This window comes from Cebus imitator, unplaced genomic scaffold (genome assembly GCF_001604975.1).
Source record: "Cebus imitator isolate Cc_AM_T3 unplaced genomic scaffold, Cebus_imitator-1.0 Scaffold340, whole genome shotgun sequence".
Lineage (NCBI taxonomy): Eukaryota > Metazoa > Chordata > Mammalia > Primates > Cebidae > Cebus > Cebus imitator.
In genome coordinates, this window is record NW_016107655.1 from 1,878,362 (window position 1) to 2,022,540 (window position 144,179).

Here is a 144,179-nt window from a genome sequence, read left to right on the forward strand (position 1 = left end):
TTAAAACCTCAAGTTTCTAACATGACCTATATGTTCAGTAACTTTTTAAAGTTTGGATGTGTAGAGGGAGGTATTGAAAATATATAAAGTGGCTGTTGGTGGGTGCTTTTAAACTTACAGTATTAAAAAATGCAAGGCTGTTGATGTGAAATTATATAAATTTCAAATGCCGATGAATCAAATCATTATTGAAGATAATATTTGCTGATGTGTAATTATTATATTGCATGAATTGAGAGAAATAAATATAGCCATACTATGTTTTAAAGAAAAAAAGATGATATTTTAATGTTGATATCTATTCCATAGCATGGATGTGCTTCAATTTATTTAGCTATTTCTGTCATTGAGCATTTAATTTTCTTTTTGCTATTATAAATCACATCTGTTATTTTTGCCCACTAACACATTTTGTCCAAATAGTTGCCCGCCATCTGATTGTTCTTTTATGGTTTATTCCTAGGAAGTATATTGCCAGGCCAAAGGGAAATCTTACAAACCTTGTTGAATCTAAGCATCTTTGAAATTTAGGGCTTATCAGAGCTGAGATTTAGATCACTTGAAAATATCTGACTCATTCATAAACATGTATGCACCAAACACAGAAATACACTCAGCCAAGGAGGCTGACATTAGAAGCTAGAGCCCTCCCCAGAAGGTGCTGTGTTCCACAGACAGCCTCGAGTCCCTGGCGCCACTCATCCATCTGCACGTGAGAATTCTTGGTGTCAGCAATGTGTTGTAGGAGAGTCTCTGGGATAGTGTGTCCTACAAGAAGGCAAGAGGACTGAATGTGGGTCTGCTCTTGAACTAGGCACCTAGAGTTGATCAGTTCATGAAAATAAACCGATCAGTGGGTGAAAATGAGAGTACATTTGAGTTTCCATGCTGATTGTGCTGGACTGATCCTTTGGGGGTTCAGTATCAGCACCTGCTGTCTCCCTGGCACTCATGTGCTTGGAAGGCTGCTTTAAGGAAACAGCTGGAAAGGTGGGTGGCACAGGAAACAGCCTCTTTTCATCTGCTGTGATTTGCTGTGTCTTTGCAGAATGGAGAAGCTGATGCCATGAGCTTGGATGGAGGGTTTGTCTACATAGCGGGCAAGTGCGGTCTGGTGCCTGTCTTAGCAGAAAACTACAATAGTAAGTGATGGGAAGCACCTCTCTGTGTTTTCTTTCCTCTGGGCCATGGAGAGAGGAGATGGAAACATCACAGCCTGATTCATACCGCAGCTGCCATAAAGCTTTCCCTTTCTGAGCTCCTTCTACTTTGCAGGCTCTCTGAGCCCCTTCATCTCAAATCCCCACAGTCATCATGAAGGTTGGGAGTTATGGTACATTCCAGAAATGGGAAATGAAAGTTCTATACTGGGAAGTCCTCACTAAAGATGACCCCATTGCAAAGGACAGCTGGGATTTCTGGCAGTCTTCCAGGTTCCAAAACTCACACTCTCCCACTGCCCTGTGGCAGGGATTTAAATATAGTTGGCCAGCACTCCTCTGTGGGCTCAGTGCAGACAGAGCAAGAAACTTGACATTCACAGTTTCTGGATAAATAGTAGAGGCCAAGAGGTGAAATGGACTTGCATGATCCAGAGAGCCTGGACTTGTTGGGAATTGGTGACATGTATAGTTTTCTCTGACTTTCTTTATTCTTAGCTGCAGCATTAAAAAGGCATGATTTCCCAATCCATAAATAAGGATTTAATGCCTTCTTCATTTTTTTTTCTCCAGCAAAGAATCCTGATTGTGAGGAAAATGCAGAGGAAGGTGAGTTGGGATTGGTAATCTCTGGAGTTAAAAGGTAAATTCCCATTGTTTTGGGGAATTGGTTAGATTGATTTAAAATTCAAGTGTATAAGGCACTGTAAGAGACCAATTTTTAGAATGCAAGAGAATCATGGAAGGAGAGTAATTGATAATCATGGTTATTCCTTTACATTTCCCACAACTTGCACACAGGATGTTTCATTTAATGCCATAAGGTAGGTTTTGGTATCCTCTAAGGATACACAAGTGGACCCTACAGCTCAGAGAGTTTGCAGGCAGATCGTCTAGGATTAGGCATCTAGGAAGTAAATCCAGATATTTCCCACTGCTCCTCACCTTACGTGACATGAGGCCTGCACATTTTCAGATAAGAGTGAGCATCAACCAAGAAACTTTGCTTATTTGTTCCTTACAGGGCTCAGTACAGAGCCTCACACAGGCAGGTTCCAGGAACATAAAATTATCTGACGTCCTAGCCAGGGCTGGGTCCAGGAACCCAGGTCAACCTGGTTCTTACCCAGGGCTCTGGCTAAGGGTACATCTCAAGAAATGGAGCAGAAGCAAGTCAGGAAGTCTTACACCAAGGTGAGAACTGGGCCCCTGTGCTCAGGCCCCTGCAGGTCACATTCCAGACAGCCATTACTGTGCAAATCTGTCCTTGTCACTTCCATGGATTACAATCTCCCAGCCTCTCCCCATCACTTGGGGGAACTAAGCCCTTCAGTAGGTATAGAAAAAGCTATTCTTATTCTATGGATAATAAGGATTTTGTTTTCTGTTAGAAACTGTCATCTGAATTAATTAAACTGGCAAACAAATCACAGGTTGATGTTCTGTTTCCCGTTTTAAGGACTAGGATATATTTGCTGCTGAAAATGGCAGGTGACTTGATACTGAAATTTTCCATTTCGCATATTTATTTTGGTATAAAACTATATTCTCCTTATCAGAAAATGTCTGGCCCAATTTTTCTCTTTTGCTTATTGATCTTTTACTGCTATAGCTCAGTACGTGTTAATTTATGAAAGTCTGTGGTTACATTAGCTGTTTCAGTATCTGTTCCTCTGACAGGACACATTGGAGGGTGAATTGCTGGCTTACAGCTTCAGTGACTTTATGCATTTAGGGAAAGGTTATACACCCAGCCATTGAGCTAATGATGATGTTTTCACAATATTTTGTTTTTAAACTTCAGATTAATCTCCTCCTGACAGAGTACCTTGTGCTCCCCCTCAGTCAGTTACTGGGAGGATCCGCTCAAGACACAATGACTGATTCAGGATGTCTTTGTTTCTCTAGGGAAATGGTGGCTTTGATTGGACGCAGACACTCTGGAGGCCCCAGAGGTTTTAATAAATCCTTTTATGGTGTCTTTCTTGTAGGGTATCTTGCTGTAGCAGTGGTGAAGAAATCAACTGCTGACCTCACCTGGGATACTTTGAAAGGCAAGAAGTCCTGCCACACGGCAGTTGACAGAACCGCTGGCTGGAATATCCCCATGGGCCTGCTCTACAATAAGATCAACCACTGCAGATTTGGTGAGCGAATGTGGGGAAGGAGGGCTGGTGAGGGCTGTGCCAGAAAGCAGGGTCCTGCCTTAGGAAGAGGAGTGTGGCATAAGGTGCTGTGGGCTCTGGCTCTAGAAAAGTAGAATTTGGCAAAAGAACAGTAGAATTTGCTGTCCTCAAGGACATAGCAACAAGGCCTGGGAGGGCTGGAAATGGGTTGCTGAGTCGGGACGGTTCATTTCAGTTGCACATAATGGCATGAATCAATACACATTTATCTCTCATGAGAAAGAAGTGAGCAGTGCATGGCTGGTATGGTCATGAGAAACCCAGGCTCCTTCATACTCTGAGCATGAGACTTCCATCTTGAAGGTCATCCCATGGTTGCCATCACATCCATGATCCAGGCAGCCCCAATCACCAAGGGATTACAGCAAATGGGAGTTTATGCCAGCTTTTTAAAGGTTCTCTCCAGGAAGTCTAACCAGTTATTTCAGCAAACTTTTCATTGTCCAGAACTTACGTACATCACCACACCTAGCCGTAAAAAAGAAATGTAATATTTCATTTGAGAACTTCCCTATCTCAGTTAAGACCAGATTTTTTGTTACAAAGTACAAGGAGAAACAGATATTGGGTAGACAGGTAGCAATCCCTGCCACAAGGTTTTGTAGGGTATGTGAGTATGGGTGATCCCGGGTCTCTTTAGGGTGTTGGCAATCTCACCAAGTCCCTGCCCAGCTCCTAGGAGCTTTCTAAGCAGTGGAAATCATCTCATTTGCTATGTCCTCTGACTATCACCAGGTGTGGGCTTATTTCTAACCCCCTTAAACTTCTAAGTTTCCCCACAGACAGATATTTTCCAGTGGTTCTGATTTACATTAGCTTCCTAAGTACTTTGTCCCTGCCACTTCCAAATTTGGGCAACTCTAATAAAGGAAAGGCCTCTAAATCTGGCTATTCACCCAGAAAACCCTGTGGGGTCAGGGGAGTGGTGATGAGAACATGTCTCTGTACCACTGTGCTTTGTGACACCACTTAGACATGAAGAAAAGTGTGGCCGGGGTGACATTCAGAAAACTCAGGAATCCCACTGACAAAGGCACTACCTCTGCTCTTCTGAACCTCCTGGCACTTTTATGGCCACAGGAGAGCAGCTGAGCTGCAAAGAAAATTCCCCATCCCTTTCCTGAGGTTGGAATGTAGCAAAGGCTCTTGTAATGAATGGCAGGGAACGAACAGGAACATCTGAAAACAGGTGGCACAAGCTCAGGAGGCAAACCTTCAGATTTGATCCTTTTTCTGTCCCCTTTCATGGCATTTTTCATTTCTTCTTTCTTTAGCTTAGTGATGACATCATCATTGTGCTCAAATAAATCCCCTCTGCCCTGAATTGTAATGGTCATTAACTCCTTTTCCCAATCTCAATAGGTTCCCCTGTAAAGCCCATAACCTGGCAAGTCCTGGGTTGGTGGTGGCTGGTCACAGAATTAATGAATATGTTCTTTTTGTCCTGGGTCATGCAGCCCTGTTATGTGTTAGGTAAAAGCTGCTTGCATTGACTCAGGAAAAGCTGACTTCCTCTTGTCATTTGCGCAGATGAATTTTTCAGCGAAGGTTGTGCCCCTGGGTCTGCAAAAAACTCCAGTCTCTGTAAGCTGTGTATGGGCACAGGCCCAAACAAGTGTGAACCTAACAGCAAAGAGGGATACTATGGCTACACAGGAGCTTTCAGGTGAGCCTTCTAACCCTGACGCAAATAGAGTAACACATAATCCTTGGCCAGATTTCTTTTGGGCACTAAGGTAAGGTTCTTATGTTCCTATAGTGTTAGTGCTGTATGTATTAAGAGAGTAGATTTCACAACCAGATGTAGAGCCACATGGGGAGAGGCAGCCAGACTCCCCCAGGATGCTTACATGGCTGTCAAAGACAGCAGAGACTTGTGTTTGGTACAGTTTAGCAGTTTTCAGCTGGGGATGACCCCAGGTGACATTTGGCAATATCTGCAGATATTTTTGATTGTGATAATGTTGGGGCAGGGGAGGAGGTGCTACTGGCATCTAACGCATAGAAGCCGCTAAACATCCCACAATGCACAGGATAGCACGGTACAACAAAGAATTAGCCAGCCCCAGGTGTCACTAGTGCCTTGGCGATGATACCCTACTGTGGCTGAATAAACGCTGCATCGAGAATTTGGTTCAGGCTTTTCCATGCACCTCTGGATCATCTAGAACAATACTCACCTGGAAATACAGAATAGTACATGATTTCTAAATTCCTAACTACGATTGTACTTTATGGAGAGCCTATCATTCATTTTCTTAGACACACCTTGCTATTTTTTCGTTTGTTTTTCTGAGACAGGGTCTCTGTTGCACAGGCTCCAACGCAATGGTGCTCTTATGGTTCACTGCAACCTCAACCTGCTGAGCTCAAGTGATCCTCCCACCTCAGCCACCCTAGTAGCTAGGATTACGGGCATGTACCACCACAGCCAGCTAATTTTTGTAGTTTTTTTGTAGAGACAGGGTTTTGTCATGTTGCCCAGGCTGGTCTCAAACTCCTGGGCTCAAGCAATCCTCCCATCTTGGCCTCCCAAAGTGCTGGGATTATAGGCGTGAACCACCGCATCTGCCCCCACTTTTTAACTACCCATTCTGCTCCAGGCCTGCTGTTACCCGGTGATTCAGGAATCCATGAGCTGCACAATGATGATGGTATTATAACTCAGCTTCCCAGCAGTGATGTAAAAAACAAAGGTCATTCCTATTTTCTAGTTAGAGCCACTTTGTAAATTAGATTAAGTATAATTCACATTCCCCAAGTTTCTAATTTCACAAAGTAGACTGTGTTGTTTTCACAAAAATTGAAGAGTTTGGGGACTTAAAATACAGTTCCCCTTTGCATTTTTATACCTTGTCTTTTTCTGGTGATAGCATATGTTTGAGAATTACAGGTCATGAGAAAAGGCTCAAATAACATGCACGTATAAACATGCTTAAAATAAACACGTATAAAGGCTTCTTTTTCTAAACTTATCTTATAAAACTTAGCTATGAAGTCAAATGTATGAGATTGATAAAAAGACTCCAAACTCCAAAGAAAATAAAATTAAATCAATATATGGCACAATAGGTACCCTGCCTTCTCAGCTAGCTACCCCCAAAACTCTTGAACTGATACATGAAAATGCAGGTTCTTTTCCTTGAAGCAAGGGGGTTAAAGTAGATGGAGAGCAGGGTTGGGTCCATTGTCCAAGAGTCCAACCCACTCAGCTCATCGAGGAGGACCTTGTGCAGACTTTGAAGTACACACTAGTTCATCATCTGTGTGGTCTGTCTTTTCAAAGGACTGGAAGACAGTCAAAATTAAAATTGGAACCATACTAACCACGGTTTATTTTATTACTATTTTTTTTCCTGAAACTTCTTGGGGATTTGTAGCTCAGAGTTGTGTTACAACCCCCAGTACCACACCCCAGAGATATATGGCCTGGGAGTTAGTAGAGTCAAGTCACTTATGCCAGGTTTTGCCATATTCTCTGCATTTCTCAAAAACAAAAACAAAAACCCCACAACATAGTAAATGGCCCATAAATGTTAAAATTCTTTCTCAAAGGGATGAAGGATGGCACAAATTGCAATTTGTGATAGAGTGTCAGTTTCTCACAAATGTTGCCTAGACATTTGCCTTGTACAAGAATCTGAAGGAACTGGATTTTTCATTCATATACTAGGGGAGGCATCACCTCACTGGAAAATCAATTCCCTACTATCCTTGTTGATGCCAAGGAAATGATGTCATTTGTAAGAGAAGCTGTACTCAAAATTAAGATTTAGTATGTGGAACTGAGACTGTATAACTGTAATCAATTCAGAGTGTTTTGTTTCTGTTCTTTTTATTCCTTACATTGCTTACTGTTAGAATGGAAGTTACAATTGCTGTTTTCAGATGGCCATCCTGAATCTATAAGGTAGTCCCCTGAATGAGAGATAAGTCACTCTGATCTCCTCTTTTTTCTCTCCTACTGTCTGGACCTCTGCAGGTGTCTGGTTGAGAAGGGAGATGTGGCCTTTGTGAAACACCTGACTGTGACACAGAACACCGGGGGTACGTGCACCTGCTCCTCTGTCCCCATAGATCACTAGATCCTGGTTACTGGTATTCACTTGTCTTCAGGGATGCCTTTGTGGAAGTATTATGTATGCTGTCAGACTCTGAAGCTCTGATTCTCAATCTATCTGCTCAGTGAAGAGAGACATGTTCACTTGAGTGCACAGAATGATCAGGATCATGGGGCCCCAATGGCCCTAAATCCTCCTCAATGCACACTCCCACAGCTGCAAGCCTTGTGCTCCTTTCCCCTAAATACTTCAGTGCCTATTTCCTATAAATAAGACAACCTCTTGCATACCCACAGTACGATTACCAAGATCAGGACATTTTACATTATGTGGATTTAATACTTGTCACATCCACAGTACACATCTAAATGTTGTCAGTCATCCCAGTAATGCCTTTTATAGCTATTTTCTGTATTTCTGGGTTGTGTCCACTGAGAAGGCCTAGAGGCAATGGCACACCAGCAGGAGTAAGCATCAACATATTGGCTTGCAAGTTAATCTTCTTTGCTAAAAGGAACCAGAACTCCTTGGAAAAATAGCTGACTTCAGGACTGGGGCAGGAAAAATACATGTTGAGCCTAGAACACCACACTGAAGTGCTCAAGCAGTGATGGGACACTCAATGCATATAAGAGCCAGTTAGAAGGCTCTCCTGTTGCCAAGTCTGGGAATGTTGAGCATTAAAATAAGTAATGGTAGCAGTAAGGGTTAATAGCCCATTGAAAGAAATAAGAATGCATGAGGCAATACTGATTAAACAAGCGAAGAAGGGAAAACTAATGAATGTGGAAGGAATGACAGAGTTAGAAAACTGTCACTTGGCAACCAATATATTGATAACTGATTCAAGTAAGAATCATCAGTGGGTGTTAACTTGTGGGTGAATGTTGGACAGCCATGACATTAAAAACAAAGCAAAACAAACATTGGCCTCACATCTGACTCCTCAGTATCCCTAAATGCTGGGAGAGCCCACTAGAATTCAGGCTGTGAATACTTCCCTGCCTTCTCTCATGCTCATTCCTCCAACTCCTCACCTTTCCTGGGCAACTCATCCAGAACGAACCAGCTCAGCAGCAGCCCCTCCAGGAAGCCTTCCCAGATGGCATGCCCCATCCTACAAGGAGGACCCTCTGTTCCTGTTGTATTATGATTGAATTCACCACATTCTGTCATACACTTTGGCTATAGAAACTCTTTGAGTTCTTTTTCTTCCTCTTATATTCCCAGGACCTAGTGTAGCACATAGCACACAATAGTTGCTAAGAATTTGTTTGACGAATTATTGGATTGACTAATTTTCCTTTCTTCCCTCATATTATTTTTGCTTGTTCCTTTAAGGGCTCTCCTTCTTCCTCCTGCCAGAGTGTTAACCTCAGCTTGGTTCTTTGTCACCCTTGATTTCTTTCGGTACTTTTCTGAGGACAGCTCCCCTCTCTAAGCTTTGACCCTCTACTCTTTGCAATGACTCAAAAATTCTTACCTCCTGAATAGAATTTAGATAGGAGGCCTGACCCCTCATCTCAATTCCATTCCACTCTATTTCCCGAGGTGTCACTTTATGTGCACAGTACACTCGCATTGCAAAACCAATTGTCCTCATCTTTCTGTCAAAGTTCCCTCCTCTTCTCCTAGCCTCTATCCCTAAAAAGAATCCTGCTATACTCCCTGGCTGTCAGGCCTAGATTAAGTCTGTCAGTCGATATCTTATTTCTTCACAGTGTGTCTTTTTTTAGAACTAGAACTAAATTTTATTGTGTCCATTTAAGGCAGAAAACATCACTTTATAAAAGCCAAGGTAATTTTGATGTATTGTAAGTTTGGGAACTACTGGTCTAATACCCCTGATTTAATATCACATTCCTGATAAATATCACTAACTATAGATCACACCAGGTCTGATTCATCATACTTACATTTTTGCACCTTCTGCCATTAATTGTTTTCTTTCTCAACTTTTATTTTAGATTGGGGGTGCATATGCAGGTTTGTTACCTGGTGTATTGCATGATGCTGAGTTTTGGGTATGATTGAACCTGTCACCCAGGTAGTGAGCATAGCACCCAGTAGGGAGTTTTTCAACCCTTGCCCCCATCTCTACCTCCTCCAAAATCTGTCTTAAGTGCCATGGTATATACAAGCAAGAACCAAGACACAAACACACATGGGCTTTTTTTTTTTTTTTTTTTTGAGATGGAGTCTTACTCTGTCACCCACACTGGAGTGCAGTGGCACGATCTCGGCTCACTGCAACCTCCGCCTCCTGGGTTCAAGTGATTCTTCTGCCTCAGCCTCCTGAGTAGCTGGGACTACAGGCACGTGCCACCACGTCCAGATAATTTTTGTATTTTTAGTAGAGACGGGGTTTCACCATGTTGGCCAGAATGGTCTCAATCTCTGGACATTGTGATCCGCCCACCCTGGCCTCCCAAAGTGCTTTGATTACAGGTATGAGCCACTGCACCCAGCCTACATGGGCTTTTTTGTCTCAATTTGTGTGTGTGTGTGTGTGTGTGTGTGTGTGTGTGAGTGTACTGTATGTGTGTGTAGGAAAAAGAATGTTAGAAATGTACTAATTTTGAAGGTGTAGGCTATGAAATTACAAATGCTTCAAAATTTTCTTCCCAATACTATGTAGCATTTTACAAATTCCCATCAATAAATGTGTATTATTTTTTACTGAAAAAGTATATTTTTAACATGCCCTTCTAGATGCCCTTCTAGCCAGACTGAATCACCTCTCATCTAATTTGTCTTAATTTTCTACCTTTAGGTTCTGGCTCATTCATTAACATCAATTTCCTCACAAATCCACTTTTCCTCTTCCCTGAGCACCTCACATATCCCACTGCCTGCGATGTTCGAGAGGCGGGTCTCCTCTCTCTGTGAGAAACACCAGGCACACACCTGCCCCCACTCTCACCTGCACTCTTCTTTCCTCCCACAGAGGGGCATTCCTTTCTCCTCCTCTCCTCCTACACATACTATAAGAAACATCTGAAATCTTGCCGTCTCCAGCCAGTTTCTTAATTCATTTGTTCTCAAAGCCCTGGTTTGAGCTCACACAGCATCTAGAGTGTTTCACAAAATATAAAATATTATTACCCCTGGCCCGAATTTTTGGTTTTGGTATGTGTGTTACTTTCCCCTCCAATAAGATTGTGCCTTGGAGAGGGCTGAGAATAGAGTACTAGTATTATAAATAATAAAAAAAACCATAAAAATGCACAGAGCCTTTGAACTAACTATTCCACTTCTATGTAAGCACAATTATATGCCAGTAACACTAATTTTAACACTATTGTAGTGGCAAAAAAGTGTAAATGCCTCAAATACCTATTAAAAGAGGAATGGTTTAAAAATATTATTATAGCCATACTATGAAATATACTATAGTAGTTAAGAAGAATGAGCTTGATTTATATGTACTGACAAGAAGAATCTATAAGTTATGTAAACAGTTGAAAAAAAGCTACAGCATTTTACATTTGTCAAGATCTAACACTAAACAAAATTAGAAATATGTGACATCCATATAGACACATAAAAAAATACATATAATGAGACATGAATGGGAACTCCCAAATGTGATATTACGGACTAACACTATAAGACTGAGCAAGATTTGGGTAGTATAGGAAAGGAGGCTTTTAGTTAATATAGGGAGATATTCAAAAATTTATGAGTGTGATCGCATGTACTAGTTATTTGGTTAAAGAAAGAAAATTAAATGAAAAATTCATTTTTCCTTTTTTATTATTTTTATTTACTTATTTATTTTTAAAGGCAAGGTTTCACCATCTTGGCCAGGCTGGTCTTGAACTTCTGACCTCAGGTGATCCACCCACCTTAGCCTCCCAAAGTGCTGAGATTACAGGTGTGAGCCACCACACCCAGCTGAAAAATTCATTTTTAAAAAGGTCACAATCCTGAATTATGGGAGACAAATAAAAATTAGTAAAACATATTTGCGAAGTGCCTCAGGAGGAAGGAGCCAAAACCCTAAGAATGGGTGAGATTTTCCTTTTTTTAGAACTACAGAAAAGAAAAGGCAAAGGAGGCCAAGATAGGATACGGACGTATATCACACAGGCCTGTGCACATTCTCACTTAGAATTGGAACAAGGGAGTCAGATTTAAAATTCTGGTGCAGATTCCAGAGGTGTCCCCTGCGGAAAAGTTCTTTTGTTTGGAGATGCCATATATTACACCACAGAAATTGATCCACCTGGCTTAGAGTGTCACACTCTTCCTGTGCTGGAGCAAGAGGTACAGAAGACTTTGGAATTTAGTGGCAAGGAAGATCTTTTTGAAGAGCATCCACAGAATGTAGTTCACTCCCACCTGGTTGGGTGGGGAAGGTTGGGAAGGGGTGGTCAATAAGCATTCCTGGCAGTTGTGAGTCTGGTATTGCCTTGTAGACCACATGGGTGTCTCTTCCTGTCCACATCACTATAACCCCAGTGTGGGCATTTCTGCTGGCCAGAAGGCCCAGGTTCTGTACACACCACTGAGTCAGTCCCATCTCCCCAGTGGGGTACTTTGACCAAAGCCACCAGCCGATCCACCTTCTTTCTATCCCTAGGAAAGAACCCTGAAGCGTGGGCTAAGAATCTGAATGAAGACGATTTTGAGTTGCTGTGCCTCGATGGTTCCAGGAAGCCTGTGGAAAAGTATGCAAGCTGCCACCTGGCCCGAGCCCCCAATCATGCTGTGGTCACACGGAAAGATAAGGCACAATGTGTCCAACAGATGCTATTTGACCAGCAGGTATGGACCAGCCAGGGCCTCCCACCTTTTCTTCCTAGATGGCTATAGGTTATTTGGGGGGAGTTTACAACTAAGTGCAGCCATGACTCTGGCACTTTCTTTTTTGAGAACTAAAATTTCATGCATTGTGCCTTTCATGCCATGCATTGTGGACTAGAATATCAGGGTTCAAATCTCAGCTCCACAGCTTCCTAGCTGTGCCATCTTGGGTATATTATATAACTGCTCCATGCCTTAGCTTCCTCATATATAAAGTTGTAATAATAATACTTTTCCCTACTTCTTGGTTAATATGCGTATTAAGTGAAGACATGCACCCAAAGGGCATAGGAAAATGCCTGCTCTATAGGACATGCTCACACATTAGCTGTGCAATTATGGAACTAGACCTCCCAGGCTCAGCTCTGCTTCTAGCTCCTGGTCACTGGCAATTAGTCCCCATCTGATCCATGCGCCCTCAGGACCAGGAATATGCCTTTCTGCTCCCGCTAAGTACTCTCATTTCCCCTACTCCTGTCCTTCCCAAAAATGAAGACGACAGACCCTGTTTCCCAGCACTTGTTGATACAAGTCACGAAGAGTGGATTTCTGTTCCTCTTGCCTAGACAGACTGAGCACTGTTCTCAACTGTCTGAAAAACACAGGACCCCTGCCCTTGGAGAGCCTGCCTTCTCGGGGGACAACCTTACCTTTTTTTTAAAAAAAAACTAAGATAGCGTATATTTAGAAGTCCTTTTAAGGTACATGGTGACAATAATGAGCATGTAACAAACATTTCCTAGCTGCTATATGGAAAGTTGAACATTTTGCGGTCATCATTTCACTTACAACCTTTGGAGACCTGGAGGAGTGGCTTGCCCAAGAAAGGATTCAAAATTCAGTCACACATGAACTTTTTTTTTTTTTTTGAGATGGAGTCTTGCTCTGTCACCCAGGCTGGAGTGCAGTGGCCCAATCTCGGCTCGCTGCAACCTCTGCCTCCCGGGTTCAAGCAATTCTCCTGCCTCAGCCTCCAGGGTAATCTCAGCCTCCAGCTGGGATTACAGGCACCCACCACCATGCCTGGCTAATTTTTGTATTTTTAGTAGAGCCTGGGTTTCACAATCTTGGCCAGGCTGGTCTCAAACTCCTGACCTTGTGATCTACCTGCCTCAACCCCCCAAAGTACTGGGATTACAGGCGTGAGCCACCACACCCAGCCTCAGACATGAATTTTTAACAGCTACCTCTGCTGCTCCTCTGGGAAGATTCACGTTTAATATCTTCTTGGACAATAACATCTCAAAGGACCTATTATTGTCCTCTCATTTCCTATAAGCAGCCCCCAATGAAGGGCAATGAAGTGGGGAAGAGCGATCAGAGTAGGCAGGCATGGGTGGTGGGTGGGAGGGACTTCTCAGAGGAAGGTGGGACTGGGGACCCTAAAGATGATTTTGAAGGCATCATGAAAACATGGAACTGGGGCCCTAAGTGGGTAAATGGCAGCTAAAGGAGGTGGAAAATTCCCAAGGCGTACTCTATAGCATCCCTTTTTCCCCAGGGCTGATTCAGAGCTTTCAGACTCTTCTGATCCATGTGTTCCCAGCTGCTAAAGACCACAGGTCCTCACGGACTTTCTGCTCACTTGACAGAAAATATTTGGAAGCAGCGTGCCTGACTGCTCGAGCTACTTTTGCATGTTCCGATCTGAAACCAAGGACCTTCTGTTCAGAGATGACACACAATGTTTGGCCAAACTTCATGACAAAAACACATATGAAAAATACTTAGGAGAAGAATATGTCAAGGCTGTTGGCAACCTGCGAAAATGCTCCACCTCACGTGAGTAGGAGGAACAGCATGGGGAAGTGGCAGCCAAACGTGGTGATTGCTGGGGTGGTGGGTACAGGAGGGGTAGACTGCGGCCCTCGGGATAGGACAGCATGGACAAAATGAAATGGTCAGTGAACAATCTAAGCCCAGCATGTATGACAGGCTAGCCTGAATGGGCAGATAGTACGGGGACACAGGCTCAGAGCACTAAGGTAGTGAACTTATTGAACATAGAGAATTCCATCTTATTTCTAAGAAAAGGACCAGGTTTATGTGCACATGCCATTGCTCTGCAGTAAACTTTTGCTTAAAGTTGCCTTGTCCAATATGGTAGCCACCAGCAAGATGTGACTATTTAAATTTAAGTTAATTAAAATTAAAGTAAATAAAAGATGTATTTCTTCAATCCCACCCAGCCACATTTCAAGTGCTCAACAGCCACATGTGGCTCATATTGGTCAGTAAAGAGAATGTTTGCATCATCATAGAAAGCTCTTACAGACAGCGCTGCTTGAGAGCTTCAACAATGATAGGTTCTGGTAATGATCAAGTTGCCATACATACTACTCATTTGAAATACCAGTTTCCGAGCATTGAAATACAATAAAACACACCTTTGCAGTATAACTATGTTGGGTGTAACTGAGTCACCTGAAAAAGTTTGGACGATGTCGGGGAATAACATGTGGTAGTGTAGGGCAATTACTCTTTCCACAGGAGTATACCGTTAAGGGAGTCTTGATCCTTATTTAAATGCTAATTCTCAGAGCCTTGAGATACTGATTTAGCAAGTCTGTGCTAGGTCAGGTATCTGCATTTTAAAAGTTGCCCCCATGTAATTCTGATGGAAGCAGCATTGTGCTTGTCTAGGTTCACTGTTGTGAGAATCAAGTTGATATTTACCTAACCTATATCCTCCACAAGGGGAGACAGTCTGGCTCTGCTGTTCTCTCCTCCATCCTTATCCCTCAGCACAGAAACTAGCACATTGTAGGTGCTTTTTGACAAGTCAGTTCTTCACTTGCTAAAAAGGTCAGGGAGGACAGTCTCCCTGGGCGACTCCTGGCCTCATGAACTCAGATGTGTGACCCTCCCCCAAAAGAAACAAAGTGGGGAACCCTAGAGGGCAGGAAAATCATGTTACAGCTTCGGCATGGGGCACTCCTCAGGATAGGCACAGGAGCTGTGCAGGCAAGTAGAAAAGAGCACTGGGAGAATTGCCCAGTTCACAGAAGAGGAGGCAGCAAGTCTGCGCACCTTTGTTGAATTCACCTATGCTGAATTGTTCATTCACTCAACAGCTCAGAAATATATATAGGAAGATTTTGAAAATCCTACCTCTCTGCTCTGTTCCACAGCACTCCTGGAAGCCTGCACTTTCCACAGAACTTAAAATCTGAGAGGTGGGGCCGCCACCAAGGTGGAGATGGGAGCTCAGATGATCCATGAGTTTGCCGTGGTTCCGCTGGCTCGAGTGGTTTATGCTAACCACGTCTGTCTTCACAGTTCTGTGTTGCCATGTGTGCAGAACAAAAAATAAAAATTATTGATTTTATATTTCAAAAACTCCATTTTTTCCTAAACATTTTCAACAGAAGGATTTCTTTATGCGTTCTGCCTAAATACCTACGCAACCAACCTCTTCCTTCTCAGCTCAAGATTCATCTGGCCTTTCCCTAAAGCTTTGTGTCTGCCATGGCCATACCTCCTGGGTACCGTCCAAGGAGGAATCTTTTCTAAAAGGGTCTGCGTGATCATTAGAATAATCAAATGTATATTGGTGTGTCTGTGTGTGCGTGCGTGCGTGTGTGTGTGTGTGTCTTACCAGGGAAGGGGCAGGAAGGAGGATACAGAGTGAGTTACAGAGATCAAGTGCTCAAGTGAATACAGAAAGACTGCAGAAGACTTACCTCTATTTTGGTATTTTAAGTGAATTCCATCAGGCATAGCTGAGGTCCTGATTCTAGCTAGTTGAAAAAAGTGAAACACTGACACTGTTTTGCTAAAAAGCACTCCTTGAGCCTGATGCCACAGCAGATACTGCCCTGTCTCCTGCTCTTCTCAGCCCAGCTTTCTGTAAGGTGGAGGCTCACTTTTCTGTCTCACTTCTGATTATTGGCTGAACACATAAAATTTTGTCTTCTGCTTCACCAACTTCCCTGAATGTACCCTGGCAAAAATCGCCATCTACCTGCCAACTATTAAACCAATTCAGGTCTTCCACTCCTAAGCCTGTTTCCTGCACTTGATACAGTTGACCACTCCCTCTTCCTTGGAACTCTTCTTCTCTGTTTCTCTGACATGGGAGGTCTCTGCTTTGATTCTACCTCTCTCTGTTCATTTGTAGTCGTCACTGTGGGCTCATCCTACCCGCCTGGAAACCTTAGGGAAATCTTCCTGGGGTTTTCCCTTGATCCAGTGCTCCTCTCACTTTGCAGGCCCTCCTTCAGCGATGCTCATGACTCCTGGGCATCTATATCTATGGCTGTGACCCCAACCTCCAGCAGTATCCCTGCACTTACACATCCTACTACCTACCTGCGATCTATACTTGAGTCTTGAGGCAATCAGAAACCCAACAAATCAAAAATTGAGGTGATCCTGCTCTCTCTCTTGCTTCCCTAAACCAACTGTTGTTATAGAATATTCCATATCACCTGAAGACATGGTCATCTACCCAACACATAAGCCATAAATAGAGGGGCGAAATTTCAGCTCACCATTTTCCCTCACACTACACCCAGTGTCACCAAGTTCTGTTGATTTCGCTTTCTAAATAACTTGCGTTGGCTCCTTTCTTTTCCTGACTCCTAACACAGCCTCAACTTGTACTCAGATGCAGAACTGCAGCTAAGGGGTTTCTGGACACAACATTCCACACCTCTCTCAACTGTGTAGTAATCAAGAAAACAGGACTTTGGGTCTACTTTGCAGTCCAGACCTGCATGGACCTTTTTACACAAAGCCCTGCTTTCCTCTGAGCCTGCCAACACTCTGACTGATTTAATATTCACCTAAACTCCACACTTACCCCAAACCCTGTATTAACTGTGTCTTTCCCTGTGTTTGGTGAGATACCCCATGGCTCCCCTGCGATGTGATCTGTCTCATTGTAATGGATCAATAACCTAATTTTATTAGACTACAGGTATATTCCTGGAAATCTTAGGCAACTGGGCTAGAACAAAAACCTTAAACATCCACTCTTAATTAATAAATTAATTACTAAAATAGGGTAGACAGGTGTTATTGGGCCATAGTTTTATATACACATTAACAAAAGCTAATATATACCTAATGGTGAAGAAATAGAAGCACTCCTACTAAAGTTAGGAACATGAAAAAAAAAAAGTTGACTACTATGAATCTTATTTTACAATGTTTTGGAACAGGTGGCCAATCCAATTATATAAGAAAATTAAATAAGTTATCACATTTAAAGAAATGCCAAAATTACTTTTATCTGTAAGTGATTATACACTTCAGAAATCCATGAGAACCAAATAATAACAAAATATTATGGCCAGGCATGGTGGTTCATGCCTGTAATCCCAGCATTTTGGGAGGCTGAGGTGGGCAGATCGCATGAGGCCAAGAGTTTGGGACCACCCTGGCCAACATATCGAAACTGCATCTCTTCTAAAAATATAAAATATTAGCCTGGAGTGGTGGTGCACACCTGTAGTCCCAGCTACTCAGGAGGCTGAAGCATAAGAATTGCTTGATCCTGGGAGGCAGAGGTTGCAGTGAGCCGAGATCACACCAGAGCACTCCAACCTGGCAACACAGCAAGACTTTGTCTCAAAATAATAATAAAATAATAATAATAATAAATAAAAGGTTAAAAGTGGTAAAATAAAATTCAGTAAAGTGAAAAGAAATATTAAAATATAAAATAACTTTCTTTTATACAAATAATAGTGAGTTAGGACAATAATAATTAACAAGAATAAATAAAATGTATCATTCAGTAAATTAATAAGAGCTACATTTAAACCACACTTATCAAAGTAAAAAATAATGTAAAAAAGACATAGCCCTCTGGATAGGAAGACTCAGGTAACAATGTCAATTCTCCCTAAATTAATCAATATATAATTTTTTAACTTGACAAAATGATACTCATCCTCAACTAAAAAACAAAATTGAGACATGAGAAAAATTGTGAGAAAAAAATAATGAGAGTGGATGAGCTCTTCCAGCTGTTAAAATGTATGATAAGCTCTTGAACCTTGGCCTTAACAATGATTTTGTGGATATCACACCAAAAGCCCAGGCCACAAAAGGAAAAGTAACTAAACGGGATGACATTAAGCTGAAAAGCTTCTGCATAGCAAAGACAGCAAGCAACAAAATGAAATGACAGCCTATGGGTTGGAAAAAATATTTGCAAGCTATATATTTAATAAGATACATAAAATTGATAAAGAACTCATACAACTCAATAGCAGGAAAACAAATTTTCCCATTTAAAAATGGGCAAAAACCTTTCTCCAAGAACAAAAATGGCCAAGATGGATATGTAAGGGTGTTCAACACCACTAATCATGAGGGAAATGTGAATTGAAACCATTATGAGATACTGGATACTAGGATGAATGACTATTATCAAAAGTCAAAAGATATTAATAAATATGGATAAGGGTGAAGAGAACAGAGAATGCTTGTGCATTGTTGGTGAGGATGCATAGCCATCGTGGAAAACAGTATGGAGGTTTCTAAAGAAATTGAAAACAGAACTACAGATGACCCAACAATCCCTCTTTAGGGCATATACCCAAAGAAAATGAGACAACCACCTTGTAGAGATATCTACCATACCATGTTCATTACAGCATTGCAGCCAATATATGGAAACAACCTAAATGATGCCTGTTGAAAAATGAATGGATAAACTGGTGTGTGTGTGTGTGTGTGTGTATATATATAATTTTATATAAATGGAATAAAATGTATCATTCAGTAAATTAATAAGAGCCACATATTCAGCCCTTTTAGGGCTGAATAACATTCCATTTTGTGTGTGTGTGTGTGTGTGTGTGTGTGTGTGTGTATTCCACACATATATATATATTTTCCACACATATATATATACATAGACAAAATGGAATATTATTCTATATATATACACACACAAAATGGAATATTATTCAGCCCTAAAAGGACTATCTTGCCATTTGCCACAACATGGATGAAACTGCAGGACAGTAAGTGAAATAAGGCAGACACAGAAAGAAAATTACGTTATCTCACTCATATGGGGAATTTAAAGAAAACATTCAAACACAGGTATACAGGATAGTGAAGAAAACCAGAGGTGGAGGAGGGTGGAGGTCAGAGGATACAAAGCAGCAGATAGGAGGCCTAGGCACAGTGGCTCACTCTGGTAACCCAGGACTTTGGGAGGCAGAGGTGGGTGGATTGCTTGAGCCCAGGAGTTTGATACCAGCCTGGGCAACATGACAAAACCCTGTCTCTGCAAAAAAATGCACAAAAAATTATCCAGTAGTGGTGGTGCCCACCTGTAGTCCCAACTACTCAGGAGGATGAATTGAGCCTGGAAGGTTGAGGCTGCAGTGAGCAGTGATTTGATCATGCCACCGCACTCCAGCCTGGGGACAGGAGACCCTGTCTCAAACCAAACAAAACAAAGTAGCAGATACGCAGGATGAACAAGTCTAGAGATTTAATGTACAACATAAGGACTACAGTAAAGGTAATAATTGTACTTAATTTGGGATTCCTTGCTTCACTATAGTATAACTTTTTTTTTAAACTACTGTACATAGATATCTCATAACATGATGTATACCTTAAATATATTCAACGAAGCTTATTTTAAAAAATGAAATGTACAATGATGATTGGAAAGGGTGATAGTCACATGGAAATAATGAACCAGAATAAAAATTCCAGATGTTACATGCAAATGAGAATTTAGTACATGATAAAGCTGGTGCTCTGGGGGGATAGATAGGATACTCACTAAAGTGTTCAGAAGCAAAGCGACTGAAAATTTTGGCACAAGAAAATCTCGTGGACCTTCAACTCACTGGTTAAAGTAAAAACTTTCCAAACATATTAAAGGTTTAAATATAAAATTAAAACCATAAAAAATTACTACATTAACATATTTCTTATATAGTACTTGGAAAGATTTTCTAATATTCCACAAACCTAGTAGCAATTAAGGAAAATATTAATTTGAGACGATACAAAATTCAAAAGTTGTGTAAGACAAAAATAGACAAATGTGAAGATTTTTAAGAAAGAACAAAGGGCTAATGCTTATTTTGAAATTAGTATAAAAAGATGAACAGAATTTGAGAAGCAGAGCGCAGTCAGCTCCGCGGGTCCCCTCCAGGCCCTCTGGCCCTGCAGAACCCTGAGCCCTCGCCATGGCTGCCCCGCCGGCTGCCGGGTCTCCCCCCACCAACCTTGCCGGTCTTAGACGAAGCCCCCGCCGGGCCGGGCCGCCTGGACGCAGCGCCCATGGGTGGTGGCAGGTGTGGCAGCGTGGGAAGCAGGGAGGTGGCCCCAACGCCGCGGAGGCCTCCAGGGGGTGCGGAGAGCCAGGAAGGTGGGGCTGCGCGCAGGCTCAGCCGCCTCTGCAGGCGGTGGAGCAGCGCAGATCCGGGTTGGGTCGTGAGGTGGCTGCTCTGTCCCAAATGGGCAACACCCACCTAGTCCCGAGGACAAACGACAAGCCCTTAATGGGCCCAGAAGATGAGGGGAGTCCAGTGAGGGGTGGAAGGGCTGGGGTGGAAGTGTTGGAGTGGAAGGGTTAGCATCCATCGCCCAGCTGGTCTTCCTTCTACCAGACCTTGGTGACGGAAAAGAGAAGCGGTAACAATAACGCCCCATTAGGCCCATAGGAAAGGCCCACCACCCTGCGGGAAGATTTATTGGCTGTTTACAGAAGGCCCATGTGTATCATAGGAAAAAGCTGCTCTCAACTTCCCCTCAGCCTTTTAAAAGAAAACATTTGCTACATCGAGCCCTTCTAGGTGTAAAGAAGTTGCTGACTTATGTTAGAGTTAGAAAATCACACATCTTGTAAATTCCCATTTGTTAAAAAAAAAAAAAAAAAGGACATTGTATTTTGAACTATCTACTCTTTTTAGATGTTCTGAAATGCCTGATATATGTTAAAATTATAGTAAAAGAATGCATTTTGCAAATCTTCTTGTTAAGATTTGTATGTAATGTTGTTTTTTGGGGGAATGGCCAAACCACCTCTTAAGTAATAAACATTGTGTTGGTGCGCTGGTTCAGGGGAGGAGAGAGGAAAGGAAGCGTAAGAGCTCTATGCCAATGTGCTTATAGTGAGGCAAGATGAATCCTTGTTGATGTCTGCACACTTTGTTTTACTTATCTGGGTATATTGTGTACATAAAGGACAAATGAGTCCTGACTTTACAACATCTAGTCTTTCTAGATGTTAAAGAGGTTGCCAGCATAGGACAAAAGTAGAGCTAGTAAACTAATATATTTTGTACATTTCATTTTTAAATTCCCAGGAAAGACTGTCTTCTGAAAATTTGAGCATTATTGCCCACCGGGTTGATGGAGATGGGAAAGTTGCTAGGCCAGAATGTTCACATTTAGAAGATTCCAGTCATAACTGTTGTTACATATTTGCACTTTATTCAAGACTTCTGTGCATCTAGTGGACAAATTAACTTCTTACCTGAAACATCTAGTCGATGTGGATGTTCAGAATTGCCTGACATATGTTAAATGGTGAGGTAGTAAAATATCACTTTGTAAATATCTTTTTGCTAAAATTCTTAGGAAATACTGTCTTTTTTTGGCTAGAGTCAAAGAAAAAAAAAAAGGAAATACTGTCTTTTGGAAGTGGAATTGTGAAGCCACCTCTGTGAGCAGTTTAGTACTGTCTATACTTGTTCAATGATTTAGAGATGGGAGGGAAGAAATCGCCCAAGGTAATAAGCTGGGGTGTTCATGCTTGGACATTTCACTCACCATTTTTCTGTATGTTTTATGCATTTTGTTTTGCTGTGTAGACAGAGTACTTAATGGACAAATTAGTCCTAATTTAGTAACATTTGGCCTCTAGATGTTTAAGAGGTTGCCAGTGTATGATAAAGAATCTAGTAAAATTACCACATTTTGTACACTTTGTGTTGAAATTCATAGGAAAACTTGTCTTCTGTAAATGACTTTTGGATATGAATTTGTTTAGCCTTCTCTAACATTACACATGCCTATACTTGTCCATTGGATCAAAGACTGAGAGAAGGAAGTGAGGAAGGACTTGTTCAAGGTCAAAACTGTCATATTTAGAAGATAGCTCAGATGATAGCCATTGTAATGTGTGCTATCTACACAGTGGAAAGTTATATGAAATTATCTGGTCTTTCTAGACAGTTAGAAATGCTTGATGTATTTAAAAGTAAAATAGTATAATAATACTTTCTGTAAATAGCTTTTAAAAACTGATGTGAAACACTGTGTTTGAAAGTGGGATTGTTAAATCACTTCTGTGAACAGTGTTCATTCGGTTGAGAAAGGTGAGAGGGAAGAAATCACAAAAGATGTTTTGCTATTGTATACTACAAAATTTCAGTTTATCCATTGCCCCATATGTTAAGTGCATTGCATGTAACTTTGCTATACTACATATTGTGTTATCTACTGGACAAATGAGTCCAAATTTTAAAATATCCACTCTCTAGATATTAAAGAAGTTGCCAATATATGACAAAATATAAACTAACACATTTTGTACACTTTGTGTTAAAGTTTATAAAAAGACTGTCTTCTGAAAAGGACTTTTGGAAGTGAAATGATAACATCAACTCCAAGTGACACATGGGCCCGTATCCACCAGGTTGGTGGTGCAGAGGAGCTGGACGAGATGAAGGATTCTGGATCAGAATGTTCCTATTTAGAAGACACTTTAAGATACAACCATGTGTGCAGTTTATTCAACCCTACTGAGGCAGGAGAATAGGATCTGGAGGCAGGAAACATAAAGCAGATTCATGCAGACTTCCAAGAACTAAACGAAATGGAAACACTTCATGCCAGGTGCAGTGGCTCACAAGTGTAATCTCAGCACTTTGGGAGACTGAGGTGGGTGGATCACCTGAGGTCAGGAGTTTGAGACCAGCCTGGCCAACCTGGTAAAACCCATCTCTACTAAAAACGCAAAAATTAGCTGGGTGTGGTGGTGGGCACCTGTAATCCTAGCTACTTGGGAGGCTGAGGCAGGAGAATCACTTGAACCTAGCTACTTGAGAGGCAGTGGTGGCAGTGAGCCAGGATCATGCCACTGCACTCCAGCCTGGGTGACAGAGTGAGACTCTGTCTCAAAAAAAAAAAAAAAAAAAGTCATGGAAACACTTCAGCTATAACAAGAAATATACTCTCCATTTACATAGGACATACACCGAATAAATGACTTTGTAACTTATTTCATCCTCTCCATTTACATAGAGCATATATCAAGTGACCAGTGGAAACCTCTCCCACCCTGTGGAGTGCACTTTCATTTCATAAATCTCTGCTTCTGTTGCTTCATTCTTTCCTTGCTTTGTTTGTATGTTTTGTCCAATTCTTGGTTCAAGATGCCCAGAACCTGGACACCTTCCACTGGTAACATATTGTGGCAAGCCCGCCAGGAAGCCCGCCCAACGTTTGGGATTTTCTGTCTTTTCTTTTCCGCTCTATATAGGGGAATCTCTCCCTCTCTCTTTTCCTCTCCAACTCGGAACCCTTGGTGGGTAGTGCCTAAACACAGAGGCAACTGCAGGTTTCTGGGTGGGGTCACTCTAAAGGGCTTTTTTCTATCTTTTCTGGTTGTGGTCCCTGATCCCTACGTGTGGTGCAGCTCTGGGTGAACTTGCAGCTCAGGGCAAACCTGCTTGTGTTTCAGGTGATGGAAACCCTCTTTTCTATGCTAAGTTCTTCCCTTACCCTACTTGACTGGCTAAGGACAAAAGAAGCCTACTCAGCTTCCAGTTCCCATCATTACAGTTCATGGCTATCACTCTAGTGGAACAGGAACCATGGGAAAGCATGGCCTTATCAAGTCATAAGGATGCTAAACACTGGGGATTATACCCAGGAACCAAAGGAAAGCTCACAGTAGGCCACTGACTCTGGAGGGAAAACATGCAAGGTGGCATTGGTGCCCACCTAAGGTCAGAGATATCTGACACTCTAAGACTGGACCCCAAAGGGTGATTTCCCAGGGGATCCTCCAGACCTCAACCTCTCCAAAGGGGATGCCCTCGGCAGTGGTTCTGAGGACTAGTACTATAAGCCCTCCTTAGAATTTTCTCTTGCAGTTGCAGTACTGTTTGGCCCCAGTATTTGGAATCTGGAGTTTGCTGTTGAATGGGAAAGTGGAATGGAGTTCCATGTATCCAGGCTTTGGTACTGCTGTTCTAAGCAGGGTCAGGCCTAGTTATTATGTGATGTTCTCCTTTGGTGCTGTTTGGCACCATCAAACTGCCATGAAAATTGTTTTACCTGAAATATTGGTTCACAGCCTTCATTGGAGCTTCATTTAGCCCAACAGGGGTAAACAAAGTAAAACTGGCAACCTTGGATTGCTATTTCATGGTTATGGTTAGGGATCCAAGATAAAAGATACTGAATCTTCATTTGTGTGTGTATATACACATGTCTAGATGTGTTTATTTATATGTTCACTTGTTATATGTTGTGTCTACCAAATTGGCTTATAAGTAAAAGAGCACTCATAAATTAAGTAAATAAGTCTAAGCAATTTTCAAGTTCACATGATTTAAGTATAACTTTACTAAACAAGCTAATTTTTAAATTATTGGTAAAGTAAAAATGGAAATGCCTTCAGAATTGTCAGCATACATTTTGTCTGGATTTTGTCTCTGCTAGATATTTTGAGGTGTTAGGGTTTGGCATAGAAGGTTATAAAGCTATACCGGTTACTTACTACATTGTTTCATAAGTAACCTTTTCAAATCTGTAATTTGAGCTAAATTTCAAATAACTTCTAAATTAGACAAAATTATTCTTTTTCTCACTAATAACACAATCTTTCTGACATGTTTTGTATACAGAATTATGTGTTAACTAGAATTCTTATCCTTAGTAACATAAAACTTTAGTGAAATGCTAAAAGCAAGAAATCCTGAATCATCTCATATGGGCATTTACAGATAAGAACAATTCCACAATTTTAGAAACATATTTCCCCATATCATGACCATTCTTAATTGGAAATGGCCCAGATATTAAATGAGCAGCAAAAATAATTTTAAGACTTTACACAAAAGTTTACCTAAAACATTTGTCCCATTCACTGTACTCCTTTCACTTTTAACAGATTATCTAGATTACCTCTGTAAGCCAAGATATTAGACACTATCATTTAAAGTAAGTTATTTCCTTGTTAACCATGTTTTGAATAGCCTGTGAATATCAGGTGCTCACCTAAACCTAACAGCCTCAACCTTAAACAAAGGCCATCGCAACCTTATACACAAAAAATACTTCTGTGAGGACAGCTACCCATCAACTGCCTGTCCAGCCTAGTACTGATGCCATCCTTGTGGTTGATCCTTGTAATGGTGGATAATTATCTCAAAACAATTATGGAATCTGATTCATTTTTTTCTTGAAAAATCTTTGTCTTCCTTTACACCTCCCTGAATATGCACATAGGTGACTACTGCATGCATATTCTCATTGCAATGCCTATTCCTGAATAAACATTATTTTCCTTTAGAGTCTTCCTCTCTGCTTGTTATTTAGCTTGATACCCTTCAGGGCTGCACAAAACCTCAACGTGCACAGAGACAAAGAAAAAAGAGAGGAACTGGGGTTGGACCTGGTGACTCGCAGCTATAATTACAGCGTTTTGGGAGGCCAAGGCAGGAGGACTGCTTGAGGCCAAGAGTTCAAGACCAGCCTGGGCAACATAGTGAGACCCTGTCTCTGCAAAAAACATTTTTTTAATTAAAAAATAATTAGCCAGGCATGGTGGCATACACCTGTAGTCCCATGCACTTGAGAGACTGATGCAGGAGCACTTGAGCCCAGGAATTCCAGGTTACTATGAGCTGTGATCACATGTCACTGCACTACAGCCTGGGCAACAGAGCAAGACCCTGTCTCCAAAGAAGAGAAAAGAGAGGAACTGGCACTCTGCCTTTATTACTAATGTGTCTGCCAGTAGCTAGGTAGAGACATTTTTGATTGGGCAAGAAGTAAAACATAGATGTTAAGTGTTGTGTTAGGAAGATTTACAATATGATTTCGGCACACCCTCAAAAGCCAGGCCACTGGGGAAATGTCAACAATGTTGGCTGTTAGTTTGGTCTGGTGATCAATGGATGCCAAATCATCAATGATAATATCTATAAAAATTGATTAGAGCAGTCATTTAAGTAGGTGTTGCAGGAGATGGAAAGGTTGGCAGGAACCAGGCCAGAAGGGATTTTGCATGCTATGTTGAGGAGCTTAGAGTTTATCCAGAATGCAGTAAGAAGTTTCATTTGGAGCGACATAGATAATTGGCAGATCTGCAGAGAACTATGACTTGAGAGGAAAAAAAACTGCAAGCAGAGAGACTACCTGAGAGCATTTAGGCAAAAGATGCAGTATTTAGGCAAAGGTTGCTCAGAGTCTAACACAGAAACAGAAATAGGTATTAAAAAAAAGGGCACAAATTTGAGAGATGTCTGAGAGTTAAAATATATAGGATGTGATTAGTTGGCTATTGTGAATTAAGTGAAAGGAATGTTATCAAGGCTGCATCCTAGGTGGTGGGTATGGCTGACTAGGAAGATGAGATGTGGTTGTTGCAGTCTTTTGAGATGGTTTTTGTCATCGTGCATTGGTGCTTGAGAACCCTCCCTTCATGTCCTTTCCCCAGCTCCATTTCTTCTGATTAAAAAAAAAAAACCAAGTGACTCGATTTTGATTCTTTTTCAATGGCAATGTGGAACTGTAATAAACTTTTTTCAATCTTTCAGTGACACTGACATCTTGTCTACTCAGTCATGCAATTAAATTGTGTACATTTTAAAACAATGACACCTGTTTAAGGACAGACTGTGAACTGGAACCCTCTAGGCTGGCCACTTTTGGTGTTGTATTTGGGCCACAAGTTTTTTTAACGCTTTTAATTACCTACCAAAATTTCAAAAGTGGAAAGTTTCCTATAAAAATCTGCCTTTATTGTTTCTCTTGAAAACTGGAAGAACTGGCCACCCAGGTCCCACAACACCTACCTGGCTGAATACGGTCTGCCCCACTTTCAGCAGAAATAACCTCTGCAGTTTTCAACAGCCGCAGCTCTCCTGGTCGTTGATTTTCCTAGCTGCTTCCCTTAAGGCAGACATTTGAGTTTGAGTCCTAGATTTACAGTGCAGGGGCAGTGAATTAGTTACGCTTCTCACGTACTCATTTTCTTCTGCACAGCACCTGCTTTTCCTTTAACCACTCGCAGATGCTAATTCATTCTTTAGGACTCAGTTCCAGTCTCCAGCAGCTTTTCTCTGAACTCATGATGGACTCCGCGTCCCATTATGTATTTCCACATCGCTCCGTATATCCACCTGTTACACCCTTGCCACATTAAATTCAGATTAAATGTTTGTAGTATGCTTGAGTTCTTCCCAAGTCTCACATCACTTAGCGACAGTTGGGAAATCCTCAGTGGCAATTTCGGGAGCCATTCATTAATTTTATCATTCTTTCAACAGCCACAACGTAGGTGACGACGACTGACTTATCTCTTAAAAGACGTGCGTGTCCCTCGACAAATAACTTGTGTGTCCTTACCGTTCCGCAGGAGGACGGAGTACCAGAGAACTACAACTCCCATCAGGCACTTGGGGATCGCCGCGGCCTGAAGGGGCGACCATGGCTTAGGAACTACCATTCGCGTGAGGTTCTGCTCCTCGCGCCTGCGCAGAGCGCTGGGCCACGTCTCTTTTGCGGTGGCGGAGACCACGCGTCTCACCCATGGCTTCCCCGGACTTGCGCCGGGTGGCGGATGGCGGCGGTGCTGGGGGAACCTTCCAGCCCTACCTAGACTCCTTGCGGCAGGAGCTGCAGCGGACGGACCCAATGGTGTTTTCAGTGGTGGTGGCGCTTCTGGCCGTGCTGGTGACGCTAGGTAAAAGGCGGCGAGTGGTTATGGCGGGTTCGGGGCGGGCAGAGGTCCAGGCTCTGGCTGCACTGATGCAGGCCGGGGACGCGGGGCTGGGAGGGCGCTTTGGGGGCGTCAGGAGAGTGAGACTCACCCAGCCTGCACTCCACCCTCTCGCCTAAAGCAGCGGCAGCAGCGGAACGTTAAGCGGGATCCCGGGCAACCCTCGCAGTTACGTCCTGGTCTTTGGGGCGCGGATTGCTCTTCGTCATCCGCCCCTGTTAGGCTTTAGCGCGCTGTTCCTCGCCTTCCGCTGCTCTCACTGCAAAGTCTCAGGGTCTTTACACCAACTTTCAGCCTCCCGTGTTTGCGTGCGGGCGCTGGGGATACCAAGATAGCGCTTGAGGCCCGAGTCAGAGTAAGGAGTGCAAAGAAAAGTTGACTGTTGACAGTGCCTGGCTCTCAGTGGATCCTTAACAACAACAACAGTAACCATTATGATTAAAAAGTCTATTCCAGGTAAATGAGGTGTTTCGTCACAGACTTCTGTTATTTTGCCCACCCCAGCCATGCACATAAACTGATTACCAAGGGATAACTTCTGTTGTTTTTCTCTGTCTATTCCACAGTGTTCTGGAAGTTAATCCGGAGCAGAAGGAGCAGTCAGAGAGCTGTTCTTCTTCTTGGCCTTTGTGACTCCGGGAAAACGTTGCTGTTTGTCAGGGTAAATGATTTCATTTACACCCCTGTTAAGCTTAATGGAAAATTGTATACCATTCCAGTATTCCTGTCATCTCCTGGTTTATTTTGTAAAAGAGGCTGATGCCGATAAATTTGGGAGTTAATTCATACTTGGGAGAACAAAAAGACTCTTAGAAACGCGTGGGAACTATTGATTATTTCTATGTATTTTTTTGCCCTTGCCAGACGCTGTTTAGTCTTTATCACATTTAAGTGTTTTATTTAACTAGTTTCATTACAGAATAGCGGAAGGCATAGAAGCCAGGGTCCTACAGACAGTTTATAATTCCTTGATCAACAAACTCTTACGAGAATTTATCAAAGACACTTTTGCACAGGATGATCCTTTGACATAATGGGCTAGCTAGGCTCCTTTTTACTAATATTTATTTTTAATACATTTAGTATTTTTAACAGTGTGTTTTAATATGGTGAATAGGGGAGTTTTCTGCTTTTTAATTCTTGAGAGTATAAATTATTTCCCTTCGTTAAAGAAATATCTCAAATCTGGATCTCATTCCAATGCCTAGGCTAGAGTGCAGTGGGGAGATCTCAGCACATTACATCCTTGACCTCTGGGACTCAGCTGATTCTCCCACCTCAGCCTCCGAGTACCTGGAACTACAGGCTTGTGTCACTATGCCCGGCTAATTTTTTGTATTTTTTTGTAGAGATGAGGTTTTGCCATGTTGCCCAGGGTTTAAATCATTTTTGATGGTTAAAAATCTTTAGAGAAGATTGGCAAATTTGCCTACTAACTGTCTTTTGAGAATAATGTTTTTCTTCCATTGAGGAGAGAGGAGTAAAGTTAGAAATTAATTAGGTTGTTTTCTACAGGTAAAAAAAAATCAATATGGTCTTTTTTACCTGTTGCAAGCAGTATTCATTTACTTGACTGGGAGACTTAGGATAATATTACTCAATTTAGGTTTGCTATTAAAATGTTGAATATCTCCCATCTTGTTTTTTTGCAGTTGTTAACAGGCCTTTATAGAGACACTCAGACGTCCATTACTGACAGCTCTGCTGTGTACAGAGTCAACAATAACAGGGTAAGGTGTTTGTGGAGTTTTGGAGTCTGACAGGCTTACTTTACTGTGGTGTGTCAGTTAAGGACATTTTTAGGATGAGTTCATCTGGGGATGTACCATTTGTAGCTTGTTTTTATGGAGAAACATATTCTATGTGATAAATTCTGCTCTTGACAATCCGTGCAGGAGATTTAATCATGTCCTCCTCTGCTTTATTTTACTTTAATGTACAGTAATGTTACATCATATTTTATTCTTATTTTTTTTCTTGAGTCTTCGTTCCAGCTTTACAATGAGTTCTTAAGAGTGGGCATTAAGCCTTTTATGTTTTGAATGGGTAATACATGCACATGGGACAAAAATTCAAAAGGTTAGAAATCAAATTTGATGAAAAGTGATTTTTCCTTTCCTTTCCCCACTACCCAGTCTTCTCCTTAGAAGCAATAACTTACTTTTTTTACGTGTGGCCTTCCAGATGTTCTGTGCATACACAAACATATTTGTATATACTTTATTGCTTTTTTCTTTTTAAATACTGTTCTGCCCATTGTGTTTTTTCAGTATGGCTGCTACAACTTGGGCTTTTCTTATTCTCCTACATTTGTATACATAGTACCACCTGGTTGGTTTATGAGCTGCATGGTATTTTACTGTGTTGCTAGACCATACAATTAAATTCTTACTTAATCAGGACCATGTTAATAGACATTTAGTTTTGTTATTATAATCTTTTGCTTTTACAAACAATGCTGCAGTGGATATCTTACAGAGTATATATGAATATATGTTGAATATAAAGAATCATGGGGCTAGGCACAGTGGGTCATACCTGTAATCCCAGCACTTTGGGAGACTGAGGCAGGCAGATCACTTGAGGTCAGGAGTTCAAGACCAGCCTGGCCAATGTGATGAAACCTCGTCTCTACTAAAATTATAAAAACTAGCCACGCTTGCTGGTGAGTACCTCTAATTCCAGCTACTTGGAAGGCTGAGGCATGAGAATCACTTGAACCTGGGAGGCGGAGGTTGCAGTGAGCGGAGATCACACCACTGCACTGCAGCCTGGGCGATAGAGCAAGACTCAAGTCTCAAAACAAAACAAAACAATTATAAGGAATCATGGGAAAGACTTTTTACATACCTTTGTAGCTTCAAAATGTAGACAGTCACTACCACACCAATTATAATGCATAATAAGTTGGTTTTTTTTTTTTTCTTTTTTGAGACAAGAGTCTCACTCTGTTGCCCAAGCTGGAGTGCAGTGGCACGATGTTGGCTCACTGCAACCTCTGCCTCCCTGGTTGAAGTGATTCTTCTGCCTCAGCCTCCTGAGTAGCTGTGATTACTGGTGCCCACCACCATGCCTGGCTAATTTTTGTGTTTTTAGTAGGTACGGGGTTTCACCACATTGGCCAGGCTGGTCTCGAACTCCTGACCTCAAGTGATCTGCCCACCTTGGCCTCCCAGTGCTGGGATTACAGGCATGAGCCACTGCACCCAGGCACGTAATAAGTTTTGGTGAGTGAGTGGAGTGAGGGCTGGGTGGCTGGTTGCAGGGTGCGGATGGATAGACGGATGAATCAGAATTGTGGTTTGGGACTTTTTCTTCTTCTCTTTATGTTCTCCTTTCCTCTTTCTCATGCCTCCAGAATTAAACATTGTAAACAAAGATAAAGGGACATATTTTTATGTATCTTAGAGATACCTTTGTTTTTTGGTGATGACATTCTTTTTGGCCTAGACCTTTTCAAACTCCCAGGGATTGAGATTTTGAAATTCCAGGTTGGAAAGATCATCTAGTACCTGTACCAAATTTTTAAAGTAGGATATTCCAGGATATCTTTTGACCTGTACCTTCTAATACGTAGCCATTGGCCACATGTGACTGTTGAGCACCTGAACTAAGAATAGTCGAAATTGAGGCATGCTGTAAGTGTGAAGTATACCCTAGATCTTGAAGACTTAGTATGGAAAAAAAGAGAATATGAAGTATCATGAATAATTTCTTTTTTTATTACATGTTAAAAGGTAATATTTTGGATATATTAAATAACATTATTAAAATTAATTTTACCAATTTCTCTTTACATTTTTATTATAGTTACTGGAATATTTAAAATTATAAGCTGGGTGCGGTGGCTCATGCCTGTAATCCTAGCACTTTTGGAGGCCAAGGCGGGCGGATTGCCTGAGCTCAGGAGTTTGAGACCAGCCTGGACAACACAGTGAAACCCCATCTGTACTAAAATACAAAATAAATTAGCTGGGCATGGCGGTGTGCGCCTGTAGTCCCAGCTACTCAGGAGGCTGAGGAGGAGAATTGCTTGAGGGAGGCGGAGGTTGCAGTGAGCCAAGATTGTGCCACTGCACTCCAACCTGGACAACAGAGCGAGACTCCATCTCTCAAAAAAAATAAAATTACATATGTGGCTTCTGTTATTCTATATTTCTACTATATTTCTACTCCATTTCTACTGAATATATAGAGCATTTTTTTCCCTTCCTTCTTCACGTTTTCTCCTACCCCTTATGTTTTTGATCTAATCTCGTTAGATAGTAATGTACCTTGTAATGTATCTTCTAAATTGCTTATAGCGTGTGGTGTAGTGCTGCTTTTGAAATGGAGCAGTAACTCCCAACCTGAGGTTTCCATTCTAACAGTACTTTAAAATGGCGGCGGAGGTGGGGGGTTAATAAAAACATTCTATTTGTCTATAAAGAAATGCATAGGCCGGGCGTGGTGGCTCAAGCCTGTAATCCCAGCACTTTGGGAGGCCGAGGCGGGTGGATCACGAGGTCAAGAGATCGAGACCATCCTGGTCAACATGGTGAAACCCCGTCTCTACTAAAAATACAAAAAAAAATTAGCTGGGCATGGTGGTGCTTGCCTGTAATCACAGCTACTTAGGAGGCTGAGGCAGGAGAATTGCCTGAACCCAGGAGGCGGAGGTTGCGGTGAGCCGAGATCGCGCCATTGCACTCCAGCCTGGGTAAGAAGAGCGAAACTCTGTCTCAAAAAAAAAAAAAAAAAAAGAAATGCATAGGCTATGTGAAAGGTAAGGTCATGATAAATCCAGCTGGAATTAAACCTGTACAGGATACTGATTGCCTGCTTCTGAACTGTGGGTATGGTTGGCTGTGGATAAGGTAGAGCATCTGAGAAATGGTTAGTGGGTCTGCTGCATGTACCAGGCCACACCTGAGAGTCTTATCATTGAGCACAGCCACATTTACACTGAATATGAGCTCTAGTCACCATTCCAGGCCTTGACCTTATACTCAAGAATGGCAGTCTAGAACTTACTAGGATGCATCATAGATTTGCTCAGTAGGGGCTCAAGAATTGACAGAAATATTGATGGAGTAGAACAAATACATGATGTGTCTAAAGACAAATATTTAAAACGTTAGGTTAAGGGTGGACATGATAAAATCGTGTGTTGTTATAAAGATTGGAGATCCCAGTAAGAGTAACATGTTCTATGAAAAATTGTAAGTTCTTCTATTACATTACTAGTTTATGAGTATTTGTTTCTGTTTTCACATTTTTGCTTATACTCATCCGCTACTCCTACTTTGCCGTACTCATACTAGCTTATCTCCCAAGTCTCAGGTAGATCACACTTCCCTGACACCCCCAGACAGGTTTCTCCTGTACCCTCAGAACATTTATCAATGTTCTCATTTTATGTTTTTGTGTAATTTTACATTAGGTTCACCTTTCTCATAAATTTTGCTATATCAGGAACCATGTCTTTGGCCACTCTTCCATCCCCAGAACTTTGGCTAGTGTTTTATGAGTAGAAGATGCTCTGAACATTTGTTTGATTAATCAATAGGTGCCAGTTTGATAGCCAATATATGATACTAAAGGTTTATATTGTGAATGTGTAACTGTACTGAAACGTTATTATTGCTGCCATCCTCAGGGCAATAGCCTGACCTTGATTGACCTCCCTGGCCATGAGAGTTTGAGGCTTCAGTTCTTAGAGCGGTTTAAGTCTTCAGCCAGGTAAGAAGGAAGGAATTGAAGTGCTTGTCTAGGTCTGTATGTGTATATCAAAGCCACTCATGTGCATTGCTCTGGTGGTGTTTGGGAAGCTATATGGTATCCTGTGGGAGACCTTGAGGTGGCCTTGAGGTCAGCCAGTTCTGAGTTGTAAGTCCACCTTCACCTGGATTATGAGGATTTTATGGGATTAAAATGCTTAAAAAGTGTTCCTTTAGTGTTTAGGAAATGTTAACCTTTCTTGTCATTGTTATTAAATTTTGCATTTATTCTGAAGAAGAATTTAATAATGTATATGACTATTAAAATCTGAAAAAAGAAATTTAAAGCTGGAATGAATCCTAGAAGTTATTAAATGCTAACATCATTTATATATATATTCTTAAATTACCTAAAATTGATGTTTGAAGAAATACAGAACAGTATTTCTATATTTCTTTTAGTGTGTGCCCTGGTGTTACTGACTTTTAAGTTCTTCCCTAAACATCCTATGCTGCAGTTTCAGATGCTGCTCTTTTGGTCTCTAACATTAATAAGAACTGAAGAGGAAAATCAGTATGCCACATTTCACTGATTTGAAGTCACATTTTAATGTCTCTGAATTTGGAGTTCTTATAGTTGGTGTCATAGGTTAATTGGGAGTATTTTCTCTTAGTGGTGCCTAAATTAATGTCTTTTCATTGGCAGCATCTTAGTTTTTTGATGGAAGGAAGTAGTTGATTCTTTGGCTTCTATTGAAGATGTCTAGACTGAGATTTCATTATTACTTCTTTGCCCACAAGATGGTGGTGATGAGCAATTTGTCACAGATAAGAATATTCTTATTCCTTGGACAATTGAGACAAATCAGGAACTGGTAAATTTAGCCATAATTGGGTTTTTATTTCCAATTAAATTTTTTTTCCAGTTCTAAATATTTTATGATTTGCAGTGTAAGTACTCTGTGATTCAAGTATTTTGGGCAAATAAAACATGCAAAATATGAAGATAAAACTTAGTTCAAATAAATTATAATCATGATATATACAAGTTGAAAAGACATTTCATATATTGGTAGGTGACCTTTTAATCCTATTTTCTGTTCGACAAGTTTCCTCTGCAGCTATTCTGCCTCTCCTGATTTGAACAAATGGTATTGCTGAACCTATCATGGTTCCCCTCCCCCACTTTTTAAACATTGCTTATTTGATTGTCTGAAACCAATATCAGTTTCCCTTTCCTGAACTTTCAACACTTTAACTTTGATCTTCCTCACATCCTCCTTTTCCTTATGCTCCTTTTTAACCCCCAACCATACTATTTTTTTCTCTGACGTTCAGTGACGAGAGTTACCAGGATGCTTATGGTCTTTGGCTCCCTGTTGCTTCTTGCATTTTACTTCTTCCCTTTCAAGTCAGTTTTCTCTCATTGAGTATATCTTTTAGAAGCATTTCCAGAGAGGGTGATGAGTGGTCAGATGTTTTCAGTCTTTGTGCATTTGTAACACTCTTTATTTGGCCTGCATTTTGGAATGACTGTTTCAGCTGAGTGCAGAGTCCTGGGTGGCAGCGCATCACTCCTGACCTCATAACGTCTGTTGCAGATGAGAACGCTGTTGCCAGTCAGTCTAATTGTCGTTGCACTGTAGTAAGTCTGCCTGATTTGGCCTTCTATCCAGGGATAGGTTTTCTTCTGTTCAAGGATGGATTTAACGTTATCATTCTTGGAATTCAGGTGTGCTATTCTAGACCAAAGAGTCTCCTCAGTTTTCGAAAATTCTCACCATCGTCTCTCCAGGTAGTGCTGTTTCCCCATTCTCATTTCTCATACCCTGGAATCCTTATGAATGTTATTGAACCTTGTTTCTGCCTTTCTTATCTCCTCCCTATCATATTTTCCAAATCTTTCTTCCTTGCATATTGTAAGATTCTCTCAAATTTGTTTTCTGGTTTATTACATTCTTTTCAGCTGAGTGTAATCTCTGCCTAACTTTTCCATGGATTAATCTCATTTACTATATTTGTCTAAAATGCTTACCTTTCAAACCAACCTGTTTCTTTTTATACTATTCTATTTTTTATTGTAGTTTGTAGTATTTTCTTAAATAATTTTTAACATTTACTTTATAGATAGCTTTATTATTCTAGTTTTGGGGTGCTGATTATTCTCTCTTGGAGGTGCCAGTTATTCTCCCTCATAATTGTTTATTTTCTTCTGTGCCTTGTAATTTTTGATCCAGAACTTTCCTTCAAGAGTGACACGTTGATACTGTGGATATCAACAATGGATTAAATATCTTGAAGATATTTAATACATTAGGATATGAAAGCCTTGCTCCATAAGCGTTCATATTTCCTTCTGTTGGGGCCATCAGGCTTCAAAAAATCTGGTCTAATTTTTATATAAACCTTTCCCTTGGGGTTCTTACACCTGGAGAGAGTATAAATTCATACCCTACATCTGTGTGAGGCAGTGGAGGCCTGGTGTTCTAAGGTAAGTTTTTCCCCAAGCCCCGACCTCCATGAGACTATTAAGTTGTAGGCTTTGTGCAAGGTGTTCAGTTCTAGCTCCCCAGCTGCATGTTGGCCATTGCATGTCTCTTATCTCTATCTGGGCATTCAAACCCTTGTCCATAAGGCTTGTATTTTGTTTTCCGGTTTTTTTTTTTTGAGATGGAATCTCGCTTTGTCTCCCAGGCTAGAGTGCAGTGGCATGATCTCAATTCACTGCAACCTCTGCCTCCCGAGTTCAGGCAGTTCTTAGCCTCTCGAGTAGCTGGGATTACAGGTGCCCACCACCACACCCGGCTAATTATATTTTTAGTAGAGATTGGGTTTCACTATGTTGCTCAGGCTGGTCTCAAACTTCTGACCTCAAGTGATCCACCTGCCTTGGCCTCCCAAAGTGCTAGGATTACAGGTGTGAGCCACTGTGCACAGCCCCTAGGGCTTGTTGTCTGCAGTTTCCCTGGGCTGCTGCACGTTAGCTTTGATATCTCTTTGTTTCTGTCACATGAGGAGTTCCACTATGGGTGCCTTAATTTAGGCCTTACCTGCTCACTGTGCTTCTAGTTCAAGCGCACTCGAAGATTGCTTTGTCTTCCATTTAGGCACCAGTATTCTTCGTAAGACAGAAAAACATAAACTCTACAGGTCATTGTGTCATGCTTCACTGTCTGACTCAGATCTCCCTGATTTCCCCATCTCCCTGTGTACCAGCTTACCTTGACTTCCCCAGGGAATGTGTTTCACATATGTGTGCCTTGAACATACTGTAGGCGGAGCATCCCTTATCCAAAATGCTTGGAACCAGAAGTGTTTTAGATTTGGATTTTTGGATTGAGGATACTCAACCTGTACTTTCCACACAGTCTGTGCCCCAGTTTTTTGGTCTGGCTAAGATTCAGTTCAACTGTTACATCCTCCTGAAAGTTTTCTTTGACCTGGTCCCATTTAAATGATCTTTCTCTTTGTTCCTGTTGCGTGTGTGCATAGTTCTGCCTTGGCATTTAATCATATTGTTCTCTATATAATGATGTGTCTTTGAGGACAGGCATCATTTCTTAATTGTCGTTTTTCAGCTTCAGTCATTGATACACCATAGCACTCAATAGTTCCTTGTTAAATGAGGATTTGTGTTACCTGATGACATATGCAGACCTGTATGTGTGTCTGCTGAGTGTTAATCACGAAGATTGACTTTGAAGAAATTCAGGATAGTTTTTCAAGGTAATGATGTCCTGTTACATCTTCACATGCCAGTTTTTCTTTTTTTCTCCTTCCAGGGCTATTGTGTTTGTTGTGGATAGTGCAGCATTCCAGCGAGAGGTGAAGGATGTGGCTGAGTTTCTGTATCAAGTCCTCATTGACAGTGTGGGTCTGAAGAACATACCATCATTCTTAATAGCCTGCAATAAGCAAGGTGCCATCATGTTTTCTGGCAATAATTGAGTTTTTTGGGGGTTGCTACTAATAATTACTTCAGTTATTTACAGTTGTTATTATTGAGAATGAGAGATAATTGCTGTAAAAAACTATAAATGAAAGGATTTTAAATCTTAAAATTTATATCTACTCCTACCTTTTCACCAGTCTTCTAACCAGAAGACCAAGGAATAACCACCAAGTGTCTGCTAACTAATTTTTCTTTGATACAGTGTTTTTCAGATTATAAATTATTTTACTTTACCAAGTTGAGTTCATCAGATTGACAATATGTGATATCAGATACACAATTTTGGAGGGTGGAGTGTCTGCTTTCAAACAAGTCTACTGTACAGCACATTTTATCAAGGGGAGTTTGCTGACGTTGTTTTCTTTTAACCTGATAACCATTGAAAACTTTCTAGCAATCCCCAATCAGACGGGACTTCAGTTCCATTACCTGTATAGTAAGATAAGTCTAGTGGATCTCTTCAGGTTTCTTTGAGATCTGAATTCTGATTCTATGAAGAGTCCAAGGCATTTCTCAGAAGTGATCAGATAATAACCTTAATAATACCTTATCAGGAATGCAGTTATTAGCCTCATGACCTGACCTCTTTATTTCTCCGATTCAGTGTAAGGTGGGGAGCTATTGTTTATTTGCTTTGTGGCAAACCAGGGCTTGTTTCTTACCTTTAGTATACTTGATGCTTTAAACGTATTGTCTTAGTATCAGCTGGAAATGTGCTAAGTGTACTTTTAAATGGCATGTAGGGTATTGTCTTTTGGAGTGTGAAGACACTTCTTACAATCATAGCACTGGTAGGCTTTCTTTTTGTTAAACTGATTAAACATATATATGTATTGAATTGAAAGGTCTGTTAGGTGTGGAGAACTTGTTAAACTGATTAAACATATATATGTATTGAATTGAAAGGTCTGTCAATTCAATATATGTATTGAATTGAACTTTAGTTCTCCGCACCTGACAGACTTATATATCCTGCTTTAAGTATTTAAAGGTAGTTAGTTTTAGGGTCACCAGCATAATATGTTTACAAGCATTATCTTGGGAAAACCCCTAGTGCAAGTATAAAGCTTACTTTGATAGAGAAGGAACTAGTGATAAAAGGCATTTAAAAAAAAAAAGGGAAAAGAAACTTACTGGTTTAAATAGGAATTTTCCTTCTGTATCAGAAGAAATCTTGGGAAAAGACCCATTCTTGTTTAAACTACAACAGTGTCTTTATTTCTTTACAGATATAGCAATGGCAAAATCAGCAAAGTTAATTCAACAGCAGCTGGAGAAAGAACTGTAAGTGTGAAAGAGGCCTGTTGGTTAATTATATATCTTAACTCTTAGACTAAGCAGTATATTCATGTTTCATTTGTTTGGTTGTATGTGATTATCACAATTATAGACTGAGAGTAGTGGAATTATATATTTGTTAAATAATTTGCAAAATAATGGAATCACAAACTATTAATAGGATGCTTATAGATATTTTAAAATTTTATAGATTTTTTGAAACCATAAACTCAATTTATCTTACCATTGTTGCTAAATCATTTACAGTTGAAATGAAATGTTTTAGAAGCTAAAAAATGTTACATGCCAACTTGAGAACAGTGTTATTTCAGTGAGTGGAAGTGTTAGTTCACTACTCAATAATGCATGTGAAGTGGTATTTAAGGATGCATGTAAATAATAAAAAATAAAAACAATCAGGAAAAAAGAAATCATTTAAAAGCCACTTTGGAAATTATTGTTGGTAGAATAAGAACAATGCTGAGGAAGACTGGAAGTCTTTGATACTATATTGTAGCTTCCTAGATTGTTAAGGTAGTTGGCAATCTTATATATCCTGCTTTAAGTGTTTAAAAGCTTGTAAATTGAGCTATAAGCTTTTGAATTTTAAGGAATCTCTCATGTCATCTGTGTTAGGCGAATTTGTAAGAGCTAGCCAAAAGCTGGCTTAGAAGAAATGATCAACATTTATAGTAAAGCAAATTATGTTTTCTTACTGCTTTTGTGTAAGGCCTTGAAAAGGATCTGATGAGGAAAAGCTGTATAAATTCAACTTTTAGAACCTTTTCTCCCCACCATGATTTACTGACTCCCTTATTTATTTAAGAAGCACCTGTAGTGCATCTGGTGTTTGCCAAGCTGCAGTCAGGATGCCGCTGTAGGAGGACATGTGTTCCTGTACTCAGGAGCTTAGATTCTGCTAGAATCTAGTCAGCTCCTGGCATTGGCAAACTCCTGCCGAGAGCCTGCAAGCCAAGAGTAGATCTACAGTTTTGAAGGGCAGGTAAAAAACAGAAGAAAAATATACGACAAAATATTGAATTTCTGGCTTTTTGCAGAACGATCTTGCTGGCCCTGGCGATGCCATTTTCAATGGTTCCTTTCCCTCCTGGAGCTGCGAGTTTATCACCCTGTCCCCCTGTGCTCTCGATGCTCACTCTCTTGGATTGTATACGTTGCTTGCCATTAGGTTAATAAGGACATTGGAACAATGGGATGATTGGATTTTTCTAAAAATTCTCTTGCAATTGTTGGCAATTGTTTTGAGGAAACCAAAGCTATCATAATGATATTTGTGAATCAGTCTGCGTTATTTTTAGCAGACAGTCCAAGTCTTCCCATGGCTATAACACATTTTCCATAGGCTGTTTGGTTTTCATTCTGTAGAGTTAGAGAAAAGCAATACAGAAGGCAATGCTTTATTAAACGGCAGTGAAACAAAATGTTGAAAAGTTGTAAAGGTTAACATCAGTTAAAATTAGGAATCTGACTAATTTAAATTTAATCTCAGATTTGTGAGAATTAGGCCCCGTTAGCTTTGAGGCATTTCATAACCTCTGAATAAAAAAGTTTATTATATTTACATGGCCTTGTGGAAAAAAGCTTATTACATGTAATATGTTACTTTTTTTCCTTAAAATTTTTTTATTGTAAAATATCTTACATATAAGAGTATATATGTCACATACATTAAGGTTAAGAAAATATTAAAATGAATACCTATGTACTCACCACCCTGCCTAGAAGGCCCCTGTTTCTTCCCAAAAGCTTTTCCCTCAAGAGGTCAGAAATATCCAATTTTGTATTGTTTTTAAAATAAGTGTGTGTGTGTGCGTGTGTTCCTAAACAAGGTATTGCTTAGTTTTGCTTGTGGATTCTTCACTAATTTTGAAGCAACTTCACAGAACAAGAAATGCTTTATTTTGTAAGAAAGAAGACTGGCAGCATGTATTCCTCTGCTTCTGGATAGCACAAAGGGAGGAGGAGGAGGCTGGGAGTTGAGTGTTGCTTATGCACTCTTTATTAGCGCCAGCAGGTGGCAGTAAGGAGACTTACATTTGGAAGGTTTTAATGTTAAAGAGGTTGGAGAATAGTAATTGTGTCCGAGTTAGGAAAAGAGAATCTGGAGTTTGTGGATTTCTAAACTCCATATCCAAATAGACTCAAAAAAAAAAAAAAAAAAAATACATACCCTATCTAGCCACACTTCACTTTGAGAAACTTATGTTTTTATAACACTTACAGCATGTATTTAAAAAAATATTTTTAAATGGCATCATTCAGGAGATCCTCTTAGAAGATGGGGGGCCCTGGGCTGAAGGAAAGTTGTGACCTGGTCCGCTGCTGACCTGCCCTCTAGCCCTGTGAGGTCCGACCCCCACCCCATCTACCTCACCTGTCTGTCCAAGAGAGTGACCTACAAATGCAAAGGACTATTCAACAATCTTAATAGCGTAATTGTCAAGTCTATGGTTAAGTTTTAAATGAGTGCTGAAATGTTTAGAAACTAATATGATTTAGTTGCTGTATAAAAATGTTGCCTCCTGACTTGTTTCCTTTTGCCCCACAGCAACACCTTGCGAGTTACCCGTTCTGCTGCCCCCAGCACACTGGACAGTTCCAGCCCTGCCCCTGCTCAGCTGGGGAAGAAAGGGAAAGAGTTTGAATTCTCACAGTTGCCCCTCAGAGTGGAGTTCCTGGAGTGCAGTGCCAAGGGTGGAAGAGGGGACGCGGGCCCTGCCGACATCCAGGACTTGGAGAAATGGCTGGCTAAAATTGCCTGAGGGGCAGCTCCAAACCACGAGACCTGAATGTGTGTGACACACCGTTTCGGAAAAAGGGCTGTGGTAGTGCAGAGTTGATAAGGAAGGGGTACAAAATGTCGTTAGAAACATTTCTCTGTTTTGGAAACAAAGTACTGTTGAAACCAGCTTGGAATTTTTTTTTTACGTTCAGTTTTCCCTTATGGCTGCCTTTCAAACAGGTACCTTTTATTTGATGCCTGTATCTTCCCTTTGTTAAGGTGCAACTTGAAGTAGGGTCAAGGTTTTTGTGGCATAACAAGCAGACTCCACACAGCAAGGCGTCTGTGGTGAGAATGTGGTCATCACCTGAAAATGTTCTTACCTTCTGCTTCTGTGCCTCGGTCCCTTTTTCCTGGAAACAAACCTGCCTATGTATGAAGCCAGTTGATTTCCAGTTGCACTATTTCCAGTTGCTTCTGAAGTTCTGAGGCAATACATTGTCTAGTCCTTTGCGAATTTTTCTGATTTGTGGGCACGGTTACCAAGTTTCCCCACATGTGAAGACAGGTACAAAATAGCTGAGCTAAGCAGACAGTGGGTCTGTTCTTCATCAGCTCAGTAACTTGTCCACACTTCAGTCTTAGCACTTACGTTTCAAAAGCTGGTCACAAGCCCTTGGAGTCATTCCCAGATAACAACTGGAAATGATAAATCCCCTAATGCCAAGGGTCTAGTGTGTTCTTAGTGGTTATACTGGGAAGTGTATGGAGATTTAGGTGCCGCTCTGCTCTGGACGGCTGAAGGCTCCTGGGCCATCTTCATGTGCTGCTTGAAGAGCTCCTGTTTTATACTCTTGGCTAGAATGTTGTGGAACAAATACAAAGTGAAAAAAGTTCTCTAGATTTCTGAAGTGCACATTCATTGATGCTAAAAAAAAGTTGCCTTTTTGAGGTGATGTTCTTTGCTGTCTTCTTAAACATAAGGATTTTTTAAATGATTAATATATTTCTTGGTAAGTAAAACAGCCTGTCTGGCTCAAAGCAGTTAAATAGAATGGAATGGTGAGTACAGATGGGAGCACATGTCAGGATTCAGGCCTAACGACTTGTTTCCTGAGACTAAAGATTGCAATATACCCAGGCACACACACTTCTATTCCTAGCTGACACACTCAGGGACAAGCCCAACTAAAGCTTACAAGGAGACAAGGGTGCTTTGTCCAAGTGAGAAGCCAATTATGGAACAGTGCTTTAGGAGCCACGGTAGGAGAGGCCCACAGTTCTCTGGAGCATGCAGCAGGGGCACTCCACCTGGCCTTGAGGATCAGGGGGAGTCAAAGGATAAAGCATGGGGCTAATGACTTCTGAGGGAGCGTGATCCCCAGGTACGGCCTCTGCCTGCTGTGTCACACATCCCTTCTGGTGGGTCACTTAGGCTTTGGGAGTACACGTCACCTCAGACTATCATCATTCCTGGCAGATATACTCCAAGCTCCCAGCCCAAAGCATGTGTCAGCCTTGCTGCTGGAGCACAAAGACAATGTGAATGAAACATGAAATGGAGAAGTCGTGAGACCCTGACCCTGAGTCCTTGCTTGAAGCCTGCTGCTAGTGTTCTTACCTGTCGTTTGGACTTTCATCCTTTTCCTAATTAGCCAAGTAGTAACTTAGGAAGTAGGTAAGAGCAATGAATGTGATATGTTCACAGAATCATAGTAGGAGGTCATGGGAGTAAAAGTCAGTGGCCTGATGCTTCTGTTAAGAGGCATGTGTCCCTCTCGGCCTTTTTTCTGGTTAAGATTTTACTTTATTGGAGGAAGCAGCATACCAGAAAAAGTGACTGAAGAAGGACGGCAAGGTTGAGTTTGAGTATAGGCCTAAAGAAGGTCTTCCAAAAAAGGAAAATTCTACCTGGAACAGTGGTCTCCAATGTTCATGGGCATCAGTATTACCTGCGATGCTTGTTAAGCTGATTTGAGAACCCTACTCTTAGACAGTTTGATTCATGAGCAGGTCTGGTATTGCCTCAGGAATCTGCATGTTTAACAAGTCCTTCATCAGTCACATGGGGCTCCTGGGTACCCCTAGAGATGATCTGGCCTGGAGTGTCACGTGTGCCTTTACTCTGTTTTGTTTTTAAACAGTAAAGGTTGAAAGGTTTTGGGAAGGGTTTTGATGGGAGGTCAAGTGTGCTCTCCACTTGGGCGGTGCCCTCTTGTGGTCCTGAAGGCATTCGACTGAAGTAGGCCCATTTTGTGAGATGGGCAGGTGCAGCCAGAATAGATGGATGGATGTCGGGTCACGGAGAAAGGCATACTAGGCATGACCATGTGACATAGATGAGTCACTTGAGCTTGAAACACGTTGGGAACATGGCAGTGTGTGGGCACCAAGACCTCCCAGGACAGCAGCTACCTAACACAAATGACCCTGTTCCCTGCTAAGGCTGTGGTGAGATGCCATCATAGAGGGGCAGCTGTGCTGAGTGAGCCCTGGGCACTCTGCTGGTAAGTATGTCCACTTTTGGAATGGAATCTCCCAGTGGGTATGGACACGGGCAGACCGAGAGAGGTCTGGGCACTGTTTTTTCCTCTGGCTCCTCTCTAGCCCTGGCCTCTCCACCACTAGGTGCCTGACAGTCCACTGGCGGTTCCTAATCAACAGCAGCTGCTGTTGCTGGGAGTCCCTGGGGTCTGTCACTCTTTCCCATGGCCTCTGTCTCAGCGCCTCCTGGGATGTAAGTGCTCCCCCGTGGTCCTGCCTTGTGCGAAGCACTGGCCATGTTATGTTGACTTAGATCACTTCAGCCAGTCTACACTTTTTCTTGTTTTTGAAGTTTTGGGTTCAGCACAATTGTCAACGCTTCAGTTGGCTCATGCCCCATCACCTGAAGGCCATCAGTGTCAATTAAGATGCCTCTCTCTCTTATCTCATCCCTTCACACATTTAAGGAAAGGCGATCACCACACCTACCTTCATTTGCGCAGGAAAACAATCGTACTTCAACCGTAAAGCTCGAAACTTGACTGCTCACGAGCCTTGTACGCAATCAGCCACTGAGTAAATGCCACACATTGCAGCAGACCCTGGAAATCCTAAACAAAACACAATTCTTTAGAGGCCTGTGGCCCTGTTCAGAGGTTAAGAAGTGTGCTCTTTCAGTGTGGTTTCCCTGCTCTTCATGTCTCATTAGCGTGAGCTCCATCACAGCTGCACTTGACTTCTAAGTACCGTGTGGGCCTGTGATCAGCGGCCAGCCATACAGCCCCAACAGGACCGCCAGTTTTCCATCAGCCTCTAAAATGTCAGTGTTCCCATGATGCTAATGTGTGAGGCACATGGCTGTGTTCTGTTGACTTGAATATTGTTTGAAGGGTTTTTCTGTTTTGTTGAGACAGAGTCTTGTTCTGTCACCCAGGCTGGAGTGCAGTGACACCATCTCGGTTCACTGTAATCTCTGCCTCCCGGGTTCAAGGGATTCTCCTGCCTTAGCCTCCCCCAAGTAGCTGGGATTACAAGTGTATGCCACTATGCCCAGCTAATTTTTTGTATTTTTAGTAGAGATAGGGTTTTGCCCTATTGGCCAGTCTGTTCTCGAACTCCTGGCCTCAAGTGATCCGCCCACCTTGGCCTCCCAAAGTGCTAGGATTATAGGCATGAGCCACGGCACCTAGCCTGTATTTCAAGTATTGAAATCATTTTGTTTCAAAAAGTTTTTTTTAAATTTGAGTTTAGCATACAGTGACCTCCACACTCTTGTACACTGGTGAGGAAAACCGTGCTGAGCAGTGTTACTGAATGCCACACCACGCACTCTAGGCAGGACGTTCACTAAGCTCTGCCATCCTCCCAACCGTGGCTGAGGAATCCCAACAGCGCTTCCTTAGTCTGCCAAAGGCAGGAACTGCTGGACAGCTGGAGTGTGACAGCATCCCCAGTGAGATCACTCACTTCCCTATAGTGTGAAGTCATACCACCGTGAATTCTTGGGGAATGACTGCTTATCTTGGAAGCACTTCACTCAAGCCTTAGTCTGGCCCACGCAAGCACCTATCCACTGGCCCTCAGCCCTCTGATTTGCCACATCCCCTGTACCTGGTGTGCCTCACATTTTACAACTGGCAGCCAGAAAACGTCTTCGTGGGGACATCCAGTTCCTGTCTCCTCTAATCAAAGATGGCTTCCTTGAGGAGGCAGCAGATTGGAAGGTGTTGTGGAACCTTTAGAAGCCTTAAAAGGGAAAGGAATTAGTAAAGTTGGACTTGAAGAAGAGTGAGATTCTCAAGCTAGGGCAATTTACCTAATCTCCACCTTTGTTCCTCTTTGGATTGGTCTCAGAACTCTGCTGGCTTCTGAGCATCTTTTAGTCTGGAGATAACTGAGACCTGGAGGGGCCACCCAGGGATGTTCCTAACTGGTGTGGGGTGGGGCTGCGGGTGAAACGTGGCAGCTAGATGTTGTCAAAGGTCATTCTAGTTCACCTTAAGTTCTTGCCTTTAAACGGCTTTCTGAAAATCAGAAGCATGAGAGATCCAGTCCCTGTACCCTCACCCCACTTCCTAATCCCACAGCCATGACAAGTACAGAGTGGGGATGAAGGAAGATCTCATACCCCTGACTCTCAGTTCTGCCCGGAGGCTCCCTTCCCATCAGCCTTTCAGCAGAAGGGAGATTAGGGAAATGTGTGTGGATTTACTCTCATGAGTGTGTCCCATCTTTCCCCATTAGGAGTTGATGGGCAACTCCTAAGGAGGAAAGATGGGACACACTCATGAGAGGAGTGTCCACTCAAAGCCCTTTGCTGTTTTGCTTCTTCCTCCAACTTCCCCGGTAGGAGGAAGAGGCAAAACAGCAAAGGGCTTTGAGTAGGGGACGTACCACTCAGGCATGAGAAGAGGGACTTTGTGGAGCACACACCTGAGGAACTCGGTTTTTGACCCCCCCCCCCCGTTTATGACAGCACCACTTAAACACAGACAAGAAGCTTTGTTTTGAGAATTAGGACAGTTTATTGTTTGACCAACATGCTGAGTCTTTTCCACATTTTACACAGTTTAATGTGAAGTCAACATGGTGGCTATGTCTTCTGAGCCCGTAACAGATGGAACTGCCACCCTCTGTGCTCCTCACAGCCAATCACTTTAAAGGGATGGGTGAGGGGAAAGTGAGGGGAGAAGTGGACACACACCGCGAGATGCAGGCTGGCCTTCTATGCTACGGAGTCTTCCCACCTCCTGAAGAAACCATCTACACCCCTGCTACAAGGATTTCCTAATGAAACCACGCGCTGCTGGGAATGCCAACCAGACAGGGGTCTGGAGTCCAAGGAGTTTGCACATTGAGATCCCAAGGCTTTGGAACACCTAAATAGTTCATGTCAAAAATTCAAAGGGTGTCCTGATCGGTGTGGGTGCCCATGACAATGAGAGTAGACTTGGGGACTGGCCCTTCTGCAGTAGAGGAGCCCAAAATACCACCGATATTCTCACTCACATGCTAGGAAGAACCTAGTGTCCTAACCAAAGTGCAGAGATGGTCTGAGGAACACACCCATGCACAGCAGTCCTTGCTGTGTAATAAATATGGAGTTACATTTGTTCACACACAGGGCAGCAATGGATGAAGAGTGGAAACACATTGGTTCGGATCATTCCTAACTTCCTGGGGGATCCTCATCAAGTCGCCCTTCTCCATCCTAGTTTTCCTGCCTGTAGACAGGAAGTTATGAGAGCTCTGCCTCGCACAGCTGTAACAAGGTGACGATGCCTCATATTCTTTGGGGAGAGGTAGTTTGGAAAGGAGTGGGCACAAAACCTGCTTGGCTGATGTACACGGACATACTTCTGTTCAGCTGCACCTTATGTGGCTCACACACGCCTCACCGTCCTCAGCTCCCTGGTCTCATCTCATGTCCTGACATCCTCGCCTGCCTTTCAACTTGTGAAGAAATGAGGCTGCTCTAACTGAAGGACGCTGAAGCTAGCAGGGCCATCCCTTTATTACTGACACAACTGGTACCCCAGGGCAGGGCCTCCCAGCACTGGCTAGCCACCAGGATGATGGAGACATTGCACCCCAGATGTGTCTGCACTCTTAGCTACCACCATGTCAATCCTTGTATCTGTTGCCAGAGACACTGAAACTAGTCTGGCCATTGCTCCCCGCAGACCTGGGAACATGACTGAATGTTTAAGGATGATGACAAGAGAGCAGCAATAGACAGCACGGAGGCCTCTGACCAAAGGAAACTGTTGCCAACAGCTACCAAGACCACTAATCTCGGACCACAACTGCAGCCACAGTGCTCATGATTCTGATGTCACACCTTCATACTGATGTACGTATGATCACCCAGTAAGTTAGGAGTGATCAGAACCAGTGTGTTTCCACTTGTAAATAGGCTGTTTGCTTTTTCCATCTTATACTCAATCTTCCTGATGCCTGCAGAACAAGAGCTTCGCTAATAGCTTTTGAGATTCACCCCCCCACCCCGCCCTCCCAAAAAAGAAGGCCAAAAGAAGAGGATCCTGCTAATCTGCCAGGTCAGGTCTAGTCTTTGTGGAGAGGGACTGAATTACTTAGTTGAGAACATTTCCTCAAAGGAATCCTCTACTTTGCCCTCTGCTAACCCATCTGGATTCAGCAAAGACGCAATGCTCTTGCTGGGGTGCTGGGGTGCTGAGGCAATGCCATGGCATCTTCAAGAGCACCTGACAGTTTGTCATGGAACCTTAACTGTGCCAATCCTACCCACAAGCAAGGGGACAGGGATGGTGCCTGCCCAAGACAAAAATCAGGGAACCAACAACTTCCCAAAAAGAGGTGTGGCTGCCTTTCCAGACCCCAGGAAGGGAGGGATGGAAACCGCACCTGCGGAAGGGAGCACCATGAAACTGCGGATATGGGAGGACAGGAGGAGGAAGCCACCCTCAGCCTCAGAGGCCAAGCGGCTGGGGAGAACCCAAGCTCAAAGAGAGAATGTTGTGTGCATGCTAGGAAAGGCAAAACTCACTAAGGCCACGTCAAGCCAAATGCCATCTTTTACTGCTCCTCTAGACCAGGATGAAAAAGCAGTCCATAGTGCCTTGGGTGTGTGTGCACATGAGAAGGGAACTGAGTTTCTACCGTGTTTTATAGGATTTTTTTTTTTAAAAAAGCTAATCTTTAGTGCCAAGAAAATAAAAATCTACCGTACGTTCATTCACTGAGACCCAGCGCAGATCCCTGTAAACGGGGCGGTCTCAGAGGCCACAGGTGATGGCCTTCGCTGCCAGCCAGGCAGGATGCTGTCATGCGGACTCCTGTGAATTCTCTCGAGGTAAGTAAGCACTCTTCCAACAAGCACCACTTGGGGGTGTGCCCATGGTGGGGGGGACACTGGCCCACACAGGCATGCACACCCGTGCATATAAAGTACATAGAGAAATGGTGGAGATATTCCTGTGGGCTATGTTTGCCTGTAGTTTAACACAACTATGCATTATTTTATTGATGGCAAGACAATCACAAGTTATTTGACAATATTAAGTATTTCTTATTTCAACACGTTGCAGTACTTTTGAATTTCCAAAACTGTTATCACAATGCAAGTTCCAACTTGAGAGCAGGAGAAACAAGAATATACATTGAGCACATGTATCTCCGTGTGAGGATGTGTTTGTGGAAGGTGTATACACAAGTCTATCTCTATATATAATTATGTACACACATATAAAAACTAAACACGTGACATCTGAAACACGTTCAAACATTGGTCCTTGCCTTCTGGAAGAGATGTTCAGTGGGATCCTCCTTCGTTTCTTCTTCACCTGAAGATAAATTCCTCTCTAGCGATGATCTCTGGCACACAGCCTCCTGGACAGAGGACGTTTGGCAGGCCCACTGCACGAGTATCAGTCCAGCCAGGTTCTGCTGCACTTACTGCCTGCCGTTTCAGATTAATTTCTGAGAAGTTTCAACATGCATTCCAACAACCTTGTGGAGTTCAGCCCACCATACCCCAGATGGTCATTCATCCTATCTATGACATGCCCAGCAGCAGCCTGGAGGAAGAGCCAATGACAGCAGGGAGGGAGGGGCTGACATTTTGGCCAGACTCACTGTCCATTGCACCTGGCTCTGTGTAGGCTCAGGGCAGTGAGTCTGAGTTTGGAATGCTGGCCAAGTGGGTTATATCACTTAGAGAGAAGAGAGAGGGTTCTCTTCAGAGACTTTACAGGTCCTCAGGACTAAAACATTTTCAGGAATGAGTAAAAAATGGAAGAGATGGCTCTCTGGGGGCAAGTCCTAGTACCCCAGGCAGCTTCTGGAGACCCCACCTGAACCATACCCTCAGGTGACCACAGGGCAGCCGCAACAGCCACAAAGGGATGTCCACAAGGACTTCAATTGTGCCATGCCAGTGGGGTGAAAACACAGCAACAGATCAGCTTTTCCAGAAAGTACTCGACAATATTAGCAGCTTAGGCTCTAAGAACATGGATCTTTCAAGGTGGTGGTTCTACAGACAACCCTTCCCCCCAATCACAGAGGCTCAACTCTAGGTGGTACAGACTCCAGCTTCCCTGACACCCAGGAGGAAGGCTTCAGGATGCCACGCTGCCCAACATCACACACTGAGTTTCTTAGGGTTAGCCCAGCTGTGTGTGCAGATTGCCAGGTAGGCTGGTTAAAATGTTTTCAGAACTACACACGGAACCCCAGTCTATAACCGCGCACTGCACAGCTGCAATTGCCAACAGCACCCCGTCCTCCTGATGGCCTCTTCCTCTGCCAGTCCCTGAGGGTATGGAGAACACAAAGTTGCCTGTACCCTCAACCCCTTCAAGGCTTTTCAGGGAAGGGGAAAGGGAAGTGAGAGCAGTGCCCCTGGGGCCTGCTGCCAGGCTGCCTAGAGCCCACAAGGCCTTAGTCTCAGCTCCACACAAGGTTGATGACCCACTCTGGGCATGGAAGGACAAAGTCAGAGCTACCTTTTCAGAGGCTGATGTGTTCAACCAATGTTTGATTTAACCAAGTAGGGCCTGGAGAGTGGAGCCAGATGGCCCTGGACTGGAGCCTAATTAAGTTGCTCAGTTAATTGTTTTAATTTATTGGGCTGGGGATGGGAGGAAGGCAGAGGTGATGAATGGTTCAAAGAGAACAGGAAGGAGGAGGTGTGTGGAAAAGGTTCTCTATAAGTTTACAAATATACAAAAACAAAAAGCACATCTTTCAAATAAAAATGACTACATTTTTATCTGGCAAAAAATTGTATACACATGATTTAAATTTTTTTTAAATTTTAACAGTTTTTGGCAATCTTAATAAAGTACAATATATTACAACCAAACCAAAAAATAGTCGTTTAAGTAACAGCTGTTAAGAGTGACGTGATCCCTGATGCCCAGCCTCCCTCCCCATCCCACCCTACTCCTAGAGACAGAGAGAAAAGAAAAATCCTCCCATCTTGATAACTCAGTTCCCTCCCCCCTTAGGAAGCTAGCCAATAGGAAGCAACACAACAAGCAAGGAGTGTCATGGGAAGCCGCAGGTCGGCTTTGCATTAGCAGGAGCAGCCCCCCTCGCTGGCCGGGGGCTCCTGGGGTTTGTCCAGTTTGATGTCAATCACTGCAGGGGGATGGGCTAAGGAAGACGACTCTCCTGGAGAAGCTGCCACCCCGCTCAGCCCTGTGCACCGTACCCTTTGGCTACTGCTCTGTTTCTCTGCAAACACCGAAGGACTTGGCTCTTGGTTTGGGTGGGCTAGAAAGGGTGCAACACCAGCTCCCACTTTGCCTCCTCTTCTCTTCACCCATCTACTTCCCCCGATGCCTGTCCACCCAAGCAAAGCTTGTCTTGCCTGGGCTGTGGGATCACCATCTATACCAAGGCCAGAGGGTCCCTTTCTCAGAAGCCTCCCCTTGACCTGTGCTCAAACGCCAGTTCCCAGCTCTGGCCTCAGCCGGGTTACCTGCCTGCCCCCCTCAAAGTGCAATGGAGATGAAGAGCCCGCCAGATTCACATCTCAAAGCACAATGGTACATGGCCCTTGCCTAACTGGCAGCAGGAGCAAACCCCTCAAGCTTTAGTCAGAACACATCACTTAGATCCTGAGGATGGCCACATCCACCACAGGGCCTACACACTGCCCCCTTGCCAGCTCTTTCCTCTGGTGCCCTCAGGGGCTGTGGCTAGAGAAGCACTTACCAGAGCCACCAGAGGGACTGCTTCAAAATGCACAGCCAGGCTGGCCCTCTCCCTTCCTCACCGGGCACAAAGCCAAGACTGTATTTGAAGTTTTAGCCTTGCATCAAACCAGACCTAATTATAGCTGAGGATCAGGCCCTTTGATACCTCACAGAATTGCTCTTCCTGGACAGGGCTTTGGTGCCGGCTGCAGGACTGCCCTAAGACCGGTGTGTGCGGGCTGTGGTGGTATGAGCAGCGCTCTTACGGAACTTGTTGCTGGCATCCTAAGGATGCTTTTGTGGCTCCTATTTGAGGACAACAGGAGAGATTCTTTTGGTTTAAATACTATGAAAAGCCAGGCTTCTCCTGAAGTTTACATTTTTCTTTCCTTGCCTTGGCTGTTAGGCTGCTCAGAGTGAACTTTTTGGCCACCTCTAACAACCATGCAGCCACGGCATATATTTTGAGTATGACTTTATCTCTTGACTTTTCTTTGCTTTTCCTACCTTTGTTCTCCATATGTGCGTGTGTACACACATACACATACAGCTTTATCTTGTTTGTATGTATACACACATTGCAGCATATAAAGGAGTAAACAGATAATAAGCAAATGCCTTCCTTCCCACTGCGCACTGCAGTCCACCTTTTGTTCTTTCTACTCCAGTCACACAGCCTACTTCTCTACTGCCTACCCATTTTGGCAGACCCACTTCCAGGAATGCCCTGCTGTTTCTCTCTGGCAGCTGTAGTTTTATGTCCGATGCTGGCAGCCCAGTCCCCTTCTGTATCCCTGGCCTGGGCACAGGCCTCCTTGAGCTCTTCCGGTCTTCTCTGAGTGCCCGTCTGAGCCCAGCCAGCTCTCTCTCAGCATGGTGGCTTCCCAAAGCCAGCTCGGGTGACAATCATGTCACATTCTGCTACAGAAACAAAGCATCCATGGGTTTCTCACTCAGGCCTCCCCTGGCGTTAACACTAGGCTCATCCCCTTTCCTCGATCACACACCGAGGCCCCACCAGACTTTCCTCTGCTTTAAACACGTCCTATGCTTTCCTTCTTTCCTTTGTTCATGCTGTTCTTTCCTTCTAGAAGTGATGCTCCCTCCCTGCACCCAACCTTCCTCCTCATCTTTACCTGTAAAAGTGTCCTCATTCTTAGGTCCAGGGTGCATGCACTAGTGGCCTCTCCTGTGAAGCCCTTCCAGGCGGTGCTGAGCACTGACTCTGTGCTGAGCGCTGTAAATGTGCTACCTCACTTCCACAGGAGACCCCGCGCAGTGGGGAGTGAAACGGCCACCTGCCAGCTGGGAAGCTGAGGTGCTCAGGCACAAACCCAAGGCTATCCAACCCCAGCCTTCTACTTTCAATTACCTGGCTGTGCTAAGCCCCTTGTGGACTGGCTTCTCAAGCTCAACACTACTGACATTTTGGGCCAGACAATTCCTTGTGATGGGGGCGTCCCGTGCACGTAGGATGTTCAGAAGCATCCCTGACCACAATCTATGAGATTCCAGGTAAACCCCATTCCCTTTCCCCAATTTATGACGAGCCAAAGCGTATGAAGACATTGCCAAATGGGGGGCGGGCAATATTAGTCCTGGGTGAGAAACACTGGTCTAGCTCGAAGGTCGGCCACTGTTACAGCATTACATTCTGCTCAGTTGAAGGTACCTGACTACCACTAAAAAAGTCTCATGCACAACTGGAGTCAGAATACTTTCACACACTGCACAGCAGCAGTTCTCAAATGGATTGCATCAAAATTTTCTGAGATATTTGTTAAAAATATGTCTTGCTGGGCCCTACCTTGGTAGATGTGGGGATGGGCCCCAGATATGTGTTGTTAACAATTTCTTTGGAGAGTCCCAAGGCACAGACATCCAGGAAACCAATTCTATTCCAGCACTGTCCAAAGAACTTTCTGCGATGACAGAAATATTCTATATCTGCACTGTCCAAGGTCTCACCATTAGCAACATGGGTAACTGGGCACTTGAAAGGATGCCAGTGCAAGTGAGGAGCTGAACTTTTAATTCAACTGAATTTTAACTAGTTTAAGTCAGAATAGCCACATGTGGCTGCAGAATTGGAGAGCACAGGTCCAGCTCTTCCACTAGGAGCTTTCACACAGGCTCTCATTTAATGTCACCTCCTTCCTCGTTATGCCACATGCTGCTGAAATGCAGTTCCCCGGGGGCTGCTTGCTGATTGACAGGATAGGGAAAAATGACTGGACCCATGTTTAAATGATGCCCCGGAAGAGGAAACTCAGGGTTTCCCATAAGCCTCAAGAGGTTTGATATGTGCCTTTCCAGCAGGCACGGCCAGAGCTCACCCGCCTCTTCCCTCTGGGTCAAGTGTGGCCCATCATGAGCCACATTCAGTGTCCACTGTCTCTTGTTCCTGGAACAGTGATGGGTGGGCCCAGGCAGCCTGTTACAAACTCACCCCTACTGTTGGGTATGCTTCCCCAGTCCCAGCACCTCTGACCCAACTGCAGCATAATCTACTCTCTGTATCTGGAATCTCAAAGCACCCCACAGTCCCATCAGAGAGGGTAACAGGGCTGTGGAATCCAATTATTTGGATGTGGTTCCAGCTCACAATTAAGAAGTTGGGAGGCCTTGGGCATGCTCTATCAAGTTTGGGGTGTACTGTCCTCACCTACTTAGAGCCACTTCATGAAGTGCCCACAATACTGCTGTCCCTTTGCATAAGCCAGCCTTGTGCAGAAGGAGTGCAGGCCCATGCAATGGAGGCACGCTGTATTTGGGCAGAAAGTGGGGATTGGGGAGTTGTGTATGTAGACCCCATGAGGGGCTTAGGGCTCTACCACTTGGTGGCCCCCTGGCCTCTACTTTGCTGAGAGAGCAGAAGACCAGTGGAGGGTGCTGCTGGGCAGAAGTGTTGGCCAGAGCGGCCCTGAGGGGGGCCTCCTGTGTTCAATGTGAAGAAGGCAGCCCCCCATCTGGACCTGCAAGCAGGAGACATAAACCTCAAGCCACACATTCCCCATGCCCTGAGCCAAGCAAGTAAGGCCAAGTGTGAACAGTTTATACATCGCCACAAAGCAGTGCTTCTGTGTGTTTGCTCTCAATGTTGAACACAATTATGAACATGACCTGAAAGCACACATCTTCAAAACACCTGGATTTGAACTATGAGTAAGCAGAAATGCCAGCACCCCACCCCGGCTGAAGCAGAGTGACAGCTGCCTCCACCTGGTCCCTCTGGGAGCTCTGGTGGCCACTCCAGTATCTGCCTCGTGAGAGGATGGCAGTACATCTACCCAGATGAGGGGACCCCACAGCTAGAAAAAGGGACACAGGTCACATGGCCCTGTGCAGTGTGTTTGCAACCTGCCCTGTATCCTTTCTCTCAAGGGGCCCGAAGGTCATTGGTAGCTGGATGAGACACTAGGCACATTGTCACCCCGCACTCAGCCCAGCCTGACCTGACTGTGGGCGCAGCCTGGAGCCTCCATAGTACGACTCCGGGAGAATGTGAATGAAATGATCACCACTCACCCTGGCCAGTGTGCCGTGCCTTGAGAGCTGGTGGGATGGAAAGCAGGCAGTGCAACCCTTCCCCTTGCTGGCAGGCACAGCAGGGATCGCCTGCACCTTGTCTGCCCCTCTCCCTTGGTCCTGCTCCTATGTTTGCCCTTCAGATTGGCTTCTGTATGTTCCTGGAACCTCGAGGGAGTCCCATGTGACAACTGATTCCATGGGGGCTCTCTTCTGAGCTCTGGAGCCTGGCTCTGCTACTGAGAGCTGTGGGGTGCCCTTGTCAAGTATGTGAGCCTCAGTCTCTTTATCTGTGATTGGAGTCTCATAACTGACCAACCAGGAGACACTCCTCAAACCCCCTCCTCTCGGCCAGTTTGTCTTCTGGAGACACACAGACCAGGGGACTGCTGGGGCACCTGCTCCTTAGTAAGCCTTCCTGCTCCACCCCTAAGCAGGGTGGGTCTCGAGTCTGCTCTGAGAGCTCCTTAAGGAAAGCTGGAGAGGCCCAGCCTCCCTCCAGGCCTGTGTCAGGCTCCCTCTTGCTGCCACCCTGAGGCTCCCAGTGTCCTGCCCACCCTGCCCCAGCAGCTCCATCAGGCAGAAGGGGAAGGAGCAGCACAGCCACCACTCCAGCCCCTCTGGGCCTCCAACATTAAGCTGTGTGCTTCTCTCGCTTTTGATTCTCATCAGCCCGAAGGTGCCCTTCCATCTTCCCAGGGCCCTTCTCTGATCTGTCAGAAATGTCTGCCCTTAGAGGCCTGTGGGATCGGCGGGGCATGCTAGAGAGCTGCTGTGTAGGGACAGGTCCATTCTAAAGGATGCCGGCCAGGGATCTGCATGCCCAGTTTCTAGTGGCTAACTTAGGTGGGGACATCTGACTAGGTGCAGGGGAGGCCAGGTGTGGGCTATGCCTTCACAGTTTTCATCTGATCCTCTCAAATGCCCTTGGAGGGACGATGTCCCAGAAAAAATAGGGCTGGCTATGGAGGAAGCAAGCTTGAGTATGAACCCTAACTGTAACTTACATGCTGTGTGACATTGGGCAAACCAGACTACCTCTCTGAACCTGTTTCAGCCTCTAGGTGTCTCTTCAGGTTGGGGCTGGTTTGTGGGTGATGTGCAACTGTCCCACAGAGCAGGGGGGAGCCTCAGGGGCTGTGTAGGGCCGGGCGGAGAAAGCGGCGGAACATGGAAGGGGGCGTCTGTTTGAAGTGGGAGCTGTCTCAAGTAGACTGAACCATGACGAGATCACATCACCAGTGACAGCCTTCCCTGCAGTGGAGACTCTGCCTGCGTTCATAAAACCCATACCATGCTCTCAGTAAAGAAGGGCAAAGTCGCTGTTCCTCACTCCCCACCCCTCAGCATCACTCTGTGCACACCCCTTTGGTATCCTCCTGCTATTCTAGGAGAAGAAGTAAATGGTTAGAGCCAGATGAGGGCTCCACGACCATGGAGTTCAGCCACACCCTGTCTACAGGATGTCCTGTGCCGTTTGCGCGGTCCACAGAAGGCCGGGTGGGGGACTGGCGACTGTCTGGCCACTGCACTAACATATTCGGTGAATAAATGGCTCCTCCTATGCATCTTTTCACTCACTTGTCACAGGAAAAGGATACTCCCTTCTTTGCTTTTCTCCTGGACATTCTCCATTCCGGGTAGAGCCGACGCCACACGTCGAAAAAGCTGGAGATGAGGAAATGCAGCATGAGCCCCCACCTCGGCCCTCCCCTCCGCTCCTCACTGTGTCTCCACCCTCTGGCCTCTTCCTCTCCCAACCTGCAGCCTTACTCTACCATCTGCCCATCTGAAGGGCAGGGGCTGTGCCTCCGTTCTGTCTCCCGCACCCGCAGTGACTCTCATAGCATTGGGTCTGGGCAGGCCTCAGTGTAAGCGTGTGGAAGGAAGGAAGGAAAGCCGTGGCCTCTTGCCCAAACAGGCTGGCCACGGGGTCCCCGGGTTAGGTTGGGACTGGTCTGTGGGAGATGTGCAACTGTCCCACAGCCTGTGCAGGGCTGGGTGGGGAAAGCGGCAGGATGTGGAAGTCATAGCTTGTGACTGCAGGGGACCTCCTCTGGTGCAGAAAATGGTCTGGGCCTCCGGGTGACAGCCCCTAAGGTGGGCTTCTGCACACAGCCCTTGTGGGGACCAGGTGTAGGGAACCGACTTGCCCTTGAGACAAATGAGTCTGTTCAGGGGGCCCAGCAAGTCCAGCGTCAAGGCAGCAAACAGCAAGGGCCAGGGCCACACGGGCACAGTGGTGAGGCTTCTCTGAGAGCGTGAGGGATGCAGGAGTGTGAATGCAATCTTGTGAGCTTGTTTGGATGTGTGGGACCGTGAGCTGTTTATTTTGTGTAGGTGTGTGTGTTTTGCCTGTAAGGCTGCATGGAGAATGCGTGTGTTGTGAGTGGTGCGTGCGGGCAGGTGCATGTGTATTTGTGTAAGCATACAGAGGGATGTGAGTGTGGTGTGTGAATGTGTGGCACCTTTCTGTGTGTGTTTGTGAAGTGTGGGGGGAATGTGAATATAGTGTGTGTCCTTGGTAAGGTGTCTGTATACACGTGGGTTTTCTCTGTGTGTGTGTGTGTGTGTATGTGTGTGTGTGTGTCAGGGCAGGCATGGATGGCAGGGGACAGGTGGCAAGTGGCAGATGGGGTGCTGGCAGAGATGGAATCTTGGAGGTGACAAGGCAGAAGTATGAGGCATGGAGGACCCTGAACTGCTATGCTCTGCATGCTGGTCCCCGTGCAAATTCCTGTGCTAAAAGAGAATCTCCAATGTGACAGTATGAAGAGGTGAGCTTCAGGAGGTGCTTAGGTCAGGAGGGTAGAGCCCTCATGGATGGGATGAGTGCCCTGATGAATGAGGCCTGAGGGAGCCTGTCTGCCCCTTCCACCTAGTGAGCGTGCAGCAGGAAGGCGCCATCTAGGAAGAAACGGGCCCTCACCAGACACTGAATCTGCTTGCACCTTGACCGAGGATTTCCCAGCCTCCAGAACTGTGAGCAACACATTTCTGTTGTTTATATCCTACCCCACCTATAGTAATTTGTTACAGTAGCCTGAATGGACTAACCCAGGAACACTCCCCGCTCTCCTCACAAATGTGAACTGCAGGAACTGGGTGGGCTTTGGGCTCACGCCCTCCACTGCATGAGCTCTCTGAAGACAGGGTGAGTCTTATTCATGGCCTCACCCCAGAGCCCACAGGACACTACCCTCTTCCCTGAGTACCCGGGCTGAGTGACAGGGCTAAAGGCAGTGAGGGCCCAAGCAGGGAAGTTGCTGGTGGGCCCGGCAGGGTGTGGGACCCTTGTGGGCAGGCTGCAGAGGGGGCTCTGCAGTGGGGCAGGTGTTAGTGGGCAAGGGTATGAGGGGCCTGGGCCATCCTTCCTGAGCTCTCCTTCACGGCCTTGCCCTGGGCGGCTCCAATGTGCTTGTCTGGTTGTCAAAACAGTTACAGCCTCTGCTGGTGGCCAAAATGCCAGTTTGAAGGGTGCTCTAGGGCCAGGTATGGGTTTCTGTGAGTGGATATGCTTACCTTTAGATCCAGAACTCCACACCACATGGAGACTCCTTTGAGCTACACAGTGTTCAAAACTGACCACATTTAAATGCCTGCTAAACTACTGCGTGGGTTCCAGAGCACTCTGGGGGTGGAGGCATCAGTGCCTCCCTGACCCTGACTGTGGAGGCAGATGCTACCTGCCCTATGGACCTCCTGGTGCTGCCCTCCTTCTACGTCCCATGACTTTAGGACTCCCAAATAGCAGCAGCCTAGCCCAGTCTCTCCTGCATGCCCCCAGGAAGCAGGAAGGGCCATGACAGCTTCAGCCCACACTAAGGGAGGCTGGGAACAGATGGGAGTGAGTGAAGCCCTGCTGAGGATACTCCAGTTAGGGTGGGGCACTAAGTCCTGGAGCTTTGGGGCTCCCCAATGTCACATAGTATCCCTTCTACTCTGTCTCTTTTTGTCACTCTGCTAGCCCACCTTCCCCACGGCCACCAGCAGTGCCCGCATGGGGCAAACCACCATTGCATCCAGAAGGCCAGTGCTGCATACACAGCTTGCCAAGGGATCCCAGCAATGCTGGAGTGGCAAGGAAGGAGCGAACGCCAGGCCAACCATGTTCCTCACCAAGTGTCCCCACCCCACACCTCGGGCCCCCTGCAGCCACACCTTTGCTGCTCCCCTGCTTGGCATGCCTGCCCTCCTCACTACCTCTCCAAGTCCTTCTCATCCCCAACGGCAGGAGATCTTAACCTTTTCGTGAGCTAAGGACCCCTCTGGCAGTCTGGTGAAGCCTATGGACTCCTTTGAAGTGTTTGAAATCAATCACATAGGATGATAAAGGAAATACTGAGTACTGAAATAAACTTCATTGATATTCATGCTTCCTTATGAACGTAATAAACAGCGAGAACTAGCAAGAGCTCTAATAACTCCTGTGACAGGGGAACAGTGACGCATGCAAACTTCAAGATACCTGCAACACCATGAGGTGACAGGAAAGCATCTGTGAATTCTGTTGGTGGTAAAGCCATAGGCACTGCTAAGAAGACTGAGTCATTGCCTATACTCATCATTGAAGGACCAATCAGATGTCCTTCAGTGCTATGGACAAGTCAGTGGTTACTGAAGATAAAGGTGCAACGTTTTCCAGCCCTGTCTGCTGACCTGCTGAATTCCATCCATGGACTACTCAGGGGGCCTCATGCTGCAAGGTCAGCCCTAATTCCACAGCCCTAACTCCTGTGAGCTCCAACCACACCATGGTGGGCTCTTTTCTCCATGCCTGAGTTGCCCTCCACAGCCCTAGGCACTTGCAAAGTGCAAGGTATGAACCCCAAATGCTGATCGGATTGACTTTTCCTACACCCATCATCTGAAGTGAGGTGAGAGGCTAGGGGACCACTGCTTCTCTCAGCCTCCTGGAAGCTGGTGGCTGGACACTGTTAGGGCCTGCTACGTGGACCGTGACTGGCCGCTGCTACAGTGGCTGGTGACTTACGTTCTCCATACGCTGTGCCTGGCGTGCTCCCTCCCTCTCTTGGGCTTTACCAGCTCCGGAAATTAGCTCGCCCTGCACTGGGCGCACCTATGGGTGTTCTGGTTGGCTGTCCCAACCCCATCACCAGCCCCTCAGGGCAAGGCAGGTCTGAGCCTGCGGCTGACCACAGGGCCATGCCGTGCCGGGCCCGGTACCAGGTGTGTCCTCACCTGCTTCACGTTGTAGCCGGTCTTTGCACTGGTCTCAATGAACATGACGCTCAGTTCTTTGGCGCGCTGCTCCCCCTCCTCGATGGTTATCTGCCTAGAGATGAAAGGAAGGCGGAAATCAGTTCTGCAGAGAAGCCGCGGCTGGCAGAGATGAGGAGGGACCCGCCCAGCAGGGCAGAGGGAGCCCACTGCCCCCCTGGTCAGCCCTGAAGACAGGCTCTGATCCCAGGGGCCTCTCCCGGGTGCCAACCACAGTCTCTTAGCACAAAGTGGCACCAGGGAACAGCAGGACACTATTCCCTCCCCCAACTCCTTCCTTCGTGTCTTCGCAGCTTCAATTAGGCCCTGGGGCAGGCCTGGGGTAGGACTGCCCTGTCCCTGCCTTTCCCAATAGTCACTACTGCAGACCATGTGTTTGTGAAGAGATTCAAGCCAGACAGTGCCACTGGGGGTGGTATTATCGGTCCCATTTTCTCTATGAAAACACTAAGGTTAAAAGTGTCTCCCGCAAGGCCACAAAGCTACTTAGCAGAGGGGGCTCCACAATGCGGCAGGCAGAAGTGGGTGAGGGTATGAAAGGCGTGGGTACCCTTTGCACTGGGATTTGAGCCCAGTTTTCCTTCCTTCAAGGACAGAACTCTAGTAAAACAGGCTCTAATTCAGATGATTCCTCAGGTGGTCAAGGGACGCTGCGAGAGCCCTGCACTGCTTGCTACAGTCCACAGCCTGTCACTTTGTCAACCCAAGTCCGGGTCACGTGAGATGAGTGGACAATGTACATACATGGCACCTCAGTTCTCCCTGTGCACGGAGGGCAGTGTGGAAGAGCCTCTTTAGAGAGCCTCACGCCAGATGCAGCCACAAACCAGGCTGAGCAGGCTCCGGCTGTAGGTTTGTGGTCCGGATGTTCTGCATGCACACACATAGGGCCTGGGGCATTTGCGTCCCCACGCACACTGGTGTGGACAGTTCACAGGCACAGACAGTTTGCAGTGCACACACTGGGGCCCAGGGGACTGCTGTGTCTGGGGCAATGCTGTGGCCTTACACCGTGCACTGCTGGGCCAAGCCAGGTGCACAGAGCTCTGTGCAGACAGCACACGGAGGAATGCCTGGCCCCTGCCTGGTGATGGAAGGCAGGCCTTCACAGATGAGACACCCATGGGTGAGATTCTACCAGGTGTTCTCAAAGCTCCTAGTGTCTCAAGGGACCTTTCCCAGATGCATGGACAGAAGCACAGACACACCACCCATGCACGCCAGAGCTCCCTGTCCAGGAGCAGTTAGAGAGGAGTGGAGGGCAAGCACCCTGTACCTGTGTGCCCTCACACCTACCTCTTATCAGCGAGGTCTGTCTTGTTGCCCACCAGCATGATGATAACATCACTGCCCCTCTCTGTCCTGACGTCGTCAATCCACTTAGAGGTCTGTTGGAAGGAGTTGAGATCTGGAGGCAGAAAGTGGGGATAAACTGAAAGGCTGGGCGGACCACCAGCAGGACAGGGGAAGGGGAGGTGTGAGCCAGGAGCAGGAGGGAGTGTGAGCGCGCGCCCTCGGATACCCAAGGAGGGGTTTGAGCTCAGTCAACAGATTAGCCAGGTTGGGCCTTTCAGAGGGAACCATGCCCCGCCCAGTCCTGGGGAGCTGCTTGCACTGCTCAGCCACCCTCTGTGGGAAAGGAGTCACCCCATCTGGAAGGTCACAGTGTTATGATTTGCCACATGGAATAGTGGCTTTAGGGGTCCACCTGAGAGTCAGACCTGACTATGGGGACTCAGTGGAGAGAGAAATGGATCACACATGTGTGTGCATACACATACACACATACACACAGGACTTGGCGAGTTTGGACAGTGAGGAGTAAGCAGAGGAGAACACAGCAGTCCTAGGAAAGGAAGGGCCCTACTGAGTGGCCTTCCCACCAGGGGAGCTCAGGGAAGTCTGGCAAGGCCAGAGGGGTTTCTGAAGAGAACCGTCAGGCTCTGCAGGGGAAACGGGGGGAAAAGTGGCCCCAAGGCTAGAGTCAGGGGAGCCAGGTACACTCAAAAATCCAGGAGAGACAGGGCCACTTCTGGGCAGCCTGACCTCCCTCAGTTGCCATGACAGGCCTTGTGGGGCCGAGTAGCCATAAGGCTATGCCCACCACTTGGGAGTCCACGTACCCAAGGGGAAGGGAGGCGCCTGCCCTCAGAATTCTGTTTCCCACAGCCCACTCTCCCTTTTGATATGCCTCATGCCATGTGAACCCAGATCCTTGTGGGCCCAGTTCCCACCTGCACTCAGGTGTGGAGGGGACCTGTGGTCAGTAGAGGAGTGGACAGAGGGGGAGGGCGGCAGGCTGGGTGGTGAGGCATGTGCCAGCATCGGGGTACACATGCTTCCCCATGTGATTTTAGGGCTGTGGACAGCACCCGGGGAGTCCGCCCACTTCAGGGTAACCACAGCCCTGAGGGCTTATCAAGTGTGTTCCAAGACACCAGCCTTGCAGGTGTGGCCCCTCATCAGCCCCCACCCCCACCCCTACCCCAGCCCTGTGCACCCTTGAGGCTGTGCAGTCCTGTTAAAACACCTGCTTTGGCCAGAAGAGCCACAGTGTTGGAGACGAATTACCAGTCTACTGCACTTCTAGACCCCCTTGGCCGACCTTCCCAGGGAGTCCTGCACCCACAGCTGTTGGGTCGGGGTTGGCCCAGGGACCATTGTCTTCTCCCATGGTGACACAAATTCAGAAGTAGCTCCTGAGGCATCTGACAGCCAGGAAGAGGGAGGGTGCAGAGAGGCTGCAGCAGGGCCAACCTTGTGAGTATCAGCTCCTACCACATGCTGATCCCTGCTTTGAGCAGAGCCACCCTGGCCCTGTAAACCCCTGCCTGTCGCAGGAGGGTGGGGGCAGTGGGAAACATGTTGATGTTCAAAGGCAACTCACCTCTGTCCCCTGCCTTTCTGCATTCAGGGTACAATTGCACACACTTGTGTGCACACACATGCATACACACACAGACAAACACAGGCCTGACCAGGGTCACACCTGGGCCCTGGAGCCTCTATGAGCCACCCTCCCTTAGGCACAGACCCTTACTTACTTGTGATGTCATACACCACCACAGCCACTGTGGAGTCCCGGATGTAGCTGGGGATCAGGCTGCGGAACCTCTCTTGGCCGGCTGTGTCCCAGAGCTGCAGTCGCACCTGTTTCAGGGAGGGCAGGACCATGGGCAGAAGAGTCAGTGGGGCAGTGAGGTCCTCCTGGTCCAGGGGGCTGGGAGAATCAGGCTCTGCAATGCTGGCACCACCAGCTCTAGCCCGCAGGGTGGGCAGGGGCTCTCAGTGGTGCCCAGCTAAGGATTCTAGGGGATAAGCCCGAAGGAGCCCTCCCTTTCCCTTCCAGTCCTAAAATTAGGTGCTCACCGTGCGGTCCTCCAAGTACATGGTTTTTGACAAGAAGTCAATCCCAATGGTTGCCTGTTAGAGAAAAGCACAGAACGGTCAAAACCGAAAGGTCTCATGCAAAGGGGCAAAAGCCTGGTGACTGCAGACAGTGGCATAACCAGCAAGAGGGGACACTCATGTTAGTTCTAATGTGGCCATGCTGTGTCCTCCCTGCCCCTCCACCCACCACTCAGTGGCCCTCTCAAGACGGATCAAGCTGAGGAAAGACAGACGTGGCCTTTATAGGGCAGGAGCCTCTCTGGAAAGGGAAAGTACTTCGGGAGCAGTGACAGCACAGTGGTGAGGAGGCCTTCCCAGGGGCAAGGTCACTCAGGCCACTCAAAGTACATACCTGCCCCTGCCCCGCCGATGTGGGCTCCCTGCCTTGTTCCCCTTACCACCTAACCTGCAGCCTCCAAAGCCTCTTCCCTCTGTCCTGAAGCATGGGCCTGGGCTCAACACTGGCCTGGGGAGTGGGAGGCAGGGGACAGGAGCAGGCATCTTGCTGCAGTGTGGGGGCAAACACCAGCATAGCTTTTCTCAGGTGGGGGCACTGCAGACCACCCAGAGTGGCCTCTTGCTGGGAGGCACCATTGCCTCTTTTCTCCCTAAGCCAAAACACTGGAAGCTGTCACCAGCTACCCAGTGTCACACCTATGCCTCTTCTGCCCTGGCACCTGTGAGAGGCAGCTAGCCTTGTGGCCGGATGGCCAGGACCCACCACTCACTTGCTGTGTGCCCTTGGGAAAGCCACCCAACCTCTCTGGACCTCACATGCACCCAGTTAGCTGTGAGAAGGACTAAGAGGCTGTCAATGTAAAATGGAGGTATCACTGCTATGTAATCAGTAATAACAAAGACCTGGACACGCCTGAATGTCCAGGGCGCTAAGTACAGTGTGTTCATCTATGTGATCAGAATCCCTGGCAGCTGTTAACAATCACATTCTTGAAAAATATTTAAGGATTCAGGGAAATGGTGATCCAGTTTAAAAAAAAAAAGTCATAAAACATCATGTGGTGAGTGATCCCCATCCGATTAACTCAAGCAGATCTATGAGTGTTTTTCATGTTTTCCCAGACACTTTGAAGTGAAGGAAATCTGCTAAGTGTTAACAGCATCACAGTCTGGGTAGTGGCAGAGCATTCTGCTTACTTCATTACACTTTTCTCTGCTTTCCACAATGAACATATAATAGTTCCAAAATCAGAAAAAGTCCTTGGAAATAAAGTTTAATAAATAAGTTTAATTATGTGGAATGTCATAATTTCTGACTGCAGAAAAATACAACCAAGAGAAGCCCAAGAAAATAGAAGAGCTCATGTCTCCAGGCCCTCCTAGGCTGCAGGCAAAGGTGTGCACCAATGTATGTGCACGGGTGTGCATGTTTACACAATCACACTCCCACCTCGTTCCACAAAGGGCTGAGTGTGGCTGCACCCTCCTGGAAGCTTGCTTCATAATACAAAGATATGGAGGGTGGAGGGTCATTGTACGCTCTGGAGCATACGATGCTAGAACGTGGGCACTAGACAAACACCTTAGACACAACCCAATCAATCCCTTACTTTGCAGATGAAAGAACAGACCAAGAAGGCTAAAGGACATGCTTAGTGTGACTTCACTTATCAGCAGCAGGGCGGTGAAGATCAGAACTGTAACCTTAGCAGCACTTGGATCTTTCCAGCTCAGCCTGGCATAGTATAGCCACCAAGGAACAAATCTGTAATGACCAGTGCTTGCGGAGGCAGACTTTCTCCTTCACGGGTCTATTTTAGATGGACAATCCTTGTCTTCTGATTCCCTTATGGAGAAATGTGCATAGCAGGTAGAAGTCTCTCAACTCCTCAATGCTCAATAGGCTCCCCAGAAGTAACATGCTCCTTTTGTAGAGTCACCCTTGAACAAGAACCAGTTGCATGAGCTTAGGACTTGTGGCAGGGACTGCTGGTTGTCCCCAGTGTGTAGTCTCCCTTTCTATAGCAATAGAACTCTGGGCGTGTAGATGGACTCAGGGCCACTCCAAATAAAGACCATATTTCCCAGCTTTCTTCGCAGCAGAGTGGCTACGTTCTGGTTAATGGGATGTAAAGGTGATGTAGGCATCTTTTAGGACAGGTCTTCTATGGGTAGGGAGTGCCCAAAGCTGCTCCCTTTTTCACTGTCAGGTGGGGATGAGTCATCCAGATGAGGTGACAGAGTAGCGATGACATCAACAAAGCCTGACTCCCTGACCCTGAGAAGCTACCTCAGCAGCCCTGGACTGCTCACAGCCAGAGTGTTCTGTGAGAGAACTAAACTTCTATTTTGTTTAAGTCACTGATACTTTGGGTTTCTGTTAACATAGCCTAAATATTGCCTAACAAGCAAAGAACCACGGAAAAAAGTATCCCTCAAAGGTAGGCGCCTGATGGTGATGCTACCGATGACGGTAACGATGACGACCCCATCACACACCTCACATGTCACAAGGCACTTCTGCTTCCATGAAGGGCAGAGAAGTCACCAGATGACTCAACAAGGAATTGTGCCACTTGGATGAAATCCCAGTAAAGCTCAACCCAGTGGCCTCCATAACCATAAACTCCATTTACTGAACATCCATGTACTTTCTCTCACATCTCACAACAGTCTGAGCACAGAGACAGCAAAGAGGAACCTGAACGAGGCCAACATCTTCTCCAGCTCTCTCTTAATTCCCTCTCCCAGCTTCCTCATCGGAGAAACCTCTGGTCCCTTAACTGTCCACTCTCTCAGATCTGTTCTGGCCACACTCTCCACGTGACCAGGCCACTGAGCCACAGAAGAACTTCCAGAGCTGTATAGATGGCATCAAAGCACAGGCCTTGTCTCTGGGTATAACTGAGCCCTCAATTCTGCTCAAAAACATGTTCCTAAGTTTTGTTTTCAACAATGGTTGAGTGGCTTGTATCAAACAAACCCTCCCACAGAAAACTATTTTAACATCTGGAAAAATACAAGAAATAGCAATTTGCAAGCACTGAAGAGTGACCAAAAGCAGGACAAGGCAGGGTATAGTGGCCCAGGCCTGTAATCCCAGCACTTTGGAAGGCCAAGGCGGGAGGATCATTTGAGCCCAGGAGTTTGAGAGCAGCCTGGGTAACATAGTGAGACTTCGCCTCTAAAAAAATAAAAAAATAAAATTTAATCAGGTATGGTGGTGCCTGCCTGAAGTCCCAGCTACTTCTGAGGCTGAGGGGGAAGAATCACTTGAGCCTCGTGTGGCTAAGGGTGCAGTGAACCGTGATGACACTACTGCACTCCAGCCTGGTCAACAAAGTAAGACCATATCTCAAACACACACACACACACACACACACACACACACACACACACACACAATAGCATGTAGGGGTTACAATCACTGAAGGAATGGAAGAGAATTAGGTCGATTCTACATCAAACCAATACCTCCTGAGGAAACTCCCCAGTCTCACCAAATTAAAAGAACATCCAAAACACTTTGGACTCCACTGAAACCCCAGAAAGGCTGGCTTTAGGGGGAACAGTATCATCTCAGGGCTGAGGGTTATACCACAGGACCAAGAGAAAACCAACATAAATCTATTGTTGTGGTCTGAATGTGTCCCCTGCAGCCTTATCAAATGCTGAAACTTAATCCTCAATGTGACAGTATTAAAAGGCACATTCTTTGGGGAAATGACTAAGTCATGAGGGCTCTGACCTCTTGAATGGGATTAGTATCCTTATAAAAGAGGCTTAAGGGAGCTCCCCGGCTCCCTTCTGCCATGTGAGGACACAGTGTTCATCCCTTCCACCACTGAGGACACAGCATGAAGGTGACATTTTTGAAGCAGGGAGCAAGTCCTCACCAGATGCAGAATCTGCTAGAGACTTGATCTTGGAAGGAAATCCCAGTCTCCTGAACTGTGAGCAATAAATGTTTATTGCTTATAAATTACCCAGCCTAAAGTATTGTGTTACAGCAGCCTGAATGGACTAAGACATCTATCTTAGCAAGGTCCATATATGGTAACTGACCATCCCCTAACAAATATTAACTGCCCATAATTTAATTGCCTATTGAAATAAAACAACACTCTTCAGAGGAAGGCAACAAAATCCAAGACTATAACTTATTATTCATGAGGTCCACTGTACAATAAAAAAGGATAGAAATGTGAAGAAGCAGAAAATTCAAGCCATAATGAAGGGAAGTAACTCAACACATCCCTATATGACCCAAATGTTGAATTAGCAAAGACTTTAACTCTTATAATGTGAGAAAAAATATTTTAAAAAGGAAATACAATGGGGGACTATCAAGAGATTTACGAAAATTCTAAAACAAAACAAAATGGAACTTTTAACACTAAAAACTATAATATCTGAAATAAAAATGCATGGGCTTTAGATAACAGTAGCTAGGAAACTGCAGAGGAAAGGTCAGTGAACCTGAAGACAGGACAAAATAAACTGTTCATACTGAAGCACAGAAAGAAAAATGAAGCAATAAAAATAAAGAGAGCTTCAAGCGCTCCTAGGACAATATCAAGTGAGCGGATATAAATCCATTTAGAGGCCGGGCACATTGGCCCATGCCTGTAATCTTAGCACTCTGGGAGGCCAAGGCTGGTAGATTACCTGAGGTCAGGGGTTCAAGACCAGCCTGGCCAACACAGTGAAACCCGTCTCTACTAAAAATATAAAAATTAGCTGGGTGTCTTGGTGGATTCCTGTAGTCCCAGCTACTCAGGAGGCTGAGGCAGGAGACTTGTTTGAACCCAGGAGGTGGAGGTTGCGGTGAGCTGAGATTGCACCAATGCACTCCAGCCTGGGCAACAGAGCGGGACTCCATTTCAAAATAAAACAAAATTAAAAATGCAATTAGAGTCTCAGAAGGACAGTAGAAACAGATGCAAGCAAAAAAAATTTTTGAGTATAGCCCGCAATTTCCTCAATTTAATTAGAAACATCAACCCACAGTTCCAAGAAGTTCAGTGAATCTGAAACAGGATAAATCTGTAAAAAACCAAACCAAGGAATGTCATAGTCAAAATGCTGAAAACCAAAAATAGAAAATTTTAATAGCAGCCAGAATATAGAACAACACATTACATACAAGGGAAAAATGGTAAGAATTATAGTTGATTTATCATCAGAAACCGCAGAAGACAGAAGACAAGGGAACAACATCTCTAAACTGCCTAAAAAATAAAATAAGACACACACACACACACACACACAAACCCTCTCAGCCTAGAATTCTATAGCCGGTGAAAATTTTCTTCAAAAATGAAGACAAAACATAAACATTTTCACATAAGGGAAAGTCACATAATGTGTCACCAGCAGGCACTCATTATAAGAGATGCTTTAGGCCAAAGGGAAATTTTGTAGATGGGAATTGGAATCTTTAAGGCTGGAATACAAGTGCACCAGAAACGGCAAATCTATGGGCAAATATAAAAACATGCTACTTGTCCTTGATTGCTTCCTATCACAGTAACAATAACGTCCACAGTAACAACAACTAAACATCTCAGCACTTTATCATTTCCCAGCTCTTGTACTAACTGCTTGAAATAGATTACTTTATTTAATCTGGACAATAAATCTGTGTCAAGTTAGGCTCTTCTGTATTCTATGTCACTGCTAAGAAAACTGAATACAAGAGATGTTAAGTGACTTGTCGAATGTCCACAGCTGAGAGTGCAGAGTCAAGCTTCAAAAGGTATTTGCAAAGTTGTCTACATATGTCCAGCCTTATCCCCACACGCCTCCAGGCTCTGAGTATTTGTTAGTTCTCCCGTTTAAAGAAAGCCTCTTCATAGGCCCTCTTGGCCCTGGCGTTCTCCTGGACGATGCTTTCTTAGCCATCTCCTTTCTCTTCTATATCTCAGTCTCTCATTCCCTACTCACTTTTTCTTTCCATCCAAGAAACATTCCCAGGATTCCCACATCTTTGAATGGAAAAATCCCTCATTTTCACTAAGTTGCTCTCTAGCCATCTGCCAATCTCTTACCTCTTCTCAATGAGCATCCTTCTTGGAAAAGGACTTCAAATCCACTATATCCATTTCCTCTAGTCCCACCCATTTCTCAACTAGGTCAGTTGAGAACTGACCTAGCTCTTGCTATGGTCACCAGTAGCCATTTCATCACCAAATCGTGAGGACACTGTATAGGCCAGACTCAAGAGACTTGACCCTGCTGACCACTCCTCTTCTATGGCATGTTTCTTCTTTGAGTTTCATGACTTTACTTGTTCCTGGCTTTCCCTGTCTCTCTAACTGCTGTTCCTTACTGTTCTCTTGTAGGATCGTTTTCCTTTCTTTCCCTAAATTGTTGGCATTTCCTACTGTTTGGTTTCAGGGGGATCTCATTTACTCTCAATGCTTCAAATAAGAGATACTGATCAGTTCCTAATCTATAACCCAGGACTTACCCCTGTTCTGAGCCCCAAATCTATGCATCCAGCTATTACTACACATCCCATTAGTTACCTACCAGACAGCTGACTAAATATAGTATGTTCCCAAAAGGAGCCTATCATCTTCCTCCAAACCTGCTTCTGCTATTTTTCCTATTTCAATAAACGGCACCTTGACCACCCAGGGCGTTCACGCCTCTGGAAGCCTGAAAGCCCTCCTGAGTTGCTCCTCTTCACTTGCTGTCTGCTCCCTCACATCGAATGAATACTGAACTGGATACCTGGCCTCCTAAGGGCTTTCACCCAGCCCCCTTTTCTCCATCCCCGACACCACTGCCCTAGTTTAAACACTGAACTTCTTTTACCTGAATAACAGCAACAGCTTCCTACTACCCCTCATGCTTTCCACTGTAACTAATCTTTTATGTAGCAGTCAGGATGCCTTAGTCCATTTTCTGCTGCTGTAACAGAATACCACAGACTGGATAATTTATTTTAAAAAGAATTTACTTATCACAGTTCTGGAAGCTGGGAAGTCCAAGAACATGGCACTGGCATCTGGGGAGGGCCTTTGGGCTGTGTCATCCCATGTCAGAAGGTGGAAGATAAAGTGAAAATACAACAGAGGGGAAAAGGGGCCCAAACTTCCATGGTAATCAATCCACTCCTGCAATAACTGCATAATCCATTCATGAGGGTAAAGCCCTCATTACCTAATCACCGCTTATAGGCTCCACCTTTTTTTTTTTTTAAGCAGCTGCATCCTTCTAGGATCATCTCTTAATATATCACAAAGGCAATTAAATTTCAATATGAGTTTTGGTGGTGACATTCAGGCCACTGCAGAGTTATTTTCCTGAAATATTAATCTGATCATATCACTCTCTAGTGCCTTTAAGAAACAGCTCTTACACTTCAAGCTGGCCTATAATGCTGTTCACAGGGCCTGCCCCTGGCCTTCTATGGACACATTCCCTCCTTGCCCAGCCTATTCTTTATACTTTAGAAATAATATTCTGTACAGAACTCCTCATAAACAAGTTCCTTTGTGTGTCTAGGCCTTTTCTAATGCTGTTCCCTCCTCCGGAATGCTCTTCCACATGGTTTATACTTATCCAGAATTCAAGATTCAGCCCCTCTACAAATCATTTTCTGGGCCCTCAGGTTGCTCCAGGGCCCTCATTTAAAAATTTCTCTGTTAAATTGGAAAGATCTCATACTGGTCAATCTTTCCCACTGGCCTGTGATTCAATGATTCTCAATATGTAGCCCATGAGTCACTTGCATCAGAATCACATCAGGAGCTTGTTAAACATGTTGATTCCTGAGCTCCACTTAGACAAACAGAATCACAATCTCTGGGAATGAGAATTCCAGACAAGCCTGCAGATAACTCATTTGTGCAGTAAAGTTTGCAAACAACTGCCTTCTGTTGTAATCAGAGTCTGGGAGGTTGTGATGTCCAAGAGTGGCAGATTCCCTGTAGGGAGTGAAAGACAGAGGGAGATGCTTATGCATGAGAAGGTGCTATCACAGAAGAAACCAAGGCTCATTCAGAACAAGGTCACACAGTCAGTGGTGGCAGAATCAGTTTCCCTAAGTACAAAGACCCAGCTCTTGACTATTCAGTTGTATTCCCTCTCCTTCCTGAAATCCCTTCATTTCTGAACCTGTCGTGTGCCCTGAAGCTGTCACTGGATATTCCTAGGGGTCACATACTATCTGGCTACCTATTGTCATGATCTTATGGTCATTAGTCATAATAGTTCAGCAGAGCCCACTTAAGATGAAGTTCATTTGCCAGAAGAGAAAAGTCAGCTCTATAAAGACAGAATAGAAACAAGAACTTTTAAGAGGACCTTGGCTGGGCCTCAGTTACCAGAAAATTTCGAGCTCTTTGACATCATCTGTTTGCCTCAAATAAGGCACAAACAGCTGGTCTCACACTACTGGCCAGCTGGAGCCCATCTCTCCCAGATAGGTCAAACTGCAGGAAGAAGTTCGTCAGAGCCTTCCCTGGGAAACTTCTTTATGGTAAACAATGTAAGTAATTCATACTCACTCATGAATTCATTCTTGAGTGGCTAGAAGCAGCCCTGGTTCCTGCCCATAAGGGACTTCCAACCTTGTGGAGAAGCTAAAATACACAGAACTGTTATCCCTCACAGATGAAAAGGACTAGTCCAATGAGAGGAGCTCTAAGGGTCCAGAGGAGGACGATATGGCGTCTGATTGATTGTTTTAGGAAAGATGGGGCAAATATTCAAGTATTAAATGAATACTAACTTTCCAGCAGGTGAAGACAGGAGGAGTGATGGAGGATGGAGATAGATAAACAGATGGAGAGAATGGGGAGCTCTTATCAGACCAACCGTCATGCAGATGACTATTATAAACTGTATAAAATATAACAAACTATTTGAAAGCACTGGAAAGTAAACAAAAGAAAGCAGAAATTGGAGGAGAGTAAATACTTAAAGGAACAGCACTGGGTGAGGTTCCTGTTTTTTAAGACTTCTTACCTGAGGACAGGCTCCAGTTGGAGATGAGAGGCAGCTAAAAGTTGGAAAGAAACCCACAGTCTTACTAGTTGAGAAATCAGAGGACAAACTGCAAAGTTACTATAGCAGCCAGAAAGTGTGGAAAATCCTGGAAGTGACATAGATAAAGAGAGGTGACCACAAATTCTGCATATAAATGCTACCCAAATCTCTGACTGACCCAAGCATACCCGAAGCAGCCTACCTAAGACTGAAAACAAAATAAAACAGACAAACAAAAAAATTTGAACATAACTTTTAGCTGCTGGCTACCACAGCAGAGAGAATTGAGAATTTGGGTCCAGACAATTTTGCTGTCCACTAAAAACAAGAGTACTCTTCACAGAAACAAAGAGAATCCAGTTTTAACATAATGTATAACTCCAAATTACCAGTCATATGAATTAAGAAGAAAATGTGAGACATATTCAAGGAAAAAGTGAATAAATGGAGACTAACTCTGAGGTACCCAGATGTTGAAAATGGCAGACAAGTATTTAAATATAACTACGCTTAAATATAAAAATATTCTAATAAAGGCATAGATTTGAAAATCTCCACAAAGTAAAACTCTAAGAACCAAATACAATCTTAGAACTGAAAAACACACTTGAAACAACAGATTCAAAAAGAGAAATGAAATTAGTCAGTGAACTTGAAAACAGATCAATATAAATTATCCAAAAGGAAGCATAAAGAGGAAAAAAATTGAGAAAAAAATTTTTTCTCTCATAAACAGAGCCTCAAACAGCTTAATATATGTTTAATTGGAGTCCCAGAAGAAGAGGAGATGGAGAATGGGATAAAAAAATCTAAAGAAATAATGGTCAAAAGTTTTCTGAGTGTAGAAATGAGACACATTTACAGATTCAAAACCTCATCAAACTCCAAGCATTACATCAAAGAAAAAAAGGAACAAAATCACATGTGTATTCATATCACAGTCAAATTGCTAAAAATCAAAGACAAAATCTTGAAACCAGCCAGAAGAAAATGACATATCTCATTCAAGGAAAGAATAGGGATGATGGCTGACTTAGAAAAAAATGGAAGCCAGAAAACAGTGGAATGACATAATTAAAGTGTTCAAGAGGGGAAAAAACCATGGAAATAGAATTTTAAATCCAGTAAAAATACTCTTCAATTGAAAAGTATGAAAAAATAAAAAATTTTTTAGATAAACAAAAACAAAGAGATTTGTGGCAAGCAGAACTTCACTATAAGAAATATTAAAGGAAGCTGTCCAGGCTGACAGGTCACAGAAACTAGAATTCTCTGGAAAAAATTAAGAGCATCAGAAATGGTAAATAGATGCATGGGTAAATGCAGGACACTGTTTTAGATAAAAGTAATGGCTTCAGTATGCCCTGAGGTGTGAACTACACAGTTTCTTCAGAAAAACAAAAATGATTCAGGACCAACAGACTGTGAACTGCCTGTAGAGAACAGGATGGAGCCAAAGAACTGGATAGATGACCAAAGAAGAGGGACTTCCATGTAGCTGGGGGTTTAGAAAGATAACTCTGACTGAAGGACAGTGAATGGGATGAAGGCAAGGGAGACAAAACAAAACCCACTGCAAAGGTCTGGACAGGCAAAGAGGCATGGGCAGAAAACAGCAGGGTGAGACGAAACGAGTACATGTGAATGATATCAAGAAGAGGTAGGACTCGGTGGGTGTGAGAGATGCAGAGAGGCTGGGTGACTAAAACAAGGTACTGTTAACAACTAAGGGGGGAGTGGCTTACATGGCTGGGAACACTAACTACACTTTGCAGATAAGCCAGCACCACACAGAAGGGAAGTGACTTGCCTGAGGTCCCACAGCAAGTCAGCAAGGTCATAAGAACTAACATGCATCTTCTCTGATGATAAATCACGGGCTTTGGGTGATGAAATAAAAGACGATCTTCATGGGTTGAATCCTTTGGAGCACATCCCAGCTATGGTGGCCACTAAGGGATGGTCCAAGGTGGTGCTTCTCTGGAAGTACCTGCAACCACACCACTAGAACTAATGAGAAACGACCACACTTGGGTGTTATTCATGCCACCTCCATGGAGAGCCACAAAATTAGATCGGGCATTCTCCTTATCACAGGGAATGAGCAAGGTCCAGGTATGGTCTTGTGAGGCAGCTGGGCTCACCAGCCAATCCAAGATTGCTGAGCATCAAAGCCAATGGTGCTCCTGGGGTTCCTGGGGCTGCTGAGCTCTGTCTAGGAGCTGTGTCTACGACTGTTCTATTGGGTCCTCCAGTCTCGGACTTGTGCTAAATCAGATCCTCAGAGACAATGGGCTTAGGCTTCTTTGCCTACACTCTCCAGAATGGTTTCAGCAGCAGGTGAGCCAGATTATAATGGCATTGCATTTTGGAGGTCTGTGAATGTATGTATCACAAATCACCATGTGAAGAAAGTCTCTACCTCACTGGTCACACTGTCACTAGATGTCCTACCTGCCAAGCCATTACACATACCTCTTTGTAGTCTGGGGCAGAGAAACCCTTGATTCTTTTTTTGGAGACAGGGTCTCACTCTGTTGCCCAGGCTGGAGTGCAGTGGCATGAACACAGATCACTACAGCCTCAACCTCCTTGGCTCAAGCAATTCTCCTGCCTCAGCTTTCCAAGTAGTTGGACCTACAGGCATGTGCCACCATGTCAAGCTAATTAAAAAAAAATCATTTTCTTTTGTAGAGATGGGGGTCTCACCATGTTGCCCAGGCTGGTCTCGAACTCCTGGGCACAAGTGATCCTCCCACTTCAGCCTCCCAAAGAGCTGGGATAACAGGGATGAGTCACCATGCCTGGCAAACCCTTGTTTCTAAACCTGACCACTCTCCCTGCCTTACTGCGTGACCTTGCTCAGGTATTAGCAATGTCTGGCTCACAATGCAAACCTGGGAGCACTTTGTCATTAGCATGTGGGAGCCATGCATGGTATTTCCTTTCTCTCCAGCCACCAGGAAACTCAAAGGTAAATGCTGAGCTCCATACAATATTTCTGCTTTAGCTATCTCCTTTACCCTTGATTCCTTTTTGATGCAAGTTTTTCCTCATCTGCATCTATAGTACAGTCATATCTGTACTGTATCTGTGGCTCCTACTTTGGAGGGATATAAGGACATCAGATGAAAAGAACAACTAGCCATTCAGGTAGGCCACATCCTCCTGAAAAAGGCCCAGCCACCTTGGTAATTTCCTATGACCTGCCACGGGGTACCCTTCCTCACAAAGGTCAGCACAGGCCACAGTGTATACTGGTAGGAAGGTGGGTGAGTGTGTGTGAGCAGACGCGTGAATGAATGGGGATATACATGTGTATGTAATTATGTATTTATTTGCATGTAGTATGATATGTGGGTATGAGAGTGTGGGGGGTAGGGAGGGAGTCATTTCTTCTTTGAAGATAAAGCCCAGATCCATGATATGGACGTAGCCCAGCAATCCCAGGGAGCTGAGATGAAGAGGGGGCTTCACAGGCCCTTGGGATGGGGAGCATATGTCTGCCTGCAAATCTAGGTTGCCTGTCAAGGCCCCTCAGGACAGACCATAGCCAGCCCCAGAGGAGCTGTCATGCACCCTGCCCCAGGAGAATGGCCGTGCAGCTAGCAGAGTGCCCCCATCCAAACATAATTGTGTGGGGCAGTATGCCAAGGGAACCCCAGTCTGTTTTTGGTGACCTGTCAGTGTTGGCAGGGTCTGAGTGCTCCACCAACACTGACACTGGATTGGGAGCAATCTGGAAAAATGGCTTAGCCTCCCTGGCCCTTGGCTTCCTCATCTCTAACACATGAAAAATCACAGCTTCCTTTAAGAGCTGTTGGATCAAATGAGTTAGAGAAAGTGAAGGTACCACACACTCTGTGATATGCTGCATAAACAAAAATGATGAATTGTTGTTAGTAACCAACTGACCTAGAGATTTAAGAGAAACTGTAGAAGCCACCCCATGGAGACCCTCCAGCCATGTTTTTCAGTCTGGTTATGTGAAACACAACTCCATGAGACGATCTTTGGAACAAAAGTAAATGGTGATCAAGTATTTCGGGGAAAGGCTACATATTCTAGCCCCCAGTACAAAGCCTCTCATAAAGCACACTGGCATATTAAAGGCTCTGATGAGTTCCGCAATGAAGGAAAATGAACCCAATGTTTCCCCAGCTTCTTTGCCCTAGAACCTTTGTGGTTGCAATCCCTATAAACATCTCAATAACCAAGCATTCCCAGAGCCTCAGGAAAAGCTGACCTTCAGAGAGGGGGTTCTAAAGGAGACTACTTCCCTCTTCCAGCTTGCCATGGAGTCTTGGTCAAAGCATTCATTCTCTGAACTGTATTTTCTCTTGGTAAGTATAAAGCAAATTATTTTTGCTGGTAACTATTTCACAGGGATGTAAACAGAGGATATCAAGACAACATGAGCAGCAGGCCTGATCTTGGGGAGTCTCCTGTCAACCAGTCCACGATCCCTAGGACCCTTTACTCCCTCCTCAGCTATGCTGGGTGCACCCCCTGCACGGCACTATGTCCTCTGAGAAGGCTGGGCTGCACTCTGCTGGGATTAGATTGCTCCAACCCTGGTAATGCTTATTTATTCCTTTAATATCTATGTGCTTACAAACAGCACTGTGTATGAGAAGTGGCAGGCACTTCATTTTATACAAAATGTGAGGAATCTTACGAGTACAGATTATATAGCTGCATCCACATTTACCTTCTTCTGAACATGGTATTAAACAGTATCTACAGGGGTTCAGACACACAGTGCAAAATGACAGTACATTACATGCTTCCTTCTGCACAGAAGCTTCCATTGGCCCAGCTGATTCTGGAGGAAAGAGACGTTTCCTGAGGCACTTGTTGAAAGTCTTCTTTGCTATGTGCATTTATTATGAAATACAATTTTGTATCCACATTCTGACAAGTAATAGTCTGCAATGGAAATCTGCATGGTAATTTGCATAAATTGACTCAAGATTCTCTTCGCAGGAAGAGAAATAATGAAAAGGCATGTATATGCTTCTTTTAGCCTTGGCCAGGCCTGGGCCCAGGGCTGGAGAAGCATCCATAAGTGGCAGAAAGCAGCTGGGCATGACAAGCCTTTGACAATGAAGCTGCTGTTTGTGCTCTGCACCACTAACCATTAGATGAAAGTATCAGGGTAAAGTCATGCAAATTAGCTTGCAAATGAGCCTGCTGAAACTTCAGGATCCAGACTGGCAAGTGGGTGCTTTGGAGATGAGACAGCAGCCTCTGGAAAACAGGCTGGGCATATCCTTGCCAGAAGTGCAGTAATGCGTCCCGGGGGAGGGGATGTTGGCTCAGGAGGCCACAGAACAGGAACCTGCATTCTTCCAGACACCTCAGTTTCAAAGTCTATATGGTCCTGGACGCCACTTTTCTCCCAACAGAGAGTGGCTTGTACTTTAGTCACGACCCAATTTAAATATTTGATTGCTCTTTTATTTCCTGACTGTGGTCTGAAAATAACACACACCTTCAAACCTTAAATAAGGTTAAATTTGATCAATAACAGTGGGTCCCTTCAAAAGCTACTCACATGTTCAAGATTTTGTGGTCTGAAGCTCGCCAAGAGGCCTCCCAAAGGATGACAATGCATCCATGTGTGCCAGCCCTCCCCTCAACTCTTAACGGCAAAAGATGCTCCAGGTGTTGGACTTTTGAGAGCATCTAAGAACTTACCTTTGGTAACCTACAACATGAATCAGGAAAGATTACTAAAGCCTAAAGCAGAGAACTGCATCCTGAGTCCATTCCACTTATTAAATATATCAGGAGCTACTGGTGGGCTTACCCAGTACCCGTTGGCAACCTCCCACACCCTTGCTGGATTACTTTAGAGACTGTAAAAGCTAAATTGGGCTTTCCCAGCCTCTCTAGAGGCTAAGGGTAATGGTGTGACTCAATTCTGGCCAATAAAACACAAGCAGCAATCTGCTGGAGGGGGTGGGACTCCAGGGAAGCTCTTGCTCCTTCTGCCTTGAATGTGGATGTGATGCCTGGAGCGGCAACAGCCAGCCCGCACAAAGATGAGAACCCACGGGCCAGGACAGCAGAATGGAATAAGCAGTAGTCCAGGGCCTGATGCACCACCACTCAGCGTGCCAACCACAGGTCCCATCAAGACTTCTTACATCTACAAAATTGAAACTCTCCTCTGTTTATGCCACTGTGAGTCTAGAAGGGGCCTACACTTCTAATTTACATGTTCTAAGAAGTGGACAGAAGGGCACAGGAGAGGAGGGAGAGAAAGAAAGGATGGTAGAGCCTGGGCAGTATGCTTGGCACGCTGAGTGGTGGTACATTAGGCCCCTGGACTACTGCTTATTCCATTCTGGGGTCCTGGCCCGTGGGTTCTCATCTTTGTGCGGGCTGGCTGTTGCCGCTCCAGACTTCACATCCACATTCAAGGCAGAAAAAGCAAGGCCTTTCTTGGAATCCCTCCCCCTCCAGCAGATTGCTGCTTGTGTCTTATTGGCCAGAATTGAGTCACACCATTACCCTTAGCCTCTAGAGAGGCTCGGAAAGCCCAATTTAGCTTTTACAGTCTCTAAAGTAATCCAGCGAGGGTGTAGGAGGTTGCCAACGGGTACTGGGTGAGCCCACCAGTAGCTCCTGATACATTTAATAAGTGGAATGGACTCAGGATGCAGTTCTCTGCTTTAGGTTTTAGTAATCTTTCCTGATTCATTTTGTAGGTTATCATAAGTAAGTTCTCAGATGCCCTCAAAAGTCTAACAGTGGAGTATCTTGCCAGGTCAATGTCCAGAGGGAGCACCTGGACGACTTGTGGTGCCCCAGTGAGTCTCTGGGGCAGGGTCATCTTGTCAGAGTGACTAGCATTCAGATTTCATGACAAGTGTCACCTCATATTGTGACTCCAGAACATAATGTCTGCAAAAAATGTAACTCCACTCTATTAATATAAAAAATATCCTCATGTTGCCAGGGTTAACCAAGGACTGCAGTCCAGTGCTCTGCCCGAAGTCTGTAGGGTCGAGCACCATTTGGCAGAGCTGCAAAGTGCAGCACGAGTGCACACGCTGGGATGGTCGGGACGCTGCAGAAAGTTATCATTTGTTTCACTTCATCATCATCTTAATTTGTTGTAGCGTTGCCGTCATTCTTCCTGTATAGTAATGCATATTTGTACCAGTAGCAGTTTAGGCCCGTAATTTTCCATCACCTCAACTTTAATACCTATATGAGCCATAGTTTAAATGCAAATTGATTACATTCCTACTTCTAAAGTTTAAGGCCACTGGTTTAGGTGATAGAGGGGCTAAATTCTATCTGAATAATTTCCAGGTAAAAACAAAACAAACAACAAAAAAAAAACAAAACACACAATACTAAGAAACTGAAAAGCTTGGCCAGGGTCTCCCAGCTAAGTGGGACTTGAACCTGGGTCTTGAATCCAGGCCTCTTTTTGAAGAGGGGGAAAAAAAGAACTGAGGCATAGGGGATATGCTGAATTATTCTCCTCGGCATGTGCCCTCATGTTGACCACCTCTACCAGGGAGGAAGATCCTGTCCCCATCTCCGCCAGGTGCTGGGGATACATGGCATTTTAGATTCTGTGGGTAAAAGGCCCCTTCTTCTGGTACTCTGCCTTTGCTCTACATTACATCAGAGAAAACACACTAATTTTTAGGGCTTTAAGAATCTAGATTTGCCCAAACTCTCCCAGGCTGGCCTCATAGAACAGCCATTTTCAAGCATTTTGGCTGTTTGGTCATTACTTCCCATTGGACTCTTCCTTTTTCTTTGTGTTGATGGCATTGATGTTCTTCCAGCATGTCCAGACAGAAAACTGGGGTGCATTCAGGCCTCTTCTTCTTCTGTGTATACCCCACAGACACACTGTTCCCGCGCCCCTTCTGCCTCCTGTGTTGTCTCTCCTAGGCCCAGGCCCCTCGCTCACCTCCCACACAGCCCTGCATGCTTCCTCCCTTGCCCCCGCCCTCCCTGCCCTTCCACACACAGCTGTATCTGAGTCTTTGTGTGCCCCCGCTCAGCTGCCACCCCTGCTCCCAGCCCCGCCCCTCCAGCCCTGCCTCCCACAAACTCCGTATCTTTGATCCTGTCAGTGTCTGGGTCCGGAACCCTTCATGACACTCCCTTCCTACCCCAAAATCCCAAGCCCCCTGGGCCTTCCACAGTCCCAGTCACTTGGGCCAACTCACCCACCAAGCCCAAGGCCCATAAGACATTAAGGGCCAAGAAAATGTTTCCATTTTCTCTTAAATTCAGAAGAAGACATGACTATAATTATAATAAATCTAGTTTGAATTATATTAATCTCTATACCAACATAGCTGTAAAAATATAATTCTTAACATTTTAAAGGAAGGGACCGGTATTCGTTTCCTAGGCCTGCTATAACAAAGTACCGCAGACTGGATGGCTTCAACAGCAGAGTAATTTCCTCGCAGCTCTGGAGGCTAGAGTCCGAGGCTGGGGTGTAGGCACAGCTGGCTTCTTCCGAGGCCCCTCCCTGGCTTGCAGATGGCTGTCTTCTTCCTGCATCCTCACGCTGTCTTTCTCTGTGTATGCCTATGTCCTCCTCTCCTCTTCTCATAAGGACACCAGTCATATTGAATTAGGGCCACCTAATGACTTCATTTTACTTCTGTAAAGACCCTATCTTCATCTGCAGTCCCATTCTGAGATACTGGGGGCTGGGACTTCAACACAGGAGTTTTGAAGAAACACGATTCAGCCCATGTTAGGGCCCATGAAGCAAAATGCCTGAGGCCCACAGAGGTCAAAATGCATCCCTGCCAACAGCCCACCCTCAGGCCCCGCTACTGCCCTCCACTCCAACATGACAAGCTTTTCAGCATCTTAGTACTGCATTTTTTTTTAACTTGGAAATTAATCAGATGGAATTTAACCCCTGTATAATCCAGGCCTACTTTAGAGGTAGGAATGTGGCAAATATGTATGTATGTATTGATTGATTGACTGATTGAGATAGAATCTTGCTCTGTCACCTAGGCTGGAGTGCAGTGGTATGATCATGGCTCACTGCAGCCTTGACCTCACAGGCTCAAGCAATCCTCCCATTTCAGCCTCCTGAACAGCTGTGACCACAGGCTCACGCCACTATATACAACTAATTTTTTAAAAAAATTATAAATATGAGGTCTCATTATGTTGACCAGGCTGGTCTTGAATTCCTGGCCTCAAGCAATCCTCTGGCATTGGCTTCCCAAAGTGCTGCAATTACAGGTATGAGCCACCACGCTTGGCTGTTAATTTGTATTTAAACCGTAGCTCAAATAGGTCTTAAAATCTAGATGATGGAAAATTACACCAACAAAAAGGTGCTCAGTAACCTCAGACTCTTGCCCAAAGTCCTACAGGTATCTCTTTTCACACCCCTTTTCTGTTCCTGGGATGGGGGTGGGTGCCAGGGACCAGTGTCCATGAGTGTGTGGGTGTGTGTCCACGGGGAACCTTCTGACTTGACCCTCACTCAGGTCTGTTTTCCTCATGGGGCCCCACCTCACCCACATCAGCAAAGGCAGTGCGGGGGCTTTTTAGCCCCGAGTCTCCGTTCATTAAGGTCATGCTGCCCAAGGCTGGCAACTCCCTGGGCCACCTGAGAATGTGCTGCCCTGGAAAGAGATGGCAGAGCACCAAACACCATGTTAAATGAAGCACAGCCTTCCATGCGCCGTGACCTCTCATGTGTGCCCTTCCCTAAGCAGCTGGGATGTGCTGCCTGTGGAGCTCAGCTCCTCTCAGTAGCGCAAGATCACTGGGGAGTGGCAGGTGCTGGTTTACAGGCTGAGCAGCCAGATAAGTGGCCTGCAGACACAATGACCAGGCCCCAGGAAACACTCGTATTTATTTCATTAAATCAACTTACAAATGTTACACTAAGAAATCATCTGGAGATACCTTGTGATAATAAAAAGACATGCTGCCAAGATATGACCCTGAGGGAAATGGCCTCACCAGGTCGAAATGCTGGACGGGAGGCATGTGAAGGGCAGGAGGGGCTGTGAGCCTGCAGGGGGCCATGCTGGGAGGTGCAGTGAGGCGTCCAAGCTGAGGAACAGGCCAGAAGGTCCAGTCCCCACTGGCATCAGACTGGCAGGTGCCAGGACTTTGGAGTGAGTTGAAGGCTATCCATCCCCAAATTTATGTTCACTTGGAACTTCAGAATATGAACTTAATTGAAAATTGCAGTTTTGAAGATGTGATTAGTTAAGGATCTTGAGATGAAAACTCATCCTGAATTTAGCGTGGGCCCTTCAATCCAATGCTGAAGACGAGGTGGTGAGTGGAGTGAAGCAGTCACAAGCCAAGGAAGGCCCGGAGGCACTGAAAGCTAGGGGAAGGATTCTCTCCCAGTGCCTTCAGAGGACAAGGCCCTCTGTGCCTTGATTTTGGACTTCTGCCTCCAGAATGGTGAGAAAATAATTTCTGTTGTTTTAAGGCACTCTGCGACAATTTGTTGAGGCAGCCCCAGGAGGAGAGAGGAAAGCCGCAGGGCAGAGCAGCAGGAATACAGTGAGGATCACCTGTAAGGCCAGAGCCTTACAGGTGATCCTCACTGTATTCCTGCTGCAACCCTGATGTTGGGAGGGCAACCCCTTGGCCTGGGAGGGCAAGGAGGCAGCCACTCTGTTCCCAATGGCTCCATGGGACCCAGGGAGGGACCCAGCGTAGGCAAAGCTTCACAGGTCTCCAGAAATGCTCCTCCACTCTGTGTCCTCCTGAGAACAGCTGGGTGAGCTCTGGCAGGCCAGGGACCTGCTCCCAGGGATAGTTCATTAGGTCAGTGGTTTCTTAACTTGTGCCATGGTGAGGCCCAAGGATGAGCCAGTGGGCTCTAAGTATATCACAATCATGACTGAGGCTTTAAGCAGGCCAGTGCCCGAGCCAGCCTGTGAATCTCCCAGCCATCCCCCAAAAGGTAATGCTAACAAGCAGCTGGGAGGAGAGAGAGCCCATGAGAGATCTCAGAAGAGTGCTGCTACCAAATCCTCCCCCTCGAACTCCAGAAGCCACCTGCAGAAGCTGAACCCTTCCATGATGGCATGAGTGCAGGTTTCACACAGGTGGCTCACAGACAAAGCTTGCAGGTATGTTTCATTCCGGCTGCAGAAGGTGAAGGGGGAGCTGGTCCCAAAGACAGCCAAGTCTCATCAAAATGCCCATACTGGAAGGTTTTTCTCTATATTGAATTTTGAAAGTAGTTACTTACAAGAGAACCACTGCAGACAGGAATCTCATCTGGCTGTGACTCTTGTTTTTTTACTTCTTCAAGTGAGTGGATTTAGATTGGGTGATGGGCAGGGTGGTGAGAGGCCAGAGAGTACACGTGTCATGAGAACATGTGTGTGTGTGTGAGTTTGGGGGTGAGGAGGTAAGTGTGAGGCAGGAGGAGGCAGAAGACCTGCTCTCCTGAGGCATCTCACAGGGCCTGCCAGGTGGACAAAACGTCTTGAGCGGTCTGTGGAACCCAGCTCCACACACCCAGGTCCTCATGCCAGCCCCTCAGGGTCTCCTGCACATTCAGCTTCAGGCTGAGGGAGGACTCACTGAGGATAGGGTTGAAGACCTCCCCACCCACCATGCCCTGGCTGAAGGCAGGGCCAGATTCTGGGGCCAGCTTACTTTCTCCTGCCTCTCCAAACATAGAGTAGGCACTTGTTAAACGTCTTTTGTCAGAATGAGTGAATAGGAGGGGAGTAGTGGGGCCAGAGACAGAAAGCGTGGGAGGGAAAGAGGGAAGGAGGGGTGGATTCCATTCTAGGAACTGTCTGGGCACCTCAGCCAATCAACGCAAGGCGGCTCTGCCAGGTTGTACAGCTGGAAGGGCACCTGAAGGGGTGGTGGAGAGTGACTACTGTGTAGGGGCACAGCGTGGGGTGAGGTAAGCTGAGCCCCTAAAGACACTGGGGATCTTGTCTACTTCCCAAGTGCCTCTGCCACCATGTTAAGAAAAACAAAACAAACAAAATAACATTTCCCCTTCTCCATCTCCAGAGAATCCACTAAAATGAGCCTGTGGATGCACAGAATTGGAGCACTCTGGCCTCCCAGCCTAATTACCATTTTTAAGGGCACTGGGAAAGGAATTCCACCTGCTGCAATAATTTTTTTTTTTTAAAGGGAAAGCCCACAAGGGGGAGGGCAGTACTCTCTGAGGTTTCTCCATCTTTCTACCACATTGGGTTCCTGGGGCCTCTCGATCTGATTGGTCTAAAGCCCGAGGCCAACTCTCCATGCTGCTTTGGTGCCAGTAGACATTGGTGACATCAATATGGCCAGGCCCTGTGCTAGACTCATGAATGCAGTAGTAGGTCCCAGAGGGTCCCAGCCTCAGCCAAGCGCAGAGCCCAGCTCAGAACCAGAAGCACACAGGAGCTGCTGTACAGGTGAGAGGATAAACCAGCCCTGAGGATGATGCTATAGGAGAAAGGGTCATGGAGGGGACAGAGGATGAAAGGGCCTCGCTGCTCAGAGCAAACATTTGCTCTAGGCCTTGATGTGTCAGAATTCTTGCAGCAGAGAAGAGAGGAAAAGGCATTCCGGCAGAGGAAAAGACATGAGCCAAGGTGTGGAGGCATAACAGTGTGTCACTCCAAGGGCAGCGGGAGCAGGGAAGGAGGCTGGACCACAGGATGTGCGACAAGGAGTAGGCCATGGAGACCACACTGACACGAAGGTAGGGCGAGATTCTGAGGAACCTGAATGACATTGGGAGGAGCTGAGGCTTTGATCCACTAATGGGGCCCACTGCACAGGTGAGGGGGCCCCCTTTGCCACCCACCACCGCCAAGAACACCAGCCAACCAAGAGACTCACTGTTTTCAATGGGACACTAACAAGAGGTATCATAAGTAACTTAATAGTAAAAAATCAAAATAATATATGAAATCATTCACACACACACATGCAAGCACAAAAATAAATGAATACCAAGTCAGACTTTGGAACTGAAGTCTGTTACAACTGTCATCTTGACTTCAAACTGATAGCATAGAACTCCCCTCATTAGGAGGAGAGGCTTTGTGCTACAAAGCCCTGGCCCAGAGAGGATACAACAAAGACAAAGTGTGACCAAGGTGAACACCTCCCAGCCCACGCTGGAGGCTGTGCACATCAGTCAGGGCTGCTCTCCCACAGCCTTGTGACAATTCCTATAGTCATTTCCACCAAGTTCACTGGCTAGCCAGTATTTCAGACCATAGCAGAGGAGAAGCAGATGTAAAGTAAAAACTGAGACCATAGCAGAGAAAGAGTAAAAATGAGAGAGAGGCAGACAGAGGGGTTGTATTTAAGCCAAGGAGGATAACTGGTCCAGGGGGAGACAGACAGACTGAAAAGTAGACACAGAGCTGTCATCTGCAGTGAGCTGTGTTCCGCATACCCTGGAAATCCAGAAAGGGAGAGGGACATCTTAGAACAGCAGTCCCTGGTGTGTTCTATAAATATTTGTCCTTTGAGAACTCGATGACCACGGGATTCCATAATCAAATACATCTGGGAGATTCTACACACTACATCCTTCTTTCAGCAAATCAAAACCATACGCCGATATAGTCAGGCTCTGAGAAACCCTGCAGTATGGCAGTAGATTTACTTTTGTTCACCCAGTGTTCCCTAAATCTGTATAAGCTCTGAACCCACCACCTCTTTTTTTCCCAAGTAACACCTACTAACGCCTCTTGGAACTAGTATCTCACACAATACACTGGCATAGAAAAATTATTATTTGTCTCTAAGGAAGAAAATGGCATCTTTTTTCTTTAAAAGAGTTACAATGATTAAGTTTGGTGCCTTCTGCAAAAAGCTATAGTTGCATGGAAAATTCGCTTTACTTGCACAAACCTCCCTACTCACCAGTGGTACCAGGAAAGTGACATGTTATTAACCCCCAAGAGCGTGGCTTTCAGGCCACCTGGAGCTACCTCTGGGTCTCTGGTTGACCCTAGACCACCCCTTTAGAGCCAGGAGCTGCAGAGGTCACTGTATGCAGCCTTCTGCCCACGTAGGGCTGGACAAGCTCATCACATCAGCTCTCCAGGAAGCCTCTCCTCAGTAACCGTGTGTGTGTGTGTGTGTGTGTGTGTGTGTGTGTGTGTGTGAGAGAGAGAGAGAGAGAGAGATCCTAGCAAACACGACTCTCACAACCATGCTTGAAGCGTAAGTTCACCTAACACTCTCATTTTCATCTCTCTCATTTTTCATCTTGTTCCTCCTCCACATGATGACTCCCCTGAATAGCCAAACACTATCATGGGTTGGATCTGCCTGTGGGGAGCAAGAGAACACAGACTCTCTATTTTTAGAATTTTCCTCTGGAAAATGTTTCCTTTACCGAGGTGTGAATTTTCAGAAGGGCTCAAGCTCTTTACAGGGATGGGTCCAGTATAGAGGTGGGAAGCTCCTCCATGGCAAAATGACACCCTGGGAATCCATGGCCATTCTACTCCCATCCCAGCTCAGCAAATTTCAGAGGCCGGCTGCTGCCAGGTGATATGGAGGGGAGCACTGGGGACCTCACCTGGTATGTGTTGTCGAAGCTGTCGTACATGAACCTTGTAATCAGAGACGTCTTCCCGACTGCAAAACAACAAGGAGAGAGGTGTTCAGTCATGGCATCTGAGCTAGGCTCTTCTAAACACATTGCATTTGAAGAAAACAGATAACAAAACCAAAAAGTATAGAGGAATAGCCAAGTTGCAGAAATACAGAAGTGGGAGCTAGGCACCTGCCTGGGATCCTGTGGTGAGGCCACCGAATCTCCATACCAGGTGGGCTGAGGGCTGTTCCTACCAGGCACCAGGGTGCTGCCAAGGAGGAGGTGTCCCACTGCCCCATGAATTTCCACCACCCACATCCAGGTCTTCCTTGACCCAGGAGGACCCAGCTGATGCAAGAATCATCTATGAAGAATCAAGTTTAGGTGGGTGCAAAAGAGGAGGCTCCTCTTGTGCCTGCCCACGTACGCCTCATTGTTGGTCATACACTTGGATGGAAGCCTGCCCTTTATTTCCTGGTAATTTAGCCTGATGACTGGTGGGGACAGTGGCTTTCTAAGGAACCTGGGGCAGGGAGGCAAATGTCATTTCCCAGTGTCTCTCATGAACAGGACTATTTTTCGTGTATGTTGACTGTCCAGCTAATTGCAGGATGTTTAGCAACCCTGGACCCCACTGGATAAATGCCAGGAGGATCCCCAGTCATTGTGACAGCTGTGGACTCATTCATACATCTGTAAATGCCCTGTAGGGGCAGTGACACCCCAACTGAGATCCAATGGCATGGCTGAGAGAAACCAGGATGTTTCCCGGGATCCCCACAAATTGCTGCTAATTTTCCAAACTGTAGAATTTGGCTTCTGACCTTACCCTGTGCAGCTCCCCTGGGGACTGGCAGTGACAGAAATGCCAGCTGCTGTGTTTCTAACCATCTGGGGTGGGGGAAGAGGGCAGTCAAGGGACATTCATTAGGATGGGCCCTGCATGGATGCTTCTCTGGACTGACCCATCGTGTCTCTGCCATCCCTGTCCCATCCCTCTCGTGCCATGGCCCTGGGAGGCTCAGTGGGGGATGTGTCCAGCTGTGCTGGCTCAGAGCCCTCTCTGAACTGGGCTGCAGGTGGACAGGTAAGGCTGGCAGGCAAAGCAAAAGCACCCCTGCCCGAGGGCTCTGCCTATTCCCATTTTCTAGGCTGGCGGGAGAGCCACAAGCTGTGTCTGGTGGAGTGGCTGGTTACTCCCTGGAGGGAGCAGGACAAGCCAATAGGGCCCCTTGGCAAAGGCCCACTACCAGCTTTGAAGGCTCAACAGTGCACCACATAACAGACCAGCGCAATCAGCTCCTGGCAGCCAGGATTTGCTAGGGGAAAGACGATCATCTACCCAGAAGGAGCGTCTGACAGACTGTTTGGGCTAACTTCAGAAGGCCCCATCTTTAGCCCAGATTTGGTTAGATGGATTGAAACCCTACTGGGGTTCTTTTCATCTGTGTCACCTTGAGGTGATCACCATCCCAGGACCTCAGTTCCTCATTTGAAAATGGGTACATTAATATCAAAGACTTCAGGGGCTGTAATAAGAATTAAATCAGGTAATAAAAATACAAGGCACATGGGAAATGCTTAAAAGCGGAAGGAGGCAGCAGGTAACTGAGCTAGGTAAGGCAGTTTCCAGAATATCAGATGGAAAAAACATATGTATCACCACCACTGTTGTATAATAAAGAATTTAACTCATCTTTATTTGTGGTTCCTGGGAAGACTCTAAATCTTTGGAATCTCCTAATAAGAGTTTCTTTGTTATTCCTGAGCCCCCTTCCATCACTCCTGAGTTTATGCTAATGCAGCAACTCATGGGAGGGCCCTAGATAGCACCCACACAGGGGCTGGCCATGCCAAAAAGGCCAAAAATGCTATAGGAAGATTGGGGCTTTGAGCCAATCCAATTTCCAGAGAGGGGAGAGAGGCTGGAGACTACGTTCAATCATGTGGCTAGTGAGTCAATTAATCATGCCTACATAATGAAACCCCAATAAAAACTCTGCACCTGGCCAGGCACAGTGGCTCATGACTATAATCCCAGCACTTTCGGACGCTGAGGCAGGCAGATCACCTAAGAATGGGAGTTCGAGACCAGCCTGACCAACATGGACAAATCCGGTCTCTACTAAAAATACAAAATTAGCCGGGCATGGTGGTGCATGCCTGTAATCCCAGCTACTTGGGAGGCTGAGGCAGGAGAGTCGCTTGAACCTGGGAGGCAGAGGTTGCAGTGAGCTGAGATTGTGCCATTGCACTCCAGCCAGGGCAACAAGAGCGAAACTCAGTCTCAAAAACAAACAAACAAACAAAAAACTCGACACCCAAAGCTTGGTGGGGTGTCCTGCCTAGTGAACACACTGATGTGCTGGGAAGGGTGACATGCCCTGTTTCCACAGGGAGAGGGCATGAATTCAGCACCGCCCCCCCCAAAGCTCACTCTGTATGTCTCTTCATCTGGCTGGCCCTATTTGTCACCTTTATGATAAAACTGTAATCATAAGCATAATGCTTTCTGGAGTTCTGTGAGATACGCCAGTGAATTAGTGAACCTGAGAAGGGATGTCACAGAATCTGGGATTTGTCACTAGTTGGTCAGAAGTGCAGGTGTCCTTGGGACCCTACTTGTACTGGTAATTGAAGTGAGGGCAGTCTTGGGGACCATGCCCTTGTTGGAGAACACTGACCACCATGCCTATTTGGGATGGTAAGTGCAAGAAGTGATTTGTAGTGTACCAGCTGGCATCAGAATAGCCCCATTTTTAAAAGAACATCTCTGGGGTGTGCAGATATGTGCCCAAGATCTCTTCTAATTTTACCTGGAAGCAGTCTTTTCAGCTTCTGATAGAAATTAGGCTATAAAGAGCATTTTGACTGCTTTAAATCTCCCCTTAAATTTCACATGAAGGTGAGAAGTGGGGGGCCTCCCACGCCTGGAGGATCAGCTCTGAGGCCATGAGGCCACAGGTACCTGGCTGAGAACCACAGAGGGAAAAGTGGGGCAACCCTGAACTAGCAAGAGGTGGATGCAATTGGGGAGAACATGGCATCCTCTGTTTTGCGAGGCAGTGGAAAGTTACTGCCTCCCGGGAAAGAGGCATCCCAGGGCCTGCTGGTCACTTCCCTAAGCACCAACGCTTTGCATCTTGCACCTTAGGGAAAGGGGTGCACATCAGGGAGCGGGGTGGGGAGACGGACAGGAAGACACTGAGTCTTTTCTCCCAGTAGGTTCTTCCCTGGGGCCTCTAAGCAGAGAGGAGAGAAAGCGGAATCCCAAAAAGCCACTAAGGGCACAGGAAATTCATGGAGTAGCTGAGAACTTAGAAATCCCTGCAATGCCCTCTAATGCCAAGGTGCCCCTCCTTGAGACACCAGCTGCTGGCAGTGGATTAGCACTGGCTCACAAGTCTAGGTGGCAGGAAAACATCCCCAAAAACATTTTCTACTGGGACTGTGCAGAAGGAGCTTTTAGGTGTGGGGTCCTGGCCAGTGCCAATATTTTCTATGCATTCCCACAGTCACGAAAACAGGCAACATGTGACCCTAGCATTTACAGGGCATGTTCCAGGCACATAGTAGGGACTGAGTTAGGCACAGAATTGACATGAGAACAGTAAACAGAGGAGACGTGGCACCTGCCCCCTGAAGCTTGCAGCAACACTGGGCACTATACCTCCCAGACCTCAACTCTGGGCAGCATTCATGTCGTTCCCATTTCACACAACAGGCAATAAGGTGGCAGCTCCTGGCCCAAGGTCAGTGCTGAGTGGGGCTGGGATGTGCTCAGTTCTTATCTAGGTCCTCCTTAATAGGTCATGCTGGGTTTAGGATTCTGCCAGGTCATTATTGACACTGCTGTGGCACTCTAGGGAACAGCCCCTACCAGGCCAAGTCTGGAACTGGGGGCCTTTTCCCACTCGGGAGGGGCTTGATCCAATCTGCAAAGTCAGAAACTGGTCACTGAGGTGCCTGGAGGTGCTTTGTGGGGCACAAGGAGGGCTCAGAAAGTGAGGGTTAAACATCGGAGGGCTGAACTGGATGAAGGACTCACTCTTGCTTTGCTGCAAGAGGCAATGACTTTATACTATTCATCTAGGCTCGTTTTTCTCATTTCTTAGCGCTGAAGCCTACTTCCCCACCTCAAAGCCCCGTAAGCCTACCCCTGTTCTCATCACGCCTGCCAGGGTAATGTGTGTTACACCCCTGCAGTGGTATCTGAGACCCTTGTCCTGCATGCTTTGTCTCTGGGGATGTGTCTGCAGATCCAAGGCAGAGTTTATTAAAAGGAGTTTCTCTTGACCATTTCTGCCCAGCCTCTGCCAATGGCATCACATAAAGGAGCTGGGTGGGTAAGGGGCTGCCCTATGCTAAGCTCTTCTCCCCTCTAAAGAGCAAAGACCTCTTCCTTAGCCCACAGCTGCCCTCAACAACTGCCCAGGGTAGAAGGTGCTGGAACCTGCAAATAGAGAGCTTTCTCCTGGCATTCTCAATCCCCCAACCATAAAAGATAAGCAGAACCCACCCCCAGCCACCCAACCGGGCACTCCCACTCAGCCTGAGAGGAGTGGTGGCATGGGGCATCCCAGCAGCCCTGCAGGTGGGCAGGTGGAAGAGCCGGGAGTTCCTCCTGTGTCCCCCTGCCTTGCAACAGCTGCCGGGGCCTCTGTGGGAGCTGTCCTCCCGCCGGCTCTGTTCTCAAGGTCACACCACTGTGCTTCTCCGGCAGCTCTCGGACACCACTGCAGCAAAGTGGAGCTTTTCCTGAGGACAAAGATTCAGCTCCACTGGCAGGCTTTATTAAAAATAAGCAGGCAAATCATTATTGGGCTTTTTTATTTTCTCTCTGCTCATGGCTCAGCAATATTCTTGCAATCTTCTGGTAGTTTAGTCCCACATGATTAAGCAGGGAGATGCATTTCTCCTTTTTCAACCAAATGAGGGTGAGAAAATTCATTACTGAGCATTTACCAGGAGACGATAGAAAGAAGGAAAGGAAACTCAAGCTCTTACTGGGCCTCTATTGGCAGCAGATGAGAATTTGGCACTTTAGGTTCTCTCATTTAATCCTCATCACGATCCAATGAGTTAGTTATTATTCCAAGGTCACAGAGCTGGGAAGTGGTGGGGCTGGGGTAGGAGCACAGATTTGAGCCAGAGTCAATGCCTCATCTACTCTGCTGTGCTGGTTCACATAAAGGTCTGACAGCAGCAAAGCGGCAGATCCCAAAGGCAGGGGTGAAGGTGGCTGGGCAGTCAGGACGGCTGCAAGGAGGAGGCGGGGCAGCCGCAGGCCAAGGAAGGCTGTGGGTGGGGGAGAAGGGGCATTCCAGATGGAGGGAACAATGTGCGCAAAGGCACAGGGGCAGGGAGAGAAAACACTCGTGAGAAGAAATAGGAGGCAACAGGCCAGGTTGCTATGTGGGACACACTTGGAGGCCCCTCAGCCTGAGCTTCCTCTCAGGGAAGGTGGAGCCAGACACAGTGTGTGGGGAGGAGCGAGCAGCAAGCACTGTTCATGGAAGCTCCATGTGGCTGTCAGGTTGATTTAAGCCAAACCTGTCTCTGGAGCCAGTTGTGGAGGGAGGGAGGGGCAGACAGTGAGAAGCATGGAGGCAGAGGTAGGGGACAGATGGCACAGGCCACGTCAGCCACATGGAGGAGCACAGATTCTCATCCAAGGGTAGGGGGAGGTTCAGAAAGGATCTTCGGCAGAGGGGTGGTGTGAACAGGTGTGGCAGGTCATAATTTCTATAGCGGGCTTATAAAACATTCCCCATCCCATGTGCTCTTCTTACAATCCAACCCTGACATTCCATCACAGGGTGAATCTGGGCAGGCCTGTGACTAGGGCAAAAATGGCCCTGTGGGATTCCCAAGGTTAGCTTAGAAAGAACAGTACAGCTTCTGCCTGGAGCGTGCTCACACTCACACACTCTGGAAACTAGCCCTGCAACCCAGCTACCATGCTGTAAGGAAGCCTACAGGAGAGAGACCACATGGAGACACCCATGCAGCAACAAACTGGGGCCCCCGGCCAACAGCACCCAGCAGACCTGGGAGTGAGCGAGCCTTCAGGTGACTCCAGCCAGCAGACTTCAAGCCACCTTCAGTGCTGCATGGAACAAAGCCACACCTTCCCTACCAGGTCCTACTAAAACTAAAAATTCAAGAGCAATGTAAATATTCTTATTGTCTTCAGCCACTAAATTTCGGGGTGGTTTGTTACACAACATTAGGTAATCAGAGCAAAGACCTGTGCTTCAGAAAGAAAACTTGTTAGTTCATTCTCACATTGCTATGAAGAAATACCCGAGACTGGGTCATTTATAGAGGAAAGAGGTTTAATTGACTCACAGTTCCCCATTGCTGTGGAAGCCTCAGGAAACTTATAGTCATGGCAGAAGGCAAAGGAGAAGCAGGCACTTTCTTCACATGGCAGCAAGATGGAGTGAGTGCAAACGGGAAATGTCAGATTCATATAAAACCATCAGATCCTGTGAGACCTCACTCACTATCATGAGAACAGCATCGGGGAAACCGCCCCCATGATCCATTCTCCTCCACCTGGTCCCACCCTTGACACATGGGGATTATGTGGATTACAACTGGAAGTATGATTTGGGTAGGGACACAGAGCCAAACCATATCACTCCGCTACAGAACGGCCTACAGAAGCCAGACTGGGCGCAGAAGTCTTGCCAGAGATGGAGGATCTCGGTGAAAAACGCAGAGGCAGTGGGGCTGGAGAGAATGGGGAACACAGCAGACAGGACCAGTGACTGGTCAGATTCAGAGAGGAGCCCAGAACTCCCTGTCACCAAGCAATCACCTTGGATTCAGGTCACTCTTAAAAGCCTTCTTTATAATTGTCAGATCAAAAGCGCAAATGCCAGCACTGCATTCAGAAAAAAACAATTTATTAAATAATAATCATTCAACCTCCTGAGCTAAAGATGTAAGCTTGTTTTTCACTATTGGCATCAGCATGAAACTGTTATTTTCTTACTCTAGTGGGAACTACCAGCCCAGGGGTCTTGCACATCCATTGGACGACCTGAGGAGCTGGGTCCCAAGCACCCTGGAAATCCCACCAATGCTGGGTGCACTGGATGCTGGCCCTTCACAATCAGCCTCCAATGCCCACCTAGACCTCATCTATGGGGGCCATTCACTCCACCAGTGCCCATGGGCCCCAGGTCCCCACCTCACTGGCAGGTCCCAGGTAAACAGAGTTTTGTACATTCTGGTGGTTTCTAGGTAGCTGCAGAAGCCAGTGAGCCTTCTGTAGCCAGTCAGCAAACACCCACTGGGGCTCATTCTGTGCCAGTCTGGTGCAAGACACAGAATTTGTAGTGGTAAGGCAGACGCACCTCTGTTCTCAAGCAGTCCATATCCAGTAGCGGAGAGAGACCCAGATCCAAATATCAAAATGCCAGGCAGTACGGGAAGGGTCTCCTGAGAGGCCCATGCAAAGAAAGGCCACTCTGCTGGGGGAATCACAGTAACCCCTTTAAAGAGGCACCATTTGGGCTGAGCCTTGATTGATGGAGATGCGGGGGTCAGAGGGAATGACATTTCCAGGAGAGGGACTGGATGAAACCACAGTCATATGAGGTTGAGATTCCTCTGCTTAAAATCATTTGCCCACATTTCTCCACAGTTGCCACGTAACGCCAAATCCACCCTGGGCTTTGGGGTCAGTGGCTATGAGGATGTCTGGTCTTGTCTTGTGCTCACATCATAGGCTGAAGTGGGTGGTGAGTCCCTGGACTCCTCCACTGACAAGGATAGCTCTCCTCCCTGTCGCCTCCCCAGCAGGTGTGGGTGTGGGTGGAGAGCCTGCTGTAAGGGCCAGAAACTGGGAGGAGCATGAGGCAGAGCACAGACGATAGCCGGAGACTGTGCGGAGGGTTTGCCAGGACCTGGCAGAAGGTGCACCACCCACCAACTAGCCCCTCAAAGAGCCAAGCCAGAACCTTGGCCCACAATCTGCTCTTGGCTATGCATCCACACTTACCACCCACACCAGCTCCTCAGAGCTCCTGGCCAAACAGTGGGATCCTGCTTGACCTTCCTGAGGTCCGCAGAGCTGGGCTCAGGGCCAACGGCCCCAGGAGTTCTGGGAGGAGAGGGCAAGCAGGACAGATGTGGCATAACTCACTGCCATTTCTAGGCCACCTTGTTGGGGTGCCCACCTCTCAGATGCCTGTGTTTTTAGGAGAACAGTTCCTTTGCCAGGGAAAGAACCTCTGCATCCCCAACCCACAGCCCCCATCAGCCAGGCCCACTTTAGAGAATGCCTGCAGCTGTCAGAAGGCAGTCTCAGGGCTGAAAAGTCAAACCTGCTTCCTCACTGTGCAGGCCAGCAACCCAATCCTAGCAGAGACCCGGCTGACTCAGCTACCCCATCAGCTCGGTTTCTAGAAGAGAAATGGGAATTGCTGGGATAAATGCTGGGAAGGACCAGCAGAGGGACTTGGCTCTTGTCCTGCAGCTGGGAAGAAGGCCAGGCCACCCCAGTCCAGCATCCCTGCCGCACAGGGCCCTCGGGGGAGGCCTCCACCATCCCTGTAACCTCTGTTCATAGTCTACTGTTACTGGCCTGACTATGAGGTGCATGGTCCCCAGGCCCTGTGGTGACAAGTGAAACAGAGACATCAGCTATATCCATCTGAACCTTGTTTCCTTTGGCTCTGCTTTCATAAACAGAAAATCCAGTCCCATCTTTCTCCAAAGGCAGGTAAGCTTGGGAGCTGGACTTCCCCCTCCATACCCCACCCTGCCACCCTGGGCTCCAAAAGGCAGCCTCAAACTGGAATCACATCTTTGGCAGCTCCCACTAGAGCCCTGCGGGGCTGGCTGGCTCACCGTAGGCTAAATGAGGAAACACGTGAAAAACCCCATTTCAAATCATCCCCCAAAAGACTCAGTTGGTAATTAAGAAATATGCAAAGCTCTTCATTGGACACTTTAATTAAAGTGTGTTAATTCCCTCTGCTAGAGGACGCTCAGCTGCCTGAGCCTCACCCAGGGATCCAGGGAAGATGGAAAGGGATGGGTAGAGGGAAGGGAGAAGTGGAAAGAAGGTGAGGGAGGGAGGAGTCAGCCAGACAGTGGCGCAGGCTGGTCTGGCCCAGGCCCTTCTCCTGCACCAGCTAGGAGGTGGAGCCATGCCTGACCCTCTCCCTTCTCCATTGAATGCCCTGTCTCACTATCCTGAACCTACCCCATCTCCTCTATCCAAGCTCAGGGGGCTCAGTAAGGATGCCCATCACAGCAAGAAGGAACAAGGCGAGTGCATCCGAAAGGATCCCACCCACAAAACAGTGCATGGACAAGGGCAGAAAAAGGAAAGGCAAAATAAAGGTCCCTTGTGATCAGGAAACCTGAGATTCTAGACAGGAGTGTTCCCAGGATGGTTGGTCCTCCAGATCCTCCTGAACACCTTCAGCAGCTCTGTGGCTGCTGGGGACATGACGGTCCGCTGGGATTCCACATGGCTGAGGACTGGAAGGTGTAGTCTCCATTTTTCTTCCTATACCCGGGCCCTCCTCCTGCCTTTTTTCCCCAGAGGCTCTACCTTCAACACAAAGAGGCAAACTCCAGAGAAACAAGCTGCCAGCGCAGCTGGGCTGGGAGAGGCCCCATCCTCAGGTACCCGGCTAGAGCCCCGGCCACCACAGAGGAGGGCTCACCCCCATCTCCTGCCCTGCACAAGGTGCTGTCATCCTTGGCTTTCTTCTTTTCCTCTCTGGCTTCCTCTCTTTCTACCTCCTCCCCAAGGCTGACTGAGGTATAATCAACAAACCAAAAATGTATATATTCAAGGTGTAAAATGTGATGTTTTAATATACAGAGAGTTGACCCTTGAAGAAGGCAGAAGTTGGGGCACTGATACCCTGCATAGTCAAAAATCCTCATCTGACTTTTGAGTCCCCCAAAACTGAACTATTATAATAACCTACTGTTGACCAAGCCCTTCCTGGTAACATAAACAGTTGATTAACAGGTATTTTGTGTGTTATATGTGTTATATACGCTATTCTTAGAATAAGCTAGAGAAAAGAAAGTGTTATTAAAATCATAGGGAAGAGAAAGTAGATTTACTTCTCATTAAGGGAAAGCAGATCATGATCTTCATTGTCTTCATGCTGAACAGGCTAAAGAGAAGGAGGAAAGGAAAGGGTTGGTCCTGCTGTCTCAAGAATGGCAGAGGCAGGAGAGGTGAAAGAGGTGGACAGGGAGGCAGGACAGGCAGGCACACCAGTGAATTTTACAGAAAAATATCTACCTTTAAGTGAATGTGCATAGTTCAAACTCATGTTGTTCAAGGGTTATCTGTTTACCTACCTACCTACCTATCCATCTACCTATGCATTGCTTAATGACAGGGATAAGTTCTGAGAAATGCATCATTAGGTGTTCTGCCACAGCATGAATATCATAAAGTATGCTTCCCAAACCTAGGTGCTATAGCCTACTATGCACGTAGGCTATAATGGTACCCTATTGCTTGTAGGCCACAAACCTGCACAACACATTATTATAGTGAATACTGTAGGCGATAGTAACTCAGTGGTATTTGTGTATCCAAACATTATCTAAACAGCAAAGGTACAGTAAAAGTATGGTATGAAACATCAACAGAGCTCGCGGGCCTGGAAGCTGTTCTGGGTGAGCTGCTCTGGGCGAGTGGTGAGTAAATGCAAAGGCCTATGACATTACACTACGATAGACTTTAAAAATACTGTATATTTAGCCTATGCTAAATTTATTTTAAAAGATTTTTCTTTCTTTAATAATAAGTTAAACTTAGCTTACTACAACTTTTTTTACTTTAAAATGTTTTAATTTGTTTTAACTTTTTGACTTTTGTAATAACACTTAGCCTAAAATACATTGTATAGCTATATAAAAATTCTTTCTTTATATTCTTATTCTCTATTAGCTTTGTTTTTTTTTTTACTTTTTACACTTTTTTGTTAAAAACTAAGACACAAGCATACACATTAGCCTAGGCCTATTTGGTGTCAGGATCACCAATATCGCTGTCTTCCGCCTCCACATCTCCCCTGGAAGATCTTCAGGGCAACAGCATGCACGGCGCTGTCATTTCCTGAGAAAACAATACTGCTTTCTGGAATTCCTCCTGAAGGACCTGCCTGAGGCTGTTTTACAGTTACCTTTAAAAAAAAAAAAAAGAAGTAGAAGGTGTACACTCTAAAATAACAACATAAAGTATAGCATAGGCAATACTAGGCAACAGGAATTTTTGAGCTCCATTATAATCTTACGGAACAATTTTCATATAGGTGGTCTGTTGTTAACGAAAACACCGCTACGCAGCACCTCACGTAGCTTCATGTGTGTGGTAAGAATACTTAAGATCTATTTGACGAGACACAGAAAGACAAATACTGCCTGATCTCACTTATATGTGGAAACTAAAAAGGTAGAGCTCATACTAACAGAGTGTAGAAGGGTGGTTGCCCGGGTCAGAGGTGGGGAAATGGGGGAAATGCTGATTAAAGGGTACAAGCTTACAGTTATAAGAGGAGTAAGTTCTGTAGACCCACTTTACAGCATGGTGACTCTAGTCAATAATAATATATACTTGAAATTTCCAGCTTTCTTCACTTTCCAAAGCCCCCAGGCCTAGCCTGCATACCAGTCTTGGCCTCAGCCCTTCCCTCCCGCAGAGCCTCGTGAGCTCTCAGGACACTGCAAACCATCCCTGCCCTGGGGCTTCTAAACTGAGAGTCCATTCCTGACTTGAGATTTCCTCTTGTCCCCCAGCCTGAAGCAGACTCTCAGGGCACTAGGGATAATCCATTTCCCTGCTTGCCACAGCCAAGCCTGCTGTGAGAACTAATAACTTGGGGTACATTGCCCACAGGATGCATCCCATTCCCTTACCCTAAGAAATGTTGGAGCCGAAAGTCACCCCCAACTTCAAAATCAGGCAGAAGAGCACTGGTGTGGAGGGAGAGGCAGTACCATCTGGCGCAAGACTACTGCGCACAAGGAGTACTTGTACTTATTTATGACTCATGAAAATAAGATTTGAAACTATCATTATTTAAAATAGTATCAGAATAAAGTAGCTGTAAATCAATAACAATGAATAGGCTCCCAATCCCTCTGAATATCCCTACTGTGTTTGGACAGGTCCAAAACCATTCTCCCAGTATAGGAGCCGCCTTTTAAGCTATTTTGCAGGCACATAACCGAGACTTCTCCCAACAGATGTTCACATAAGGCTCTACCAGATTCAACTGACGTGAATCTGGTGAGACAGGGCATTCCCTCTGGATTGCAAATTCAGGGGCAGACATGAGGTGCGTTTCAGCATTGGCACCTGCCAGAAGACAGCACAGGAGCCTTGGTCTCCCCATGGACCTGTTCTGTATGACTCGGGTTGCTGCTCCAAGCCCAGACCTCTGACCCTCTCAAGGACTCTATGAACTTCCCAATCATTCCTCTAATACATTCACTGTTTGCTCAAAGCACCTACATGGAGAGAGTTTCTCTCTCTTATTCACAACTACAAATTCTGAGAGAGATAAAATATAAGGCAAAAGTAATGTAAGCTAAAAAGAGAAAACTGGTCCAAAAATTTGCTTACCAAAAAAAAAATCCTGAAAAATCTTCCCTATTTATTGAAGTTAGACGAAGAAACTGTCTAAGCTCCCTGGCAGTCAAAGGGGGAAAAAGGAAGCACGACCAACGGTAAGATTCACAGTGTTCAGGGGATAAAACTATACCAACTGTCAATATTGAGCTTTTTATAAGAGCTGGGCAGCAGAAAGTTCTCAAAAAGAGTCTGGAGTGTAGAAATTTTGTTGCCACTTAAAGGGCAAGTCTACACATTTATATAATCAACTGGATGAACATTCCAGATGAAAATCAAGGTTGATAATCAGACTGTGCAACACTGCCTGCCCAGACTAATGTTCCCTAGTAAATGAAGACACAAAAACACAAAGGTCCCATGACTGTAGCTCTAGTCAAGATGGAGTAACAGGGACCTGATTTAGCATCTAACCTGAAACAAACAAAAGACAAACAAGATATATGAAACAACAGTTTTGAAGCCACTAGATACTAGGCAATGATGATCCCTGAGATACATGAAATAAAAGAGGGGAGCCATACAGATTACTGCCTTCAGAAAATTTCAGACCACAACACAGGGAGCAGTGGCCTAGGTGGAACCCAGTGGATGCCCTAGGTTGAGAGGATAGGGCTGAGGCTAGGAGAAAACACAGCAGCTAGAGTTCAGAAGATGGAATACCAGAGAGGAGGGAAATGCAGACAGGAATTGCAGAGACCTGCAAAGGGTTTCCCTCAAGCCTTCAGCTGAGCATTGATCAGCAAATGTTTATGAGGAAACTATCTGAGACAGAGGAAAGACTGCCCAAATGGACTAGGGGAAACAGTGCTTGGTATCCACACCAGGCTGGAGACAGTGTTCATTCCCAGCAGCCAGAGTGGAATGCCTCATCATTCACAGGATGCTGGGGAGAGTCCTCAGCACGCTGGGCCTCACAGTGGGTAAATAATTAGCCATACACAGAGCCCTGCTCTGGCCACAGCTAGCAAATCTTAAGAATATTTATGGGAATAGAAATACTATCCACACATAACATGGCAAAAATCACAATGTCTGATATCCAATAAGAAATTATCAGGCATATAAAAAAGCAAGAAAACAGGCTCACAAAGAGGAGAAAAAAAAATCAACAGAAACCAACCCCAAACTGACAGAGATGTCAGAATTAGTAGATAAAGGATATTAGGAAATAGTTATTATAATGGTGCTCCATATATTTAAGAGTTACATGGGGTAAGAAATAGATTTTCAAAGACACCAATCAAACTTCCAGAGGTAACAACTATACTGGCTGACATGATTAGACAGATTAGATGTTGCAGAAAAAAAGATCAATGAACCTGAAGACAGTGATAAAAACCAAAGTGAAACATGGTGAAAAAAGAATGAAAATAAATGATCAGAACAGCAGTAAGCACTATGACAATGTCAAGTGGTCTAACATCCACGTAATTGGGGATTTCAATGGATAAAGGGAGAGGTAGTGACAGAAAACATATTTGAAGACATGACTAAAAATCCCCCAAAATTGAAGAAAACTGTACATCCACAGATTCAAAAAGTTCGGTGAACTCCCAAGCAAAGGAAACATAAAGGAAACTATAGTAAAGCATATCATAGTCAAAGTGCATAGTCAATGATAAAGAGAAAATCATAAAAGTAGTCAGAGAGAAAAAGACACATTATGTACAGAAAAACATAAAAAGGACAGTAGATTTCTCCTCAGAAACAATGCAAGCAAGAAGACAATGGTACAATATCTATAAAGTAATGAAAGAAAAAAACTGTTAACTTAGAGTTCTATGTCCAGGGATGACATCTTTCAAAAACAAAGGTAAGACAGACTTTTTCAAACATACAAAAGCTGACAGAATTCATCACCAGCAGACCCTCACAACAGGAAATGTTAAAGAAAGTCCTTCAGGAAGAAGTGGAATGATACTAGATGGAAAAGTAGATTTACACAATGGAATGATGAACACAGGAAATGGTCACTACCTGGGTATGGAAGATCTTTCTCTTATTATTTGAGTCCCTTTAAAAGATAATTGACTATTTAAACAAAATTGGCAACAATATATTAGATCACAGATGTAAGAAAACACAGAGAAATATCTGTTACGGTTGGGCGCAGTGGCTCATGCCTGTAACCCCAGTACTTTGGGAGGCTGAGGCGGGTGGATCATGAGGTCAAGCAGTTGAGACCATGCTGGCCAACATGGTGAAACCCCATCTCTACTAAAAATACAAAAATTAGCTGGGCATGGTGGTACACGCTTATAGTCCCAGCTCCTCAGGAGGCTGAGGCAGGAGAATTCCTTGAACCTGGGAGGCGGAAGTTGCAGTGAGCTGAGATCACGCCACTGCACTCCAGCCTGGCGACAGTGCGAGACTTTGTCTCAAAAAAAAGAAAAGAAGTATCTGTTACCCTGTCAGAAGTTATACAAACCAGGAGAAAATGAAGTGCCACCTTTGAAATACTAAAAGAAAAATAGTGTCAACATAGAATTCTGTATCTAGCAAAAATATTTCAAAAATGAAGGTGAAATAAAGACATATGTTGAGATAATTCACTGCTAGCAGATCAATAATACAAGAAAGAGCAGAAGGAGCAGGGTACCTGCACATTCACACTCACATCACATGTGGTCAGCATTTGCACTTTAAAGTCCGACAGACCTAGGTTTTAATCCTGGCTCTGACGCTCATTTCTTGTGTGATCTTGGGTTAGTTCCTATTCTCTCTGAGGCTCATCTTTCTTCATACATCCAATAAGGGCAAAAATGCCCATTTCATAGAATTATTATGAATTCCATGAAAGCAGTAACGAGTTAAAATTCAGGGAATCCAGGTGAAAGGCCTATGTTAAAGTCTTTGTATAATGCTTGCAACTTTTCTATAAGCCGTAAAGTGTGTCAAAATAAAAAGTTAAAGAAAAAAATGATAATTATTTTAATCACATGCACACATCCATGTCTCTTAGATTCCTGGCACATTCAGAAAATGCCTCTGACTAAACATTTTGATCAGCATGAAATTTTCCTAAGGAACTGGAAATATAACTGTACCTGGCATGAACTCAGGCTTCACGAAGGACCAGGACTTAGCTGGGCATTGGAGAACTGCTATACGCCCTCCTAATCACAGGCCAGGAGATAAAGAAAGCCTGGATCAATCAATTCAGTGGCCAGGGCCCATGTGTAACCACCATGTGTACACAAGCACAGAAATGCATGCAAGTACACAATATATACACGTGCTCAACTCAGCAGGTACCAGAAGCCCTGGTGTAGGTAGGAACTCTTTAGATCCCCTGGTGTCTTAACTATGAGGACTGACAGTCAAGGGCAAATACCTTAAGGGTTACTTGAAAAACACCTGAGATATGACCAAACAGCTTATGAAGACTGCACACCTCCTCCCAGCCATAGTCAGCCCACTCATGTTCTGAATCCTCTCTGCTTCACTGAGCCTTCTCACATGTACTTGGCAGCTTCAAAAAGGAGCAGGATCTCTCCTCCAGGACCTAAGAGCAGCACCAGTACCAGCTAGCTTTGAGCACTAGCCACCCTCCTCTTACAGTTCAGAGAACAGGAGTCTACATCCTTAGTACACACAGTTACTCTCTGCCATAGCTTCCCTGGAGAGCTAGACTGGAGCGGGTAGAATAGAGTCTATCTCAATTGGTTTGAGGCTCAACCCAATCTGGCCAGACCCTACACAGGCCAATCCTGCCTGTGCATTTGAGCAGTTGCATGGGTGCTGTGACGAATTAATTCACAGTGAGTATGTGTATGTTCTAGAGAAGGAACAAGTTAAATTCCCACCACCATCTGATCTTTTGACAAAGCTGGTATTTATGCAATTTGGTAGCTTATTTAACTGATAGGAAGTCTTGACCCATCCAACCAGCATGGACTTTGGCAAAGTAATGTACATGCTCATCCTTTAATACCCAAGGTTTAACTGCTGGTAGTGCTGATGTTAAAAGCCTCAGGAACAGGAAAAGAAGGCTGAGGCAGTGAGAATGGGTACACAGAGTATGGAGAGCGAAGCTTGTGTTTTCCAGGTTGTCAGCTGAGATCCAGTTAGAGGGCCTGTTACAAGGATAATGGGCCCCTAACCCCCACCCATGATGACACAGCTGTGGCCTGGCCATGAGACCAAGCTTGCTCAGGCAGCCTCCAGACTGGAGGCTGATGTAGGCAAGACATCATCCCAGATGCCCACCCTCTTCTCACAGGAACCCTTGGGCCTGGCAGCCACAGTGCTGACCTGCTAATCCAGAGGGCTCTGTGGTCTCCATGAACATAGGGAGCTGTCCCTGCACTTCTGCAGCCCCAGCTTGTCTTCCTGTCCTTGCATACACCCTCATACATCCGCCCACTGCTGCTCAACCCTTCTGCTTTGCCAAGGAGGAGGGGGACACAGGCCCAGTCCCAGCCCCTGCCCCTGCAGAGCCAGGTAGTGAGGGGAGCACAAGGGGCAGAGTGAACTTCTAGACCTCATTCAGTCAACAGAAAGAACCCTCCTCTTGCCCCCAGAAGGACTCAATGTCACCTGCTCAGAATTGATTCAAGAGTAGGGATGGCCTTTCCAGTGAAGTTTAGAGATGAAGACCATTGACTCTAGGGTGGAAAATGCACTTCAGATTCCAAGGACCCTGGGCCTGGGAGTAGGCACAGGACCACCCAGCAGTCCAGGAGGCCCACTTTGTCTCTAGTCCTTATGGACTGAGACTGCTGGTCAGGGATCAGGGTCACCAGAGGGCCAGGCTGGTGGATAGATCAAGTGGAAGTATGTCAATGTCCACATATGCCTCCCTGACTTGGATGCCTGGACTCCAAAGCAAGGAGATGGTAGCCATGCTACCAGCACTTGGTCCCTAAGGAGCCCTTCTCAAAAGCAGCACCAGAGATAAGCCCTAGAGAAGACTAGAGCTGATCTCTTGTCAGAGGAAATGCGAAGCCACAGAAGAGGGGCCACTTGCCCAGGATCACACAGCACTAGGGTCATGGCCAGATGCTAGCTCTTTCAGTGCACAGCCAAGGGCTTGACCTCAGAAATTGCCCTTTTTATTCCTGCTCTTGTCACTAATCTGAGCCCAGAAGGCTTACCAACGTGTTCCCGTGTCATGAAGCCCAAATGGAAACACACAACATGGGAAATGCCAAGGAGCAGCAGAAAATAAACCACACTAAAGTCTGGAGGCCCAGCTTCTAGAAGGATCACAGAGCATCATGGCAAGAAGGGCTTAGAGAATGTCTGGTCTAGCCCTGCATGTCATAGAGGAAAAATCTGAGGCCTAGAAAGCAGGAGGGTTTACTCAGAACACAACAACAGAACAGGAAGAAAGAACAACAGCAGATCAAGAAGCAGGGCCTGGCCCCAGTGAGTGCTTCACGGGCTGGACCAGGCTGGCCCCTTAGCCTGGGACAGGTCTCAGCTCTTTCTGGAAACTCCTATTCCTTATCTGTAAAATGAGGCCATCTCAAGTGTCACCTTCCTCTAAAATCTTCATCTCATATGTATTAGTTATTTGTTGCTTTTAGCCAATACCAGCAATTTAGTGGCTTAAAACAATATTTTCATACATTTATTATATCACAGTTTCCATGGGTCAGGAGTCTGGACATGACTTAACTGGATCCTCTGCTCAGCATGTCACAAGGATGTAATCAAGTTGTCAGCTGGGCTACATTTCTTTCTGGAGTAGGGAGTCATTTTCCAAGCTTGTGTGCTTATTGACAGAGTTTGGTTCTTTGTGGTTGTAGGATTCCCCCCTCAGGGGCTCTTAGGTCCTGAAGGCCACCCACATCCCTTGCCACATGATCCCCTCACAGGCCCTCTACCAGCAAAGCAGCTTACTTCTTCAAGGCCAGCAAGAGGAGTCTCACAAAGAAATATAATACTTGGAGGGACTATCCTGTCACCTTTGAACCTTTGCCACATAACATAACCTGATTGAAGGAATCCCACCCATCACCTTTGCCACACTCTATAGGCTACCAGCAAGACACGAGTTCCATCTGCACTCAGGGGAGGAGCCTATGCAAGGGGGTGACTCACCTGGGGTCACCTTAGGTTGTATCTACCATACCATCTCACAGTCAGGTTCCCAAAAGACGCAGCCTTTACGCTACTCCACCTCTCTCCTACTGTGGTGAACTGGGCTGATCATCTAGAACAAAACGTCACCGGTCTCTGCCTAAGACTAAAGCTCTCCTAGCTGACCCTGGCAGAGGCTGACTCCTGCCTGTGCACTTCACTGGGCATTTCCAGGCTGCTCTATCCAGTTCTCCCACATGACACCCAGTCCTCCCCCAGGCAAAGGTGGAAAGACAAGCAGACACAGCTGCCCAGACTACAGCTTCAGCTGAGAGTGTTCTTCTTGCTACATGATGGAGGCAGGAGAGGAGCTGAGTTCTTCTGGCTCAGCATCTTGAGTGCTGTCCTCTTCTGACAAAGATGGGTGACAGCCAGGGTCAGCTGGCTAGCTAGGTACCTTTTCAGGTCCCTAGCTCACTTCTAATCTGGACAGCAGCCTGCAGTGTTTGGGCTGAACATAGGGGAGGAAGGGGAAACTTAAGGAATCAGAATCAGGGGAGAATTTCCAGATCCTGGTGCTAGAAGTAGGATTTGTTAATATCCTTTAAATAATTTGGGAGTGGTTTCTCCCCAAAAAGAAACGCTTTGGAGGTTTTCTCTGTTCAGAGAAGTGCAGAACCAAAGATCACCTAGTGCCAACACCTGAGCACAGCAGCCCAGAGACAGTCTGGGAACTGCAGAGTCACAGTGGGGAAGAGCCCGACAGCCTTGGGGAGGAAGAGACAAAGCTCAGCCTGCTCCTCAAAGCCAGTGCTGGCAGCACAGAGGCAGTGTGCTGGAAAATCCTCCCTCAACCTCCAAGGCAAGGTAAGAGCCCTTCTCTCTTCTCATTCCTCCTGCATTGCTGGGCTAAAGCTCCTCATCTTGTCTTCCACACAAACACAGAATTGGTCACATCGTCCTGTGCCCTCATACTCATCGGTGGCTCCAATGGGAACCTCCAGCCTTTAATTCGATTTGGTCAGAACCCTGGGATGGAAAGCATCCCACCTGGAGCTTGACCCACCCTGGCTCCCAAGGGCCCTGTGCATGGCCAGCAAGCCCCAGTCTGTGTCTGGTAGGAAGCAGTGTCTGTGAGCCTGTCCCTTCGGTCTCAGCACTTCTGTGCATCTCTTTTCCCCAATGCCCCTTGCTTCCCCTGTTTGCCTTCTAGCCCTCCCCCTTCACTGGACAAGGGAAAGAAACAAGAATCGTGTTCTAAGTGCCTCACTTGCTATTTAGTCTGTGCAGTGTTTATTCCCCCCACTCACAGACAGGGTCAGAAGAGAACATTTTCTCTTCCTTTCTCAGAATTAGCACAGCCACTCCCAGAGAGAAAGGTTTTCCTTGTCCCTAGGGACTTGTCTCTGGTGCACAGGCCACAGTTGCCGCTCTCCAGTCCTGGCAGATGGTCCTCTTCCTGCCTGCCCCAGGGTTGGGGGAAACGAAGGGACCAAAGGAGGCTGGAACAGGTCAAAGCTGGGCTGAGTTGTTTGTGGCCCAGCTTTCCAGACCAGTTTTTCTCTGGGCCAGTTGCTCCGGGCAGAAGAGCCACCTCTGCTGAGTACCAAGATGAGGGGACAGCTCTCCTTACTCATCCTGAACTCACAGACAGCCTAGCACTGCTCAAAGAGGCCATGGGCAGTGACTAAGAAATGCTGTAATCATTGGTGCTACAAAATTAGGATTATTCCACATACCAGCTACCCTGGCAAAGGAATACCCAGGTGGTGCTCAATAACCTCCAATGGGCACTCCCTGTGCAGAACAGGAAGGGCAGGGAACAAAGGTCATCAGGCCTTTGGAGGGTGGGGTTTCAGGCCTCAGAGTAGATCATGAGCTGACCCGTGAGCAGGGGGCTGCACCGATTGACCTGAACAGGCTGTCCTCTCTGGGTTTGGGGTGGGTTCAAAATGGCAGTCCCTGCCTCCACTCTGGCTCCCTGGCTTTCAGCCGTAGCTTTTTGTGCAGCCAGCTTAAGATGGGTTTCTGGCCGGGCGCGGTGGCTCAAGCCTGTAATCCCAGCACTTTGGGAGGCCGAGGCGGGTGGATCACAAGGTCAAGAGATCAAGACCATCCTGGTCAACATGGTGAAACCCCGTCTCTACTAAAAATACAAAAAATTAGCTGGGCATGGTGGCGCGTGCCTGTAGTCCCAGCTACTCAGGAGGCTGAGGCAGGAGAATTGCCTGAACCCAGGAGGCGGAGGTTGCGGTGAGCCAAGATCGCGCCATTGCACTCCAGCCTGGGTAACAAGAGCGAAACTCCGCCTCAAAAAAAAAAAAAAAAAAAAAAAAAAAAAAAAAAAAAAAAAAAAAAAAAAAAAAAAAAAAAAAAAAAAAAAAAGATGGGTTTCTGTTCTCCAAGGCATGGAAAGGGGCACTCCCTTATACAGTGCTGCTCTCTCTAAAGTCCTTGGAGACTCTGGAGCTTGTGGGGTGATGGAACCCAGCAGACAGGCATAGGGGAAAACATCCAAGAAAGCAAAGGAAGTGATCAAGTGTCCACTGGAAGAGAAGTCCAGTGAGACAGGGAGGGACCATAACAGGGGCAGGAGGGGCTCATATACCTAATGATCAGAGGATGGGGGGACTCACACACCCAATGACCAGAGGATGGGGGACTCACACCCAATGACCAGAGTACAGGGGAGCTCACACACCCAATGGCCAGTTTCTGGTCACATGCTGCATCCAACCTAAGCAGGGAGCAGAGGGGGAGAAGTCCAGAAGGGCTGCCAGCAGTCCTGCAGAACACCCATGGAAGGCCAAAGCAGTTAGGGAACCCAGGGCACTGTGGTGATAGGATGGACAGGGGAGCTTAAAGGGGCCAGCTTTGGTCCATCTGGGTACAGTGTGGTCTTGCAGAGAGAGACAACAGTCCCTCCCCTACAATCATTCATTGTTTCTGAGGCCTCACACTAAGGGAAAGAATCAAGAAAATAAACATCTCCAGTGGAGCTGAGCTTCAGAACTGGATGGAAGCTTAAGCTTACAAGCCCTCTCTATAAATTCCATCCTCAGAATGTTTCTGTTCTGACCTAGTTCAGCCACCTGGATCTCCTGCCTCCAGTCAGACCACATTCTGCCTTCACCTTCTAATCCATTGGCATCTCCCTCTGGGTCAAAACCCCTCAAGGGATCCCCACTGCATGCAGGGAAGCCCTGCAGGGCTTGATCCTACTGACTCCTCCAGGCTCAACCCCTTCTCCCACCACTATTTCTCCACCTGCACCAGAATCCCACCACCCTGAACCACACCTGATTCCCCAGAAGCCCCAGGCCTTTCACTGCCTTGGCACAGTCGGGCCCTCTGCCCTCTATGCCTCCCCTTGTCTGCTGGTGAGTTCCCGCTCACTGCGCAAAACCTCCTCCAGGAAGCCTTCCCTGACTCCTCCAAGCATATCACGTTCATAGTCTTGCCTGTATAAGTAATATTCATCTTAATACTGGCTGAGATTTGTTGCCCGTTTATTGTGGGCCAAATACTGCTCTGCCCACCTCTCATGCCTGAAGGCATATAACCCCAATGCCACAAAGCCTCTGCCCTTACAGTCCACCCTGGCTGAACTCCTTAGGGGAAGTAACAGAGTTGTAAAGATGAGGTGCTATTCCCTGGAGCAGCTTTGGTGGCCCCAGAGGAGTGGGCAGGGTGAGTCTGTCCCACTTTTGGCCAACCTGTCTCTGAGCATGGATGGGGAGCAGGGTAAAACAATGGCCAGGGAGTCAAAGGGTCCTGCCATCTGTGTAAAGGCCTTCACCTCGCAGACATTCGCTTTCTTTATAAAACAGGACGAGCAGCCCTTCCTGTCATTTCACGAGGATGTAGACCCTACAGCTCACCATACAGAAATGATCAATGATTCTCAAAACCTTGCACTCCGCTTCTATTTCCCTCAACATCTGCAAGGAGGGAGGGGATGGAGACTGCTGTTACTATTAACAAAATTACCTATCACTTGAGCTTTTATCATGTGAGTTTTAATCACGTGCCATGTATTGATGCACTTGATCTTCCTGGTAATGATCGCCCTCCTGCACGGGTGAGGAAAATGAGCACCGTTGGTGCCAGTGCATACCAACACTGTCCATTTAGCAGGGGGTGGGCTAAGGTGGAAACCCAGGACGCAGGAGGACCAACATGGTGATGGGGTGGGGGCGGAAGCTGGGACCGGGTCTCTAAGCCCTGCTTAGTCTGCGAGGGACACCATATACCCTCCTTGGCTCTGGCCTTTCCCTGCCCTCCCAGCCTATCACCAGGCTGTGGAAAAGAGTGCCCCTGGGCTAGGAGCACCTGGGAGCTATCACTTGTCCTGTCATCCTCATCATGGTCCCTCTGTGTGGAAAAAATACCTCCTGGAAGCTAAGTGCAGGGCAGCCCTATCCCTGTTGCTTGGCAACCTGAGCCAAGCACATCATCAGGAGAGGGGAGCCAGCATGCCCCTCCCCCACGTTGTGCCCCCAGGTCTGACTGCACCCAGGTGTAGGTGGGCTGGGAATGCCTCCCAGGAGAGGAGGTGGTAGGAGTGGTAGGCTGCAAAGGATCCTGAATGTGGGACCCAGGGCAGTTCTGGGGACAACGGTTGGCAGCACCCCTGATCCCACACCTCTCACTCCTGCAGCCCCTCTCACCAGCAGCAGGCTTGTCTCCAGGCTGGGAGTGTCACTGGCTTGGCCTCATACTCAGGGCACGGAATTGCAGAACCAGAGTTAGAGCTCCACTGGCCCAAGGGGTGACACAGCCCAGAAGCCTTGAGAAGATACACTGAGAAAGCCAAGGCTGGGGCTTATCCAACACACAGCCAGCCAGTGGCAGACGGGGGATAGAATCAGGGTCTCCAGGGCCCTGGAATCTCCGGGCCTGAAGGGAGGATGTGGCCAGGAAAGGGTTACCCCAGAGTAGGTGGGAACCAGCCATTTAGTTTACCTGGTTCTTCCCTTGTTAGTAATTAGTTCTCAGCTAGAACCATGGCAGTGGGCTGAGGGCAGTGGGAGGGATTTAGCTGCCCCCAATAGGCTCTATCAAATCCCTTCAAACCACCCCAAACAAGCAGTTCATTCCATGAAAGAAGAGAGTGCCTGCTGTGCAAGGCCAGCTCCCACACGGAGACCCCGCTTCCCTCCTCCTGCTCAGGGCCCCGGAGGAGGTTCCTCTTCAGCAAAGAGCTTGGCACAAACATTTCCCCTGAGTCATGCACAGCAGACCTCCTGTCCAAAGACCTCAGGGTTCTTCTGTCCCCTCCCCTCCAGTCCTGGGCCAGAGCCTGCCTTTGAGGCAAGAGGTCCAACAGTCCACCGTGTTTCTCACAGTGACCTGTGTCTGCATTCTAGTTCTGCCACACTCATAGTGAGTCCGTGGGCAGGGCCAGTTCTCTCTGACCCTCTGCCTCCTGACCCACAAAACAGAGATGATCCCACATCCATCACAGGGTGGCTGGGAAGACACAAAGTGCCTCTCGTGGAGCCTCGGGCACAGTGGCTGTTCAATAAATGTCATGTGTGTGAACTCATGTGACGAAGGACACAGGCTGCCATTGTTTTTATGCATTTCCTGGAAGTAACCTTTGCTTTGAAAGCTCTCTTCTGCCCTCAGGGATGAGATATCATCTGCCTCCTCAGGACTCAGGCCTGTCCCTTAGGTATATCAGCCCTTTGGAACAGGTGATGACTGGCCCAGAGCATGTGGTCTGGTCACCTGGGCTCCCTCTGTCCTTGCTACCAAGAGATCAGAATAAATAAGTTTTTCTACTAAAAATACATCACTTTATTAAAATGCTAAATTATGCATATCAGTCAATATATATATTTTTTAAAGACCTTACGTTGTTTACGGCAAAAGTTATGAAAATAATGAAAACAATTTTGAAATCTCAAGCCCCAGGACATGGTAAGGAACCTCCTAGGAGTTCTTAGGAGTTGTGAGTCTTCATCTTTTCCTTCCCTTCTTCTAGGAAACAAAGACTGGCCTGCCATTCCAAGTTCCCAGGGGCTTTGAGTCCCCAGGCCCTGCTTGGAGCCCCATTTCCTGGCAGCCTGTCTTTCCGCCCTAACAAAAGCTGTCCATCTCAGGGCGTGTCTGGTACTTCTCCCTGGCAACCTCCACCAGAGCTCCCCCGGCTTCTCTTCCCTGTGGTGAGAAACGGAAAAAGGATGGCAGACGCAGAGAAAATGCCCAGCAGCTTTCCTGGTAGTCCATCCCGAATGCTTATGAATTCTGCTGTTCTACCTAACCCCTCTCACCTTCCCCAATGGTTCTGCCCAATAATTTACCAAAACTATTCACACTGAAATCAGACAGCCCTACACATTCAATGGTTGATTCATTCAGCAACAATGGAAGACATGGGTGGGGAGGACAGGGAAAATCTGCAGTCTGAATGGGACACAAATGGTACCATCCTCGGGCCTGTCCCGAGCCTGTCTGCAACGTTGGGGCAACACCTATAAGGATAAATATTCATAGACTGATTTTAGGGATGGAATAAGGAACAAAAGGACAATAAGGTTTTATTTATTTATTCATTTAGTGACAGAGTTTCGCTCTGTTGCCCAGGGTAGAGTGCAGTGGTGCCATCTCGGCTCACTGAAACCTCCACCTCCTGGGTTCAAGCAATCCTCCTGCCTCAGCTTCCCATGCAGCTGGGATTATAGGAAGGCGCTACCATGCTTGGCTAATTTTTGTATTTTTTAGTAGAGACAGGATTTCACCATGTTGGCCAGGCCGGTCTTAAACTCCTGACCTCAAGTGATCCACCCGCCTCAGTCTCCCAAAGTGCTGGAATTACAGATGTGAGCCACTGCACCCACCCTTATTTTGTTATAATTTAATGTGATTCATTATAATCTGGGGGCTGAAAATGATAATGATAATCAGATCATGCAAAAGACAGTAATTACTATCACATCTATACAGCCAGAACATATTCAAGTTTCTTTTTTTCTGTGCTGGTAAGTTCTCTGGCTATGTATCATCAGAATTAAAGGTGCCAACTTCCTCTTATACCAACTACAGATTAATTCTCCTCCTGATGTCTGTCTGACTCTTTCACTCACACACATTTCTTTAAACAAATAAAAAAGCAAAGGTTTTTACCCTTGCTTTTTAGGTTTTACCCCAACATCCACGAAGGGGCCTGTTCTTATGCCAGCCACTGAGGAAAGGAGAAAAACTGGGAAGAGAGAAAGCAAGAGCAGGAAGCTTAGGCTCAAAACAACAGGGTGATTTCCTCCAGATCTCAAAGTGAGCTCTGACAGGCTGAGGTCTGGTGTGTCCCTTCCCACCTCTGGTGGCCTGGCTGTTCTCATGTATTTCTTCAGAGACTAGGAATGAGGAAGTGCCCCCAAGAACTATAGGTTTTTTGAGATGAACTGTGAGTTGGGCATGCCCAAGGTTAAATGATCTAGCTAGGTGTGGTGGCTCACACCTGTAATCCCAGCATTCTGGGTGGCTGAGGTGGGCAGGTCACTTGAGGTCAGAAGTTTGAGACCAGCCTGGCCAACATGGTGAAACCCCGTCTCTACTAAAAGTACACAAATTATCCGGGTGTGTTGGCATGGGCCTGTAGTCCCAGTTACTCAGGAGGCTGAGGCACAAGAATCGCTTGAACCCAGGAGGTGGAAGTTGCAGTGAGCTGAGATTGTATCATTGTACTCCAGTCTGGGTAACAGAGCATGACTCCATCTCAAGAAAAAGAAAGAAAGAAAAAAAAAAAGATTAAATGATCCAATCCTTCTGGTAAAAAAAAAAAAAAATCTGCCTTGAAAAAGCAGCAGGTATCAGGAATTTGAAATAAGAATCCTATTTCAAAGCCACCTCAACTTCCTTCACTTTTAATCTACTGATGGGCCATCAGCAAATCTCACACAGTGAGGATAATCTCATCATTTTCAAATCAAGATATTTAATAAGCACAAACCACCTGCAGGTGGGGAGAGGTGAAATGATGACTAAGACATAGTCCTCAGAAGATGCTTAAAATTCAATTAGCGTTTTTGTACCTGAAAAAGTTAACGTTTAAAAATCCTTAGCTAAGAGACAACAGAAGACAGGTCATAGGGAAGCATATGACCGTATTTAAGAAATGTTCAGAGAAAAACAAAGCTGTGCCACGGTGTGTGGCCAGGTGGGCTGGTAGGCCACGGCAGCAAAAGTGGAGCTGAGGTCCTCAGAGCAAGTGAGTCTGGAAGTTGGTGGGGAGGAGGAAGCTTCCTAGGAGGGGCCTCGGCCTCCCAGGTTCAAGCAATTCTCCTGCCTCAGCCTCCTCAGTAGCTAGGATTACAGGTGTGTGCCACATGCCCGGCTAATTTTGTATTTTTAGTAGAGATGGGATTTCTCCGTGTTGGTCAGGCTGGTCTCAAACTCCCAAACTCAAGTGATCTGCCCACCTCGGCCTCCCAAAGCATCCATACACTTTATATAGAACAGGGCAGAAGAACAGGCAAGGCCCTCTGCATAGGGTAGGCTCTTTCCAAGACCTACTTTCTACACACAGCCCAAGGACAAAGTAGTAGTAGCCTACTGCCTATAGAAGCATCCCCTGCTCTGAAGCTGCCTCTGACACCAGGCCCCCAAGGCGGGGCAGGCGCCCTGCTCTAGGTCCCAATAGCAGCTGTTTGACTCTCATCTTAGCTCTCATAGACCTTTACTGTAATTATACCCACAAATGTCTGTGCTCCCAGTGGACTGTAAGTTCCAGGAGGGCAGGGATACTCTCAAAGAATAAATAAATAAACAGATAATGGAGGGAAGAAGGGAGAAGGAGTGGGGAGGGAAAGATAAATGAACAAATGGCTAAACAACTGAACATCTAAAAGACGCTGCCTGCAGGGTCGCCTCATTGCACAGCTCCAAGGAATGCTATTCACATTATGCTCTAAATAGACAGCACCTCCAGCAGCACAATGCCAGGGGCAGGGCAGGCAGGTGGGTGGCTGGTCGGAGGGAGAAACTGGCCTGCTGGCTTCAGCTAGGAAAGCAAAGCAGTCAGAGCTTTTGTATCTCCATCCAATCTTCCTGCTTTCCCTGGAAGAGTCTCAGGGAAGGGGAGGTCAGAAGATAGTCCACAGCAGACACATTCCTGACCCTCCCTTCCCACCACACACACTGAGATATGCCGGGTAAAGCCTGAAAGCCGACAAAATGCCATTAGAGCTTCGGAGGAAGACCTGGATCCCACAGGCCCACTCTCCTTCCTCAGACACCTGCTCCTATTTGTCTTCTCTGGACACCATCAAATGCCCCAGTCAGGACTGGTATATGTCACCCCCCCATGTCACCTACCACTGCCATCAGCACAAGAGCATATCCACTAGGCCCAGAGAGCCATCTGGCACCAATGGGACTGCTAGTCTCCCTGCCACAAGGAAATCTCTCACCCTGGGTCCACAGCACCATCCCCACAATCCCAGCCTGTGCCAGGCTGACACTGTCGAGCAGCCTATATTCCATGGGCCAGAGAGACAGCAGTACCTCTGCTGCCCGGAGGGAGCTCTTTCACTGACTTGAGGTATTTCCTCCAGAGTGGCTTTTCAAGGGCCTCCCGTTCAAACCAGTTCCCTGGTATCTTCAAAGACCTGATGTCCACTTGAGATTATCCAGCCCAGGGTGTGCTCCATACCCTGGTCCATGCACGCCATTCCTCTTGGGAATCCACTGTCCTTGCCCGCCAGCCTAGAGAGATGCCACCATTATGATAGATACAAGAAGTAAGATAAAGCCACATCCCTCCAGCTCCTTCCCCTGGCCCCTCTCCAGGGGACTTGGATCCTATCAGCAAGCCCATGCTGCTCTAGAAGACTCCGCTGAGCTCAGCTGGCCCATGTCCCCCATATACAGAAGGTAAAGGACCTCCGAGGTCATATAAAAAGGGAGAGTCATGGTCAGGGTGAAGGCCAGCCCTTAGGAGGCTCTCTCCACTGCAGAGGATGCTGGCACAAATGGCCAACAGCTGCCAAACTGTGCAGGCAAGGTAGAAGGAGCGGCTGTGGAGGCGACTCCCCATCCCTACCTACACAGAGATGCACATGTGCCCCACCTACCTCAAAAGCTCTGTAAAACAACCCACTAATGACACAACAAAGTGGAATCAGGCTTTTCAGGGCCTGCTTCAGAAGGCACCAGGGTGGCCAGCAGCCCATCTAATGGATGGCAGTGATTCTCTAATGACCATGTTCCAAGGGACCACAACCCTGCTCCTGACCAACTACTCAGCATTTCTACCAGTCATAAGCCCCAGCTCTAAGCCTGGCCAGACAGCAGCAACCCTCACTTCCTCTCAGGGAGGCTCCCCAGTTGTTGGCTTCCCCAATTCAAGGTCATCTTACTTTACTCCACAATGACACACTAGTGAAAACACCGGACTGGGAACAAGAGGTGGGGCTCCAGCGTAGAAGTAGGAACAACTCACAGTGGGATTCTGGAACTCTGGGCAAGGCCTTCCCGTTCCCTGGGGCTCAGATTTCCCATGTGAACTTGTGGGAGAGGTGGTGGGTTCATTGCTTAGGCTTCAGCTCTCATTTCTGTCATTTTGGGAGCAAAGTCCTTCACCAGGGTAGGGCTCACCAGGGGCCTCAGTTCATCAGGGATTCTGAGGGAACGCAGATGTTCCCTCAGACTCACCAGAGACACTTTCTTCCTCAAAATCCTAGTCCCTTCTGAAGCTTGTGCAGACTTAGAATAAACAAATGTTTTTTGAGAACCTACCAGGGTCCAGGCCCTTTGAGAGGCACTAAGGAAACATGAACAAGAGAATTGTCTTCAAGCGACCATTTTTCAGAGACAGAAAGTGAGTTAAAGAGAGGCCTCAAATTTTTCTAAAGATAACACAGCTAAGAATTCAACTCCCAGGCTGCCTGATCTCTGCAGGTTATCTCCCAGCGCTGCAGGCCCGGTTAGACTAGCACTGGGATGTGAATACCACCAAAATCCCTTACACACACAGGGAACGGTCAGCTCCATGAAACTGAGATCTATTAGAAACAGAAAATCAGAATCCAGGGCAAAGGCTAGCTGGCTGAGTGGATCTTGTCTGAAATGCCCAGCCCGGCCCCCAAACCCATCTCCATACTGGGCCTGGACACTACGTTCTAACGCCCTTCTCTGAACCATCCATCTCAGGCAATGAGCACGAGCAGACAGGAGCCAGCCACATGACCTCCATAACCCTCCTGTACATACAGCACAGTAGCACTGTTCCTGGCCCACCCAGTCCTCCCACCGTTGCCTTTCTTTTGGCCTCCCTTGTCAGAGAGGTACCAACCCAGATGAACAGGACTGGTCTGCAGAGCCAGAGCTGGGGTCTTGACCCCCTAAGGACAGCATCCTCCCACAGCAGAGCTGACCAGGATTCAGCTTGTCTCCCGCAGCCCCACTGGAGGCCTCTGGAGGGATGCTCGGAAAGCCACTCCTTCCTACAGGTGGCAGAGGGGTCCCGGACCTTCAATCTGGGCTTCCCGCCTCAGAACCAGAGATGTTTTTTAGGGAGGAAGCCGGGCAGTGGAGAAGCAGTCTCCCCCTCCCCCAGCTCTGGCCGGCTGCCACGGTGACCTCCCCTCCCCCAAGAAGGGCGGTGAGCTGGGAGGTGGGGGTAGGAAGAATCCACGGTTGCTCTCAGGAGGAGTGCTGGGAAGCAAGGCAGGGCGTGTCGCCTGGGCCTTTCTCTGCCCAGAGCTAGGTGTGAGGTGCCCCTGGATTTCATTCCCCAAATCGCCTCGAGTTGGGGGAGCCCTCACTGTCATTGCCCAGACCCCTGGGCATCAAGGAAGCTAACAAGCACCTGCGAAGGGCAGCGGGTCTAGAACCTTCTGTGCCGAGTCGGACGTGAGCCAGGGGAGATAGGCGCCCGGTTGCCCATGGCCTGCATTCGCTTTTTCGAGCAGAGACAGGTGTCGGTCATTTTTCCCCCCGTGGCTGTTTGTCCCAGGGCCTGGACGTGCTCCTTCGCATGGTGCCCAGCAGGGTCCGCAGGGAACCCCAAGTGCAGCGGAGTGGGGCTCGGCCAGACCCCGGCTTCGCTTCGGTCTCCAAGGGGGATGCCCGTCGCTCTTCCCACCCCCGCCAGCACCCAGTCACCTGCGCGGTCGCCCGCAGCCGGTGCCGCAGTGTGAGCTAGCCAGCGAGCCCGGGTCCTTCACGCTCCGGCCCGCGCCGTGGAGCGAGCCGCCGCCCTCCGGGTCCCCTGCCGCGCCGCACCTGCACCCGCACCCCGGGCCCCCCACCTAAAATCCACCCTCACCTCCACCCCTGGCGCCAACGCCTCTTTCCGTCTCTTTCCTTGGCCCCTCCCTAGTCCGACCCCGCCCGAGCCGGCCCCGAGCTCCCCATCCCCGTCCCCGTCCCTCTCCTCCACCCTGGCAAGGAGGGGCCTTTGCGAGCCGGGGCCGGGGGTCCCAATGGGGTGGGCGACTGAGAGGCGGGGGTCGACTCGGCGACAAGCCAATAGATTAAGCCGCGTACTTACCGCTCTGCTCCCCCAGGAACACCAACTTGAATTTTCTCAGTGGATTCCCAAAATCTCCCCCTGCGGACATGATGCTGGCAGCCGGGGCCGGGAGAGGAGGAGGAGGAAGAAGCGAAGGAGCAGGGAGGGGAGAGGAGAAGGGCGAGGGGAGGCGGCCGGCGGTGCGGGAGCCGGAGGGGGAAGGGCTGGCTGCGCGTGTCCCTGACTCCCCAGCTGCGTCCCGGCCCCGGCCTGCGGCTGCGTGTCCGGCGGCGGCGGAGGAGGAGGAGAGGGAGGAGGAGACGCAGGAAAGCTGGGGCTGGGCTGCTGCGGGCGGCGCTGACTGCGGTGCGAGGGGCGCGCTCTTTACGCCCGAGGCGCGGCGCTGCAAGAGAGGCGCGGGCAGAGCCGGGCGCAGGGACGGCGCGCTGGGCGGAGGAGCGCTCTCCAGAGCCGCGCCAGTCGGCCCCCTCCCGCCTCCCTCCTCCGCCGGCGCCTGCGCTCTGCGCGCTCCCCAGCCTCTGATGTCATGCGGGGCTCGCGGCGCTGCGGGGCTGGGGGGCGTGCGCCCGCCCACCCCAACCCGCACCCGGGCAAGAGAGAACCGCCTCGCCGTGCTTCTGAGGGGCCCCCGGATCGGACCGTCTCTCGCTGCCCCGCTACGTCTGTCTTCCCCACTCTACCCGTCTTTTGAACCCAGAAAATGACACGAAATTGTCAGGGGACGTTTGTTCCTGGTCTTTTAAACCTAGATGCCAGTCCCTTCCTCCACCTCGCGAGACACCGATGCACGGCGCAGCCGTCCGACAGGGCGGAAAGGAACGAAGGTGGGGGAGAGCCAGGGTGTGGCGAGGCGCCTCAGGGCGGGCAGACCTAAGGAAACCTGGCGTACCTGGCGCAGATGGGGCTAGACTCTTGCCCCCTGTGGCTTCTAGCTCGCCCTCCTCTCTCGAGGCCTAGACCCTTTATTTGGGCGGCCTCTTGTGGGGTCTATGGGTGCCTCTGCAGATCTGGCCAGCCAGAGAGGAGCTGCCAATATAGGGCGCGTCTACCTCAAACCAGCGGCTCATTTGGATCATTTTATGCTAAATCCTAATCTACTCCATGAGAGAGAAGGAACGGTGACACTCTCAATGCCAGTGCCTCTATCTCCAGGACGGGGCCCTACGTTTCTTAATCCTGGGGTCACCAGGCTGACAACGCCACTCCCCACCCTGGCAATTAGGTGTATCTGGACTATAAGCTATCTGAGGACAGGTGGGCGACCTCTCCTTGGCCTCTACTGGCCTGGCCCATCGAGGCTTATGGACCAAGTTGTGAGTGGGTGAGAGCAAAGAGCAGACGCCAAGCGCTAGAAACACTCCCAGGTCAGCCCAAGCCTAAGGTATGCTGGTTAATTGAGGTTTTACAAAGCTGTCCCTTACTGTCCTGCCACCACGTGGTCTCGTTCATTTATGGCTGTTCAGTGAGCATTTATTTGAGATTATAATCTGCATTTTGGTGAACACGATGGTGTGTGCACGCATGTGTTATTATACAAAGAGAAAGGGGTGAGACACACCCTTCACCTCCAGGTTTCTCGTGGACACTTGTTACCCCCTTTTGACTTATGGGCTTGCTTAGGCAAGCCTGTCTCCCTAGAGTGCTCACCTCAAATGCCTCTCCTATTTCTTGCTAAAAACCTGACCACAAGTTCCATAAAAGCAGTAGTTGAAGCTCCACCGCTGGAGCATCCCAAGGACATAGCTCAGAGTTTAAGAAATAGTTGTTGAATGTTTGAATGAACATATAGAACTCAAATCAAGATAACTGTCCTATTCTCATAATGCCCTTTAGTTTGAAACCCCAGTGGTTGTAAGTCATCACCCTAGAATATCCACCTGGCTGTGGCAGGCACCAGGCTGAGGGTAACCCTCCAGACTCCCACCTACTTCTCTGGGGCTCCTACTCTCCTAGAAGACCATATCCAGCTTGGGGCTGAAGAAAGCTCTAGAAGGAGAGGAGACTCCCAAGTCACAGCCCTTCCTGTCTCTATGAGTGATCCCTCCAAAGAAGGGCCAGGGAGCTACGGGTCAGGTACCGAGCCATGCAACACTCCTCCAACCTGCACCTTCTCCTAACATCTGGTTCTGTCCCCCTGTACCTTCTCATCCCGACCTGAGGAAATCATTGGTGGCAAGACAAAGCAGCTGAGGTGTGCCAGAAAAGGCACCATCTTTGGGGTAAGCCTAGGCAAGTCCTGTACCTTCTCTGATCATCTGGTTCTGCACATGTAAGAGGTATGGCAGTAGGGGAGGGAGTGCTGGGGCAGAGGCCCTCTGGGCACCTCTAAGCCTCCAAGTCATCCCATAAGCTTACCAGGTCCAGCTGGGCTGACTATGGTCCACCTTAGCTTGGGGGTCTCTATCGTCATTCTTCCAGTTCAAATGACCAAAAACTCAACTCTGACTACTGGGCTGGCTCATGTAGCTGGAGCAGATACTGATGTTGCTCTCAGAATGCAATCATCATGCTGTGGAAATGACAGCCTTAGAGACTCCAAGTCTGCTCTGCTCCAAGTCTTTCTCCTCCAACTATCATTGCCTGTCTCCCCTAATTTTGGGTCTTGTCCTCAACCTGCCCTAGAGCAGACAGGCTTCCACCAGGTAGAAAATCTGGCCACTGAACCTCAGGTTGGAAACCTCACTAAAAAGAGTTTCTTCCACATAGCATCTGTGTGTTCCATTTTTAAAAATTCTTATTTTGGTATGTGCTTCCTATTTGGTATGTGCTGTGTATATGTGAGTTACAAAGAAAACCTGTCACTATGAGTGCCCACTTACCCTCCACACAGTTGGAGAGCTCAAATATTACAGTATTTTTCAGGACCCCAGGAGCTTTCTTCTCCTTCCTCCCTCCCCAACTTGGAAATCCAGAATCTCGGCTTTTCTTTGAATTTTATCACATTTGGATGTGTCCTTCACAATATTTGGTTTTGTTTTGCATCTTTTGATTTTCATATAAGGTATCAAACTGTATATTCTGTCCTGACTTGCATTTTTCTTAACATCATGTTCCTGAGATCCATTTGTTAATTCATGTAGCAGCAGTTCTTTCGTTTTCACCGCTGATTAGTATTCTACTCATGCCCCAATTTTTAAATGATTTTCAGTAAAATGTGTCATTTATTATTATTATTTTTTAAATAATTGTATACTCACATAAAGGTTACAAAAAACAGTACAGGGAGTTTCTGTGTATCCTGCACCCAGCAACCACAATGGTAACATCTTACATAACCATACTGATTAGGAAACCAGTACATTGGAAAATGCACCCAGTTTTGTTTCTGCTATTAACAAACAATGCTGCTATCAACATTCTTTACATGTCTCTTGATGCCCCTGTGAAGTTTTTCTAAGATATGTATCAGTAGATAAATCATGATATAAAAACAAATGTATGTTTAATTTTGTGCCAAACTATTTTTCAAACATATTAGTCAGATCCTATAGCACTACAGCATCATCTATATTTTTCATTTTATTCAAGATATTGGTTATCCTCAGCCCTTTGCTATTATATATATATATATATATTTTAAATTAAATTTTTTGAGATTATTGTAGATTCACAAAAAGTCAGGAAAAAAAAAAAAAGACAGATCTGTGTATCCTTTATCTAGTTTTCCCCGAGAGTAAGATCTTGCAGAACTATGTACTACAATATCACAATCTGGATACTGGCATTAAGACAGTCAAGGTACAGAATATTTCTGTTACCACAAAGAGCCCTCATGTTCCCCTTGTATAGCCACACCCATTTTCCTCCCACCCTCAACCCCTTCCTAACCTCTGGCAACCACTAATCTGTTCTTCATTTCAATAAATGTGTTATTTCAAGAATCTTATATAAGTGGCATTATTACACAGTATGTCACCTTTTAGTATAGGTTTTTTTCACGCCACTTGGCTGGAGCACTCAAACATTATGGTACTTTTGATGCCTCTGCGTGTTTCTGCCCCTCTCTCCCTCCCCAGCTTGGAAATCCAGAACCCTGGCTTTTCTTCGAGTTTGTATCACATTTGAATGTGTCTCCAACAATACTTTTTTGTTTTGAATCTTTTGAATTTTATATAAAATCTCAAACTATATTCTGTCCTATGACTTGCATTTTTCTTAACATTATGTTCCTGAGATCCATCTGTTGATTCATATAGCAGCAGTTCTTTCATGTTCCCTGCTGGTTACTATTGCACTCTATGTCCTATTTTTTTTTCCACATAATTCTATGGAGATTCACCCAGGTTGTTGTTTGTAGCAATAGTTACTTCCTTTTACTTCAGAATGGCATTCCATCGAATGGATGTTCAGTTTGTTTAACCACTCATCTGTGGAAAGGCATCTGAGTTATTTCCAGTTTGGGGCAATTACAAATAAAGCTGTTATGAACTATCATGTAGAGATTTTTGTGTGACAGGAAGTTTTTATTTCTTCAGGATAAATGCTCAGGAGTGCAATTGCTAGGTCATATGCATGTTTGTTTTTTAAAGGAACTGCCAGACTTTCCAGGACTGGGTCTACCGCTTTCCACTCCCTGCCAGCAATGGATGAGTGATCCAGCCTCTTCACACCCGCACGAGCACTTGCTGTTGTCAATATTTTAAGCCGTTCTGAGAGGAATGTAGTAAGTAATACCTCCTTATGTGCGTTTTTTTTTTTTTTTTGAGAAAGAGTCTCACTCTGTTGTCCAAGCTGGTGTGCAGTGGCGCGATCTCAGCTCACTGCAACCTCTGCCTCCCAGATTCAAGCGATTCTCCTGCCTCAGCCTCACGAGTAGCTGGGACTACAGGCGCGTGCCACCACACCTGGCTAAGTTTTTGTATTTTTAGTAGAGACAGGGTTTCACTGTGTAGCCAGGATGGTCTCGATCTCCTGACCTCGTGATCCGCCTGCCTCAGCCTCCCAAAGTGCTAGGATTACAGGAGTGAGCCATGGTGCCTGGCCTCATTGTGGGTTTTAATCTGCATTTCCGATGACTAATGATGTTGAACATCTTTTCATATGCTTAACTGCCATCTGTATATCCTCTTAATGAAATGTTTGTTCATGTCTTTTGTCCATTTTTAAATTAGATTGTTTTCTTTACTGTTAAGTTTTGAGAATCCTATATGAATTCTAGATACTAGGTCTTTGTCAGATATATGATTTACAATTTTTTTTCCCACTCTGCTGGAGTGCAGTGGCATGATCATAGCTCACTACAACCTCAAACTCCTAGGCTCAAGTGATCCTCCCACCTCAGCCTCTTAAGTAGCTATGACCACAGGGGTGTGCCACCACACCCCGCTGATTTAATTTTTTTTTTTTTTTTTTTTTTTAAATAAAGACAGTGCCTTGCTGTGTCACCCAGGCTGGTCTTGAACTCCTAGCTTCAAGCAACCCTACCACCTCAGCCTCTTAAAGTGCTGGGATTATAGGAGTGTGCCACCACACCAAGCAATTTAACAAGGCCTTTTTCAAAGCAAAGGTTTCTGAGTTTGAGGAATTCCAATTTACTTATTTTTTCTTTTATGAATTGTGCCTTTTGGTGTCATGTCTAAGAACTCTTTACTAAGCCCTAAGTCCCAAAGATATTTTCCTATGTTTTTTGAAAAAATTTTAAAAATAGTTTTATGTCTTACATTTATGCTTATGGTCCATTTTGAGTTAAAGGTGTATGAGGTGTAAGCCTTAGGCCGGAGGGGTTTTTTGTTGTTGTTGTTTTTGGATTTTTGCCCATAGATGGTCGGTTGCTACAGCACCATTTGTTAAAAGCATTCTATTTTCTCTATTGAATTGCTTTTATACCTTTGTCAAAAATCAGTTGGTTCTCGTTACTGTGGGGTGGTGGTAGAAGTCCAGCCTCCCCACATGGTCTGCGCTGACACTGCAGGTGGGAGCCCTTGGGACTGCCCACTAGAGGCAAAAGTCCTGGCTCCCATCTTGACCTTCTGTGATATCCCCATCTAGCCAAAGGGTCGGGGCACCTTGGTATAGCCTGGCGATGCTAGAAGGCTATACTCATCACTTAACTTTGCTGGCTAGGTAGGTGCAGGGTGGGGACAGCACAGCTTTTCCTGTGGTGTTTGGCTGGAGTAGAACAGACCCTTCCTGGTCCTTCAACTGGATAGATCAAGCTTTAATTGGGGCTTGATTTAGGTCTGTGCTTGTTGACGTTTCTGGGTTGCCACCTTCTTCAGCTCCAAGAACCAGGTATAGATGAAGTAAAAAGAAAGCCCAAAAAGCTCACCACGGTTTCATTCCTTGGGTCCCAGGGTCTCTAACTGGTTCTGCCTTCTTTTCTCCACCTTTCAGAGTTTTCTTATGTTTGCTTTATTCATAATATCCAGAGTACTCAGTTAGATGTAACAGGAGGAATAGGGAAGAGTATGCCTACCTCATCTTTCCACACACACATTTTAATATGAACTTATATTTAAACATAACATGCAGGCATAAAACTCAACAAATCAGAAGTATACAGCTTAATGAATTTCAGTAGAGTGAACAAACATATTCTTGTAACCACCACTCAGGTTGAGAAAAAGAACATTACCAATACACCAGAAGTCTCCCTCGCACTCCCCCCGGTCACTACACAGCGTTTTCCACAAAGGAGATAACTCTTCAGGTACGTCAGCATAGATTGGTTTTGCCCATATTAGAATTAGAGATGAGTTGAGTCAAACAATATGTACTCTTTGGAATCTCTTCCATTCAGTGTTGGGTGTGTAAGATTCAGCCATAGTGTCGCATGTCGCCAAAGTAGATTCATTTTCACTGCTGCGTAGTGTTTTAGTGTATGAATACGTCACAGTTTCCTTGTCCATTCTACTGTGAAAAAATAGTTATGTTGTTTCCAGTGTTTGGTTATTAAAAATATTGCTGTTATGAAAATCTTGTCCATGCCTTATACATGTTTTGGTGAACATATGTATTTGTTTCTTCTGGGTACACCTAAGTGTGGGGTTGCTGAAGCATGTATTTTTTCAGATTTAGTAGCTATTTCCAGCTTTCCAAAGTGATCATATAAAGCCTTAATTGTATATAAGAGCTCAAGTGTTCCACATCCTTGCCAACACTTGCTATTATGAGTCTTTTAATTTTTGATATTTTGATAGACTTGTAGCGATCTCTCACAGTAGTCTTAATCTGCATATCCCTGACAACTAGTGGTGTTGAGCACCTTATCAAATGTTTATTATCCATTTACATATTCTCATAAGGAAGTGTTCAAGTATTTTCCCATTTTTCTATTGGGTTTTCTGGTATTTTCTTATTGGCATGCAAAGTACATTATGTTTTCTGGTATTTTTTAATAATATGTATGACAAGAATCTTTTTTTAGTCTGGATTGCCTTTCTCTTTCTTACTTTTGTTTTTTGAAATGGAGTCTCTCACTGTCACGTTGGCTGGAGTGCAATGGTGTGATCTCGGCTCACTGCAACCTCGGCCTCCCAAGTTCATGGGATTCTCCTGCCTCAACCTCCCGAGTAGCTGGGATTACAGGCACATGCCACCACACCTGGCTAATTTTTTTGTATTTTCAGTAGAGACAAGATTTCACTGTGGTGACCAGACTGGTCTTGAACTCCTGACCTTGTGATCTGCCTGCCTCGGCCTCCCAAAATGCTGGGATTACCGGCGTGAGCCACCATACCCGGAGCCTTTTCACTTTCTTACTGATATTTTTTGATGTCTGATCCTTTACAGATCCTTTTTTAAATGTATTGTTTCCTTTATTGTTAGGACTTTTTGTGTCCTGTTTAAAAAACTTTTGCCCACTCTAAGATTATGCAAATATTATACTTCATTTAGTAGAAGTTATGTTGTATTACCTTTCATATTCAGGTTACAGAATACCTGAAATTGATCCACTTTTTTTTTTTTTTTTTACCATAAGGATATCTACTTGATGTAGCAACATTTATCAACTTTTTATCATCCTTTTCACGTGGCGCTGCGATTGGCCTTTTTCATAAACCAAGTGACTATAAGTGCCCTGTTTCCGGACTTGCTAATATTTTCCCTTAGTCTGTTTGACTTTCATTGGGCCAACACCACACTCTCTAAATTACCAAAGCTATATTGTCAGTAGTGTAAATTCATCTTCAAAAATTGTCTTGTTTCTTTTTATATTTCCCAAATACATTTGTGAAACAGAGTCTCAATTTCCAAAGACACACACAAACACATATACTACAAACTCTTCTGAGGGGGTTTTGATTGAAATTTCACAGAATCTATAGATCAATTTGGGGAGAATTGATATCTTTACAATATTGCGTGTTTCAACCCAGGAACACAGTATTTGCTTCTACTTATTTGGTTCTTTAATTTGCCTCAGTGATGTTTTGTAATTTTATGTAGAGGCCCTATCATGCATTGATCTTATTGATCTTATCCAGTATCATGTTAAATTCACTTATTTATTGTAATAGGTTATCTATAGATTCCTTTTGGATTTTCCACATATACAATCATGTCATATGATCCATTTTTAAAATTTTAGTCATTCTAATAGATGTATAGTGGTATCTCATTGTGGTTTTATGTTACATTTTCCCAGTGAGTCATGGTATTAAGCATCTTGTCTGTATTTATTAGCCATCTATATATCTTATTTGATTGTAGTTACAGTTTAATAACTTCGCCAACTCTTTTTTAGTTATTTGTTTTCTTATTGTTTGGTTTTGAGTTTTTTTTTTTTTTTTTTTTTTTTTTTTTTTTTTATTTTTTTTTTTTGAGACAAGGTCTTGCTTTGTCACCCAGGCTGGGGTGCAGTGGCGCAATCACAGCTCATTGCAGCCTTTGCCTCCCAGGCTTATCCACCTCAGCCTCTCAACTAGCTGGTACTATAGGTGCATGCCACCAGGCCCAGGTAATTTTTATATTTTTTTGTAGGGATGACATCTTGTCATGTTGCCCAGGCCGGTCTCGAACTCCTGGACTCAAGCCGTCCACCCACCTCAGCCTCCCAAAGGACTGGGATTACAGGTGTGAGCCACTCACTGTGCCCAGCTGAGAATTCTTAATACATTCTGCTCACAGATCCCTTGGGGTAAGTGTTATGTTTCATCAGTTTTCTGGAAGAGGGCTTGTATAGAATTGGCATTACTGTTTTTAAAAGTTTGGTAGGATTAACCAAGGAAGCCATTTGGTTCTTGCTTTTCTTTGTGGGAAGGTTTTTAAAATATAAGTTAAATTTCTTCAATAGATATTAGGCTATTTAGGTTCTTAAGGTAATCTTGGCAGTTTGTGTCTGTCAAGGGATTTGTCTATTTAAGATGTATAATTTATTGATGTATAGCTGTTCAAATATTACCTTATTATCTTTTCAATGTGTGTAGAACCTGCAGTGATATCACTTCTCTTGTTCCAGATATTGGTAATTTGTGTATGTCTTCTTTTTTTTTTTGCCTCAGCATTCTGTCTAGAAGTTTATTGATTTTATCGATTATCTCAAAGAATACGCTTTTGGTTTTATTGATTTTCTCTATTATTTTCCCTTTTATTGATTTCTGTTCTAGTTTTTATTGTTTCCTTTATTCTTTTTACCCTGGGTCTAATTTGTTCTTCTTTTTCTATTTTCTTATAGTGGAGGGTGGCTTATTGACTTAAAAGTTTCTTCTTTTTTAACATACACATTTATTGCTCTAAATTTCATTGCAAGCCTTAGCTGCATTCTACCAGTTTTAACATGTTGTGTTTTCATTTTAATTTAATATAAATCTTTTCTAATTTTCATTTTGATTTACTCTTCTATCTATGATGGTTATTTTTTAGAACCGTGTCATTTATTTTACAAGTATTTGGGGATGTTTAAGAAATAGTTTGTTTTTACTTTTTATTTGATTTCATTGTGATCAGACACCAAAGTTTGTGATTTATATCCTTTAAATTTATTCAGGCTTGTTTTATGTCCCTGAATATAGTCCATCTTGGTAAATATTCTGTGTGCATTTGGATAAACTGTATATTCTGTTGTTGTTAGGTGAAATGTTATACAAATATAAATTAGATCAAGTTGGTTTATTGCATTGTTCAAGTCTTGTACATTCTTACTGATACTCTACTTCTGTTATTTACTGAGAGAGGGATTTGGAAATCACCAGTTATCACTGTGGACTTGTCTATTTCTCCTTGCTCTTCTATCAATTTTTGCTTCATGTGCTTTGAAACTTTAGTATTAGTTGCATAAACGTATACAACTTTTATGCTCTTGATAAATTTGATGAAGGGCAGGAGAGCCCTAAAGGGGAGCTTAGTCCATGAGGGTTCTTGGCTTCACCCAGGAAAGAATTCAAAGGCAAGCCAGAGGAAAAAGAAAACAGCTTTACTGAACAGGCAGTAATACAGCTCCATGGCTGCTCCTGCAGAACAGGGCTATCTCAAAGGCAGAGTAGCAGCTCAGGGCAGTTTTGTAGTCCTATTTATACTCACTCTGAATTGTATGCAGATTAAGGGGTGGTTTATGCAGGGAAGGGGTAGTAATTTTTGGATCATTGGGTGCCATGGACAGGTGTGGTAACGCCCGGGTGTTGCCATGGCAACAGTAAATTGACACATTAGTGGGTAGGTCTGATTGAAAGCTGCTTTCACCTGGGTTGTGTTTTAGCCAGTCCTCAATCTGGTCTGGTGTCCAGCCCTCTGAAGTTGAGTCCCACTTCCTACCTCAAATTGGCCTCTATATCCTTGTAAGATGACCCTTCTTATCTCTGGTAATGTTATTTCCTTAAAATTTCATTTTGATATAAATATAGTCACTACAGTTTACTTTTTATAGTTTTAGTATAGTGTATTTTCCAACTTTTCCCTTTTTAAATTATTTGTATCTTTTTCCTGAAAGCGTGTTTCTTTCGGGCAGTATATAGTAATATTTGGGTCTTGCTTTTTTTGTCTAAACTGACAATATCTGCCTTCGATTAAAGTCATTAGAAAATTTACATTTTACTGTGATTATTGATAGTATTAGCTTTACTTAAATTTATCAGTTTTGACTTTTTCTCATTTGTTTCATCTGTTCTTTGTTCCTTTCTTCCTCAATTTTTTAACTTCTATCAGATTTAGCATTTTTTATAATTCCATTTTATCTCCTTTGTTGGCTTATTACCTATAACTCTTTGTGGTGTTATTTTTGAGGTTATATTAGGGTTTAAGTATGCTTGTTTGATTTAGCATAGCCTACCTTCATATACTATCATACCACTTTACCAATAGTACAAGATTCTTATAACAGTATACATTTGGCCCATGAAATAAATGTAAAGAAATGTAAAGGTATAATATTAAGTCATAACAGCATAAAAATAACTGTCCATACTATACTACTGTAATAATTTAATAGCTACCTCTGTCATCAGTGCAGTGACCTCAAGTGTTGTATTTGCCTAAAACACCATATGATGCTAATCATATAATCAAATAAATATACTAATAATATTGTCAGTTTGTGGCATAAAAGATAAATTGAATTTGTGATCAGAATATTTTCAATATTTTACATTTATAAAAAAAATTTCAGCTAGAAATGCATAAAATTAGTTTCTATCTAATAGTGGAAGATGCAATGTTAAGTAAATAATCTATACTTACTGAAAGTTTAAAACTATAGACTGATATTTCAAAATTTTTTGAAACAAATGTTCATCAGATATTCAATAATCAGAGATAAAAATGTCAGTGGGATGTAAGCTTTCTTACTGGTATTACACTGCCTGTGAATCATCTTAATTTGAAATGTTGAGAAAAGAATAAAGCTTACTTATGACATAGCTAGATAGGTTCAAGAATTTATTTTTTTTCTTTTCTTTCTTTTTTTCTTTTTTCTTTTTTTTTTGAGGCAGAGTCTCACTCTATTGCCCAAGCTGGAGTGCAATGGCACCATATCAGCTCACTGCAACCTCCACCTCCCAGGTTCAAGTGATTCTCCTATCTCAGCCTCCAAAGTAGTTGGGATTACAGGTGCCCACCACTGCTCCTGGCTAATTTTCAAGAACTTATTTTGAAAGTGCAACTTTTCATAATATGTACAACATAATAACAGTTTGACACATTTTTCTAAAATGAATCAATATGCAGAAGATTTTAATTGTAATTGCTACAATTATATAAACTGGCTGCAAAGACTGTAAGAACATTTTGAAGAATACTCTTTAATGTTGATAAATTTGGAATTACCTTTGAATTTATATATCACCCTTTGATGTGATAGTAATAATACTGAGTTGACATAGGTTATTAAATTTTCTTAACTTAATTTTAACTATATTTTAACTTAATTTTATTCTTAACTTTAACTTAACTCTAATTTTGAAACCAGTATGCTTTTGCTTTAAAGTCAAATTAGTGCTTCTGAAAAAGATGAACTAGTTTTGTCAGTATGAATAAAAGTATTAAAGAAAAAGTATAATATTGAAGGAAAAAAATTTAATACTGAATTCAGTTATTAAAACACTTTAATTTGAAACAATTTAAATATGTGAGCCTACTCTTTTCTGTAAATTTTATGAAAATATTGCATCCCAATTGAAATGTGCTATCAGTGTAAAACTACACACTGGATTTCCAAGACTTCATGTGAAAAAACCTGTAAAATATCTCTTTAATAATTTCTTATATGTTGTATATTGAAAAAATAATAATTTGGTTATATTGAGTTAAACAAAATATGTTAGTAAAATTAATTTTACCTGCTTCTTTTACTCTTTCTAATATGGCTACTAAAAAGTGTAAAATTGAATACCTGGTTCACATTATGTTGTTTAGGTTTACTTATATAGTTACCAATTTGTTGTTCTACATTCTTTCCTGCATCTCCATCTTTCTTCTGGGACCAATTTATTTTTGCCTAAAAAGTCTTTAAGTGTTATTGTGGAGTTGTCAGTGACGAATTTTCTCAGTTAAAAAAAAATCTGTATTTTGCCTTTCATTTTGAAAGATATTGCTGGGCATAAAATTCAAGGTTGCGGTTATATCCGTTCCACACTTTGTAAATATTTAATTGTTTTCTGACTTTCATTGTTTTTGTTGAGAAGTCAGCCTTTAGCCTAACTGTTGCTCCTTTCAGAGGGAATCTGTCTTGTATTCTCTGGCTGCTGTAAGATTTTCTCTTTACCTTGGTTTTAGAAATTTGATGTGCTTGGATATGTTTTTCTTTCAGTTTCCCTGGTCAGAGTTCTTAGAGCTTCTTGAATATATGGCGATATTTTTCATCAGTGTTGGAATATTCTCAGATGTTATCTTTTTTTTTTTTTTTTTTTTTAAGACAGTCTCACTCTGTCACTCAGGCTGGAGTGCAGTGGTGCGATCATGGCTCACTGTAACCTCCACCTCCAAGTTTTAAGCTATTCTCCTGCCTCAGCCTCCCCAGTAGTTGGGATTACAGGTGCCTGCCACCACGCCTGGCTAATTGTATTTTTAGTAGAGATGGGGTTTCACCATGTTGGCCAGGCTAGTCTTGAACTCTTAACCTCAGGTGGTCCACTCGCCTTGGCTTCCCAAAGTTCTGGGATTACAGGTGTGACCCACCATGCCCAGCCATCAGACATTATCTTTTAAACTATTTCTTCCTCACCATTCTCTTCCTTCTTTCTGGGACTACAATGACAGATATGTTAGACCTTACTGTATTATATATAACTCTTATTTTTCATTCTTTTGTGATTTTATACACCATTATGAAGCATTAGTTTCTTCTTATTAACCTTCCAATTTACTAATTTTTTTTCTTTAGCTATGTTTAGTCTTTTAAAAACTCATCAAATGAGCTCCTAATTATTGTATTTTAAGGTCTAGAATGTCTGTATATTTGTTTTTTAAGTCTACCATAGTCTCTTAAAAATATATCCTTTTTAATGGTTTTCTCTTATCAAAAATTTTCTGACTTATGTTTTTTAATCTCATTAAATTTAGCAAGCATTATTTTAAAGTGTGTATCTAGTACCTTGACTATCTGGAATCTTTATTGATCTGTTTCCTTTGTGGGTTGGCTTGGGGTTTTTGTTTTGGGGGTGTTTTATTCTCCTTTTCATTTATGTTGTCCTGTTTCCTCAAGTGTCTGATTATTTTTATTATCTGAGGAACATTGTATTTGAAAAATTGTTTGTATAGACATAACTTGAGGCTTAGGAAGATGTTTTCCTTCTCTAGGGAGGATTTACATTTGTTTATGCCAGGCACCAGGGAATTCTCGTAAACTGGTGTTGCTTTAATCCAATTCCAGAGATTGAGCTGATTTGAGGCTGAAATCTCTGTGAGAAATAGTCTGTTGCAGTCCAGTCTTATTACTGTGCTGCAATTTTTTGGGTTCTCATCCCAATGCTAGGCTATTTCCCTTGATGAGTCCTAGATTCTGACTTTTTACCCCTCACCCTTGAGACTGTCTAAAACACTGATCAGCCTCTCCACTAACTCCTCCAGAATTAATAAATGCTTTCAAGGTAGAAGGAGTCCAAACGTTGAGCTCACCTTTTTGGATTCCTTTTTTATTTTTTTGAAGCTATAGGCCCACTAGTTCTTTACTGGTTATCTCTCTAGTATCTTCAAGAATATATTTTTAAAAGCTGTTCCTAGTTTTTCTTGATATCCTGAATGAGTGACCTATTCTTCTATCAAAAGAGGCACAGGGTGCTTTTTTATGCCTTCTTGTTTCTTCTTCATTTTACTAATATTCTCTTTTACATCTTTGAATGTATTTCTAATATTTATTGTGCTTATTTTCTGCTGTTGGCCTGTCTGTGATAAACATTTTATTCAATTTGTTGTATAGCTTTTACAGCTCCTCAGGTGTCTACTGATTTTGGCTTGTGAAATTGTGTTTCCCTGGTGATTATGAGATTCTCAGTCTGATCGTGGATAAGGGATATGACTAAAGTCTGGCTGCTGTTTTTATCTCTCCTGGTGAATATGAAGAGAGGAGTGGGGATGAGCCCCAGGGTGGAGAGCCTCAAGTATTACAGAGCTGCTGCTCCACAATCCTTTTGCTTTTATTTCACAGGGAAATTTCTCTAGTCAGGGATTCCTCCTTAACTTTTTTGACAAATGCAGCACCAAGAGGAGACACAAATCTCTGGAATGGTCAGACAGCATACCTGATTATATGGTTTGGCTCTGTGTCCCCATCCAAATCTCATGTAGCTCCCATAATTCCCATGTGTTTTGGGGGGACCTGGTGGGAGATGATTGAATCCTGTGGACAGGTCTTTCCCATGCCATTTTCGTGATAGTGAATGGGTCTCATAAGATCTGATGGTTTTAAAAACGGGTGTTCTCCTGCATAAGCTCTCTTTGCCTGCCTCCATCCACATAGGATGTGGCTTGCTCCCTTTTGCCTCCCCAGCCATGTGGAACTGTAAGTCTAATTCTTCTTAGTCCTAGTTTTCTCTTCTTCCTCTTTCTTCTTTCTTTTTTTCAACTCTAGGTTTGATTACAGTTTCCCTATCCCTACTTCGCAAATTACTCTGCCAGAGTTTTTAATGCTTCTGTTTATTTCAATATAATTTCCCCTTGATTTGTTTTGACTTGTATTTTTCATAAATAGCCTTGATTCAGTCACTGTGGCTGTGATTCACTCATCTGAGTGAGAAACTGAGCTTTTCTCACCTCCAGTTGTTACCAAGGTCCACTTAAGTGGTGCTTCCAGGCTGCTTAACCTATAGAGAGAGTGGGAAGAGAAGATTTAAAACTATATTCAGGCTAGGCACGGTGGCTCATGCCTGTAATCCTAGCACTCTGGGAGGCCAAGGTGGGTGGATCTGTGGAGCCCAGGAATTGGAGACCAGCCTGGGCAACTTGGCAAAACTGCATCTACAAAAAATACGAAAATTACCCGGGCATGGTGGTGCATACCTGTAGTCCCCGCTACTTGGGAGGCTGAATCGGGAGGATCGCTTGAGCCAGGGAGGTCAAGGCTGCTGTGAGTGGTGATTTGGCCACTGCACTCCAGCTGGGCGGCAAATGAGACCCTGGCTCAAACAAGCAAACAAAAAAACTGTATGCAATTTGTCAAGTCATATTTGGTGCTGGCTGGATGACCAGAGAACTTCATAGTGGGCGGATTGATGGAAGATTGTGCCCGAAATAAAATCATGAGACCAATGTGGGAGGAGGTCTACATGAGTCCATATATGGGCAACGTTTCCGCTTCATTGTGTTAGGTCATAATCTCTGCTGATTACTCTTCAATGAAGAGGGAATTGGTTACCATAAGATTAGAAAATCCAGTTACTGAGGAGAATGTTAACAGAGGACCCAATGTTTAATGGGATACCATGAGATCCACACTCTGTTGCAAGAAGTTTTATTTAGGTAAGAGACAATTAGCGTGTGAGTTCACAGACCTGCTTATTATGCTAATGAGATGCTGTGGTCTTCCCTTGATAGCTGGAAAATGGAATGAGATCAGAAGGGACTTAGACAAAAGCCATTCCCTATTTTATAGAAGATCTGGGTTTCAGAGTTATCAGATAATTTGATGAACTGGTTGGATGAGTAGATGAATTAATAGAAAGGATAGACGATGGATTGGAGATGGAATTGAGTGATCTGTGAATGGGTGAATTGTTGGATGGGTAGATGAATAGATGAATGCCTGGATTAGTGGGGGTATCTATGTATGCATATATAAATGGGTAGATGGTGGATGTATGTTGGAGTAAACAAATGTAGATAAATGAATAGATAGGTGGATAGAAGGAAGATAGATGGATTGACAGATGGCATATTGAAATGTCTGGATAGATGAATGGCTACATATAAGTGTATGTAAGTTTGCATCATATGTGTGGTAGAGTAATGAAAAAGTAGGTCGCTGGATGTTTGAGGGATGGATGGATGTAACAGATGGATAGCTACAGAGCTAGACAGGTGGGGATGATGGATAATGAGCAACTGCATAACTGAGTGGTGGCAGCGAATAATGGGATAGATGATAACAGAATGAGCTCTGAAATTAGACCTGTATTTGCATCCTGACTTTAGATATCAGCTGTGCGACACTGTGTAAAATCTTTCACTTTCTCTAACCCTTGTAAAAAATTTAAATATTCAAGAAAATAGCCACAACTCACAGTGAAAACTCTAAAGGAGAAATATTGTTTAAAGTAAGTATTTGTGAAAATAAAAACATCAAAGAATGAATATCATTAGCTGAGAGTGGTACAGGGCTTATTTGAAATTAAATTTTTGTAAATAAAAATAAAAATTTTTAAAGTGGAGAGCTCTGTTCTAATGTCTAGTGGTAAGGCTTGGAAACATCTATGAAATAATACAGTCCAGGCCAGTGGCTCACACCTGTAATCCCAGCACTCTGGGAGGCCAAGGTGGTAAGATCTCTTGAGGTCAGAAGTTTGACACCAACCTGAACAACATGGTGAAACCCAATTTCTACTAAAATACAAAAATTAGCTGGGTGTGGCAGTGGGCGCCTGTACTCCCAGCTACTTAGGAGACTGAGGCAGGAGAATCACTTGAACCCAGGAGACAGAGGTTGCAGTGAGCCAAGATCATGCCATTGCACTCCAGCCTGGGCAACAGAGCAGGACTTTGTATCAAATAAATAAATAAATAAATAAATAAATAAAAATAATATTAATACAAAACATTTTACAAGTTATAGTTACAAAATAAAATATAAATACTACTTATGTAAAATGTTAATATGACAATATGTGAAGATGGGGGAAGAGAAGGAAGGATGCTTTGTAGCTAATGTCCCTGTTTATCATAGCTGGGAATCAAAGGATAGTACCTAAACTGAAGTGTGGAATGTAAAGATGATCACTCTCAATGGTTTTTCTCTCCCAAATCTCTTTTTGTAAATATAGAAGACTCTTTTGTAAAAATTCTCAAGGTGAATAAACATTTATTTGAAATTTTACAATTTTTTCAAATTCCTTTTGGTTTCTTTTTCAAGTTTTAAATACAAATAAAATTAAATCTGATAGCTTATGATAAATAACATATATAAAACAAGCACATATTTATAAAAATATTTTAATATATCTATGTAGAATTGCTGGAACATATGAACTAAAAAGATGTCTAGAATGATACTCTGCTAATGTAAATGCTAATTATTTATGAGCAGTGGCATTTGAATTTTTTAACCTCTATGCAGTGCTTGAATAATTTATAATAAGCATGCATTCTTTTTACAAATCCCATCATGATGTTTCTTTACATAAAAGGGAAAACTTAAAAAAATTAATGCTCTGCTTATTCTAGTCCTGTCATCATAACCTTAAGTAGTTGATTTGCAAGAATGCTCTGGTAACCTTGCACAGTTTAACTCTAGGGCTTTATTGTTAATTCCCTGTGGAATGTAACCCTTAATCTCAAGACCGTGGAGACTACAATGCTTGTTTTATTTTTTTATATTTGTTGAAGAAAAGTGAAGTTATTGGGATGCTTGTTATAAAAAAAATTGCGACTGTTTACTTAGAGTTGCAAACTATATCTGTGGTAGGAAATTGAATTTATTCACCATTCACTTGACAAGTAATCCCTGCCTATGTCCCCTCTGGTCTTGCTATAATTAATCTGAAAGTTTATAAACTAAGTAGAGTCTTTGTGAATAAGAAATTTAATGTAAGCTTTCTTCCTGAAAAAGGATTTTTCAAAGAATTTATGGCAGATTAATTCCTAAATAAAACACAGGATCTTTTATAGCAGTTAAGGGGTTGTGAGTCAGATGAGACTGGGGGTTGGGGAGACGGGGTGCCCACCCTGCCAGGCTTGGGGCCTTATCTGCAGGTGTGCCAGGATCCCGGCCAACTGCCCTGCCAGCTCAAAGCAAGTAGGAAGCCGATTTTGTTTTGTAATCCCTAAATGATATATGGAAAGGAAATGCCCACCTGCTGGCTTGTTAGGTTTAAACCTGACTTTAGAAACCCCATCAATAAGGAGGTGGTCTAGCTGAGAGGTGGTGTATTAATTTCCTATGACTGTTGCAACAAATTTTGTGGCTTAACTCAACAGAAATGTATTCTCCCACAGTTCTGGAGGCCAGAAATCCGAAATTAGTATCAGTGGCTGAGATAAAGGTGTGAGCAGAGCCCTGTGCCCTCTGGAGGCCCTTGTGGGGAATTGCTCCTTGCCGACTCCAGATCCTGCTGGCCTTCCCAGTTTGTGCCTGCATCACTTACATCTCTGCCTCTGCCGTCTTTTCCCCTTCTCCAAGTATTCCTGTCTCATCTCCCTCCGCTTCCCTCTTGGGAGGACACTTGTGATTGTATTTAGGGCCCATCTAGGTAATCCAGGATAATCTCCTTATTTTGAGATCCTAAACTTAATTACATCTGCAAAGTCTTTGCCATATAAAGTAACATTCACAGGTTCTGGGATTAGAAGGTGGTTATATCCTCAGGGGCTGTGATTTAGCCTACCACAGCAGTAGTAAGATGGTAAGATTAACAAAGAACTAGGCACATTGCTCTCTCCTCCACAGGCAGCTGTTTCACACCATAGAAATTCAGGTTTCAGTCTGAAAGATGAGGATGTGTGCATTTGCTCTGCCCTGGATTGTGTAGCCCCCACCTGAGAAAGAGGTTTCCATCACTGCCACAGACTAAGGCAGAGGCGCTGGCTCTCTCCCGGCTCTCCAGGCACCCTGGCCTCTCTCCTGAAGGTCTCTCTGTGGCCAGAGGGTAAAGCTTCAGTTGGAGAATCCACCCAGGCTGGCTGGTCTGAGTGTGTTTGCTCTCTTGGACCTTGGGAGGGGCCCAGCAGTCAGAAGTGGGTCTACTTGATGTACCCAAGCCGTGTAAGGCTTTCATGCTTCTGGCTTCTACCTGCTTCACTAGGAGTCAGTTCTCACAAAAGTGCCTTTTCTTTTCCTCACTGCACATAGGGCATTCTTGTGGAATGTCATTCCTGTTTAAATAGCACCCAGACAAAAAGTGGGTGTTTGCTGTGTATGAGTCAAGCATGTGGAGCCCTCTGTTTCGATGTGTGCGTTCTGCTTGGCATCCCAGAAAACCCCCATACTTGGCCAGTCCTGGCAGCACTGGATGAGTTAGAAAGGGCCTCCTGGCTTCTCCAGCTGCACTGGGGTTGAGTCCCTCTGTTCCATTGTTGAAAGGTGAATGGTGTTCCCCTAGGACACCCAAGTGCAGTGAGGTGGGAGGAGAAGGGAGAGTGTGTCTCTAGGAATTCCCTCCTGCTCAGCACACGTGAATCATGGCCATACAAGGTTGTCAATACAAAGACGTGGAATGATATCACAGGGGTGTTCAGATAAGCAGTTAAGTGATTTGTAGATTCCTGACACATTGCCTTAACAGCCAGAGCTGGTGAACATTTTGTTCCTTCCTGTGCTTTCCATGTGTTCCCACGGCTCTAATGGGCTGATCTTTGTAATCTAATAGAATGCTGAGTGAAACTCTGGTTTTTATACTCTGACATGTATGTAAACATATTTAATGAGTTTCTTGAAGAAAATCATGGATAGAGGACTGGACTTTATCAAAAAAACAAAAACTTTGTTCTTGGAAATAGGTACCTTGTGAATATAAAATTAAACTGTGGGTTATAATTAGCTTTGTTTAACAAGCAAATATTGTGCTCTGACAAGACAAGACAAACATTTGCAGATATTTGGGGGTAAAAAGCTATTAATTATAACATTTTAAGTTCCAGATGAATTTCAAACAGTAAAAGCTGAAGTGTCTGTTTAAGTCTTTTGCCTATTTCTCTAGTGGGTATATCTATTTATTGTTGACATGTGGAAGTTTTGTGTACAGATTCTGGTATAAGTCTTTTGTCTGCTGTGTAAGTTGGTAATTTCTTTTCTTCTCCGTGGCTTGTCGTTTCACTCTTTTAATGATATTTTCAATGAAAATAAGTATTTAATTTTAATGTAGTTCGATTTATCAATCTTTTTTATGGTTAGTGCTACTTGTGCTATGCAATGTCTCTCTATAAGAGGACATTACTGAGGTCTTCCACTTCTGTCTGGGAGGTAGAGAGACAGAATGCCCATGAATGTTGTTCCCATTCTAAAAACAACAACAAGAAGCTCAGGAAGCCTGCAAAGCCATAGCTTTTCATAAATCCACCAGAGAGTTGAGGTTGCATGGCAACCCAGAAACACACAAACTGTGAGTGAAACACAGGAAGAAGAGGAAGCCACCATCTAAGTGGGTAAGAAGAAATCAGCTAATATTTTCATAAGTTCCTAAAAGCAGAATTTGGTCTAGCATATCGATCTGGAATAACTGAGAGCTCCAGATACGAATTTGTACACACTCACAAGATATTCTCCATGGTTCTTCCCTGGGCTCTAATTAGAAAGATACAGCAGAACAAGAGACCAGAGAAGGCTCCCTTGGGTGGTGCAGACATGCAGAAGGTGATTGGCTGTGGCTGAAACACCACCTACCCCCCTATCCCTTACCTTATATAAACCAAAAGCCTGAAAATGTTGGGATGGGTGAGGCAGCAAGCCTTCACACCCCTGTGCTGTTAGAGGAGGAATAGGAACATGTCCTAGAACAAAGCATACACTAGACCTGCCTTGCAAATGCCTAAAATTGAGCCCTAATGAGATCCTTAGAGGAGACAGTATTTGGAGGTTGAGACCCACTAAATTAGAAGGGCTTGGCAAATATCTGGGATTTTTATAGATTTTCCCTGACAGAGTGTATAAAACCAAGCCTACATAGGTTCAAGGTGGTCAGCCAATAAGTGAACAAAAATCACCGTTCTTTAGATGATGATAGCAGAATCTGGAGTCTCTACAGGATATCATTCATAATGTCCAATAGATGCTAAAAAATAACTAGAACAGCAAAGGAAAAAGAAAATGTGACTCAAAGTCCAGAAATAAAAGTAAGCAAGGGAAATTGACCATGAGATGGCCCAGATTTAGCAGACAGAAAATTTAAAGTAGCTATTATAAATAAGGAATTAAAAATTATAAATAAGAAATTAAAGGAAAATATTTTCAAATAATTAAATGAGAATATGATTTTAATGAGTGAATAGTTCAGGACTCTCAGCAGTGAAATGGAAGTTATTAAAAAAGGATCAAATCGTATTTCTGCAAGTAAAAAATATAAAAACCGAAATTTAAAAAATCACTGGATGGTCATAAGAGTGGGTTGACAGAAGATGGCAGAAGAAAGCTCAATAAACTTAAGACAGAGCAATGAAAATTATCCAATCTGAGGACCAGAGAGAAAAAAAAAATGAAGGAAAATGAACAAGACCTGTGGAATGTATCAAATATCCCAATATCGTTAATCACAGTTCTAGAAGGAGATGAGACTGAATGTGGGCTAGACAAAATATTTTAAGATATAAGGCTGAAATTTTCTCAACTGAAAAATAACTCAGTGAATCCCAAGCAAGATAAAATAGCCCAGTGAACTATAAATATAAATAAACATATAGAGATAAATATAAATGAGATAAATATAAGTAAATATAAATATAAATAAAAGCACACCTGGGAACATCATGCCAAACTGTTGAAAACCAAATATAAAGAGAAAACATTGAAAGCTGCTAGAAAAAATAGATAACAAGACACATTGCATACAGAGATCAATTACACAAATGGACTGCTAACTTCTCAGCATAAATAATGGAATCTAGAAGACAATGACATGACATTTTTAAAGTGCAAAAGAAAAAACTGCCAACCCAGATCTTTATATGCAGTAAATAACATCTGTCAAAAATAAGTTAAATAAAGTCATTTTCAGGGTAACAAAAGCTGAGACAGTTTGTCACCATGAGAACTGTGACACAAGAAATACTAAAGGATGTTCTTCAGGCTAAAGGTAAATGATTCCAGGTGGAAACTTTGATCTATGGAAAGTAATGAAGAAGGCCAAAAATAGTAAGTAGTAATCCCACTCTAATAACTTTGGTATATCGTTTAATATTTCTTATAAAGTCAAACATATACTTGCTATATGATCCAGCAATTCCACATCTAAGGTATTTACCCAAGAGAAATGAGAACATATGTCTATAAAATAACACTAACACAAATGTTCATAATGGCGTCCAAACGGGAAGCAAGCCAAATGTCCATCAATAAGTCAAAGGTTGAAACATGTAGGTATATGGTATTTATATAATGGAAAACTACTGAGTAATAAAAAAGAATGAACTTGGCACTGAAAGCACAATTCACAGAAGGAAAAATTAATAAATCAGACCTCATCAAAATGAAACTTTTTGCTTTGTGAAAGTCCATGTGAAGAGGATGAAAAAATGAACTATAGACTGGGAGAATTTGCCAATCTCATATCTAACAAAGGACTATTATTTAGAGAGCATAAAGAACTCTCAAAACACAACAGTTAAAAAACAAACAATGTAATTAGAAAGTGGGCAAAAGATGTAAACAGACATTTTACTAACGAGGATATACAGATAATAAATAAGCACACGAAAGATGCTCAACATCATTAACCACCAGGGCAATGCAAATTAAAACAACAATAAGATGTTGCTCCATACCTATCAGAACCACTAAACTAAAAGGGGGACAATATCAAATGCTGGCAAGAATACAGAGAAACTGGATCACTCATGCATTACTGGTGAGAATGTAAAATGGTATTGCCACTCTGGAAAACACTTAGCAGTTCCTTAAAATATTAAACATGCAATTATCATATGACTCAGCAATTACATTCTTGGATATTTAACCCTGAAAAGTAAAATCTTTTCCTCCCACAAATACTTATATACAAATATTCATAGTATATTTATTCACATTAGCTCCAAACTTCAATCAACCCAGATGTCCTTCAAGAAGTGAATGGTTAACCAAACTGTGGTACATCCATACCATGGAATACTACTCAGTAATAAAAAAGAACAAACTACTGATACATGCAACAATTTGAATGACTGTTCAATAAATTATATTGATATTGAGTGAAAAAAATACATACCATATGATTACATATGCCATATATTATATATACCATTATATATGCTATATGGTCTCCTTATTACCATACCTCTTCTCCCCAGGGAACTACTGATCTGATGTCTATCACTGTAGATTAGTTTTGCCTATTCTAGAACTTAATGTAAGTGGAATCTTAAGTGTGTCCTCTCACGTTAAGGCTTCTGGGTGAGATTCATCCATGGTGTGTGTGTGTGTGTGTGTGTGTGTGTGTGTGTGTGTGTGTATGTATTCTAGAAACAAATTTTGGAAACAGGGTAGATTTTAGAAATGAAGAATAGATTAGTTACATTTTAGAAATGAAGGATAGATTAGTGTGATTGCCAGGGGTTAGAGATGGGGTGGGAAGGGGCAGGTGGAAGAGAGGTCAGTGTGTTTCTAAAAGGGCAACAGGAGAGATTCTTAGGGTGATGGAACTGTTCAGTATCTCCACTGTGGTGGTGGATACATGCAGCTACACAGGTGATAGAATTGTATAGAGCTATAGGTACACACACATATATGCACACACCACTGAGTACAAGTAAAGCTGAAGAAATCTGAATAAAATAAATGGATTGTGGCTGGGCATGGTGGCTCGTGCCTATAATCCCAGCACTTTGGGAGGCTGAGGCGGGTGGATCATGAGGTCAGGAGATTGAAACCATCCTGGCTAACATGGTGAAACCCCGTCTCTACTAAAAATACAAAATAATAATAATAATAATAATTAGCTGGGTATGGTGGTATGCACCTGTAATTCCAACTACTCAAGAGGCTGAGGCAGGAGCATCACTTGAACCCAGGAGGCGGAGGCTGCAGTGAGCCAAGATCGCACCACTTGCACTCCAGCCTAGAAAAAAAAAGTATTTTATCAATGTCGGTATTCTGGCTGCAATGTTATAATATAGTGTTATAAAATATTACAATTGGGGGTAACTAAGCAAAGTGTACAAGGGATCTCTCTGTATTCACTCTTTTTTGTTTTTTGTCTTTGCTTTTGTTTTGAGACAGAGTCTTGCTCTTGTCACCCAGGCTGGAGTGCAGTGGTGCAATCTCGGCTCACTGCAACCTCTGCCTCCTGGTGCTCAAGCGATTCTCCTGCCTCAGCCTCCCAAGCAGCTGGGATTACAGGCACCTGCCACCACACTCAGCTAATTTTTGTATTTTAGTAGAGACAGGGTTTCACCATGTTGGCCAGGCTGGCCTTGAACTCCTGACCTCAGGTGATCTGCCCACCTCGGTCTCCTAAAGTGCTGAGATTACAGGGTGAGCCACTGCGCCCAGTCACTTTACTGTCTGTATTATTTCATACAACTGCATGCAAATCTACAAATATCTAAAAAAATTCAATTAAAAATATCCTGTAGAAAATTAACCAAGCATAGGATAGTTAAGATCCTATTTTCACTTTTTCAGATAGTCTTAGCA

The 144,179-nt window shown here is 45.0% G+C and overlaps 3 protein-coding genes and 1 long non-coding RNA gene across 6 annotated transcripts in view; 2 read left to right on the forward strand and 2 right to left on the reverse strand.

The window, feature by feature from the left end:
* Positions 1-15,555, forward strand: part of LOC108287356 (serotransferrin) — a 33,030-nt gene extending 17,475 nt beyond the window's left edge. Inside the window, exons 10-17 of one of the 2 annotated variants that reach the window (XR_001818300.2) lie at positions 1,049-1,142; positions 1,734-1,769; positions 3,152-3,307; positions 4,877-5,012; positions 7,329-7,397; positions 11,998-12,177; positions 13,809-13,998; positions 15,348-15,546. Coding sequence is in view for 1 of the 2 variants with exons in the window: in XM_017505719.2 (XP_017361208.1) it covers positions 1,049-1,142; positions 1,734-1,769; positions 3,152-3,307; positions 4,877-5,012; positions 7,329-7,393; positions 11,993-12,177; positions 13,809-13,998; positions 15,348-15,382 (897 nt within the window). In the remaining variant the exon portion in view is untranslated. Of the gene's footprint in view, positions 1-1,048; positions 1,143-1,733; positions 1,770-3,151; positions 3,308-4,876; positions 5,013-7,328; positions 7,398-11,992; positions 12,178-13,808; positions 13,999-15,347 lie in introns of both variants that reach the window. The other variant, XM_017505719.2, reaches the window with a different exon arrangement.
* LOC119467855 lies at positions 5,996-10,505 on the reverse strand. Its single transcript, XR_005196486.1, has 2 exons — positions 10,331-10,505; positions 5,996-6,634 (listed from the first exon to the last, which is right to left on the reverse strand). It is a non-coding gene; the product is annotated as an uncharacterized LOC119467855 (long non-coding RNA).
* A 12,059-nt stretch (positions 15,556-27,614) lies between the features above and the next one.
* Positions 27,615-42,790, forward strand: SRPRB (SRP receptor subunit beta). Its single transcript, XM_017505720.2, has 7 exons — positions 27,615-28,126; positions 28,729-28,823; positions 29,815-29,892; positions 33,801-33,883; positions 37,644-37,780; positions 39,043-39,097; positions 41,661-42,790. Exons 1-7 carry the CDS (start codon positions 27,973-27,975, stop codon positions 41,872-41,874), a joined length of 816 nt encoding a protein of 271 aa, XP_017361209.1. The 5' UTR covers positions 27,615-27,972; the 3' UTR covers positions 41,875-42,790.
* A 4,029-nt stretch (positions 42,791-46,819) lies between these two features.
* Positions 46,820-119,320, reverse strand: RAB6B (RAB6B, member RAS oncogene family). Of its 2 annotated transcripts, none has more exons than XM_017505722.2 (8): positions 118,841-119,320; positions 87,669-87,727; positions 64,142-64,195; positions 63,817-63,922; positions 62,069-62,180; positions 60,734-60,827; positions 57,133-57,199; positions 46,820-51,443 (listed from the first exon to the last, which is right to left on the reverse strand). In XM_017505722.2, exons 1-8 carry the CDS (start codon positions 118,908-118,910, stop codon positions 51,379-51,381), a joined length of 627 nt encoding a protein of 208 aa, XP_017361211.1. In that variant the 5' UTR covers positions 118,911-119,320; the 3' UTR covers positions 46,820-51,378. The 2 variants fall into 2 exon arrangements, with proteins under 2 accessions (XP_017361211.1, XP_037586284.1); XM_037730356.1 differs by lacking the exon at positions 118,841-119,320 and adding an exon at positions 118,616-118,660.
* Positions 119,321-144,179: the final 24,859 nt, after the last annotated feature.

What these genes read in the sequence shown, in the direction of transcription:
- SRPRB (XM_017505720.2), top strand. Translation starts at nt 27,973, where the DNA reads ATGGCTTCCCCGGACTTGCGCCGGGTGGCGGATGGCGGCGGTGCTGGG. An exon ending in GGCCGTGCTGGTGACGCTAG is followed by an intron (nt 28,127 to 28,728) that starts GTAAAAGGCGGC and finishes TCTATTCCACAG; the next exon opens with TGTTCTGGAAGTTAATCCGG. An exon ending in AAACGTTGCTGTTTGTCAGG is followed by an intron (nt 28,824 to 29,814) that starts GTAAATGATTTC and finishes GTTTTTTTGCAG; the next exon opens with TTGTTAACAGGCCTTTATAG.
- RAB6B (XM_017505722.2), bottom strand. Translation starts at nt 118,910, where the DNA reads ATGTCCGCAGGGGGAGATTTTGGGAATCCACTGAGAAAATTCAAGTTG. An exon ending in ACAGACCTCGCTGATAAGAG is followed by an intron (nt 60,828 to 62,068) that starts GTAGGTGTGAGG and finishes TTTCATCTCTAG; the next exon opens with GCAGATAACCATCGAGGAGG. An exon ending in CCGGCTACAACGTGAAGCAG is followed by an intron (nt 57,200 to 60,733) that starts GTGAGGACACAC and finishes CCTCATCTCCAG; the next exon opens with CTTTTTCGACGTGTGGCGTC.